This window comes from Typha latifolia, chromosome 1 (assembly GCF_019914945.1).
Source record: "Typha latifolia isolate L0001 chromosome 1, TyphaL0001v2, whole genome shotgun sequence".
Taxonomy (NCBI): domain Eukaryota; kingdom Viridiplantae; phylum Streptophyta; class Magnoliopsida; order Poales; family Typhaceae; genus Typha; species Typha latifolia.
This window is the reverse complement of record NC_133086.1, coordinates 8,976,207-9,101,705: the sequence shown is the minus strand read 5'-3', so window position 1 is coordinate 9,101,705 and position 125,499 is coordinate 8,976,207. Positions and strand designations below refer to the sequence as shown.

The following is a 125,499-nucleotide window of genomic DNA, read 5'->3' as shown; positions in this document are numbered from 1 at the left end:
AGAGATCGAACCTTAGCCTAAAGGGGAGATCATATCAAGCTGGTATTAGAGCAACCATTCCTCAGACACGCGCTTCCTATGATGACAATTAGAGCCATGGCTGCACGGCATGATGAGGAAGAAGAGATTCTCCCAATAGAGGAGGGGGAAACGGTTGCAGGGACTTCTATCCGTGGAACCGCCCGACCAAATCGGAATACGGAAGAGTCTAGCGTTCAAACCATATTTGGGTCTCTTTCCGAACAAATGGTCATCAACAATCAGATGATGATGGAGATGATGCGGGAATTACGGGTGACAAGGGAAGCCATGGCAAACAAGAATGTACCATCGACCCCACGACGCAAGTCCACCCCCACGAACCCGTCGCCATTGGTTCAGAACTTGCAACCACAAGAGCCTCTGCTGCCACCACCCTATGGGCAGAGACAAGCAAGGATGGTTCCACGCGGCCCAGTTGCAGGTGAGCCCATCCAACGAGTGAACCACTATGGAGATCGCCTTGGAGATCTAGATCTGTGGGCGGGGCAATACGAACCTGAACCATGTCGAGTTAATCAAAATCGAAGGAGGGATCATCAACCATTCATGGTGCATCCTCCTCCAGTTAGACAAGGACTTGGATATAATCCGAATTGAGACAACGATATCCGTGGAAAAATCGTGCATCTCAAATTCCTCAAGTTCAAAAGTGGCGATCCGATCGATTGGTTGTATAGGGCGGAGCAATTCTTTGCATACCAAAGTACGGCGGAAGAATATAAAGTGATGCTTGCGAGCTTCCACCCTGAATATGCGGTGCTTCGTTGGTTTCGAGCAGACAATGCCCATGAGGCTTTTGAAACTTGGGCTGACTTTTGTGCCAATATCACGCAGCGATTTGGAGCGTCGGGGTATGAAGACTTCGATGCTTTCCTCTCAAAGATGGTGCAAAGGACCACGGTTGGGGCATACCAAGAAGAATTTGAGAGGATAAGTAGCCGATGCCAACCCCCATAGACGGATCAGCAACTTTGCAGCACCTTCATCTCCGGGCTGCGGGGAGATATACAAGCTGACGTGAGGGCTTTAAGGTCTAGAACCTTAAAGGAGGTATTCGAAGATGCGGTGCTCGTGGAAGACAAACATTGAGCCATGAAGTTACATCTAAACAGATTGGACGAGCCAAGGAAGCCGCAATCAAGCTCAACCAACCATAGCGACAAGAAATGTTACCGGTGTACCAAGAATCGCTGCTGCAATGGTGCCTCCTCAAGCACCCCTGAAGCCATTCCAAGATGTAAAGTACGCACCTAGAGGTCCGGGATGAGCACTCACACCTGCCCAAGTGGAGAAATGAAGAGCCAAAGACCTATGCTTTCGTTGTGATGAGAAGTTTGTACCCGGGCATCACTGCGCTAAACCGATGAGATCGGTGATGCTAATTGACGGATTAGAGGAGGCTGAAGATGAGATTATAGATGAAGATGAGGGTGTGGCTGGACAGCAAGGAGGAGTAGCTGAGGAGCGACCTGTGGAGGACATGATGGCCGAGATCTCCCTCCACGCCTATTTCGAGACAGCTGCACCAAGGACTTTGCGAGTGAATGGTGTAATCAAGACAACTATAGTGAGAATCTTGATCGACACCGGGTCCACCCACAACTTCATTGACAAAAGGCTTATTAGGAAGATTGGGCTGGAGTTAGAACCCACGGAAGAGTTCGATGTGACGATTGGTGACGGCACCACATTGTGGGCAGATTTTATTTGTGAAGGTGTGGAGTTGAAGGTGCAAGGCCAATTTTTCACATTGGATCTTTATCCGTTGGCCTTGCGAGGTGCCAACATTGTCTTGGGGACTCAATGGCTTCGAAGCTTGGGGCTTGTGACATTTGATTTTACAAACCTCACATTGATATTTTAGAGGAATGACCAGAGAGTGCTGCTGGATGAAAGTCAACCGCTGTTTGAACTTCCAAACATAAGGGACGCAAGGGAACTCGCTTCTTTCTCGACACCCACTTTTCCTTTCTTCTCAGATCTGCGGAAAGTCAGCGCAGAGGATAGTGATTTGGTCTGACTTATGGAGGAGCTGAGAGAGAACCCATCAAAGCCACTCTGAGCATGAGGAGCGCAACGGGTTAGTACTCAAGCGTGGGCGAATCAAGGTACCTAGGGATGAAGAGCTACGAAGACTATTGATAGCACACTTCCATGATACTCCTATAGCAGATCATGAAGGGATTTTACGTACCTATAAGTAGCTAGCCCAAAACTGTACATGGACAACGATGAAGTCGGACGTGAAGAAGTATGTGCGTGAATGCCAAATCTGCCAACGAGTCAAATCAGAGATACTCAAGCCCAGCGGGCTGTTGCAACAACTGCCTATACCGGAGCATATTTGGGAGGACATCTCCATGGACTTCATCGAGGGGCTGTCGGAGGTTCAAGGACAATCGGTGGTGTTCGTTGTGGTGGATAGACTAAGCAAATATGCTCATTTTATAGCATTGACGCACCCGCTTTTAGCGAAAACGGTTGCTGAAATTTTTGTTCGGGAAGTGACACGCTTGCATGGGATGCCTAGGATGATCGTGTCAGACGAGGATCGCATCTTCATCAGCGAGTTTTGGTCCGAGTTCTTCATATTGCAACGGACTCGAGTCAACCTTAGTTTCGCTTATCACCCCGAGACGGATGGCCAAACCGAGGTGGTGAATCGTGGACTAGAGCAATACTTGCGATGCTTTGTGGCGAACCGACCAAAGGATTGAGTCAAATTCCTTCCATGGGCCGAGTGGTCATACAATACACTCATCACTCTAGCATCAGCATGACCCCTTTTGAGGCAGTTTATGGGTGTACTCCCCCTGTCTTGCGTGCCTACGATAGACTCGCGGTGGCGGATAGAACCGAGCTCGACTTAGAACTTGCTGATCGAGATAAAATCTTGAGACAACTCAAGATTCACCTAGCAACAACCCAAAACTGCATGAAGCAGACTTATGACAAAGGCCGACGTGAGCGAGAGTTTGAGGTGGATCAATTAGTGTTCGTTCGAGCTCAACCATACGGGCAATCCACATTGAGGCCAATTTTGAACCAGAAGTTAGGTCACAAGTACTATGGTTCATACCGAGTGCTACAACGAATCAGTCCAGTAGCTTACCAGTTGGACCTATTTGAGGGGACCAGGATCCATCCGATTTTCCATGTATCGGTACTAAAGGCCCAGATCGGGCCTAACCATGTGGTGGGTTCGGCCTTTCCTAAACCAATGGAGGAAGATGGCCCAACTAAATAGGTCCGAGTCTTAGGCCACAGGAGAAGACGTCATGGATCCAGATTAGAGATCGAAGTGCTGATCAAGTGGCTAGGCAAGCCCACTGACGAGTCTACCTGGGAGCTAGAATCAGATATCATGGATCGCTTCCCCAATTCAAACCTTGAGGATAAGGTTGTGGAAGCGTGGTGGATTGATACAATTTGGACTTTACCGATGTCGTCTTGAGCATGGGTGCACTTTAGGGGTGTTTTTATTTTTTGTTTTAGTGTTTAATTCTTAAAAAAATAAGTTTTCTGTATTTCACGTTCGAACGCGAGTGGAGTGCGTTCGAATGCGCTTGTGAACGCTTACATCAGGTTCGCACATCTAAAGATTGTGAAATCTGTGTTCGAACGCCGCGTTCGAACGTGCCTACGAATGCCTGCATCGCACTCGCACATACATAGATTGCAAAATGTGCGTTCAAACGTGATTGGTCACGTTCAAACATGGTCGGTGAAAATCTACTGTTTTAGAGTTAATAATTGCCATTTTTGAATTATTTAGTTAGCTTCTAAAGATGTGGATGGCAACCATGAAATGATTAGTGAATGGATTGAGTTTTGCCCTAGCCTCCTTCATCTTCTTCTCTCTCGTTCTCTCGTTCCCCAGCGTCGACGCTTCTAGCCTCCCTCAACCGACCAATCACTCTAGTCCCTTAGGGGCAGCCCATTCCTCTCCCTTCTTCCAATCTATCTATCACCTTACCATAACCCTTTCCATCATCCATAACCCTTCCACCTCCATTTACTCACTGGTGCCACCCATTATCGTCAGTCTACCATCCTCCATCATCATCAAGGATCTCGTGCCTCCATCCATGAATCCAAAGACGGACTCATTGATGTTTGTCTACTAATTAGATGATATCTCGAGATCCCACCATCATATTCGCCTAAAACTAGATTTGTTGAAAGCTCTTTTCTAGGGCTACAAAATATCAAAATTTCATATCCATTCGACGGTTTCATCTTTCGAGATATATTTCCAAAGTTCCGTGTCAGATCCAGTCTAGATCTGAAAATCGGGAGAGATCGAATATTAGCATAAAGGGGAGATCGTATCAAACTTCGAGCTGATAGATCAGGGTGAGGTATTGAGACGACTTTGTGAGCACATCATTGCAGCTAAAAGTTGAATGAGACATATCTATGATGTGAACATTGTGATTGCGAGTTTGTAGTGGATGACTAGGTCTTTATGCGGGCATAGCCATATCACCAGGTGACCTTGCAGCCTATACAAAACCAAAAGATGTCTTATCGGTTCTTTGGTCCACACAAGGTGTTGAACCGTATTAGACCCCTAGCTTATAACTTGAAGCAACCTAAAGGGACACGGGTACATCCAGTTTTTCATGTCTCAATTATAAAAGTTAGGATCAGACTCGATCTAGCCATATGAATTACTAGAACTTATTGAATAGCATGAGATGAACAAACCCATACAAGTTCTAGCCAATCGATGATGTCGACATGATGGGCGAATGAAGACTGTTAAGTTTTTATTTGTTGGCAATTGTGTACAAAATATTCTAAGTGTATTTTTTATGTATATGAGTTTTACACAAGTCTAGAATATCTCTGGTTTGAAGAATTGCAAGATTATTGGAGAAAAGCCGTTGAGTTCACACCGCGTTCACAAACGCATTCGAACGCAGAATCTGCGTTCACACAGACAGAGAGCTGTGTTCACAAACGCGTTCGAACGCGGAATCTGCGTTCACACAGACAGAGAACCGCGTTCACAAACGTGTTCGAACGCGGGTACTGCATTCACACAGATCGAGAGCTGCGTTCACAAACGCGTTCGAACGCAACCTAAAGAATTCAAGTTATCGCGTTCGAACGCACTCGGGCCCGTTCGAATGCACCAACGAAGTTTGATAAAATTGGACTTTCGTGAGTACAGATAAGACTTAGATTTGGCTCTATCTTGGAGATAATATATAAGGATTGTGATGCCCTATCTCTAAGGGTTGAAGAAGCATTATTGAAGGAGGCTTCTTGAGGCTACATCGGTTCTTCAACTAACAAGGTTCCACTCATCTACAAATCTTAGCGTTCATTGCATAGTATTTAGATACATACTTGTGTCTAGAGGTTTTTCAATTGGTATCAGAGCGGGTTCTCTCTCTTTGAGAGAGATCAGATAGGCATGGATTTTTATAGAGATGGACCATCATCTATTAGACCTCGTATCCTAGATGGATCAAATTATGGATATTGGAAAGCTAGGATGAGAGCTTACTTGAAGTCTATAAATGAACGAGCATGGTTTGCCGTTGTGAACGGTTGGAGTCCACCAATGTACATGGTGGATGATAAACTTGCTGATAAACCGATAGAGTCATGGGATAGGTCAGACTATAAAAAAGTTGGATGGAATAGCAAGGCAATAAATGCAATTTTTAGTTGTGTTTCCTCAGAAGAATTTAGAAAAATTTCTACTTGTGAGATAGCAAAAGAAGCTTGGACAATCTTAGAAACTACTCACGAAGGAACTATGGCTGTAAAATTTTCTAAACTTTAGAGGTTGACTACTAGTTTTGAAACTCTACATATGGGGGAGAATGAGACATTTGATGAGTTCTATGCAAAGCTGAGTGATATAGTCAACTCCAATTTCAACCTAGGAGAGAAAATTCTTGAAAACATAATTGTCCGTAAGATCCTTAGGTCTCTTCCAGAGAGGTTTTAAACGAAAGTTACAACTATTGAGGAAAGTGAGGACATCGATTCTATGAAAGTTGAACAATTGGTAGGAAATCTACAAACATCTAAGTCCAGTCTTTCAAAACCGAGGAAGTCCAAAGGGATTGCTCTATCCACAGTTGAAGAAATTATAGATGATTCTGATGATGAAGGTAATTTAGATGTTGAGATGGTGGCTATGTTCGTCAAAAAATTTAATAAATTCTTTCGAAAGCCAAACAAATTGAATGCTGAAAAACTTGAGAAAAGCAAAACCTTTGTGAAAAAGAAGAATACTGCGAGTTCGAATATAGGTGTGAGCAACAACAGTGTCAAATAGAAAAATAAGAATTCTGAGAATAAAGTTCGATGTTTTGAATGTTCTGGTTTTGGACACATAGCACAAGAATGCCCTAATAGCCTTAAGAAGAAGGGTAAAGCTATGAAAGTTACTTGGGATGACTTAGATGAATCTGATGATGATTCTGGAAAAGACGAAGAAAACTTTGTTGCTTTTGCCTCTTCTCTACTTAATATTGATTCTGTTGTTGATACTGATAGTACAGATGATTATGATATGTTACCAGCTGAGGAAGATGAATCTGAAATTCAAAAGGCATATAATGACCTGTACCTGGAGTCATTTAAAGTCAAGAAAAGCAATCTTAGACTACTTCAACGACTCAAGGTAATCGAACTAGAAAGAATTCAATTTGAGGAGAAGTACAAATTGGAACTTGAATGTGCTAAAGACCTTTCTGAACAACTTGACAATGCAAAAAATAAAATGAAGGCTGATGAAATTGAACTAGAGCGACTGAATAAGAAAGTGACATTTCTAAAAGAGAAGAACAAACTTGACGAGATCCTAAAGGCTTAGATCTTTAGAAAAGACAGGTATGGTGTTGGATACACTAGTAATTCAAATAATAATAAAACTGTCTTCGTTTCTGTAGGTATACAAAAGGAAAAATATCTGAAGTCATCAACCGCATTTACAAAGCAATCCTGGATGAATACTTCTAAACTGAAGGTGAATCTACAAACTGGTGAATCGTCAACGGCACTAGAGGTAAACTTTAGTCACACTCCTCGACAAAAGGTGAGTAGAAAATGGTTTGTTCCGACATGCTATTATTGCGGCATTCTAGGGCATATTCGACCTCATTGCAAATTTTTGCAAAAACCTAGAACTGCTTTTATTTATCGGATAAAAACAAAGGCCATATGGGTCAAGAAAAGTGATTTGAAATGTTATATTGTGCATACAGCTTTGAAAGCTTTAAATTCTGATTTGTGGTATTTAGACAGTGGCTGTTCAAGACATATGTCGGGTGACAAGTCATTATTTTCTAATCTTGAAAAACATGAAGGGGGAGTTGTGACATTCGGAGATGGTAATTCATCCAAGGTAATAGGTAAAGGAAAGGTAAGTTCTCCGGGGGTTCCTATTCTTGAAAATATTCTTTATGTTAAGAGCTTGAAAGCAAATCTTCTGAGTATCAGTCAATTTTGTGATGAAGATTATGAGGTAAACTTCTCCAAAAATGATTATACTATTCTAGATCATGGTGGTAATGTTATATGTTATGGATCTAGAACATCTGATAATTGCTATGTTATTGGAACATCACATAAACTGAAATGTAACAGTGCCTCTTTCGACATTGCAGATCTTTGGCATCAACGTCTTGGACATGTGAATCACAAAGAATTATTTACTCTGTCCAAATAAGAAGTGGTAAGAGGAATATCTAAGATGAAAGAAATATCAAAAAGAGTGTGCGGTTCGTGTCAAATTGGAAAACAAATTTGGATCTCACACAAGAAGGTAAATGCAACTACCACCGACCATGTGCTTCAATTAGTTCACATGGACTTGATGGGTCCAACAAAAATGAAAAGTCTTGGAGGTAAACGCTATATATTCTTAATGGTCGATGATTACTCCAGATATACCTGGGTTGCCTTTCTACGTGAGAAGTCTGAAACCTTTGAAGTTTTTAAATCACTATGCTTAAAACTGTAGAATGAAAAATCTACAACCCTAGTTAGGATTCGTTCTAATCATGGTAGAGAATTTGAAAATGAAAATTTTTCTATATTTTGCGATTCTCTTGGTATTCAATATGAGTTTTCAGCTCCTACAACTCCACAACAGAACGGGATTGTTGAAAGAAAGAACCGAGTTGTGCAGGAAATGGCTAGGGTTATATGCTTCACGCTAAAAAGGTTATTCAAAGGTTTTAGGCGGAGGCGGTCAATACAGCAGTACATGTGATAAATCGTGTTTATCTAAGACTAGGTACAAAAATGACTACTTATGAAATGTGGAAAGGTAAGAAACCTAGTGTTAAATATTTTCGAGTTTTTGGTAGTAAATGTTATATCTTGCGTGATCGAGAATATTTGACTAAATTTGACACTAGAAGTAGCGAAGGCATCTTCTTGGGGTATTCGAATAATAGTAGAGCCTACAGAGTATTTAATCTTAACACTTCTACTATTATGGAATCTGCTAATGTTATGATAGATGAATCCACGACTGATTTAACTGAAGCTACTCCTATTTCTGTTTCTGCAGATACATATGACGAAGAAATAGGAAAGGAGCTTGATTTGGAAATTAAGAATTAGGACGAGGACAAAGTTGAAATGAACAAAGATGACTGCAACATACTGGAACCATCTGCCAGAGTAAAATCAAATCATCCACTGTCACAAGTGATCGGAGACGTGAATGAACAAATTAAGACAAGATGACAAATCCAAAGTGAAGTATCATTTACTTGTTATACATCTTCTTTTGAACCTAAAAATGTGAAGGAAGCATTGTTAGACGATTCTTGGGTTAATGCTATGCATGAGGAATTAGAGCAATTTTCTAGAAATGATGTTTGGTATTTAGTTCCTAGACCTAAGAATGTGAACGTCATTGGAACAAAATAAATTTACAAGAATAAAAGTGATGAACATGGCAATATAGTTTGAAATAAAGCTAGACTCGTAGCACAGTGATATACTCATGTTGAAGGTATAGATTTTGATGAGACATTTGCTCATGTTGCTAGATTAGAATCTATTCGTATACTGCTTGCTATTGCTTGTCACTTAAAATTTAAATTGTTTCAAATGGATATGAAAAGTGCTTTCTTGAATGGTACTCTAAATGAAGATGTTTATGTGGAACAACCGAAAGGGTTCGAAGATCAAAAATTTCCTTCTCATGTGTTTAAACTGAAAAATGCCCTCTATGGGCTAAAACAAGCTCCAAGAGCTTGGTATGAGAAGTTGACCACTTTTTTAGTGGATGTGGGGTTCACTCGAGGGGGAGTGGACAAGACATTGTTCATTACACGGTCAAACAAGAGTTTAGTTGTGGCACAAATATATATGGATGACATTGTCTTCGGGGCAACGAGTCGATCATTAGCTAAGGAGTTTGCAAATCTTATGCATAGTCATTTTGAGATGAGCATGATGGGTGAGTTGAAGTTATTTTTGGGACTTCAAATTACTTAGTTGGAAAGAGGGATATTTATCGATCAAACCAAGTATGCTAAGGATCTTGTGACTAAATTCGGTTTAGAAAATGCAAAACATGCTAGAACTCCTATGAGTACAACTACCAAACTAGATAAGGATATTTCAGGAAAAAGTGTCGATCAGACACTGTATAGGAGCATGATTGGTAGTCTTTTATTCTTAACTACTAGTAGATCAGACATTGTATTTAGTGTCGGTGTTTGTGCTAGGTTTCAGCCTGAACCTAAGGGGGCACATTTATTTGCTCTGAAACGTATTGTAAAATATGTCGGTGGCACAGTTGACTTAGGTATCTGGTTTACATATGACTCGGGAGCTATCATATCTGGATACACAGATTCTGATTGGGCAGGTTCATGTGATGATAGAAAAAGTACCTCAGGTGGATGTTTTTATATTGGAAACAATCTGGTTGCTTGGCATAGTAAGAAACAAAACTCGATATCTTTATCTACTACGGAGGCCGAGTACATTGCAGCGGGAAGTTGTTGTTCTCAGTTACTATGGATGAAATAGATGGTCAAAGATTACGGCATTGAACAAGATACTATGGTGCTTTATTGTGACAACATGAGTGCTATTAATATTTCAAAAAATCCTGTTCAACACTCGCGTACAAAGCATATTGATATCCGACATCATTTTATATGCGAGTTAGTTGAAGACAAAACAATAGCACTAGAACATGTTGAGACGGAGAAACAGTTGGGTGATCTATTTACAAAATTTTTGGATTTACAGAGATTTGAGTATCTTCGTACTTCTTTAGGGATTTGTGCTTTGGATTGATTTTTTTTTTGGTTTGGTTTGCGTGTTTTTTTTATTTCTTTTCGTTTCTTTTTAGGTTTTCTTTACTCTGAACTTTTCTTTGGTTTTAATTTCAGATTTGTCAAGAGTTTTTGTCATAAAAGAAAATTTGATGCACTCCTAGATTCAATAATATACTCTTGACATATAAATATGATTTTTCTCTTGATTATAAGTTATGATAGTCAATTCTGTCATCTTGCAGTATATTATATCATTTCTGATTTGTTCACTCTCTCGACTTCTATGATAATTAAAATAAATTTAATGCACTCATAACGTGTGTATATTCTTGAGTTAGCATGACATCATGAAATTTTTTTAAATAGCTCACTATTGACGTTGATTTGCACAGTTTGATCTCATGCTTAGTCATCACAAATGTGTTCATAAAATATCAATGAAAAGGGCTACAATGAGTTTGTGTGAAAGCCATCTTGTTTAGAGTCCAGTTTGACTCAGTACATTGCTTGCAAATTAAATAAAATTCTTTGATATTTGTGAATATCTTCTTGCACATTGTTTGATATGTACTACAAGAAAAGGGCTACCTACTCATATGTAAAAGCCATCATTGCACCTATATGGTTTATATATAAAAAAAAATAATACAGAAAGAATTCCTGTTCGGTTATGGGGAATAAATCGAAAAGTGCAAATTTACATACTAAGTCGGTATGACTATTGTGTTGTATCATTGTTTAAATAGGAAAGTTTATTTAAGAAGAATGTTTCATGTTATCTATGCTCACCTTACATATGTATATTGTTATGATCAATCAAGATTAATTTAATTTTGAGTGATGCATTAGAATTGATTATAATATATTTTTGATGATTTGATTGATCTGTGTATGACTTATTTCATTCGATTGTCATATTCTATGTCTTGAATCTATTTTGAATTTTTAGAGGTGCATCTCCAAAAAGATTTTTTTTTATTTTTCTTAGATTTTTACTTTAAAAAAAAGGGCGTTTGAACGCAAATTTTTGAGTTCGAACGCGGTGACTGGCGCGTTCGAACGCACAGACTAGTGCGTTTGAACACACTCGATGATTCTTTATATATTGCATCCGAACCCAAGGGTTTTCATCTTCCATCTTCCAAACCCTAGAAACCCTTCATTTTCTCCCTCTCAAATCTTCAAGATCTTGGCATTTTTCATCAAATTTCTCACTACAAAACCCCTTTTAACGGGTCGTTCTCCTCCGGATCTAGCATCTTTCGGCCGAATTTCTTAGTTTTTCTTCACTTTTGCGAGGTATGATCATCCATCAATTTTCCTATTTTTTATTCAATTAAGTCTCTTGATCTTGATTGATTTCATGCATTTTCGAGTTTTGATCACGTTAAAGTTACTATCTTGATGTTTCTTGTGTGATTGAACGTGATATCTTAGCGTTTTCAAGTGGATGATGGATTTCATTTAGGGCCTTCATGATTTCTTGGATTTTTTTTATTTCTTGCTATCTTTTTGTTTGCTTTGGGCATGTATTGAATCTTGCATCTTGTTTCTTTCTCAAGAATGCATAGAAATGCTGCAATTTCCAAGAAACCTAGGCCGCCTTCCTCACCTACTTCGGCTCCCAAGTTTTCAACATCTACGGCTGCGGGGTATTACAAACATAATTTTGGCACCCATCCTGTTATCTGTGAACGACCCATGGTCATTTCCGATTTTTCTTCTTTGGGGATAGAACAGATATATACTGAGCGAGGATGGTTATCGGTGTGTGGGATGAGCGGGACTACTTATGTGGAAGTTGTTCGGGAATTTTTTAGTAATGCCACAGTTTTAGACCGTTGTATACGTTCTACTGTTCGTGGGGTGTCTGTATACCTGGACTCAGATGTTATTCGCACTGAGCTTCATCTTCCTAATGGTGAGTTCCAATATCCAACGTCTGCTCCACTTTCAGATGTCGATGAATATGCTGGCACTGTACTGATCAAAGGGGAACGTTGGAAGGGAAACATGATGCCGTATGCGAAGCTGACGTTCGTGGCTCGCATGCTTCACATGTTGTCTGTACAATGTCACCCCCAAGACTCGACATTCAAGTATTAGTCTGGATCGTGCATTCCTTCTTCATGCAATGTTATCTGGAGTCTCAGTTGAGTTGGCTGCGGTGATCTATGATTCAATACTCACAGCTGCACAGAAAGAAGTACCTCGTGAGGGGTTACCGTTTGGCATCTTTCTTACAAATTTGTGCACTCAGAGTGGGGTGCGTGTGGATGCTTCGGAACCTTCTCTTACTTCGCACAAATCGTTGGATCGGATTACTCTTAAGCGGAGTCAAGCTCACGACTAGTCATCTCCTCTCAAGCCGTCCTCTTCCACCGCTGGTCGCTCCTCGCACCTCGACAGCTCTGATGATAGCTCTGACGGTGACACATCTCACTCTGAGGGGGAGTTACCACAGTACTCTGACCGTTTCGATCAGCTTAGTACTCAAGTGCAGAATCTCCATTCGGTAGTGCATGGTTTATGAGCTGAGCAAGCTCGTCAGGGGACTGTACTTGACTCTGTGTTGACGATTCTTCAGCGCTAGTTTCCTTCGAGTTCCTAGTCTTTGGCATTTGTGTCAAAAAGGGAGAGAGTGTCTAGGTGTCTAGGTGTGTAGGGGGAGCATGGTAATAGGGGGAGTTTCTTAGAGTATTTCTGTCTTTCTAATCTTGCTTATAACTTTGCTTGGAGGAATTGTGAACTTTGTCTGTTTAAGTATTTTTGAACTTATGCTCCATTGATAACTTATGTTTGGATTGTTTATTCATTTCAAGTTATTTTCACTTGATCTTGGATTGGTATATGTTTATTTGCAGGGATTGATGTGCAAAATATTCTAGTCTTGTTGATTGCTTAATTTGAAGTCTTTGTAATATCTTGCAACCTAGGTGTTTTGTCACAAATTGCCAAAGGGGGAGATTGTTAGGTTTTTATTTGTTGGCAATTGTGTACAAAATATTTTAAGTGTATTTTTTTATGTATATGAGCTTTACACAATTCTAGAATATCTCTGGTTTGAAGAATTACAAGATTATTGGAGTAAAGCCGTTGAGTTCACACCGCGTTCACAAATGCGTTCGAACGCGGAATCTGCGTTCACACAGACAGAGAGCCACGTTCACAAACGCGTTCGAACGCGGGTACTGCGTTCACACAGACAGAGAGCCGCGTTCACAAACGCGTTCGAACGCGGGTACTGCGTTCACACAGACCGAGAGCTGCATTCACAAACGCGTTCGAACACAACCTGAAGAATTCAAGTTGTCGCGTTCGAACGCACTCGGGCCCGTTCGAACGCACCAACGAAGTTTGATAAAATTGGACTTTCGTGAGTACGGATAAGACTTGGATTTGACTCTATCTTGGAGATAATATATAAGGATTGTGATGCCCTATCTCTAGGGGTTGAAAAAGCATTATTGAAGGAGACTTCTTGAGGCTACATCAGTTCTTCAACCAACAAGGTTCCACTCATCTACAAAAGTTAATCTTTCGTCATAAGGGCTATCTAGACGAAAGATCAATCTCGAGGGTTACTGAGGTTGGACTTCAATCACGAGAAGTAGTGAATCGTGGGTTCTAGCGAGCAAGACTGAGAAGAACAAAGTCGTTTGGATCGACGGGTTGTTTTGTAAGTCAGTCTTGTAACTGCTACTATTCTAGTGATTGATTTTGATTCGAGTTTGGATCCGTGGTTTTTTTTCCGTTTGGGTTTTTCCACGTTAAAATCTTGGCGTTCATCTCTGCTTTCGTTCTTAATATTTCTACGGACTTTTATTTAAACGAACGAGTGATATCATTGCCTAGTATTTAGATACATAATTGTGTCTAGGGGTTTTTCAAAGACAGAAGTTCTAGTAGAGTGGCTAGGATGGCCCACGGATGCAGCAACATGAGAATTGGAGGACGACGTGATGGACAGTTTTCCTCACTCTACACCTTAAAGATAAAGTGAGAGAAGCATGGTGGGTTGTTGCGGTTCTTGATTAAGATATAGATTGGACATGACCAACCCGCTTTGAATTGAATCATTTTTTTATTTTGGAAAAAATAAGATGACTTCTGATGAGTGTGTTCGAATGTGGCATTTGAACATTTGCACAATGTTAGCACATATATAGCACTATTTTTTTGTCGTTCGAATGTGATTGAAGTGCACTTGAATGCGATGTTTGAATGCCTACATAGCATTCACACATACGGAACCTTATTTTTGGCTGTTCAAACATGATCGAAGTATGCTCGAGCGTCTGTTGGTTAAGTTGTTTCATATTAGGATTTGTTTAGGGTTTTTAATGATTGGCTAGCCTTCAAATATGTGAAAAAGCAGCCACATTGAGATGATTGATTATTGAAAATTTTGTTTTGCATCTAGGCTTGAGCCAATTTTATCCCTCCTTCTTGGCATCCACCTTGAGTTTCCTTCTACTGCCGAGGTTAATTCTCCGTCGCTTCTCCCTTCTCACTCCAATAACAAGACATACTTGGAATCTCCCTTCTCCTTTCTCATCTTGTTCAAAATACTAATCCATCCACCATAGGCATCATCATCTCCCATAATCCTAACCACATCATTAACTTCCATCATCCGCGTCTATCTCGTCATCTCTTGACCTTTGGTCATTATTTTTTCTATATTTTGTAATCTACGTATCCTATCAATAAAATTTTGGTTATGTTGGATTTCTAAATTTTGGTTATGTTGGATTTCTAACTTCCAAAAGAGAGTGAATATACAAACTTTTAGCCTATAAAAACATCACCAAAATCGCCCTGAAAAAAGAGCTTAAAAAGTACATGGACAGTGACAAGGATAACTTTCTGCAAGAATAATTGAAGCAGGCTTAGATGCTCATGGTTCATACCTGTGATATGCCTTTCGAGAGCTCTCAAGATATACACCAGAATTCATGTGGAATCTTTTTGATTGCTTTAATCTCAGGCATCACGAGATTCCTAGCTTTGTGGAATATTCAAATTTGATGATGAATTTCCTTGTAGAAGATCAAATTTAGTCAGAGGAGATAGGAATAGAACTGTATATTATTGTAGGAACTTAGACTTTTATTGCAAGAACAAGAGAATTCAATGTAATTATTATATCAACGACAATAAATCTTAGAGCTCCTTTCAATGAGATGATCACTTTTAGAGGTCTTATTCCTCTCTATTTGACCACAAATTAGAGTGTGTTTTCCTTCTTTGACAACACAATTGACATCGTTATGAGATCTGGATGGTTAGATTGACTCCATAATTTTGGACTTCATTTTGTTTGACTGGGACAGGGTTCTCATGTTACTTTTGATGGTTAAAGCAAGGAACAACTACTCATAGAACATAAATTTTTTTTAACTATTTGAGCACTATTGCATTAGTTGTTTTGATTTGCTGAATTACCTAAAAGATTTGTTAGCCTGACAACCTACCAAAGATGAGTGAATTAGATTTACAAACTAAATATAAAGATTAAAAACTAAATATGCAAATAAATTGCAGAGAATAAATATCCAAAGTTACTTTATACCAAGTAAGGGAATGCAAATGATATATTTTATACTTATGTATATGAGCATGCTGTGAAGACTTAAACGACATAAGGAAAGAAAAAAGAGAAACATATGATACTAAGATTTATAATACTACAATCAATACCTGCGTCCACTCCTTAAGATTCATTCTTTGATAATTTACTATGTATTCAAAGCAAATATCACTAGTTTTTCGAGGTATTAGCAAACTTTATACTTCTCAAAATCCCTTCTATCAAAATAACACTTAATTTGAGTTGAAAAATTTATCGACTTCTTCCAAGAGATTATTTACGAATTACAGAGGTTTTCCACGTTCTTCACAAATAAATTCTAAAAGACAAACACTCTCAATGTATGTAATTACTTTTGAGAAGTTTGATTTACAAATGAAGCTCATAAAAGAAATGAAAAAGAAAAGGAAGGAAGCTCGTCAAGTTAAGATTTTTTTTTAACATACGCTGAATTAAATTACTATTTTAGGCTTTTTCTATTTAAAAGTATTTAAAGTAATGAAGATTATTTTACAAAGCTTTTAATGTGTTCAGATTCGGGCCAAAATTTTCTTTCGGAATTGTGACATCTTTTTCATAGATAAAATGATCGATTTTTGATTTAGTGATCACAAAAGGTAAGTTGTATTTAGTTATCTTTCCAACCTAACAAAAATAACATCAAAAAGAAAATTAGGTTAAAAAGTTATAATTAAAAGAGTAAATCTACAACTAAATATTGTTAGCCAGAAATACAGCTACTGGTAGTCAGTTTTTTATATCCTACTGTACATAGCTAACTTTAAAATGTCACATATGGTTAGAAAATATTTCACAACTGATAATTACTGTTATTATTTGTTTGCTATCATAAAATTTATACAACTAACTCATTTATTTGTTATTATTATATCAAATAGTAAAATCTGACCCACAGTAGAATACAAAGTGGACAAAAATCACAACATTAATGAGATAAAATATGTCAACCCACATTGAACGACGACTTGGAATCAAAGTCAGAGATGTCAAAATTCTTCACTGTGGCATAAGAAATCATCAGCATGATCCAAACCTGTCCATGTTAACTACATAGCTTACAGTGTTGAAATTAGTTATCACTCTGGGTAATTGATTTGATAAAATCTAATTAAATCATCCACGGAGATTATTAAAGAGAAAATCATTAATTTTCCTACGTGACTACTGTGGAGAATTCTTGGAATTATTTGGAGAGCAATTAATCTTCACCTATTTACGCAACAACTATTACAAAAAAAAAGGAGTTAAATCCACCCATGCTTCTCGTGAACCCTAATCTTATCATTATCATTATCATCGTAAGTATTGAAAAAGAAAAAGAAAAAAAAAAAAAAAAGGTGAAACCCGTTTCCCCTTACCCACTCGTAGTACTATTAATCGGTTCCCTCCCCATAGACCTCCCAAACGACCTCTCGTCGATCCGATCCAACTGCGGCCTCCACGTGCGCGCCCTCGACCCCATCCCCCCGCACGTGCCACCGGTCTGCCGAACCGGCGACCGATCGGACCGGCCCAGCGGCGCCTCGACTGGGCTGGGGCTAGGGCTGGGGCTGGAGCACGGGACCGGACCGGGACCGGGCGGTCCGCCTCGCTTGGCGATCGACGTGAGCCGGGTCATGAGGCAGGCGAGGTCGACCGGAGACGACTCCGACTGGAAGACCGAGTTGGGCAGTAGGAAATAAACCCGGCCCGGCTCGAGAGGCTCGTCGGACCGGAACGGCCGGGAGTAGACGGACAGGAGGTGGGCTGATGTGCACAGCACGTGCCGGGGCGGTTTGCCGGTCACGTCGCCCACCGTGACGGGGGCGTCGAAGTCCTCCACGTAGCCGTTGATGTGGATGACGCGGACGCAATCCAACGGCTGGGACGAGTTGCATGAGAAGATACACCCCATCTCTAGACGACGACGAGGAGGAGAAAGAAGAAAGAAGAGAGGTTGGGGGGGAGGAGAGGTTGGAGAGGAGGAGGAAGTTATAGAGAGAGAAAAGGGCAAATAGGGGTGGACTCGTTCAAAAAGCATACGAAGTCATCGTTTGGTTTTTAGTCTTACTAGTGAGGAGCGTGGAAGTGGGTGTAAAGTTGTGAGTGATTTACCTAAAATACCCTTTATCATGTGACTTTAATTTCATCTAACACCCTGTCATATATGTTTATTTTAGTTTGCACCTGGGCATAGGATTTCTGTTAAATCGTAGGGTATTTATTTGATATTTTACCAAGGTTGCTGGGTTAGAATTAAAAGTTCTTAAAATATAAGAGTATAATAATACGTGTGAAATGGAAAAAAGAAAACGTCTCAATATTAGATTTCACATTCTACCCCTTCCAATGGTAGATTACTTTGGATTAAACCCTATTTTCTTATTAGATTTTGTCAAAGAGGTCCAATAAAGTTCACTTTCTTCCATATTCATTTTTTAGGGCTTTTTTTTAACCTATATACTCCTCTAAAGTTATATATATATATATATATATATATATGATACGACTCGGTCGGACTGGATACATTCGCGACACATTGGATTTATTAGGATAAGCCTATTTATCTAGTTTGTATTTGCTCGAGAAAATAAGTAATCGATGAATTATCGAACGTAAGCAATCGATGAGTTAGAATATATCTAATAGCATACTCAGATCAGCTCACATCGAATCCCAATCAAGAAAAGGGAGCTGAACGAAAGCAAAAAAAAATCTTTCTCTAGTTGGCGGTGGTTATAGTGTAGTAGCCCTAGTAGGTGGCCAAATATTTCACTAGTAAAACTTTTCGTTTTCGCTCTACAAAAAGTCTAAAAGATAGAGAAGGAATGAAGACCTCAAATGCAAATTTCTTAACCCCTACCATTCGCCAAGAAGGCAAGGTTCTTTTGGTAATTTTAGTGAGAACTAGAATAGTATAAAGATATCAAGTTTAGATCACATACTATGCTAGCAAAATATACTAACATTTTTTATAAGCGTGTGGGGATCGATCAAAGGAAGTATGACTCCTTTTTATTTTAAAATAAATAAATTAAATTAGGGCAACTTGGGAGAGGAAAAGAACAAGTCACAAAAGGGATTACTTAGAGATATTTTTAATTTAACATTTGATCCAAAAGTGGCCCCACCCATAATCTTAATTATCCAAATGGTTAGTTTCCTAATGTATGGGTCTATTTTGGGCACATCATCGTCTGCATAACCACATAGTTCTGATATAAAAATATATATGTATTTTAACATTTTATATGTTCAGATCTTGAATCCTAAGGTTCTTTTTTATTTTTATTTTAACATAATAAATCTCTCTAATTTATCTAATTCATAAGAATAAGTCGATTAAATTTTATATTTAGAATTAAGCATTAAACTTTTCATTGTTTTACGCATTAAGTGAAAAAATAATGATAAATTTAGCATTAAATTTTTCTAAGAAGACCTAGATTGATCCTAAATTCTTCGCTATTCCCAATTGGACTAAAATAATACTTTATTCATGTCGGCGATAAGCTATTCCTCTTATATTTTTCGAATATATATTCATTGTGATAGAAGTTTTAAGTCCTTCGTGGATTCATCTCATGAGTTGCCTTCAAATCAAATAACTGTCCTTTTCTCTTCAGATTTTTAAATACCATTTAAGATAATTAATGACGTGATTGATGAGTACAGCTAATCACTAATTTGTATAATTTTTCTATAATAATTATATTTAATATGACATAAATTAAAACAATAGTTTTATAAATAAAAAAGAAACTATTTAAAATGAATTGAAGAGGAGAAATAGAGGAGAAGAAAGAGTGATTCTAATGATAGTTAATTACATTCATTGTCTTTTTTTAAGAGGTATAACAGTTATTGATAAATATAAAAATATCATATAAAAGAGGAGTGAAGTGGAGAGAGGAATAAGTGTTACCATACTAAGTATAAATTTAAGTGGTTGTTTACTTACTATATTAAGAAAACTTATATTAAAATAAGTCTATTCTTATTCCTTAATTTAAAAAGAACAAATACTATTACTAGTTATTCGTAATGTTTTATATTGTTGTTGGTAATTAAAATGTTATGTTTTACAAAGATAAGTGCCCAATATAAAAGAATGTAATGATTGTTAGAGATTGGAATTCTTTGGTGGCCAATTTTATGCAAGTTAGGTTCAAGCTCGTCGATGCATTATATTATAGTTTAGAGATTTTTATAAATTACACTTTATATTTTTATCTATTTTGTGAATCGCACTGTCTTTCAAGATTTTGTAATCTGACCCTTTATTTTTTTTTATAATTCTCATTTAACATCTTGACGTTATTTTGACTAACTAATATCGATCAAATTACTAAAATATCCCAATTTTCTATCCCTTCACCATCTTCCTCATCTACCTCCTCTACTATCTTGTCGCCACCACTACCACCTTTCCTCACCTTTCGCCCCTCCGTACCCATCCCCCTCCTCGTCCTCCTCTTCTTTTTCTTCTTCTTCTTTGGGAAGAAAAAAATAGGATAAAAAAAAAGAAGTAATTTAGGTATTTATAAATTATTTTATATATTATAATAAAATATTTCTTTTCTAGTACCATATAAGTTAACATAGTATGTTAAATAAAAATTATAGAAAAAAAAAGAGTCGGATTACAAAATTTTTTAAAGATAAAGTGTGAATCACAATATAAATAAAATATAAGGTGTGATTTGTAAAGATCTATTATTCTCGAAGAGATTAAGATTGTATGACTTAACACAAAGTTATTGCTTGCAAGCATACTAATTTGTAATTTATGGGCAAGCGTTAGGTTGAATGAAGCTTTTGATTATAATAACATAACTATCACATTCTAAGAGTATAAATAAATAAATAAATTATAGAGCTTAAGCTTTATAAGAAGATGTCATTAATTAACACTATGCAATAAAATATAAAAATAATTATGGTTAACTATACATATTAAAAATTCTAAATTGAGACCTCTACACCTTCTGAAATCATATGAAAATAAATAAATTTGAAAAATTAAGAAACCCTAAAGTGATGGTAATACTGAGTAATTTACAGCTGCAATCAAGGGATTAGATTAGAGAAATTTGAGGGATATCAAACTCATAGTAACTTCCAAAAAGAATTAAAAACAAAGAGTTAAAAGAAAAATTAATAATAATAATAAAAGATTTCTAAGAAGAGCAAGAGTCACATTTTGACTTTTTCAATCAATTGCGTTTACTTTTATTTTATTTTATTTATATATTTTTTGTGCTGAGAATAACTTTTATTATCTTTGGTCGGTTGCTTATCAACGTTGACGATTGATCGCAGCTATTTGACTTTATGAAACATTTATTGATAGCGTTATATCTAATTGATTAGTTTGGCATCTTTGTCAACTACTTGAGCAACTTGATTGACATTTTAGAAATATTAAAATCGTGAGTTAAATTAAATACAAACACTGGTTATTGAAGGGATAGTTGCACTAAGATTCTTGTCCGTTTTCATACTAGGAGGTTTATATAGAAATAAATAATACTTTAAAACATCTAAGGATAACTTTGAAAGATCTAAGGATAACTATCTCTTTATTTAATAAATATTTTAAAAAGTATTTTATAAATCACGCTCTATATTTTACTTATTTTGTCATTCACACCTTATTTTTGATGATTTTATAATTCGGCCTCTTCTTTTTCTCTATAATTCTCGTTTAACACCTTGATGCTATTTTGACTAACTAATATCTATCAAATTACTAAAATATCATCACCATTATTTTTCCTCCTCTACAAAAGTCGTGAATAATTTAGTTATTTATAAATTATTTTATATGTTACAACGAAATATTCCTTTGTTGGTATCGTTTAAATTAACGGAGGATGTTAAATGAGAATTATAAAATAGATAAGATGTAGGGTATGATTTGTAAAGTTTTCTATTTTTAAAATATGAAATATGAATAAAATTTATTTACTAAATAGATTACAGAGGTTTATGAGTTATTGTGGTAATAAAAGGAATTTTTTAGTATATAATCCAACGAACTGTTTAGTTTAAAATCGATCGATTTCTGACTTAAAACTAATTAAAGGATTGAAGAAATAAATATGAACATAAGATGTTAAAATAATCATATTAGACGGGTCAAATTAACAAACACGACTATATTAAAAGTTAAAACCACTTTAAAAGTGTTCGACTTTGTGCCGAGATTAACTTTTGGAGTCAAAAATTGGCACTATTATATCAAAGAAAGAAAGAGACAACCATTTTGTCGATCGTGGTAGTAAATGGAGAAGTTAATAATTATGTCTTCACTAAGAATCTATTTGTGCTTACCTTACCTTGGAGGCTTTCACCAATGCCATGTGGACCATTAAGAGGAGGGTCCTCAATCTCATTAAATGACGAAATGATTTAATGCTTACCTTCTAGGATTTCACCATGGCCCCAATCTGGATTCAGTAGCGATATTATGGGCCCGAGTGATTAGTGTGCAGGTTGACAAGCCCAGCCACCTCGGCTCGAAGATCACCTCTAGATGCAAGTGATGTGGGCATTAGGGCAAATGCTAACCAAACTAGATTGCTAAGCCTAGTTGGGCCAAAAAGATGGGCTGAATTAGAGCCTAAAGGTTCTCAATAGTCACATAATTAGAGAAAGTACACACAACTAGTAAGGGGGAGGAGGGGTTTCCCATTCTCTATTTAGTGTCGATGGCCATGTCAAGATTGGTTCCCAATCGTAACTCTCATATTATCATCTAAAATTTCAAGGATTGATGTGTCATAAATCTAAGAAGACCACAACTTGAAGGTGGTGTGAAGGGAATGTCCAAATGAGTAATGTCACAAACCTAGCCTAAATAAATAAATAAATAATTTAATTCATGGCACGACGTAGTCGGCCACGATGGGCCTGCCGTCACCACAGCCACAGCGTCGACGCCCCCCATTGCCTCTCTCTCTCGCTCTTCTCTCCCTCTCAATCTCTTTTTCTCTTCTTTCCCTCAAACTCTCTCTATCTCTTCCCCTCGAGTTCCCAACGCCACCCTATGGAACTCCGCCACTACCACCACCGAGCAGCTATCGATGAGCCTCCTCCTACTCCTCTCTTTTCTTCTCTCTTCTTTCCTCTCTCTTTTTTTACTTTCGCCTTTCTCCTTTGGGCTCGGGTTCACTAGAACTGAGTTGCTGGCAAGAGGGCAGCCACTTGCTAGCCACCTGTAGCCGGGTCCCCTCCTCGCCATCCTAGCTCTCCCCTCCCTCCCCTTCTCTTTCTCTTCTGCTTCTTTGGTTTGTCCTCCTCGTTTGTTGATATATCCAAAGTGTAAGATAAAGTAATAAACGAAATACTAATACAAACTCCAACTAAAATGAAATATTCTCAAACAAAATGACACCCATACCAGCAGTGTGCTCATGAAAGGCCTTAGGTGGTAATATTTTTGTGAGTGGAGGATATGCTATCTGCTCAGCACTCTTTTTTTCACAATTAGGAACTTGATACCAATATGCTTTGACTTTGTGGAGCTCCCATTGTTATTGAAATACAAAAATGTTGATTTATTGTTACAAAACAATTTGATAGGTCTTCCAATACCCTCCAAAATGTGCAACCCAATGATAAAATTATGTAGTCATATTCCATGATTAGATGTCTCATAATATGCTACGAACTTTACTACTATCGCGATCGAAGCTACAAGTATTTGCTTGGCAGACCTCCAAGAAATAGCTCCACTAGCCAACAAGAAATCATAACCTAATGTAGATCTTCTGCTATCTTGGCATCCAACAAAATCTTAGTCAGAATATCTAATAATCTCTAATTGATTTGATCTTTTATACGTATGTGCATACCCTTTTGTTCTCTTTAAATACCATATAACTCGATTGGTTGCTTTCCAATGATCCATGCCGGGGTTACTCAAATATCTACCTAATATTGCCAATAATATACATAATATCTGAATGCGACTTACATACTTGAGCATACATTGGACTCTCTATAGTTGAAGCATAAAGAATCTTCTATATTTCCTTCATTTCAAGGCTATTCTTTGGGTATTAGATGAGACTGAATTTATCTCCTTTAGCGATAGGGATGTTACCTAGTTTGTAATTTTGCATGCTAAACCTACTGAGAACTTTATCGATATAGTTCATTTGAGACAATCCTAGAATACTTTGAAAATGATCTCAGTGTATTTGGATTTCTAATACAAAGCAGACATCGCCAAGATCTTTAATCTCAATTTTGGATTTCTATATTATTTGTGCAATCAATATGTTACCAACATATAAGACTAAGAATATGTTTTTACTCCAACTACACTTGTGACACACACATTCATCAATAACATTTATCTTAAAACCAAATGAGACAATGACTTGATAAAATTTGAAGTACCACTAACGAGATACTTAACTTGAGCCCATAGATGAATTTGGTCAATTTGCAAACCATATTCTTTAGGTCCCCCAGCACAAAATTTTCTAGCTACACCATACAAATTGTTTCTTCAATGTCACCATTAAGAAACACATTTTGACATCCATCTGCTGCAACTCAAGGTTAAAATGTGCAGTAAGTGCTATGATTGTTCTAAAAGAGTTCTTCGTAGAAACCAGAAAGAAAGTCTCTTTAAAGTCAATTTCTTCTTTTTGAGTAAAGTCTTTAGCTACAAGACATGTTTTATACCTCCTCACATTATCATTTGAATCCTTTTATTTTTAAATATCCATTTACAACCAATGGGCTTTGCACCAACCAGTAACGGGACAAGTTTCCAAAATTTATTGTCTTGCATAGACTTGTACTCTTTATTCATGACTTCAATCCAATTTTGAGAGTTGAAACCTTGTATAGCTTGATGGAAGTTGATGAGATCATCTGCCATCATATCACTTTCTTCCTCATAATCTTGGAGAAATTTAATATAATCATCCGAAATTGTATTTTCCTTTCTCTCGTAGGTCACTTTAATGATACAGACTTTTCAGGTTGTTGAGTTTGTTCCTTAGAAATTTATTCCTTAGGAATAATTATCTCATCTTGAATAAGGGGTCGAACAATGTCGTCTAGTTGAAGATCCATATTCAAATCTTGATCAATGATAGATATAGAAACACGCATATCATCAAAAGCAATAATAGAAAGAGGGATTGACCCTCTTGCTCTTCAAAGATAATATTTTTAAGGGTTAATTATGTTGACACCCCCTGAACTATATTAGGTTTTCACAGAAACCCCCTTAAACTTTTTTAGATTATAATATCACCCTAAATTGGACGAGTCAGCTTACATGACACTCATATTTCTTAGAAATAACCTAGATGCCCTCATAAAGTCCTTTAATTAAATTAAGGTAAAACGATATATACTATTATAATTAAATTTAACTTATTATCAAAATTTACAGTCTTCCTCCCAATCCATCATCCTTCTCCTTTCACCATCGCCGATAGCCCCTTCACCATTGTTGACCATCCCTTCACCATCGCCGACCATTGACATCACCTCCCCGCCATCGGCTTGCGACAGCCAGGAACCATCCGACCAACCTCCTCGTCCTTGGCTTGCCTTCCTCCCCTTCCCCCGTCTCACCATCGGTAGCATTGGCTAGGGGCAACACCGACGGATCCGACCGTAGAGCTTCCGCCTGCGGTGATGGCGAGGCTAAGGGCCGAGCAGCCTTAGCAATGGTAGCGAGCAAGGTTGTGCTCTTCGGCCTTGCCTTCTTGATTAGCCGCTTGCACATGTGTGCCAGTGAAGAGCTAAGTAGCCTCGACAACGATAGTGAGCGAGGCTACGCTTTTCGGCCTCGCCATCTTGATCGGTCGCTTGCGCATGTGCATCGGCGAGGAGCTGAGCAGCCTCCGCAATGACAATGAGCGAGGTCGTGGGATGCGGAGGCCATAGCTAGCTCGTTGCCACGCCACTTGGGAGGGGAGGTCGTGGCGAGCTTTGCTGCCGAGCCGCATAAGACAAGAGGCTGCGGGAGAGAGAAGAGAGTAAGGCGAGACAAGATGTAAAATATTTAATATTTTAATTTATTTTTTAAAATTAATAATATTGTGGTATATTAATTAGGGGTATAGTTGGTCATTATGCATTTTTTGTCATTGACGTTAGTTGTTTCACTTTACTCCAAAGTTTAAATATGACATTGTAACCTAAAAAAATTTAGCGGGTCTCCATGAAAATAGGATATAGTTCAGGAGGTGTCAACATAATTAACCCTATTTCTAACTTAATTTCTTCCTCCAAATTCAAATCCTCAAAAAATGTTGCAGTGCTTGTCTCAAATATTGACCTATTTGTGGGATCATAAAATTTGTAGCCTTTTGATCGCTCAGCATAGCTAATAAATAAAGTATTGCTTACTATTTTAGAATCCAATTTCCTTTCATGTGGCATATAAGGCCTCGCCTCAGTTGAACATCGCTAAACCTATAAGTGCTTTAGACTAAGTTTTAGCTCGTCCAAAGTTCATAAGGCATTTTTGTAGCCCTTCACCATCGCTGACCACCCCTTCACCATCGCCGGCCATCAACATCGCCTCCCCGCCGTCAGCTTGCGACAGCTAGGAACCAGTCGACCAAACTCCTCGTCCTGGCTTGCCCTCCTCCCCTTTCCTCGTCTCACCATCGGCAACATTAGCTAGGGGCAATGCCGGCGGATCTAACCGTAGAGCTTCCGCCTGTGGTGATGGCGAGGCTAAGGGCTGAGCAGCCTTAGCAATGACAGAGAGAAAGGTCACGCTCCTTGGCCTTGCCTTCTTGATTAGTCGCTTGCGCATGTGTGCCAGCGAGGAGGTGAGCAGCCTCGGCAATGATAGTGAGCGAGGCCGTGCTTTTCGGTCTCGCCATCTTGATCGGTCGCTTGCTCATGTGCGTCGACAAGGAGCCGAGCAGCCTCCGCAACAACAGTGAGCGAGGTCGTAGGATGGAGAGGCTGCAACGAGCTCGCTACCACGCCACTTGGGAGGGGAGGCCATGGCGAGCTCTGCTGCTGAGCCGCGTGGGACTGGAGGCCGCGGGAAAGAGAAGAGAGTAAGGAGCTTCACCCAAGAATGACTCTGATAAAGTAGAATGACTAATCATACTTCTTATCATATTCTTAAAAGTTCAATTTCATCTTTTAAATACACCATTCATGCTAGGTGACCCTAGCATGGTGTATTGTGGGACGATTCCATATTTCTTTAGGTATACAATAAACGGTCTTGTACGTTATTCACCTGATCCATCATATTTGTCGTAGTATTTACCTCTACGGTTAGATCTAACACTCTTTATCCTTTTGTTAATTTATAATTCAATCTTGGCTTTAAATATTTTGAATACATCCAAAATCTATGATTTCTCATGTATAGAAAATATGTAGCCATATCTTGAATAATCGTCTATGAATGTTAAAATGCCGTAGGCAATGGTCCATGAATATCCATATAAATTAATTCTAAAACCTCTATAGTTCTATTAGCAGCTAATTTCTTTGTTGTGGTCTGCTTTCTCTTGATACACTTAATATAGATATCAAAGTCTAAAAATCAAGGGATTACAAAATCTTATTGACATAAGTCGCTCAATTATAGATTTAAAGATAAGACCTAGGTATTTGTGCCATAATAAGGCTAAATATTCTTTATCTAATTTACGTTTAATACTTCGTGATTCCGCATGCAAGGTTTTATTATAAGATGAAATACTTTTCCACAAATATAGATTATCATAAGCATTAAGTAAACCGACTCCAACAACACTTGAATTCATATATAAAGTAAATTGATTGTTTTCAAAAGAACAATAATAACTAAATTTGTCTAAAACAGAAATTGAATCAAATTCCGTCTAAAAGACCGTACAACAAATCAAATCCAAATACAATCAGTTTTGAGCAATAATGTAAAAGGCCCTACCTCCTCTACTTCTACTGACTTGCCATCTTCCATGTAGATGCATCTTTCGGCATCATTTAGCTTTCGGTAGCTCAGGCATAGAAATACAAATGTTATTGGTAGCACCAAAATCTAACCACCAAGTGTTTCTAGGTACTGAAGCTAAGTTAACTTCAGAGCAAACTAAAGTAAGAAATATACCTTTCTTAGCACGCTATACTCAGATACATTTCTTCTTTACCTGTCCAGGTTTGCCATAGAAAAACAACTTTCCTTAGTTTTATATTTCTTTTGCTCTAGGCTCTTAGAAGCATCAACTTCATTATTCTTTTTTTTTCTCTTTTGCCTTTATCCTTAGAAGTGCTAGCCATATGAGTACTTTCAATTCTATCTTGCTTCAATCTCGATCTCTTTCTCTTGCACACAAAAATAAAATGAGCTCATTAAGAGTCCATTTCTTCTTTTGGTAGTTATAACTGACTTTAAATTGATTAAATTATGTTGGAAGAGAAATGAGAACTAGATGCACGAACAAATCACCAGCTAAGTCAAGCTTTAATGTTGTAAGTTTTGAAACAAGATAAGACATCTCCATGATATACCTCTGAACATTACCCTTATTGGCCTTGATACTTCATTGAAATCAAGTTTACTAAAATCATGCTTATTTCAGCCTATCATTTTTGGCCAAAAGCTTTTAAATTTCGACAAGGAACTCAGTGACATTGATAACTTCATCAGTTACCTCACCCCTAAAAGTCTTTGGAATGCCGGGCATATGCGCTCACTTTAGGTTTTTTTTTTCAAAATTTTTTTTTTGGTACGGGATATTACATTTAGTCAATTCAAAACTTTGACTTCATGGTCAATTAAGAAGAGTATGTTCTATATAAGTTTAAGCTATCTTAGTTTCTCTCTAAAAGAATACTTGTAGCTATTGGATAAAATGGTAAAAAATATGATCATGCAAGTACAGGAAGACATGATAACAGTCAATCTCACAAAAGAAGAAAGGTAATTCAATTTAACAGGATCCAAACAAAGTCTTTATCTCCATAATTTATGTGATTGTATTTTCCATTATACAACTATATAAGTACCACCTATATATATACATACATAAAAATAAAATACATAGAAATATATTCCATATATCTTTCTATCATCTTTATAGTATTAGAGTCTTATAGTTCCATGTCCTTGGCTTCCAACATTGCATCTTCTTCTATCAACCACACAAACCATGAAACTACTACAAATTCTACCACAATTCATCTTGTCACCTTACACAAATTTGTTTGGACTAACAATTCATTCTTTTAATTTTGATTTCTATCTTGTAAAGGATCAAATATCGGAGACGAACTATGTAGCCTCTATTCCTGATCAATATTATGATCGATGAAGCTTTTCTCATGGCATGTGGATTCTGTCTCAATTAAAATTCATTTTTGTTGTTCTATGGTGGTACCATGCACATGATATCTCACTGTATCTGTGTTCATTCCTTGCTATTGAGGCTTCTGTCCCAAATGTTCCATACTTCCTTCACTGAAGCATTCAAAGCTTCCTAAGTGGAGAAGAGCCATGAATGAAGAATTTAACGATAGCTCTCTTACAAAATAACACTTGGCCTTTCATTCTCCTCCAAGCAAAGGCACGAATATATAGTTGGCTATAAATTAAATGGGTGTTTTTAATTAATGTGAAGCATAAAGTTGATGGTTTCATTTAGCATAACAAAGCTAGCCCGTGTAGCTGCTGTATCCAAAGGATTCTATCAACAACCCTACGTCCATATATAAATAAATGGCTCTAAGAAGTCTGATTCTTAAATATTCATTTGGCGGCAATCGGGCTTGCATGCAATCTGTTAAAGACTTGTCTTCTTTCGTGCATAAATATGGCAAATGCTATACTTGTTACGTCTCCTTCGCTTATTACTTGCATGCAGTCTGTTAAAAGACTTGGAGCCTCTTCACAGTTTTTTCCTGGCATGGGGATATATGAACTCATATTATCCCAATGACATTCTATCTAATTAACTATGGTGATGATGCATGCCCAAATGACACTCTCTATTGCACCTTACGCATGCATGCATAATTTATACTGGAATAAATGAATGCAACTACATCTTGCAATCGTCAAGATTGCATATGATCATTTAATCCCATTATAGCTCAAGTATTTAGAAGAATATAGCAAGTGACCATCGATAGATGTTAAAAAATATGGAATGTCAAAACTGAATGATGTTGATCAGAAAGATCCAAAACTAAATAATACAATACTCTAAGGATGAAACTACTATCTGCACTGTTCTTTTAAAGCCAATGGCAAATGCGTTACTGGAAGTTGGTTGATTTCTTAGTTTTGAACTACTGATTTATGCTCAATAAAAGAAGTTAGTTGGGCAATTCTCATTTTGATTAATTTCCCTTCTCTAATGAGGAAACCTTAGCTTCTAAACTTTGATATGCTTATGATGCTTTGTACTTTGAGATGTAGTCTTGTTTTGTAGTATCAAGAAGTTGCTTCATTGTGGAAAAGTAAGCAAGTAGTATGAATTATGTGCTTACATCTAATGATAATTTTATCAATTGATCATTAACTATGTAGCTCTAATATTCATGATTATGTCACGTTGGACAAGCTTCAAAGTATCTTGAGATAGATGTTTTGTTCCAGGAGTATGAGTTATAAAATTTTGCATTAATGAAGTATTGAAGAAATTATAACTATGAGTTAGATGACATTTATATCATTGAACTAATGATAGATTGATTTTTCCTTGATATGTCATTGCATTTATTAGAAGCGAAAGCATGATGTGATATTATTTTTACCTTAGTAAAATGTATGTGCTGTCTTTGAAATAATAAAAAAAGTGGCATATTTTATCTAATACGGTTGCATACTACTTTTAAGCATATATATTGTAAGTATACATAATTACTTGTAGCGTTAAGCTATATGTTGATACATATGTGAATACTCTATAGTTGTTATTGATGCATATAGTAGAGACATGCTTAGAGGTATATATATAAAATGTCGCTGATGTTTCGACCACTGACGAATGTTGTCTGCTCGCAGCCGATCAGCTTGGGGAGAAGGGGCTTCAACCTTTCCACTAGGATTTTGGAGATGACTTTCTAAGCAATGTTGTAGAGCGAGATGGGTTGGAAGTCCTGCACTCTAATTGGGTTATCCTTCTTAGGATTAAGACCAGTAGGTGTTACCCCCATTGAGTCGGAAGGAATGCACGGCTGAAGAAGTGCATCACTGCCTTGCAAAGGTGACCTCCCATCTCATTCCAGAATTGACAGTAAACCTCAGCCTAGATGCCATCCGACCCTAGAGTTTTGCCTCTTGGCATGCCCCAAATCACATGTTTGATCTCCTCCGTGATGTCTCTTTCCAGCTCCATCACCTCCTCGGTCGAGATAGACAGGAGGGTTATCTCATCCAAAAGAGTCTCTGAGTAGTCCGTCTAGGTCTCCCACAGCTCCCGGTAGTGGCTAAGGAACACCGTGTGAATATTGTCTTAGCCTTGAACCTAATTTCCCTCCATCATTACACCTGAGATGAGGTTTCTCTTATGTTTGATCGAGGCAGTGAGATGAAAAGATTTTGTGTTTTTATCACCATCCTCAACCCCTTTTAATATGGAACGCTAAAGCCACTTAATATTAATCTGCCTACTCAAGGCATATTTTCTATTGTAGCAGCATATGAGTTGATCTAACCCCACATTATCCAACCAGCCCAATGCATCAAGTTCTTCAAGGTCGATGATCTCCTCCTTCACCGTCTGAAGTGCTCCATCAAGATTGCTAAGAGCCCGCTTACTCTATTCTTTGAGAGATTTTTGCATGAAGCTTAGCTTATGGGTAAAATCATGCATGGGGTTTCCCTTCCCAACCACGGCCCAAGCTTCCTTTATGATGTGTTGGTAGTCTACGTACTCAAGCCAAATAAGTTCAAATCTAAAGGGCTTGATCTGAGGAGGCCTAGATGGTAACACAGTAAAGGGGATAGGAGCATGATCTAAGGCGGATCTGTCTAAATGCTGAACTCGATTGCTAGGATTGTTCAGCATCCATCTGGTGTTCGCTTGGACCCGATCTAGCCTGACCCAAATACAGTTGCCATCCTTTTGATTGTTGCACCAAGTGAAAGGGAGTCCTCATATCCCAGGTCGCAAAGGCCAATTTCATCAACAAACCGGCTAAAGGCTAGTGCCCTAGCGTCCAAGGATGTGTTATGGTTTTCTTGGCTTCTCTTCTCCGACACCGAGAGGATGGTGTTGAAGTCGCCTACCACCACCCATGGGATGGCTAAGCTTGCTAGGTTGCTTAGTTCCTCCAACAAAAATTTATGCTCATCCAAATTGTTGCTTGTGTAGATTAGTGACATCAGCCCGGTAGCTTCATCCAGTGAGGAGGCAACCACATGAACAACATATTTGGACGTAGCCACTACATTCACCCAACCACAACTTGTTCTTCAAAGGATCAGTATGCCTCTAGATCTCCCAACCGCCGAGATGGAAAAGTAGGACCACCCATGTCTCAATGTCTTCGCAGCAACTTTTGCCTTCTCCCATCCTACGTGTGTTTTCAGTAGGAAGAGGAAGTCTAACTTGTGCTCTCTGACTAGATCTCAGCATCTATTCAGCACCTCTTTCTTCATGGCACCCATGAAGTTCCAACAAATAGCTTGTAACAATAGGAAACTAATAGAGAGAGAGAGAGAGAGAGTTGGGAGGCCAACTCATTCCCTTCGCCCCCTCTTAGGGGCTAAGGAGCCATCCAGTGGTGATTTATTCGCCTCCATCGGTGTTGGGGCCTAGTTGTTTCTATCTCCCACACAAACGATAGCCCACTGACTTGGGCTAGCTTCATCAAGCTCCATTGTGTATTGGTCTCCATTCAGGGGTGGCGCCCCTAACACTACTTTAAAGTCAAGGACAGCTCTACTGTGCGATGTCGTTTCCCTCTTCATCGACGAGTTTGAGCCCACAATGGCCAAACCTTTCTTGCAAACCTCAGTAGGATAGAGAGGAACTCTAGGGTTTCACTGCTCCTTTTGTGTGGTGACAAAAGCTGATCTGACTTCTCGTGTTGGCCCCACCCCTAATCGAATTGAGACTCCATTGATGGTGACATTATCGAAATCTTCCTCTAGAACCCCGTTAGGAGAAGCTGCACCTTCACCCATTTGTCCCTCTAGAGTAGGGTCCATTATGCTTTGGTTGTGTGTTGTGTGTGTGTCCTCTCCTTGTAATGGAGTGCCTTTGGGGGAGGGCTCTGCTTGCTTTGGGATTGCCTTGGTAGAGGGCCCCGCATGTCCACTAAAATGAGTACTTCTAGCCTCCCTAGTGCGAATTGCTACCTTATATTATAAGGTGGGTCGCTGTCAGGACCCATCTTACTCTTGCTCTTGTCTGTTGCAAAAAGTTTTCGCCCATAGCGCTTCCCGTCCTTGGTAGCCCTCGGAATAGGCTGAGTGGAGTGGTCATCCTTGATGTGCAAAGCAGGATGGCTCTTCCTTTTATCTTGCTCCGTGCATTTCTTTGCAGTTTTCCCATGCTGCTTCCTCGTAGTTTATATGAATGTACCGCCACTCGGAGTTTCTCTCCTCACCGCCACCTTTTGCACCATCCTCCTCGCCTTGTGCTGCATTGAGTACCATGGGCCATACATCATCTAGCTTTCCTCCGGTGGAGTCCCCTCCATTGGGTTCGCTATAGGCTTGGTGCTGTCATCATTCATATCCTTTGTCACCGAGTTTGCCTAATAAAGTAGTAGCCTCCTTCCCTGTAAGAAGCCCAGTCAAAGCATAGGGACAATTCTCAGCCATGTGCCCTATCAATCCACAATTATAGCAGAAGATTGATATGTTCTCATAGACTACTCTTAGGTCCACCCCATCCTCCTTTAGTCCAATCCAGACGACCTTCTTTAGAGATTTTTCAGTCAATTTCTACACACACTAGAGCAAACCTACTTCTGTTATGAATAAGCGTAGTCTTATCTACTCGTAGAGGTTTTTTGAAGTAAGCTGCCACAGGCACTAGGGCCTCGAGCTCCCAGTATTTTTCGAGGAGATTGTGGAGCTGGATCCAGACAGGTGCTGAAGTGAAGGTTTCAGCCGTTAGCCTAAAGTTGTTTCTCCATGGGATCAGATTGAGAGCTTTGCCAAAGATGGTCCATGGCCCTTTGGTGAGCACGTAGTTCATATCTTCTTCCTTTTCAAAATGGAAGACGTAGTATCCTTTTGTCATATTTGAGGCAGTGAAGAGTCGATGCCACTCCATAGCCGGACCAACATCTTCTTCAGGGTCTTTAGGGGCAGGCTTTTGCCTAAGAATCTCTCAAATAAGGTCAACCTCCATCTTTTGCAACATGTCTCTAGCACCTTAGGGTCAAGCATGATGCAGTCATCAGCTTGCTCCGGGAGTTTCGCTAGGATCTCCTCAGGGATACGGCAACTGTTCCTTTCTCCTGCCGCCACCGAGGCCTAGGTGCGTTTGGAGGTTCTTCCTTCTCCTTTGTATGTTTCGAAGAGGAGGCTCTTTTCAAGCTCACATCCTCCCCACCAATAGGGACTGTGGCATTTTCCCCTCCAGCTCCATTGCCCACCTATTATTTGTGGAGTTTTGAACTTGGGGAAACATTAGTTTAATCATTGCTTAGATGTATATTTGAATGCTTTTTATAATTACTATTATTATATGTGACACTAGGCATGTCTGAAGATTTTCTATGCTTTTGCGGCACATATCAAGATCCATAAAAAGTGAGAGATGATGTGTCATAAATTCATATGTCAATGGTTAAATATTTTGAACTCTAAAGAATAAGTTTTTAATAATATTATTTTTGAATCCATAATAATCTTTTATCTCTTTAATTTTTAGGTGCATACTACTTTAAAACTAATAGTGGGGATGCTACTATTCTATATAAAATCCTATGTCTAGATAAATGTATCTTAATGCACAATGTAAGAATGGACTATTAGCCCTTAATAGTATTCATAGTGTTGTGGGAGTGAAAGTGAATTTGTAGACACTCCTGATGAGACTGCTTTTGTGGGTATCGAAGTCAAGATCGTCTCTTATAGGTTCACGATAAAGCCTTAGAGTATTTACTACGCTGGGATAAATGTAAGATCTATAATACATTGCCTTAAGATGATCAAGTTATCTATGTATTGTGTGGATATTTATTCTTTTATCTTAGATATTCGAGATTAAGATATTCCTCTCATCCATTAGAATAATTTGAGTCATATTCTAAATCTGAGATTTGGGGGGTCATCCATCCACCTTCAATATTCTCCTTACAATATCCACAATAAATTTTTATTTTATAGTATTTTTTTAAAATAAGTGATGAATTGCTGAATATTTTGTAATAATTTAACTAAAAATTATGAAATGGTGCTTCTCTTTAAGGTGTGGAAATTTTAAGCGAACCCTAATCTAGGAAATAATGTACTACAGAAACAAGTATATAAAAATAGAAAATAGTGAGAAAGAAAAGCAATATAAACACACAAACTTTTACGTGAAAATCTTACAAAACCTATGGGTAAAAACTATATATCTTTTTTTCTAAGATCAAATCAACAACTAATAATGTGCAAATACAAGAATCACTTACAAATCTCTAACTGGAAATCACAACTATAACTAAAGTTATCTTACTTACTAGAATACATATCAATTACTTCAAGTGGATGATGAACTGATTTAATAGAACCCCTGCGATTGGATGCCTTGTCTTAGTGAAGATCTCGATAGCAACTTGCTCCAAGGAAAAACACAACAACAATGATAAGAAATTTCTAATAAATCCCGCCTCTCTAAATGCTTCAGATCACCAAGAATGCTTCAATAAAATTTTTCTAGGACTCTAAATCTCTTCTATCAGCGTTAACCCACGACGTATGGAAGAAAACCAAAAAAAAAAAAAAATCGTATTGAACTTAACCTTCCTGGTTTGTGTTTGAATGCTGAAGTGTCCATTCAAAATATCCAAGTGGTCTTTTGAATGCATGGTGACCATTCCAATGCCTAAGGATTATTTTCTCATAGTACTCTAAACTTTATGAAACTATTCGAACACTTTAAATAAAGAAACATAGTTATCAAAATCGGACCGGACCAAGTGGTCGAACCTGTGAACCAAACACCAAATCGGTTTGATTTTGTTATCAAACTGGATAAGCTTTGACTCGATAAAAATTAACTAACCCAGCAGTTGAACCGGTGACCCGTGGAACCCAACTAGTTTTCGACGGGCCGGATCAACTACTTTTACAAAATTACATAATTATCTTTAATATTTAATTATTCTATTCTATATCCTAATATTATTTTAGTCCTAAAATTTTAAAAATGTTTAGTTAATTACATATATGGTTTTTTTTAATTAGTTGTTTTCATATATACCCTTAAAAAGTTTCTTATTTGATTATATGTCTATCTAGAGTTAGTATTTACATATATATATATATATATACACACATTTTTTGCATTTATACATTTTAAAACCCTTATTATTTTCATGGATACCCCTTAGAGTAAATTAGTATTAAAATTTGAACAATTTAAATATAAAAAATAAAAATATCTTTATTTTTGTTTTCAAATATTTCTCTTAAGTTAATAGTATATATTTTTATATTAAATAATTTAATTTGAAAAATAACTATGAGGATATCTACATAAATAGCATATGTTTTGAGGGACATATATACAATTATACTACGATCGGGTGAACAGTTGGTTGAACCAATAACTAATGACTTAGACATCTGGCAGGGCCAATGTCCAATTCGCTTCTAATAACTATGCAAAGAAGGTTTTCATACCACTTGAAACATCATAAATTGTTCGAACGCCCTTCTAATAATTCAGGAGACATCTTTTAACTCAAAAATATTCAAGTCTTTTATAACCATCTGTCTTAGAAAACCTATATTGCTTGCAAGATAGATCATCAAATGCCACTTAGGTGAGAAATTGTTTGCCAAGCGGCGTTCTAACGTAGAAGAAATTGTTTAGCATGATGTTGCATGGAAGCCAATTTGAAGTATGGGCAAAAAGGATTCATTTTGAGAGGACTTGCTTAGAGTGTATTTGTGATGGACATATATATATATATATATATAATCTGGCATAGCCTATCGATCAATTGGATCCAAGCTAGGATGATGTTTGAATCTTATGAGCTTCTGACAGTGCCAATTTGAAGGTAAAGAGTTCTTATCTCAAGCATCATAGTCGTAGGATTATGACACTCCAATTAGTTTTACTAGGTGATCATGCATGATAATTATTTGCGACATCTGTCACGTTTCTTGAGAGATATTAAAAAATTGCAATCTATCACTTGTAGGTAGTAGTAGTAAATCAATCATGGCATTAGTCACAACTACTTCAACTACTCAGATTGACATTGATCAAACCATGATTTGTTGAAGAAGAAGTTGATAGTTTACGTTTCTTCTTTAAAGCCATTTCTAGCCTAGCTAATTGCATGCATGCATGCAGCCATTAGACATCGAATTAAGAATGGGTAGATGTTTACTAATAGTTATACATTGCATATAATAGAAATTATCACCTTCATTTGTCTCTTAGATGAAAAAAAAATAGTAGACAAACAATTTTTTCTATGTTAAATTCATTGGGTAAATGTTTACTAATAGTTATACATTGCTAACAAGAGAAATGATCACCCTCATATGTCTTTTAGAAGAAAAAGAATATATAGTAGAGAAACAAAATTTTCTATGTTAAATTCATTTGAGACGTGGGCCATAGCATACAAATAGCATTATCTGGTTGGTTGTGAATTGAAGACGTAGTAGCTTAATCTACAACTATTAGTTGCTTCCTAGTGTTAACAACTTAATGATTTTAAATCTCTCAACTTGTTAGAAAATGAGGAATGATAGAAGCTAAGCTAACTTGTTAAAAATAAGCAGAAAAAGAAGCCTGAGTGTAAAGTAATATGCATGCAATAATTAATATCATGGAATTATATTTGTTTGTTCTTTAATCAGCTTAAGCTTTCAGATACTGATAAACTTTCAGACAACAATGGCTACTTAAATTTCGTTCATTATCGGTGTCGATTGTTTGGAGAAAGTTAGCCAAAGCTTTTGAGCTATTATTTAGGTGAAATTAGCCCACCCTCAAGAAAGCTATTAAAGATTACTATAAGGATATATAGGAGCATGTCTATGTTAAGAAGCAATCAGTAAGCTAATATTGATTTCTAAACTCTGCGTGAGTACCTCAGAATGCCAGAGAGATGCAAGAGAACACCAATTTGTAGATACAACTCCTCTCAAACTTAATTAATGCACTTCCACATAAGCGTGTATATATAGAGAGAAGAGTTACAAAGAAACACAAAAGATTTTGCATGCATGATTGCATGAGACAAGCAAAGAACTACATATATTATATCAGAACATAGTATTTATCCTTTCTACATAATGGTGAAATTAACGAGTACTGTAAATTGTCGATGATGAACATAACATATGCTTTCCTGAAATACCTCGCCTTTAAATTTCCCATTAGCTATATAACTACTACTGCAGCCATTTCCAATTGTTCAGTAAGGCTGTCATGCACCTTTCTTCCATTGCTGCATCATTTTGTCAGTTTGAACTAAGATACCATTGATTCAATTGAGTTCCTTGATGTTCAATCCTGCAACAAGATCTGTTTTTTCTGGTACATAGAGAGATCAACAATAGAAATTATTATTAAGTGAAATGACAGGAAGAGAAGCAGTAATATTTACTTATCCTACTAATACTAATATATCACAATAATAAGATTCAGCAAACTTCTATATGCGGTTTGCTACATCCTTAAAACAAAACCACTTGCTCCTCAATTAACAAACTGTCACCCCAAATGTCATAAAAATCAGACATAACATTGTCAACGTCATTCTGCCTACCAGTGCATAGAATAACCTACACCAAGTCAAATGGAAAATCATTGAAGTGTTTCATAAGTAAAACTATTGATCGGGTGCATGAAATAATGCTCATATGTTTTTAGCTTCTTAATCACTCCATTGTGGGTTTTATAGCCTGTCCGATGTATCAAAGCAGGGAGATAAGCTTAGTGCACCCTTCACTTATCATTCTCTAATAATCTTCCAGTGGCAGCATAACACATTTGTGGACTATAGGTTCACCACGGTGGCCTTCTCTTGAATCGTAGCACCAGTATGTTTGGTATCATAATTCATTTGTTTAGAGAGAGAATCATGACAAGTTAGTAGGAGAAGATGGTTAATGGAAGCTTCCCTCTGTCTAATCCATTCTCAAGAAATGTTTAACAATTATAGTAAGGAGAAAGGAATATGTGTATGTTTTAAGCTATCAAGTATTAATTTCTTTTGAACAAATACTTGTTTTCCTATCCTTTGCTCGAGTATCTCAGCAAGCAAGAGTAATGCAAGAGATCACAAAAGTAGACAATTTTGCCCCTCAACTTGCTTGCAGATATACAAACACAAATATATATATATATATAGGGAAATAAATTTTGTTTTTACTAATTCTAGTAATAAAAACAGTTGCTATTGTCTAAACATTCTGTATCAATGTAGCTTCTCAAAGGTGGAAGTTTTATCTAGAAAAAGTAATAGCACTTGCACAAAACTTATAACAATCTGCATTGAAGATTCAGAGACTAACTTCAAGTGGAAGGCCAAAGAATAGATTGAATAATGCTGATGTTGGTTGTTTCAATATCAAGAAAAGAAGGCTGAGTAAACAAATCTTTGCCAGTAGCGTAAAGATGTAAAGCATGGACGATAGCGTGTATGAGTTTCTTACAAACAACTTTGATGTGGAAGATCACTTTGAAGTTGGTCGTTTTTTGGATGCTGATGTTGATGTTGATCCATTTTCAAAAATAATTCCAATCTATAACCCATCGAGAGTAGTTACGGGTCAATATTTGTTACATATCGATCGTCATACTTTGATTTCTTCCTATCCACTAGTCAATAATGAAACAACTAAAACTGATCTCTTCTCGAAGTTTCACTGTATCATTCACTCAGATCATCCATATATGATAATGATGCAAACAAGTGAGACTACCATTTAATTTCTTAATATGAAGTACTAGACAAGTAATCCACGAAACATATTACTTCATTATTCAATTTTTACTTAAATTATTGCAAAAAATAAAGGTTAATATACCACTCCTGACAAGACTATTCCTGTTACTTATCTAAGTAGACCTACTATTAGCATGTCTGAGTTCATAACAAACTAGTATATCTAACTCTTATCTAGTCTCTAGGTAACCTAAGCAAAAAACAGGGCATTGTTGATTTCAATTGAGCTTTTCAATCTAAGAGCACTCTTTCAGAATGGAAGAACAATAGACTTTCTGCCTATCAATATTTCATTTTAAGGAAATCAAAGAGACAAGATTTGTTCAAGAGAAAATAGATTTAAAAATATTTGTAAACCCTACAACCATTTGTCTCACATGTATAATTGAAGATTGTTACACATCAAACTTGGTCATAAATATTATCCCAGAAAATATTTCTGTGTCACCACTATAACATAAATATGGATATCTTCATGATTTGATTTATTATTGATAAGGTGTTGCCTCAGGTGTGACAGTTTTTAATGAAGACAAATGAGAAAAGGCTTCCAGAAAGATTACGGCCTGGTCAGGTAGAAGGTTACGTTTGCAACCTCTAATGGGTGATATATAGACATTGATAATTACGACGACAAAAAGATGCAATGGAGTATGATGCATACTTTTGCATGAAGATGATATCATTTTGGCTGTGTCTTCGTGTCTCTAACATCTCGTCTACAAATTGAGGGACTGTTGTGGTAAGATGGCTCTACCTGAAGAGGCTAGGCATTCAGAAGGATACACAATGTGAACATAATCTTTGGAGATCGTGAACCATAGTGTTGTCTCGAATATATAATTATAAACCCTTGTCAATCATAGTATCACCAGTTCACCACGTTTCATCCATTGTTTTATTTTAAGCAACTGGTTTTCGTTATAATGTAATTTTAGTTTAATAACTTCCCACACTTAAGGAAGGGGAAAAGACATAATTAACTTCCAAAAATTAAAACTTCAGATGAAGATGATCAGAAACGGTGATGATTAAACAGAATTTGTAGGTTCAATATAGTTGAGACGAAAGCACCATTCAGAATTGTCACGTCAAGGTTGAAGCATCAAAGATTTCTTATTTGAAGTGTTTGACAAGAAACTTAGATACATATCAAATATATTGTTCAAAATAAAAGATCCAACAACTCGTAGAAGTATGATTCAGACTGCAGCAACCATGTTAGAGACACGGTTGTGGGGAAATATGAAATGAAGAAAAATCTAGGTACACTTCTCTGTTATCTGCAACTGTCTGATCTGAAAGTGTTACAAAATTAATTAACATATATGATATCGTCTGTATTCAATTATGCAGATGAGAAATGGTGTTAATGAATATAATCATCCTAGTGTATTTGGTTTCCTTAAAAGAAACAAGTTCCAAAAAATATTAAGAAATGAAATAGAATTGTATGTGATAGATTTTGAACACTTATGGACAATTGAATGAGTCATATTAGTTATCAAGTGCTACCACTAATCAGAAAGCCCCCAAAAAAGAGAGGAAATATTGTCTCTTGATGTACATTATGATGCAGAACTGATTGGCAATATCTTTCATTGATGTTAGAAATGGTCCTGATCATAACCTCTTTGAAAGATTGAATCCACCAAACATCATAAAAAATTTGGATCATGCCATAATTTAGAAACAACTTTGGAGATATATCAATCAGGCACTCAGTCAAACTTAAATATATGATTTTAATCCCTTTTAGGTGTGAAATTGCTGAAAAAATTATAAACATGTGGAGTTGATTAGCATACTGCATAGAATTCTCAAAGCATAAGGGTGAGTTGGAAACTTACATGACCTTTCTTTCATGTGATGAAGTGTTTGCTACGTAACCAAGTAGATACGGATTTCCGATTGCATTTAATCAATTTTCCATAAAGAAGTTCACTACCGCAATTTTATATAAGAAGTTCACTATCATTGCAAAGGCTTTCTTGTATGACTAATGTCCTGATCACAATGAGAGAATATTGAACTAGGATGATGTCTGCGCTATGTGGAACACAAACAGTTAGGAAGCAAGAGAAAACCAAGTTGTTTTCTTGTTAATATAACATAGAGCATATTTTTTTCCCTTTTCTTCTGGATTTGTATCTAGAATTCAGTGACCGATGAAAATTGTCATGCTAACGCAAATCGGTATTATCAAGTACGTGTTCAGATAAAGTGTACTGAAACAACAATGGTTAGCAAATCAATAGTTCCATTACCTTAAATGATACTACTGCAAGTCTGCAACCTTATGTTGTTTCATGAGAACCTAAACACCATCTATCGCTTATAAGAAGTTTGTGAAGAGAGAAAAAGATTCATCCACTTGTGTCGTTCAAAGCAGATTTGGTAACTGTTGAAATATATAACTTATACAAACTTTATGCAGTTATTCTAGGGTTAAATTCATTACCTCCCTTTGAGAATATAGTATGTGAGGTTCTTCTAATTTCATGAGCAAATTTCTAACTGTGGGTATTATCTAATTGTCACCTAATTTGGGTTGCTCCTACCATTATAAAGAAAGAAGCAGCATCCTCTCGTTTAACAAGAATCCTGTGAACAAAAATTCAAATGCACTCAAAAATCAACATTACCCCCAACATGACAAAGCTAATAAGATACAAGAACTGAAAAGAGTCAAAAGAATCAACTAACTGTACCCAACAATTAATAGCCCCTAATTTAAGCAAGCAAAAAAGTATAACATAAAGGAAGAATGAGTGTTGTAAGTAAAGATCAAAGAATTTCTGGACTTATCCTTGCTCTTATTGCCCCCAAACTTCAAAATAGCATTCAACTATCAATGTCTTCTAATAAATTAAAGCAACAATAAGGAGAGCACTACAATAATGGACAAGCATCAGTCACGAGAGGTAGCCATTGCCCATTGAAGACAAAAATAGATCGAAACGCATTGATAGAGGTACCTAAATATACCCACAGAAGCCCGATCGTTGATGACGACTTAGTATTAAAAAGGAACTTGTTTTGTTAGTCTCACCAACATTCTAGAGTAATTTGTTTCTAGGGTTTCGTTCCAGGATTTATTCTCAAATAGGTGATATGTCGAAAATATTTCCAAAATAAGTGTCCCGTACACCATCCTATGACATTATTCGAAATAGTTTTGTTTTTCTTTTTACCTCCAAATTTAGGAGCTTGGTTAGATATCTAGTGGATTAGGATTCCGCACAAGCTAATTCTATATGTATTCAATGCACCCTATACAAATTTAAATTCTACGATCATTTCGTATTTTTATTTTTTGAATACTTAAAGCTATTGAATGTGTTTTGGACAGCACTATTCAAATTATAAACATGATAGAATACTTATGTGAATGAATCATTGCTATTAGATGATGCTCCAACAAACCCTAACTTAAGACACTAAGACTTGAACCTGAGCTTGGTTAAGTGCAAACTAATTTCATATTGATTGATTTGAGTGCATTATCAGATGCATGACATGATATCAATTGCGTACATCTGACAGCTATCTTAAATCCTTCTACCTCTTCGTATATATTTTTAGATATGATTGAAGCCGTTAAATATGCATGATTGCTGCACTAGATATATCTAACAATACTACTTATGTTAGCCTGCATTGAATTCATAGTGATATTTTCCGATTGCAAAAAAAAAAAAAAATTGTAAGAATTAATTTTGAGGAATAAATTAAAAATGGGAGAAAAAGTTAGCTAAGGTAAGTTTTGGGGTACCCAAAGCACGTTCTATGTACCCCCCACAAAACCCTAATTTTGTGGACATCAAGGAGGATCCAAAGGGGGAGAGAGAGAGGGAGAGTAGACAAGTGGGAACGATTCCATGTATAAGGTTGGGGGATTTTGTCTTTATTTTATTGGCGGCGGTTCGGGCGTGGGGGGACCCCGACCCGGCTCCTCTGACCGACTGCCCCCCGGGTCAAATGGACAGGGGGGTGACTCCGCTGTGGGGCCGAATGACGTGGCAAACCATTATTGGCTATGGACAGCACGGGACGAAATGGCTCATGTAGGGTCCGCCCCGCACGTGGTGTGCTGCTGACTGCACCCCGGGCCGGGGGGTATTTCGGTCAGAACATGAGTCGGTTGCTGCATTTCGTCTCGTTTTCTCCTCAATCCCCACTCTAGAGGTCCCCTGAAATGACGACTTTACCCTTCGCGATGGTTTTTTTTTTCTTTTTTTTTGAAGTGAAAATTTTAAAGAATAATTGCTCATGGCATCAATATAATAATATTTTTATCAAGAGATACGTATTTATGGGTGGAGGAGTAAACTTAGAATAGTAGGAGAAGACAACCTGGTCACCACCCATGCACTCTTTAATTTGATGACCACTACTAATTGGAAGATATTGCACTTTGTGATCAGTCAGCATCTTGTGAGTGAAGACCCTTGGTTGGTAAAAGCTTCATCAGTACACATGAAAACAAGAAGCTTATATCTCAACCTTCTTTGCCATTGTGAGGACCAAAGCTAAGAGCTTCAATTAACAAGTCCATCAGTAACCAGATCATTCCCCCTATTTATCCTTCTTGTTGTTCGGTTACCCTTACTTAATCTCTCTCTCTCTCTCTCTCTCTCTCTCTCTCTCTCTCTCTCTCTCTCTCTCTCTCTCTCTCCTTCTCTTCCAATTATAACATCTAGTCCTTGTTTACTAGTTGTGATCTTGGTATTGTTTTCTTTCACCTCCAAAGTATATACTAATTCTCCACCAGAATTCTGATATTTTATGCATGCCCATAGTTTGATATAGAGGTTGAAGTGGTGATCGTATACAAATAAAGGAGGAGGAGGAGGAGGAGAATGGAAATGGAGGGAAAAGGGAAGGAAGAGTCTTTACCTCCTGGTTTCAGGTTTCATCCAACTGACGAAGAGCTTATTACTTACTACCTGACACACAAGCTCTCCGAGGCCAATTTCAGTGCGAGAGCGATCGCAGAGGTCGATCTCAATAAGTGCGAGCCATGGGATCTACCAGGTACAAGTTTGAATCCTTTCTTACTTAAAAATCTTTGGTTTCTGTTGTTTGCAACAAGAGCATCCCTCAATTAATTGTTCATGAGCACAAGGATGCAAATTATTTGGTGCAAGGATCTTTCAAGAGATCATATATATATATATATATTATATGATCACCAAGTTAAAAGAAAATGATCCACTTGTATGAATTCTAAAATTAATAATCCACTTGAACCTATTAAAATTATGGCTCAGCCAAACTTAATCTTCTAGATATCTTATAGAATATATAACACGCATGCATGGCTCTCTTGATTCACATGACTCTATTTTTCTTTTCTTTGCACGTCGGTATAATACTGTACCACTTGTAAGAATTGCATCCTTATAGGGGGGAATCCGACGACGATTTCTTAGATTAAATTGTAGAGTAACACACATACTACCCTGCTATCTATCCATGTAGTCTTTCTGTTTCTTGTATCGCTTTGATGGCGTATAGTACTATATATCTTCAAAGATGAATTAATCATTTGAGTTGTTTCAACAAAATTATTTTAGGGTTCCTTTTTCTAATCTCCTCTTCTGTTCCATGATAAACTTTATATCCAAGTGCACACACAAGCACAACGTAGAAAGCTAGAAATTTCTCAAAGTAGATCTTGTTTTCTTGTTTTTATCTTTTCTAAAAATAAAATAAAAAAAAATATATATATATATTATCTTGTTTCTTGTTTTATACTCTTAACAATGAACGATTTCTTTTCTCTACCTGATTTTGTGGCTGAGAGCTGGTTACGTTAATAAATCTAGAGCATCTGAATGAACACTTGTTTCGTTATCCACGAACTTCAAATAAGTTTTCTTTTCCCAATGAATCATAAAACCTTACACATTTTCATATGTAGATGTTGATTTCCTAGATATTTGAACTAAGGAATATAATCCAATTACCTTAAGCTATTACTCAAGTTGTCTGGTAGCCTATAGCTAGTCAACTAGACAATTATTTATGGGCCAAGGCACCTGCTTAATTTTTTAATCTGATAAATAAAGTTTTTAATTTACTTTAGGAAGTAAATTAAAAAACTTGTTACTCTTATGAAGTATACCACTTCTTCTCATTTTCATCCCATCTATAATCAATTGCTATCCCTAGCATGCCATCTATAATCCAACTTCCTGCAAAAATCTCTTTTCTCAATAAAACTATTTTCAGATATTTCTCCCCCCACATAGAGATCAGCATAATTAGGCTGGAGGAAAGAACTAATGGAGTGTTTGTCATGCTTAATATTTTCTTTACTTTATCTAAGAAAATATAGGCCATGGATAACTCTTTTATTGTCTTATCTCAAAATATAAAAGCTCTTATATTGCCTCACAAAATTATGCTTCTTTTATAAGAGTTGACTTCCACATGTACACAAGAATATATATATATATATATATTAGTTTGTGTGTGTATGTGTGTAATTGAGAGAGAGAGAGAGAGAGAGAGAGAGAGAGAGAGAGAGAGAGAGAGAGAGAGAGAGTTTCTTGTTTATATTAGCTTGGTGGTTAGCTGTTGCTATTACAAGCTAAGATGATGCAGGGAAACTTATACTTCTCTCCCTCCAAGTTCTATAAATTATCTTTACTCACTTTTGACACTTCTAAATCCTTCACGTTATCTTAATATCGTCTTAATCCATCTGCACTAACTAAAAATTAACTCTTTTAACATTCTCTTTCACCAACCAGGCAAGGCAAAGATGGGAGAGAAAGAGTGGTACTTCTTTAGCCTACGAGACCGCAAGTACCCGACCGGCATCCGAACTAACCGAGCGACGAGTGCCGGCTACTGGAAGACTACTGGCAAGGACAAGGAGATCTACGGCAGTCAGACCAACGAGCTGGTAGGGATGAAGAAGACCCTGGTCTTCTATAAGGGAAGAGCTCCAAGAGGAGAGAAGACAAATTGGGTCATGCATGAATACAGACTGCATTCTAAATCTGTCTCTAAATCCAACAAGGTAATTTTTTTTAATGCATTTACATACATATTCTACATATGTTTATGGTTGTGTTTTACTAAAAGATATATAGGGAGAAATGGTAGACTTATAAAGATATTGTCATAAATCATCACAACAATACACAAATTAAAAAAATTAAAACAATCATATAAAATGGCATCATGATTCTACTATATGTAGATATTATCAAGCATTCATGCCTTTTACATGCTTTGATTTCAAGCAGAATTAATGCTTTCAAAGTATCAGTCAACTTATGCTATTTGAATTTAGAATGTCTCAAAAGTTTCTTCATGTATGCAAGAAGTCAAGAGCATATGTAATGTAATTAAATGCATAAGTACAAGCATAAATACTATTCTAGTTGCATAAAATTCAACACCAAAGACATTTATCATAAACCAGTTACATTTTTAGCATTAAGTATATTTTTCACCTCTGCATTATGACCTAATATCCTATTACACCCCCAAGAAATAAAAACATACAATTTGTCTCATATACTGTTTAAAATGTAGAGGGTAGAGTTTGTAAAATTTCACAAAGTATTTACCAAAATTAGCCTCCTCAAATTTATTTATTTTGTCTATCCACAATGTTTTTTGATCCAACTTAGTTGCTATACTATAAGTCAACAGTGAAAACGCTGAATTGTTTAGCGGTTTATATAGAAAAAAATTATTAAACATTTCAATGATTTCACTATTCATAAAATGCTAAATAATTCAGCGCTAAAAGAAGAAGAATATTTTCTTTTTCCTGTATAGCATGTTGAGTACCTTATCTGTTAAGCATTGAGTACTCTATATGTGAACCACTGAATTGCTTAGTGTTTATGAATAGTAAAACTATTGAATTGTTCAACGGTTTATATAGAAGTCAATAGTAAAAGTGTTAAATTATTTAGCGATTTATATAAAAAATAAATTGTTGAACAGTTTAATGATTTCATATTCATAAAATGCTAAACAATTCGGTGCTTTATTAAAATGAAAAGAATACTCTATTTTTCCCACGTAGTGTGCTCAACATTCTATATGTTAAGCATTGAGTACCCTATATGTGAACCACTGAATTGTTTAGTGTTTATGAATAGTAAAACTATTGAATTGTTCAACGGTTTATATAGAAGTCAATAGTAAAAGTGTTAAATTATTTAGCGATTTATATAAAAAATAAATTATTGAACAGTTTAATGATTTCATATTCATAAAATGCTAAACAATTCGGTGCTTTATTAAAATGAAAAGAATATTCTATTTTTCCCACGTAGTGTGCTCAACATTCTATATGTTAAGTATTGAGTACTCTATATGTAAAATGCTAAATTGTTTAGCATTTTATGAATAGTAAAACTACTAAATTGTTCAGCAGTTTATCTTTTATATAATCGCTTAATAATTTAGTGATTTTACTATTGGCTTATGACATGACAGTTAAGCTGGACAAAATAGGCCCTCTTTAATAATAAATTTTAGATAAAACTACTTTTACACCCTCTAATGGTTAAGCCTAAATTTATTTCATCCTCGTATAATTTTATTTGTATTATTTATCTCCTTATAATTATATTCAAATTGAAATTATTACTTTTTTTACCATATTTAACTAATCTATAGGTCAAATTTAAAAATATCATTAGAGACAAAATTGTAGATAATTTGATAAGCTTTTCAACACATTTAAAATAGTACCAATCAAATTTTAGATAATTATCAATAAATTTTTTATTTAAAATTTGATCGGCACAGTTTTAAGTGTATTTGAAAGCTTATTCAATTATCTACAACTTTATCTCTAATGAATATTTTCAAATTCAATCAGTATGCCGGTTGAATATGATTACAAATTAACGATTTTAGTTTGAATATAACTATAAGGAAGTAAAGCGACACAAATAAAACTATACAATGGTAAAATAAATTTAGGCCTAACTTTAGGATGGTAAAATATAATTTTCTCTAAATTTTATTGGTGGACCATTCTGATAAATAAAATTTTATGTAGACCTATTTTGGTTAAAAACTTCATTTCACGGGCAAATTGTAGGCTTTTATTTATTTTATTTGCTGTTGTATTGGAATAGTGAAGATTGGGAGGTAAAAAATAGAATTAAACCTACGTTGGATAGTTAAAAAGATAGCATTGTTATCCTGCACGTCTAAAACCGACTTCTTTGGAACTCACATTTGGACGCATGCATGCATGCACGCGTGCACGTAACGCAGGACGAATGGGTGGTGTGCCGCGTGTTTATGAAGAGCTCCGGCGGCAAGAAGTACCCATCCAACACCCACCCCCGGGCCCACACGTACACCCTGGACATGGGCCCACCCATCCACCCCTCATTGGTCCACACGGACCCTTTCTCCCGAGGGGCCTACCTATCCACTGCCGACTTCGCTGAGCTGTCTCGCTTCGCCAGGGGTACCCCGGGCATGAACCCCCACATACAGCCCCACCCTAGCTTCGTGGGGTCCGCGGCGCCGTTCACCCTCTCCGGCCTCAACTTGAACCTCGGGGGCCCACCACCGTCGCCGCCGGTCCTACGTGCAATGCAGCAGCAGTTGAATCATGCGACGGTCCAGGTCGCGCCGGAGCAGCCTATGCCGGTGCTCGCCAATTGTGTCATGACGGGCGACGGCGGATTCGGCGGCGATGTCGGCGCCGCCGGGACCGGATATAGGTACCAGAATTTGGAACCCTGTGGGGACCTTGAGGGATACTGGGCTCAATACTGAAAGGGTGCAGGAGTGGATCAAAATTAGGCTATATGTTGATGGTATATCATTGTGTCAGTAGTAGTAAGTAGTGCTGCTGTTAGTTGGAGTTTTTTTGTTTTTATTCTTCTTTCTTCTTCTTTTTTTTATTTTTATTTTATTTTATAAAGTATAGTTTAGAAATTGGATATGACTTCCTTACATAATGGAATGAGTAAAGTTAGTGCAGTAAGTTGTTGCATTAATTGATGTTTTCTTTCAAGTTTATGGTAATTTCTTTAGGGCCCATTAAGAATATGATTATCTTATGCATCTTTTAGCTCCAAAAATAACCAAAAAAATATCCTTATCGACTCTTTCCTCATTTCTTGCGAGGAAACATTTAAAATCTGATTAAAGCATCACTCTGTTTCTTATGGATAAAAGAAGAGGATTTGAGGAGGACTTGGATAAAACTCCTTGATAGATCACCAAGATATTATTTTCTTACTCAACACTCAAACATTAGTTATATATATATATTCTATGTGGTTTACATTAATTGAGCATAATGCCTTCAATACTAACTGCCTGATTTGGGAAAGTTAGAAGAAAAATTCGTAGGAATTTCAGTATGTAGGAAATGAAAAATGCAAGTAAGGGATCCTATAGAGTTATTTTCTTTAGGATTGGTTTAATTTATCATTTTTGGGTAGTATAGGAAATCTCGGAGAAACAAAAAGAGAAAAGAATAAAGAAGAGAGATGAGAGTCGGAGGAGGAGAAGGTGGTGGTGGGTAGAGAAGGTGGAGGAGAGGAGAATTGTAATAGGAGAGGGAGAAGAGATGGGGAAGGGAGAGAAAAAGAGGGAAGAGAGTGAGGAAAGGAGTGTAGAAAAGAAGGGTATTTTTCATGAAAATATTTTCTTTAATAAAATCATCTTAATACTTGCGTGGGAAAATTCTCCTTTTCCTTTAAAATCTTTCTAAGATAAACTTAATTCTCACATAGTCAAAGAATTACTATATATATATATATTCATGTGTTAATGCATATATTGCATTTGATTATGATATTGGCTTTCAAGACTTTTGTTGGGTAATTAGTTATTTGTAATGGCTAATTTTAGCTTTCTGGATTTTTATCATCCTAACTTGGCTTTCATGCATTTTTTTTTTCTTATGCCTATTAGGCTAGCTTTAGCTCGAGCTAAGCTTGAGACGAGCCAACTCAAGCTAACCTTTTCTAGCTCATCTCCGAGATTGGACTGAGTTCGAGTTGAAAAAAAGTTGCAATCGAGCTGAGGCCATCTCACTCAAGCTCGCTAATCCAAACAAACCCTAAAATAAAGAGGTAAAAAAATAATTAAAAAGATAGATATCGATATGCAAACTTGCCTATAAGTTGAGAAACCTGGTTCTCTGCTTGGAGTTCAAATTCTCACTTCCAGCAGCAATTTATGGCTTTTAAACACATCCAAACACGAGAAATCAACTTCAAGTAATAATTAATAAAATCAATAAGAGTACAACCTCATAAACATGAACCCTGTTGCTACAAAACAGATCACAAAGTCCAGATTTTACTGACGAAAGGAAGACGTATTGTTGGTTGGTGGTGTATGAATAATTTTCAGATGTAATCATTACCAGGGTTACCCTAGACCCAAAACTCGCCTTAGATATGAAAGTCTCCAGATCCATCAAGTGAAACAAACAGCATTTTATGAATGCTTAGACATCTGCAAACACATGCATACCACAAGATCTATGTGAGTTAACAACGAGAAAGAGAAGAAAAAAGCAGCTGAAAACAGCATCACTCCAAGAAATGATTAAGAAAGAAACGAAAGAAGGATCTTTCGACCCACAAAAAAGTTTGAGTAGCTTCATGTTTTTGTTAAAAAATTAAGATTATGCAGAAATAATCACAGACAAGATGAATTTATAAACGTAATATGACCACAGGAAGCAGTCCATATACTCCGTGCCAATAAAAATAGATGCATACAGTCACCAAGCCAACATCTCTGAAAATTCGAAAGCAATGGAATGAGCTCCCTAAACCAAACAATTGTACACACCTTTCCATTTACTTTATGCTTCCCACATGCATAACTACTATGAATCATCTTATCAAATCTTTTATACCCACATTTAAACTAAACATCGATTTAGATAGTTGACAACCAGAACCATGCTTCTGAAATGTGAGATACAGTGAAATATCAAAGAATACAACCTTAAGCAAGCAGCTACCAGACCTTAATCATCAATAATGCCCAAAAGTGTCCTTGGGCAGAGGAAGTACCTTTCTAACATCCAACATCCATATATTACTTTATTACTTATGCAAAGGTTTGGTCAAATGTCAAGATTGAAACATCTTTCTGTGCTGATCTAAATTGTAGCACCATTTTGTTCCAACCAGGATCAGACTAAACCATAGTTAGTTGAACACATACTAGGCAGTCTTGGGTTGTTACATGGGGCCCATGCCTAATGAGCTAACCTTTCTGAATCTAATAATTGCACTACAGAATGCAATGATGTTAATTAATTATATTAGAAAGTTGGTGAAATTCTATTCAATGACAACATGAAGAAAATTTATGATACAGTCAAAGCAGTTATGCAAAGATGCTCTCCGGTGAGAAATTTGAATTATTTTATCAGTGACTAAGCACTTGTTAGAAGAATGAGATTGCTTTAGAGAAGGCTTAAGGTGTTGGTCGAGATCAAAGGAAAAGGATTTCACCTCAATGTGTATCATTTCCATTCAACCATATACTCGACTATTGTATTTCAAGTTGTCAACATTGGTTCATGGCTGGACATACTCAAGCATAGTAAGCTTAATACCAGATCCTGGCCAATTTGTTTGATAAGCCCCAACTCATACTTGAGAAAAATGTTAGCATCATAAATGAAGATGCCAAGTTATAAAAGAATAAATCCTTTGAAAACATGTTTACTCACCTACAATGAACATGATAAAAAATAGCTTGCTAGACCTATATGCACCATTAAATGACTATTCCGAATTCAGCTGAAAGCTGACATCTTGTAATTAAAATAAGTCCTGTACCTTTTTTTATGCTTCCAAGTACCAGTTAAACATTACAATTTCAATTATAAAGTTCATTAAAACTCAAGGGCACATGCATTGATTTCGGTTTCTTTTGTTTCAGGAAGACTCTGGAAAATTTATACTTCTTTATATTTGCTTTCCTTGATTTGAGAACTTGTGGTACCACTGTGATTTCCTTTTATTTGAGAACTTGTGGTACCACTGTGATTTTCAATTCTAAAAAGTCACATCCACAACTAGTGGCAATGGATTTTTTTTCCAACTACAAGAACTTTCATAGTTAAGAAAGGAGGGATGTGAATTAATTAAAAAAACAAAAGAGCATGTTCCACACCTCAATACACTCTAATCTTAAGAAAAATGAAAATTGTAAAAGATAAATTATGCCTAACATTAGATTTATACTTATTTAGTTTTGCTATTCTTTGATTCAAGAATTTGTGGCATCACTATAACTTTCAACTTTAAAGAATCACTCCACAACCTGCAGCAGTGGATTCTTTTTCCAACTCAGGAACTTCCATAGTGAAGAAAGGAGGGGCAGTGAATGAATAAGAAGGAGCAAAGCATGCTAACTAGGGGTGAAAAAGGGTCAGATTAACTCCGACCCGACCCACTATCCGACCCGATTCGGATCGGATTCGGATAAAAAATTTCTATCCGATTCAGATATGGATTCGGATATGGGTCGAATATATTTTTCGGATTCGGATACGGATATCGGATATCCATTTATCCGCATATTTTTTTAAAATAATTTACAGTTTTTAGTTTGCTTATTTAAATAGTAAATATTAATATTATTACTAATAATATATTATATATTATTTATAGAGATTGATTTCTCTAATTTTATAAATTTGATGTACAAAAAATTTATTTATCATAAAACTCTTAATAATTTTGTGTTAATTATATATAAATAAAATATTATAATTATTTTAAATTCAATCAATATCCGTTTAAGATTCGATCCTCTATCCGAAAATTATCCGTATCCGTTTAGTTAGGATATGGTTTTAAATTTTGCTATCCGTCCAATATCCGTATCCGGACTAAAAATATGGATCCGGATATAGGTTGAGCACTATCCGATCCGTATCCGATCCGTTTTCACCCCTAATGCTAACCACTCGAACTATCTGATCTTAAGAAGAAAAAAAATGAAAAATTGGAAAAGAGAAATTATGCCTAACATAAGATTAGCCTGCGAACTACTTCATAACCACTAAGTCTGACCATTGACCACTAAGCTGAGGTTATAAACTCAACAGGTTTTAATTTTGACATTTTTAAGGCTACAAGACTTGCTGCACCTCCTAGTACTCATATATATGCAGGAACCAAAAGAAGTGCATGCCACCTAAAACAATACACCGATGAGAATCTAGGAGGGGAAGATGTATGCAGCCTATTCCCAATTTTTGAAGAGGTTAGTTCAACATCTTGAATCCATACTGCCAAAGCACATGGTGGAAGGAGTTACCATCACTAGGTGAAGCCCTCTATATAGAGGCAGAAATATCAACTACATATAGAACCCCTAAGAGCACAAGTCTGATTGATTTTATTTTTAACAAAAAACGAATTATATAAGATTCTCCTCAATAACAAAGAAAATGTGATAACATCTAGAACAGATCTCATGTATCGCCAAATTTGCAGCTAGTAGTATAAAGCCATACCTTGAATATAACTGCTGAATATAAAGATCAACTCAAAGGATTTAGCTAGTCTACTTGTCAGCATGCCTCCGCTTGGGTCTCCGAGGTGCATGGTTTGCATTGGCATTCCGTGTTGGTTTCTTTGCCTTTTTACTGCTGCACATCAACAACAAGACTCGAGCTAAAGAATGATAATGTGTATCATCAAAGCTAAGTAATGTGGTGACTGGTGATATAGAATAGTAATTGTTTGCAGGTTATGTAACACACTGACCAGAAAATATCTGAGAGAAGTCTGTATATAAAGAAAACAGGCAATGCCAACAATGCAGAAGCCTGCAGAGAGAGTTTTACCATTAATAATACTCCAAGAGAATAAGAGGTCATTACTTAGCCAGGTGAAGTATTAAACTGTCAATGCTATATACCAAAAACCAAACCAGCTCCTTAGTTGCAAGTGGTTTCGTCAAATCGTGCTTCTTTAAATTATCCAGGATAGTTGCTTGCACCTAATACAGAATTGATCAGGTATCAAGAGATGTTTAATCTAGTCTAACATATAACAAATTTATAACTAGACTACTAAAAGAAAAATAGCTATTTTTAAGTCACTATGTCATAATAGAAAGAAAGGTAACAGATGGACTTTGCAAATGGATGCTTCATAATATATATATCTTAGTCATCTCTGAGACCAAAAGCTAGCTTTCAATCTTTGAAAAAAGATGTATAGAGAGTCTTGTCCAAATTTGTACTTACACCTAAAAGAAAGCTGGAAAGGAAATTTTGGTTACATTTGACAACAATCTATTTATTGGCCTACAACTGTATCTATTGGATCCACCTCATTTTAAGAGGAGATAATCTGGTGGTTGACCAGTTATTGTTTAGTTAAGATCCAGATTTGAATGTTCCAGCATGGCTACACAACCTGGTTTTGAATCTCTGCTAAAATTTGATGCTGAAGAACAAAACAAAGACCAGCTGTCTAGTTATAGGCATATCCTAAAATGTGGAAAAAACTGATAACTTATAGACGAAATTGAGAAATAATGAATATGGAAGCATGGTGGAATAGAATAAAGATGAGGTTATAATGGAAGGATAAATAATATATATATATATAATCAAATGAATGTAGTGATTGTTACAGCATATAAGGAACAAGAGAAACAGGAAATATAGAAATATAAAAAAATTTCAAATGAACATAGGCAGCAATTGATGTATGACTTATAGCCAGTTAAGTTAGTCACTATGCATCTCAACGAGTCTAGCATTTACGGTTCCCAATTCCTTGATAGACAATAAACATCTGAAGTTTCTGAGAAACTACAAGTACCAATTAAGATGTCTGCAAGACACCATTTTATGCTAAGCTCCCAAGTGGATTCCCTTGATCAGCTATAGCAGATTAGATGTAAACAAGAAAAGTGACAACCAACCAATGATTCAAAAAGATCTACAGCAATGAGAAGCAGGAAAACATTTAGAAAACGATAGGAGAAACAATGAGTACCTGGCGATGATATGTAGTTGCTGATTTAAGAAACTTTCCATAGGCATGAACCACTTGTTTCGTATAGGGCTTTAAGGCAACTCTTACTTTCTCAACATGAGGTTTGGTGAATTTAGCAACTTGATTGATATAGGGTTCAGAAAGCTTTTTTGCTTCCTGGTGCCAATGAATGTGTCCACAATGCATCGGGCAGCAGATGAGAAAATAATACAACCATAAGAAAAACGATTTTGCATAGCCAATCAAGTGTGCAAGATCATCAAAACAGAATTGACTGCATAATCTATAAAGTATGTACTAGTGATAATTACCTGGAAATAGGGATCTGCAAATTCTTGTGCTTTGACAACATGAGGTGAAATAGCACTTTTAGATGCCTCATAAAACTCAACAGACTTTGAAGAGACTGTTTGCATGTAGGGTTCAGCAGTGGTTGTAAGGACAACCCATTTTTCTTTAACAACAGGGATCCATCTCTTCAGAAAGTACATAAAAAATTAGTGGACACTTAATTGGATAAATGAATAAACCAAAAAATAAAATAATTCCATGTGAAGTATCTGAAACACTAATTTCAAAATAGAGAAGTATCTTATAACAACAAAAACATTCCCCAACAATGAAACCACCCCCATCACCAAGCAACCCCTGCCCCATGGAAATATGTAAACCAATACCTAACAGATATCAATGATTACTCAGAACTATGCAGCTAGCAGATTTCCATTCATGTCAAAAGAGCATTTTAATAATAAACTGGAAAAATGTAGTTTGAGCAGCTTACACTCTTAGCTGTCTCCAAGTGAGGCTCGATCCATTTCTGTGCCTGGATTGATTTCTCTGATGCCTACGGTTATTTAGAGTTAGATAGTCATCAATGACAACTATTTTACTTACAGAAAATTACAGTACTGGCAACATAAGGAAACACTTTCTTGAAATCAAACACAAAAAAACTATATAATGAAGGAGCACCTTTTGCAGGAAACTGTCAACTGTAGGCTTTGCACGCTCATTCCAATGGTTTGATGCAAGCTCCTGTAAATGGAACATAAGAAGTACAGTGAGAATAACTCCACCAAAGTACTTGCATGTCTAGAGATGCAAGACATGACATGCCTGATAATTGCTTAGTTGTGTTGCAAGCCAAGGTGGTAGCCATGCCCCATGAACCTGCACAACAACAGCGACGGCAACCATTTAGCTGCTTAACTGTCACCATGATGACAGAAGAAAACTAAACATACTGACAATATCAAAACATACACCTTCAAATAAATGAGTAATCATGGAAGCTCATGGCACTTGAAATATATTAGCTATTGAGTCGTTGCACTTTCTTGTTATTGTTTTTCTTTTCTCGCAATATTTTCTTCCTGAGATTTTGAAAGTATCCTTATTTCCATTCTTGTTCACATTACCTAAGGTGGATATAATTGATAACTAAAGCTCCAAAAAATGCAGGATACATGTTCAAAAGTTCATCAAACTCAATAAATTTCTTCAGCTTATTAACTTCAATGCTCTCAGTTTTGCACTTTGAAGAGGCTTCTGTCACCTAGTCAATTCTTCTCCAGAGCCTGACCTTGAGGTTTTGCTTCCAATTAATTTCCAAAGAACTATTTAGTATTAATAACTGTTCATTAACACCAACATTCCTTTTAAAAAGCTAAAGCAAATTTTACAATTCAATATTACCGTAGGTTATTGAGTTCCTGTTAATGCTCAAAAGGCAAGAATTTCTTCTTGATTTTGAAATTTTGTCAATCAATATGAAGAAACTTCAGAGAAAATAGACAATAAACTTTCAGGAAATAAGAAAGGATAAAGCAACTCTCCAGGCATCCATGGGTTGCAGGAGAACAGAAATTTGAATAGTCATTTATAGATCTGAGTATGGAAGAAACTATTTTTGTGCTCTGCTTATATCTTCTAATTAAAATTTGAACAAAATGCTTTTAAAGAAAGTTTAATGTAGCCTTGATTCATTTGCACAACTGTATATTTAATCACCTTCCAGAATAGGTGCTTCTGTCTAGAAGAAGGTCAATAAATAGTTTAGCCCAAATAAAAATTCAACATGACCAAACATACTTATCATATAAATAATAACTTTTAAAGAGGAAGATTTGAAAAGCCCGTAACCATCTTATAACTTAATATGATGAGCAGAAAAGATGGCCACTACACATCCGTATGGGAAGCAGGAGTTTTTAAGTTTTTAACAAACTATTTAACTAAAGCAGCCACAATTATAATCTCACCTCTGTCAACTCCTTCACCTTTGAAGTTGCTTCCAACTGTGCTCTCATCAACTCCTCCTGTGAACAAGATTAAGAAATGACAACAAGACAATATTAGTGTCTTATCATAGAAAACTTCAGTAATTATCTCATATATATGGCATACCTCTGCCACTTGAAGTGCACGCTCAGTTTTCCGAATCCGTTTCTTTTGTTCATCACTAGTCTTTTGAAGCTAAAAAAGAAACAAAAAGAGAGAAAACGTCAGCTACTCACATCTTTGTAGATATGAACAAATGCAGTTATGGTCATAAGAAGACAGCAAGAATTATTCAAACTGTCACATACATTAATATAAGTATATGCTATATAAGATAAATTGTGTCATGATAATATGCAGAACAGAATTATGTACTTTATAGCAAATTATTCAGAGATACAGGGAAAAAGAAAGATCAGATGATAAACTTGCGGCCTGTTTGGTTAGATGGAATAAGACCTACAATTCAGAATAAATCTCCTTTATTCCGGAATAAATGTGCCATACATGAGATAAGGTTTTGGAATAGGAAAATAAAATAAATCCCCTTATTCCTAATATTTTCATATTTTGGTTGGGATAAAAATTTTAGAATAACTCACCCACTTACTCCAAAACCCAAATGGCCCATCTTCTCTCTTAATAATATATTAGATATGGTGATATGTTGTAGTTTGGATTCAGGTTGAACAATACAATGTGACTATAATATACTTAGTAATATATTATAACATATTTATAGTGAAAAATATTTTGATATGTGTAAATTATGATTAATTAAGTTACATTATTTTTTTGGCCAGGAATTATAAAAATAATTATGCGAAGATTAGTTGTAAAATAAAATTCTAATTTATTAATTTTAAATCTATTTCCTTTCTTTCTCAAAGAAAAGAACAAATAACAAATATCTATTTACATTATAATTAAAAAGGTCAATAAGGTCAATCTAATCATTTTCATCCCTTATTCCAACTATAACAATCCAACATCTTACCCTATAATTTTGTTACAGCATTTATCCCTCTTTTTGCAACCAAAAAATAATTTGGAGTTGGAATAAAAGATTCTTTATCCTGAAATAAGTCCTCATTTTAATTGAATTCTATTTTTTTCTTACTCCGTGACCAAACTAGTGATAAAACAAAACAACTGGAAGAGCCTACACAAAATAACACGAAACAACCTATACTTACACTGTCCAACCTCTGACTCATATCTTGCACTTTTTTCTCTGCTTCATTAGCTCGAGCCTCCAAAGCATCTCTCTTGCTACTTTGTAATTCAATCTCCTTAGTAAGTTTCTCAATCTGCCAAGAAAAAGAATATCAACACCAAATAACATCTTTTACTATTTAAAAGATTAAATTTACTGAACCTGCTTCTCAAGCTCATTAGCTCGAGCATAGGCCTTCCCTACTTGCTCCTCCACAGCTACAGCACCCTTTTTCTGCATATCCACAGTGAAACCGGACATTATTATCAAAAACCAAAAGGAAAAGAATCTAATAAAGCTGTGTTGCATCTCATTATAAGCTCACCTGCAGCGATGCTATCTCGCTCTGCAAAGAGCCAATTTTCTCTGACTTCTCCTGAATAATCTTTTCCAACTTTGCAATACCATCATCCTTGCCTTTCAACTCCTGGGCCCTAGCCGCTATACTCGACTCTTAAGTGGACAAAAATGATCAATTTCATGCATCAATACACAACGAAGTTACAATTTTTGTCTCTCAAAACAAAGAAAGCAGAAAGCTTTACAACATCTAACCACCATAAAGCATACAATCGAAAACTCACTTTTTTTTATCTCCTAACTAGCAATCAAATATTTATCTTTTCAAAGAAAAAGAAAGAAAGAAGGAAAAACTGGCCTAACGACTTCAAAAACAGTCGAAAAGAAGCGGAAATATCTCACATCCGCTTGCAAAACCCTAGCCGACAAAAAGATCAAACAACAATATCGTAGCGCACCTCCCAAAGATTGAATCTGCTACTAACCTAGGGACGAGACCTTTGCACGAAGCTGCTCCAACTCCTCCCGCAACCCCGAATCCGATGCTCCACCTACCTTGATCTCCTCCACTTCGACGTTCTCCTCCGCTCGAACCCCCAACAAAACGATCGAGATCGAGATCGAGATCAAGATCCAAGCTACTGCAAGCTTCGAGATCCCCATCGCGAAATCAAAACTAAGAGAGGGGGATTTTCCTTCCTTTTTTTTTCTCGAGAATTTTCTTTCTCGTTTTTCCCTTCTTCTAATCTTTTCGCCTCATTCACAACGTGTGGGAGACGAGATGCGAAGGGAATTGCCGGCCTATTCGTGTCGTTGGAACTTTTAAGAACGATGACCTGTTGGCGACCGGCACGTGGCGGCAGGTCATTGAGCGAATCGGCCAATAGTTCCTTCTAGGTATCGACACGTGGACTTCGCGGTTTGGTGAGGACGTTGATGAGGGTGGAAAATCGCTGGACGTCTGATGGAAATCGAAAGGTTCAGAATGGCGCGATGGAGTAGGGTAGTTGGGGCGCGGGCGCAGATGGCAGGTGATCCACACCGTTATTGATAGATGGGCGGTAACCACACCGCAAAATAAGATAACCTAACCAGGAAACGTTGGGCCACGGACGGCACCGTGAAGACGTGAAGTGATCGTCTTAACAAAACGTCAAAGTGATAGATACTGGGCAATTACTTCAGTGCTCCTCTAAAATATATACCCATTTTACGTAGGAAGATCGGTGTATAAAATATATACCCATTATTAGAGTTTTTCACTGGACCAAAATGTAACTCACTTAATAAATTGTTGATCTGAAATAAATGGTTTTGATCGAATACTACGAGATTCACCTAGTTTCATATTTAATTTGCAAGTAGATTAAACACAGTACAAATAATACAAGACTGTATGGTCAAAAGCTCCACATTGGTACATGAAGTTCTGCGAGTGCCCTATATTAACAAGTTAATACTTTGGTTAAAGACTTGGATACTATTTAATTCTTTTACCAAGTCCTTTTGGCAAATAAATTTATCTTTCTCCAATCTCTACTAATGAACACCATCTATTGAAAAGGGCAACGTTTATAGCTTGTATGTTGGACTACTCAGAAATGTTCTCCTTTTCTTCTCTTTTTTAATGACCACAAGTCTCTTTATTCACCTTTTTTCTTAGATCATGAGCTCTAGCACTTCAATAAAAAAATATATCAAATATCAACTTAATGCTGAGATGCGTAGGTATAAAGAAAATGTATATCTTTGTAACAAGGATATAAATGCAGCTAACTAGCACATATAGAGGAATTTTTTTACTTGATTAATGCATCCACTTCTCGAATTGCACTTCTAATCCCCTCCTTTCCTCAAATAATTTGAGATAATATGTAAGGTTAAATACATTCTACGCTCAAGAAATTTCAAAACTTAAATGGAGGGCTGAAGTACCTGAAAGCAAAGCATATCTCTGTACTTTCTCAAAGGTTAACATAAGTAGCATCTCACTACAATGGGATACTGAGTAATAAAAGTTTTTGAAAGGTCTCCAAGAGGATACATGCCATTATTCGCCCAACACCAAACATAAGTCACTATTACAACCAGAGTAACTAAAATTCTGTTACTACTGCAACCAGATCCAATAGAGTAGAAAAGTGAATTACAGCGTATGAATCAGAACTCAAGCAGATGAGAAATTACGCATTTAGGTACCTTAATGAAGTACAAAACTGAAAAACAAAGAAATCAAAATGTTGAGCCTGAAGGATTAATCTGACTTCTCAGATGTTCAGTATGGTCTAAGATCATATTTGCTCCATATGAGTCATATGCATCAGCTTGGTACTTGATATCTCATTTCACTCAAGGAGCAAAAGTAAAATAATGGGAGAACATCTGACATATTTAAAAATGGGGAAAGAAAAGTCTATCCTTCCCAGATACAAATTCCCCACTCACAGGTGTGCAGCATAAGCAGCAGATTCAAACAGTAAATAAAATTGTTTCCAAGTTTCACGAGTAGTACCTCTAAGTCTCAGAGTAATATGTGTGGACTGATGTCAAACAGGATAGCATATTCTACATTAGAAACAGGATCACAGAAGAGATAGAGATTGAACTGAGATAAAATTATAACAAAGACAAATAGTATCTCCCTCTTTAAACTAAACAGGATAGCACAACTTCCAATGCAACAAAAAATTTGCAAAGATGGGATAAACAAATGATTAGTCCTGAATTACCAGTAAATAGATGGGTGCACTACTACTCTGAAAGAGGATTCCATGCGATGAGGATGATATCTGAGGAAAACAAACCTACAGAAGTTCATAAGAACCCTGATTTTATATAAATCATCAAAGAAGGTCGGCGACATTAGATGGCAGCTCCTCAACAACCACATTGTAAAACCTCTGGATGTCAAACAGCATTCTCTCATCATCACGAGTCACAAAGTTGATGGCAACACCCTTTCTCCCAAATCGTCCACTTCGTCCAATACGGTGCAAGTAGTTCTCTGGTTGAGTCGGCAAATCATAATTGATAACTAATGATACTTGCTGGACATCAATACCACGAGCAAGGAGGTCAGTTGTGATAAGAACGCGAGAAGATCCAGAACGGAATTCACGCATGATGATGTCTCTCGTGTTCTGATCCATGTCTCCATGGGTTGCAGACACTGTGTGATCCTTGCTCCTCATTTTGTCAGTGAGCCAATCCACCTTGCGTCGGGTGTTGACAAAGATGACGCTCTGAGTAATGGCCAAAGTCTCATAGAGGTCACAGAGTGTCTCAAGCTTCCACTCTTCCTTCTCTACATTGACATAGAACTGCTTGATACCCTCCAAGGTAAGCTCATCACGCTTCACAAGGATCCTCACAGGTTTGTTCATGAACTTGCGGGTGATCTCAAGAGCCTCAGGTGGCATTGTGGCAGAGAAGACTCCAACCTGTATTTTTGAAGGGAGAAGCTGGAAGATGTCGTAGATCTGCAGTGAAACATTACACCCACTTGTCAGTTTTCATTCTACCACATATTTATTATCTATTAGTTTTCTTGGTGCACGTCAGAGAAATACTCAAATACCGTGAGTTCTCCTCTCCTTCACATTTATCCATTTAGGTCGGGTCCACCATATATTTTTACATGGAAAAGCAATCAAATTTTAAATCCTGCAAGTTCAGTCTTCTTCATTTTACAAAAACCATAAAAAAATTTTATTATTACAAAACCCATATATTGTCAATAAGGAATTCATTCGCATAATATAAGAAATTCAGTGATACATAATTAAATTTGGTTAGCTCTACAAGGTGAAATTGAATAAAAAAGTGAGCAAAATCGAAAACCATTTTGATTTTTCATACATAAGACACAATTTATTGCAAAAATTTTAAATCCAAGAAATAGGTGGTCAGGTAGCAACATCTTTAGAAAATTAAATCCTGTCAGATGTCCTTAGAATAACTATAATTATTATTGAAGCTTGGATTAAAAACAATCATTTTTATATCTCATGATTATGATTAGATGTAATAAAAAAGATGCAAAATTTAGTTGATAATAAACTTATATATTAACATTTTAAGTACTTATTTTTTGATAATAATTTTGCATCCCCTAATAAATTTTTTGCCTCTCCACTGGGGACTTCTACTCTAATATGAATGTACTTCATATGCTGCAAACTATTATGTAGCCCGTGCTAGCCCAAAACTGATTGTATACTACCTAAGCATGAACTAAGCATCCAAATCAAATAATGATAGTCAACATCAAAATAGCTATAATCAGCACCAACAACAACATAGCGAATAGACCACCCCTACTGTAGCCTAGACAACCACAGCAGATAATGGTTCTAGACATGCAGGCAGAAGTAAATGTGAAAAATTATTAAATTACAAAAAGTTGAGACATGCCGTTTTTCATCTTCAAACCTAAATATCCCGAAGAAGCACAAATTCATACTTATAGGACAAAACTTCTCATTTTAACCAAGTATACTATTCACAACATTATATCAGAAAGATTTTTAGAAATAAATAATCCAAATTTTGAGTTATTTAGTCAAATAAATGATTAGACACTCATATAAAACAGCCATCATCCATAATATACATAAACTACTATTCATTACAATTCAGAAATAACTCCATCTGAATATTCAAACCTAATAACCACAATAAAGAGTAGGAACCGCAACAGTACCAAAATTGTACTTAGAAAATCAAAACTTTGTTCCCAATAAACAGTGAGAAACTTTTCGCATGTTTTCTACTAATCAACAAAAAAGATTGTAATCTCCATGGACTAAATAACTCCTATAGCCCAGACAAATTGAAAATGAAATGTTCATTCCTAGAATTAGACCAAGCACATCAATAAGTAAATTAACAAGGAGGAATTGCCAAAGAACAGACCTGATCCTTGAAACCACGTGAAAGCATTTCATCTGCCTCATCCAATACAAACATTCTAATATGGTCTGGACGAAGGGATTGCCTTCGTAGCATGTCAAACACACGACCTGGTGTGCCAACTACGACATGGACACCGCTTGAAAGAATCCGCTGATCCTCCCGAACACTAGTTCCACCCACACATGCATGAACTTTCACACCCAAGTAATCACCAAGTGCTCGCATGACCTTCTCAATCTGCTGTGCAAGTTCACGAGTTGGAGCTAGAACCAGAGCCTGGCATTCAACCAACCCATAATCAAGCTGCTGTAGAATACCAGAACAGAAAGTCGCTGTCTTTCCTGTTCCCGACTGTGCTTGCTGGATAACATCAAGACCCTTGCAGAAAGGAACAATTCCCCTTTGCTGAATGGCAGAAGGTTTCTCAAAACCTTAAAATTTATACGATAATTCACATATATTAGTCCTATTGTATAATTGTTCAATCATAACTCCAACAAATGAATAAATTTTAAGTTCCTACCATAAGCATAAATTCCCCTCAGAAGATTTTCTTGAAGGCCCATAGCATCAAAGCTTTCATAGACCTCATCATATGATGTGAAAAAATCCTGACCGTCAGATGTTAGCCTACATTAATTAAAAAGGAAAGAAGCATAACAGTCATGTAAAAATTATTTAAAAATTATGCATGGAGACAGTGAGAGCACTATAGCAGGAGTAGAAGTAAGATGCAATACAGGTCATTCATTTTGGCATCATACTGACGAGCGTCAAACTGTGATCCTTCTTGCGTCAATCCCGCCATGCCTGCATCCAAGAGGATGGACTAATTAAAGGCTGTACTTCAAAGATATTAAAAGAACTAATTATATTTGCATAAAAATGGTAATGTAAACAAAGACTTAAAACATGAAAGGAAGAGAGCGACACAAAGAGAGGGGCAATTTCTCCCGTCATCATATGATATGAACAATATGTCGAGCTATGATGGCATCACATGGTTTTGATGATTTAACCTTGTCACTTGCTCCTTAGTAGCATGGTGCTAACTCACAAAAACAACCTAAGTAGTAGTACTACAGCAGTAAGCTAGAACCTCATATTCTTAGGAGCTTCAGATGACCACACCCTTATATTGCATTTTAAGCACCAAACGAGAAACCGGTACAGATTCAATTGAATGGAAACTTTCTATTTTAACTAGATGATGGCAACAAACAATGCAGACTTGCTCAATCCATTTCTTGTAGTCACCTAGAGCACTCAAACTCATCAAAACATGAAGAGTAACTTTACCAGGAATCTTTGAAGCATCCCTTACAAATCATTATGGCAAAAGCTAGCGAGGATTATGAGAATCATAAGCAAAATTGTGTACTCTTCAAGCAGTGCATTATATAATATAAAAGTTGATAATCTGCTCATATCTTAGGCGAAAGACACTTTGGATACAATATCTAGTTGCAATCTGATTTCTTCTTTTTGGAAGACCTATTTACAGATAACTCCAATTTAATGATATAAAAATATGAAACGAAACACCAAAACGTGTCGACCTCCAGCAATTCAATAGTGAAAAATTAGTTTAAACAAAGGAACGGAAGGGAGAAAAAGGGAAAAATGGAAAAGCTGGATCATTACAATACACAGTTCTTGCAGAAGATAGAACCTTTATCCCTCAACAACATCTAAATAACTCCAAACAAAGCAGATCTGCTAATTTCAAAGAGATAGCAAGAAAATAAACTAAAATCCGGTTCCCTAAGCACTTCCTAACGAATTCAAAATAGGATGAACATAAATTAACCCTAGCATCTCATCAAACAGTGAAAGATAAACATACCAGATCCAAAAAAAGGAAAGAAGAAAAAAACGCGCCAATTTTTTCGATTTATGAGAAGAAGAAAAAGAAAAGCAATCTTACAACAGGAGCTAGAGCAAAAATCTCATCTTTTGAATATAGATCCGATCGGAACGAGTAATAAAGCTACTAAGATTATTAGACATAATTACGCATCGAACGCAAGAGATCAAGTTCACCTGCGTCGGAAGAGTTGGAGTAGGTCGCGGAAGCGTCGAAGAAGGGAAGGCGAAGGAACCCGAGACTGGAACTCCGACTCAACGGCTGTGAGGGAGCGAGAGAGGTTTGGCGTTGGCCGCGAATGGAAGGGCTTTTATATGCCAGCGTACCATGGCTCGAGGGGTAGGGTTTCCTATTGGCCGCTCTTGGTCTGGGCCTTAATCTGGCCCATTTCATTGCATGCCATGCCATGCTCTCTGGAATTGGATTAATTTTCTTTGAGATAAATCCTATTATTATTATTATTATTATTATTATTATTATTATTATTATTATTGTTGAGATAAATGCTATTTAATTTATTCTTGAAAACAACTTGCCATATAACAAGAAACACACCTTAGTTTTCGTAACAAGAGAGATAGATATTCGTGAATTCACCTTTTGTTTTACTTATAAATAATAGCCAAATATCCCCTCACTCCCTCTCTAAAAATGTGCATATTTCTTATCAACACGTATAAAAGTAAACTATGGTTGTTGTTTTTTTTTAATCATAGATGGGAGGATGCAAAATAAATTAGACATTGTCACTGTGTACCGAACTTAGCTCGAGGTGTTTTAGCAATAAGCATAAAATGGTGAAGATCTAAAGCTAAGGAAAAAATAATCATAAAATACAAGAAAATACAAGTTATTTGTTGAATCCACTATATTATTTAATTCCGTATAATAATTCACATGACTAATGACCCATTAACTCCTTAATGCACCCCCCACAAAGATATACAATCCAAATGATGGACTAATAATGACATTGCAAAGGGGAGAGAGTTTGGAGTTTCATCAATTATTCACCTGCAAACGTCAAAGGATGCTGTCAACCCGACTGGGACGTTTTGCTGCAAAATGAATCTATGTCATATTTTGAAATTCTAACCATCACATAGTAGAGAAATAAGAATGATTCTGCAATACAAAAATACCGTGCTACATTCTGCATGATGGATGTCTGAGCATTTGGTTTGGTTTGGTTTGAAGTCTTAATATCATAGAAACTCAAACGCAATAGAACAAGAAAACAAAAGAAGGATGTTAATCTTGGTCATGTCTGGGTCCAAATAGTACACAGAATTACAGATCATGCACCAGCAGTTGCTTAAACTTGAATTTTAGCTACTACTTTCTTTTTCTTTCTTGGCAGGAGACCAAAATAAATACATCCTACTTATTTTACAAAAAAGAAATCTCTGGTAAAAAGATCCTGTCCCATCTCTTATTACAATGAATAGGTATTTGATTTCACATTCAGCTTATATAATAGCAAGGGTTAAGTATGACACCTAACTGAACCATGATACGCTCATTCACAAGCTTAAGCAGAATTTTCCGGGTTCAGTGTAGTTCATCTCCAGCTGTTCAATCTTCTCGATCTTGAATCCTCTCATCCTCATTTCTTCAGGCAGAGAGTCGTCCTTGTGATCAGCATGCTTAAGAATCCATCCCTTGTTCAAAATAGAACCAGCCACTTTCACCTATACAGAAACCAGAGAAGTTGCATGCCATATTCAACACCAGGTATAAAGCTTTTTTTTCCTTTTGCATATCAACTACTACATTATTTAGGAAAAAAAAAACTCATCTTTGTGATATAATTGTGTAAATATCCTTTCTGAAATATATTTGCAGAAAGACCATCTAATGAGGAATATCCTCAATATAAACAGTTCTGTAAGACTTAGTGTTTCAGCCACCTTTGCTGAAAAACCACTTTAAAAGCATTTAGTTGAAAAAACATCATATAATCTTAGGCATTCGGAAAAGAGAAAGTGTTCCATGGTGGCGACCACCCCACCCTTGTCGACATGCCAAAATCAGGTGCAAAAGACAATCACAAGGTGAATAAACTAATTGTTTCTCAAGGCTCAGACTAACAAGTAGTAATGAAGATACGATGGATCAATTACCTCTGCTTCATTTATGGCATTGACAATAAGACTCCCATCCAAGGTAAGACCATCAAGAAGCACGTTTTGGCCATTAATAACCATTGTTGATTTCTGTGTTATAGAGCAATTCTCATTAACTTTGTTTTTTACATCAGAAAATGATACAGCCCACCTTGGGCTCCATGTTATGCGTGGCCAAACTTCCACCTCTTGACCGTTGAACACATCAATTTCTGGATCAGCAATTTGAACACCAGCCTGATAGAAGAAAATGCAAAACTAAGAGATCTGGTAGAAGCTTAAATAAAGCAATACCAAACAATGCTATGAATTTCTAGTAATGCTGACTTACTCTTCAATTCCCTTGTCTTCAAGGTTTTAGGATTCCTAACTATATCTTGGCAATATAGATAACATAGAATACAAACGCAACCCAAGAAGACAAGTACACAACATAAAGAAAAACAGTACTATTTTTCTGCCAGACTCTAGCCTCATGCCATTCCTCCAGGAACTGCATATGTGACTAAGCTGATTAATCAAGAAAGGCCAAGTGTAAGAGGTGTCATTTTCAATCAATGAAAGGTCGACAATGGGACCAAGTGACCAACCTAATGTGACAATGTGCTACTTGTTACAACTTAAGATCTTGGAATAAAAGAAACCAAAAAATGCCCAACAAATAAGAAAACAACAAGCCTTAGAGAGTAGAATATATTATTGCAAAAGAGAATAAAAACATGAACTAGTAAAATGCAAGCAGAGATAGAGACATAAGATTGTAACTGTGACGCATGGATAAGGATACAACTCTTAAGACAATGCAGACACACCAATACGGCAAATCTTACAAAAAAAGGATATTACTTGTCTAAATTGAGTCCTACATTTCATTATAAGTCTTTAAAAACCCTTAAGTTAATTTTAACCCAACAGAGCTGGACAGAATGACATTTTTTAATGAATTTATTTTTGTTTTTAAAATACAACTTCTAAAATACCAACATTTTTTAGTGAGGAGCAGGGTTGGGAGTATTTTTTTCATTTGTCAGTAGAAGAAGAAAGGTCTGAGAGTATTTTTTTTTTTAATTAGTAAATGGGTTATGTTTTACTAATAGGTTTGCATATCTAATAGTATAATAGTAATTTGAGTAACCTGGGTTAGTTTAACTTGAAGGTTGATTAGTTTTTGTGACAGAAATTAACGATAGAGGTTTGGTAGATAGTAAATGTAAAAAAAAAGGGGTCAATTTAGATAGGTGAAAAAAGGAGGGGTAGAAACAGAAATAATGTAAAAAGAAGGGAGCAAAATAAAATTTCTCATAATTTTATTATTATGATAACTTGTAATAATATATATGAAGTACAGCTTGAACTTATTCATCAACAAAGATTTATAGCAAATTGTTACACTTCTATTAAGACAAAAGAACATATGTCCCATAAATTGTTATGGTTATGCACTTGTGGCATTAAATCCCAATATTGTTTCCCTTCAAAAATCCAGATTCATACATATTCATAATAAATTACATCTAGGGCCAACTTTGTTGCCACTAGAACCTTCTTTACTGAATAAAAAACTTGTAGCTTGACTTGCCTTTGATCTCTCAAAAGTATCTATATCCTAAAAAGTATCCAGGAGTATCTTCTTCTTTTTTTAAATCAGATACGTAAATGAAGTATTGAAGGATTCTTGAATCTAGGTATTTTAAGCCCACCAGTTGTCAAAGTTTTGAAGGACTCTTGAATGCATCCACTTTCCATGCAAATGTTATGATATTTGGCCAAAAATAATGGCTCTTCTCTAGTTAATTAGTTTTATTCTCTCTTGTTCTTCTCCAGAATGACAATGAGACATCTAGTTTATGGTCCCATGATTTCCTTGACAATATGGTGTTAGGGTGTTAAAACTTAAAAGTATGATATACATCATTGGTCTCTTATCTAGTAACTTAACATTTGATGGCAATTGATTATGGAGGTGTTAAAGATATTATATATATTGGTTCATTATTTAACAACTTAAGTTTTAGGGTTAATTAGTTATTTAATATAGTATAGGAACGTGGTTTTCTAGAGGTTACTCATTAGGCCCCATTCACGGTGTGCTACGCAACATACTTTATTATCTTTCATTTTTCCATATGCAATGTATCAAGACTGCATGTGAGAGAGCATGTTAAAGGTTTGATATATATTGTTGCTCTATTACCTAAACAAATTAAGCTGTTGGGTTAACTGGTTATCTAACATAGGAAAATTACGTATTCAAAAAAGCTATAAAACATAAAATTTCCAAACTTTTATTCAAATGCTACAAAACCACACAAATGTTCCATCTTCCTTACTTTGCAAAAGAAATCAACATGAGGTTTATGTTATTAGACAAGTAATTATATTTGCTCTTCTATTTGTTTCATGTCATGCAACAGAGATAACTATGGCACTAGAAGGTCAAGTCTTACATTACTAACAAAGAAAATAAACGTCTATTAACTCTGACAATTAGCACAAGTATCACATAAATTGTACCATGAAAGATCTGATAGCACAATTTAAAAGCAACATGGGAATACCTTCCGCAGAATGAGGCTGTTTGCCCTATAAATCGCCATCTCTCCCGAAGTTGCGCTATGATAAGGGTTTCCCTTTGGTACCTAGGATACAGAGCACATGAAAATAGAACAACAGAAATAACATAAAAATCTCAAGTTCGATATTAAAGAGATTCAAAATAATGAATAGAAGGCATAGTAGCATCAGTCACATTTTTAATCTAAGAAAGAATAGAGAAGATAATACTTTAGTACTATCATAGCAGAATAGCTACATCAACATCTAAAATCAATTTCACAGATTTTAAGACATTGAAAAACCTAAGACAAAATATCTGACAAATTTTTTTGCAAAAGCAAAAGCATTCAAGTAAATAGAACACAACTTTTCAAGTTAATTTACAATTAAATACTCTAATTATTCTAAAAAAAAATTTAAGTGAAATTGATTGCAAGCCTTAAGTGTCGAAGAGAGACTATCACATGGTGCATGCCCATAAGCAGCATTCTTAGAAAAAAAGGTAAGATTCAATTACTGCCAAGTGCTCGATAATCCATATTCCATGAGAAGCTTCTCTTTGGAGCTTAGTATTCCACTGATAGACAAATCAACCAATAGACTAAGGATCAATCTAGAAGGACCCAAGGGAGAGGTCTAGGGTTCCAAAAGAGATGAATGACAATTGGCACAAGGCATGTCAATACCCAATATGGTGGTCCATGTGGCAAAATGCCCCAATGCAATCGGGTAGTGAGGTTAATTAAGCAAAGTTAAGGGGAATTAGAGAAAATCATTAAATTAGAGCTTAATTGTTCTAGGGTCCATGTAGACTATTCCATATGGGTTGATCCCAACCCAAATTTTGCAATTGTTGGCTATAATTTTGTTCATATTGAAAAAACATGGGATTTCCCCAGATTTGTGCCCAATTACTAAGAGTCCAAAAAGAGAGTAAGTAAATCATCAAATTGGAGTCTAGTTGGTGTATCCCCTAATATATCTAACCCATATTGGTTAATCTCAACCATAGTTTCTAGTTTCGGCCAGTTTGGCTAGTTTCGACCTGTACAGGTGGCTGCAAGCAGCAATAGACATCAGCTGCTGCTGACAGCAGCTGTCAGAGAGAGAGAGAGAGAGAGAGAGAGAAGGGGGGGATCTATAGAAGGGAAAGAAGACCGTTGACTCGCGCCACCCAGCCGTGTTTGATGTCTTCAAACGTATTCAAAAACGTGCTGATATCCGCATACATACATACATACATAGATACAGACATGCATGCATTTCATACATATATAGTGTTAGGAAATTTCTATTTCAACCCCTCCATTGTTTTCTTATTTATAATCCAACCCTCTGTTTTTTTGGGGGGCTATCTAAAACACCCTTCTCTGTTAGTTTTCTTCATGGAAGATCATTCTATTAGTAGAGTTTATCTTAACATACTTTTGTACGAGATTAAATATGATCCAAGGTGTTCTCTCAGATAAGAAATTAATAACGGGTAAACAGAAGGGTCTAATTGGCTAATGCCAAAAGCAAATTTGGGGTGGAATGAAAATAATAGAAAAAATAAATAAAGGAAGGGGTAAAATAAAATATTTCCTGTGGTGTACTTCTTAATGGATAGTCACTATCTTTCTGAAACCTAACCCTATATTTGGGTGACCCAATTTTGATTTCCAAAGGCCATGTTGGAATGCTGGCATTTTGTATAATGATTTTTAAATCATCCCCATAGAGTAATGTTATAAGTTTATTTGTCTTATTTTGTTTAAATTAATTACTTATTATCATTAAAATTAAATATTAAACTATTAAAACTATAGGGCTATTTATTTATTTGAGAAATAACGGGCATGGTCCGATTAAGATATTAAGGAGAAGATATTATAAAGGGAGGAGAATGAGAAAAAGGAAATAGGACAAAGAGGGGTAATATGACTCCCATTTTTGCCATAGACTAGTAAATTCTAAATAGAAGCCAACCGGAGTGAGCCTGAGATATTTCATTCAACTCCAATTTAAATGAAGTTATTAGAAGTTTGGAAGGAGCTCAAGTGTTTATTAACATCATTCATCATCAACACACTTGCATTTAGGCAATAAGTGCTTTAGACGTCATCTTAGAAAATATCTAATATTGAAATAATGTGATCATATTCTTGATGAATGGTCACAACTTCCTTTGATGATATTCAAACTATTTATGATAGTTTGGATATGGTTAATATGTAAGGTGAGATTTCTGAAAAGTTTTAGGTTTTCAATTGACAAATGTGTACTAGGCCAAGTATAGGCTTCATTTAGTGTTTATGGTTAAGTTCAAATAATTCATAGTCACCCATTGTGAGGTCCTAATTTGAAACCAATATCATAATATCCCCCACCTACACATTGAATCTTACTTTATACTCCTCATTAACTCGCTCAATGGTGTTCATAATCTCCCTCGGGCTATTGTGATCTTGGCTGAAAATTATTGATTCTTCATCTCATCTGTTTATATGTATTATCTCTCGTGTTTATCGCAAAGCCAATAAATATATATATATTAGCTAACGAACTTTGTTTGAGTAATAAGTTATAATACTGAAAGAATTTTAAAAATATCCTCAACCGAGTCATACTAAGGACATTTTAGTCATTTTAAAAATAAGAGTATTTTAATTATTTTAGAAATAAAATATTTTTACTTTATGAAATATTCTCATGGTTCAGCACATATTCGCTAAATCATAAGGCTCGATTTATAAATAGTGATAGGGTGTAAACCGTAATTTTATTAAAACGCAGGGTGTTATATATAAATTTCCCTAAATAAAAACATAATTACATCTTAAACCCCTAAACTTATTTTGTCCATTTCCGAGTAGACTATTGATCCACGAAACTATAAAAATGACCTCCAAAAATGTCTCTTTTATTAATCATTTATGATAATCTCCTATATTTTAGGAAAGAAAAAGAAAAGTTGAAAGCAAAATGGTTACTTAATATATATTTTTTTGTAAATATAGTCAAAGAAAGAGATGTTTTCTTATATTTATATATTATAATATTATGATGGGTAGATTAGTCGATGTGGAATAGATATGATAGATGGTGCTGTGATGGATAGATTGATCGAATGAATACATTAATCATTGAAGTGATCTCAACACTCCAATTTTAATAACATGAAGATAAGATATAAAATTTGGTGTTGGAATAATTTCCTAGAGTTGATCAATAATTTTAATTACGAAAATGATAGAGGTCATGATCTTATTTCAACACTATAATTATATTAAAATATATATTAACCAATTACCAAGTCTTAATCAATATTATGCCAGTCTTTGGTGCTACTGAGATATAGTATCACTGGCACGATCTAACCTCGGGCTATGGAGCTCTAATACCAGCTTGATACGATCTCCCCTTTAGGCTAAGGTTCGATCTCTTCCAATTTCTTAATCTGGACTATATCTGGCACGGAACTTTGAAATAAGATCCTGAAATATGCTGCCGTTGGATCGACGTGAAATTTTGTTATGTTGTAGCCCCGGAAAAGAGCTTTCCAACAAATCTAGTTTCAGAGGAATCAGATGTGGGGATCTCGAGATATTGTCCGATTAATGGATAAAGGTTAGGGTGGTCTGTTTTGGATCCGTGAATGGAGGCACGTGATCCTAGGTGATAATGGTTGAAGGTGGACCGGCGTTAATGGGGTGGCACCGGTGAAAAGTGGTGGTGGAAGGGTTATGGTTGATGGAAGGGTTAGGGCAAGTGTCAGATAGATTGGAAGAAGGGGGAGGAGAGGGCCACCCCTAAGGGACTAAAGTGATTGGTCGGTCGAGGGAGGTTAGAAGCGGCGTCGCCGGGGATTGAGAGAACAAGAGCGAAGAAGACGAAGGAGGCAAGGCAAAACTCAATCTCAATAATCAATAATGACTTTGGTTGTCATCCACATCCTTTTAGAGGCTAACCAACAACTCAAATTAACCCTAACAATACAATTTTCGCCGACCGCGTTCGAACGCACCCGACCGCGTTCGAACGCACCGAGTTCGCTCCTCTAGATTTGCGAACGCGATGCAGGCATTCGAACGCGCGATCGAACACGCCTGTCGGTATTTGCAAACGCGATGCAGGCGTTCACAGTGGTGCACTCTCTTCACCCACGTTCATAACCCCGTTCACAAACCGCTTTCGAACTCACTCCACTCGCGTTCGAACGCGACTTACAGAAAACTTATTTTAATGGAAATTAAACACTCAAACATGAAACAAAAATACTCCTAAAGTGAATCAATGCTCTAGTTTCGGCCAGTTTGGCTAGTTTCGGCCTGTACAGGTGGCTGCAAGCAGCAATAGACATCAACTGCTGCTGACAGCAGCTGTCAGAGAGAGAGAGAGAGAGAGAGAGAGAGAGAGGAGAGAGAGAGAGAGAGAGGAAGAGAGATTGAGGGAGAGGGAAAAATTAAAAAAAAGAGGGTGAGAGAGAGAGAGAAAAAGGAAAAGAGAGTGAGGGAGAGGGAAAGATTAAAAAAAAAGAGGATGAGAGAGAGAGAGAGAAAAAGGAAGAGAGAGTGAGGGAGAGGGAAAGATTAAAAAAAAAGAGGATGAGAGAGAGAGAGAAAAAGGAAGAGAGAGTGAGGGAGAGGGAAATATTAAAAAAAAGAGGGTGAGAAAGAGAGAGAGAGAGAAAGATAGAAAAAAAAAGTATGGGAGAGAATGGATACTTCAGACTAACAGTTAGAGGGATAGGAAAGAAGAGAGGGAGGAAGAGAGATTTTTACTTTTTAGGCTTTATATGTGAGTAATTATTATTTTTTATTTTCTTATAATTTTTTCTAAATTTTTAGAAATTTTTCAATATTTTTAATAATATTTAGAATTTTATTTAATTAAAATAGTTCGATCCGATACAGGCGGCCGATACGTATCGTTTTTCCGAACAACCGATCCCGATCCCGATACTGATTTTTGGAACCTTGATCTCAACCCGCATTTTGCATTTCATTGGTTGAAAATTTCAGCCATGAACACAAAATTTGGGTTTCCCCCAAATTATTTCCCATTTTTGTATATTGGAGTTTAATTGGTTCACAATTCAAGTAGGTCAACCTTCTATAGTTCTGTGTTGATCTACATCAAAATTTCTGAATTTAGCCTCCAATTTGAGTTACACATGTCTGCAGCTTTTAGCTACAAGACACTTCATGCAGTAATAGTGACTCAAAACTCTTGTTCTATACAAAATTGTACATGTTATTCCAATATCTAGAGGTAAAAGCAAGGTTTGAAAAATCGGAATCGGAATCAGGATCAGGATTGGCTTTCCAAAAAAATGATACATATCAGCGGAATCAGCCATATCGACGGGATCAACCGATCCTGCTAACCATGAGTAAGAGATTTTAAATTAGCCACTAAGAGCTATTTCAGGCCCCAATGATTAGAAATCTGCCTTCTACGCATGCTGAGGCCGTGCAAATGCCATAAGTTAACCAAGATTTCATAAGAGTATAAAATTTTAAGAAAAAGATCACAACAACAACTAGGCAGATGAGTGTAGACGCTACAATAAAGTACTTTTACACCCTTCCACTCAAAAAGTAAGTCGTACAAGACATAGCACAATATAGACAAATTTGGCAGATTATAATAAAAGCTTAATAAATTGATGATGGCGTACACATTCAAGATAAGCTTTCAAGTCGAAGGATCAGTGGTAAATGATAATAAGATTAATCTTATATGAATATATATTCAAGCAGCTGCTTCCTGAAAATACATGCTCAATCTGCGAGCTAGTAAACATGAATATTAAATAAGTAAACTGCAGAGATTTATACCTTAGCAGCATCTTCAGGATTATTCTTCACAGGTGCATATGCAAGCCAAGTATCTATGACCTAAAAGGAAAATAAGAAGACTGACGTTATAGAATGGTTGTTTAGTCTCACACCAATCAAAGCAAAACAGCCTTGAATCAAGCTAGAGTTAAACTCATCATAAATCTCAGGCAATTAATCTCAAGCCAAGATTGACTAAATCTATGCTCAAACAGGCTAGGCGCAATTAAATGAATAACTAACTTGCAAAAACATGACAACAGATGAGGATTCAATTAAAATGTCTAACCAATAAAAAGAGAACATGACATCTTAACTCGAAAAATACTGTAAAAAGTGTTTTACACCACTTCTATGAAAAATTGGAAAAGAATATACATCATCAATTTTCTTTAACTTACCGTAAACCCAACTTTAGCTGATGGTGGCAGTGTTTTGGGATAGTCTTGCATCATACATTCCAATCGAGTGGAGGATTTGAATGATGTTTTGCTGGCATCCTTGTACCTGATTTGTTAAGATTACGAAGAATGTTCATATAGCAGATATATGAAAATAAACAGATAGACACACACATGATCAGGAGTGTTCATAATAGGAATGTTAAACATTAAGAGCATAACCTTAAATTACGATAAGAATTGAAGTAGCTTACAAAGTGCATTTAACCCACCCAGATAATATTGTAGATATATGAAGGCATCATCATGATCAGGAGTGATAGATTGGATCTGTTTAAAGGATAAATAAGATGTAAAACAGAAAAGCATCCACATCTCCACCTTTCAAACACCAAAGTCCAGAGCAGAATTGCCATGCCACAATTTCAATGTTTACAAATGCAACAGATATATGTTTAGTCAAAAGTTTCTCCCTTTTCTCTTTTCCAGTTTTCAACTTCCCTTTTTTTATTTTATTAATATTATTAATTGTTTTTTTTATTTTCAAATGTCAATTGACTATTTCTAAGAGCTCATCCATCCTTAATACACTATTTGTAAGAGTTCATCTTGCGGTTGCAGATGACTCTCAAATATCTCAAGGAGAACAAGGAGTTTAATCATAGTATAGGAATTCCAACTTCCAGTGTGGGAGTTCATAAGAGGTGATAATAAATGCACGTTAAACCTATTAATGACATGAAACAAATAACCATTAACATCCTAAATAGACTCTTGACCATGGTTTGAACTATTGGTCAGAACAAGGAGCAAAACTAGTTTTGGCCCAATATCAGTTTGTATCAACATTGTGGTCATATCGGCAGATACAAGAGCTAGTACAACAAACACAAATTTGGAATTTTTTATGATCTAGATATTTGTCAAATAAAATTGATGTGTTCACAACCCCGTTTGCTATTTGTTTCTTTTCTTCACTTTCACTTCCTACTGTGTCACTTTCCCCAAGGATCCATGGTAGATTTGAAAAATCCAAGCAAGTCCTCTCGCTCCCCTCTGTCTTCCTTCTTTGGGAGGTGCCTTCGAGCCATCTCTAGCACAGCAGTAATGCAATGAAGAGCACGAGTATTTACTGGTCAATTCGAAACCCACTATTATTATGATAAAATTTTCACACTTCATATGGTGCTGCTATTATTTGAGTGACATAAATTTTCTTATAGGTCTATCATTTTTAGAATTTAAAAAAAAAAAAGTAGTATAAAGAAAAACAACCAAAATAATCGATCCAGATGAGTACAAGAATGAGGAAGATGAGTACAAGGTCATTCGCTTCTAAAGTATACAAGAAATCCGCGATGTTGCTTGGATCAAGTAAGAGTCTCCCCTCTAAGATATGGGTCATGGAAATATAAATATCAACACGAATAAGAAGGACTAATCAAATGTGAGCACACAATAAAGTCATTAAGGGAGTGATAATAAAGTATGACCTTGCATAGCAAGATGAAGTTACAGAAAATCAATTGAGATGGCATAGAAATGAGAACCTGAAGTAGATGAAGACTTCCTTGATAAAATAAGGTGTTAGAAAAAGGGAACTATAAGAAAGATGAGTTGACTAGGAAAAACAATGTTTTATAGAAATCATCACTTAAAAAGCAAAAGGCGGAGAAACTCTCTAGAAATCAATAAAAGAAATTTGACGTGGAACACATGAAGGAGGTCAAAACCTAAAATTTTAATGTGGTATTAACTATTAAGTGGAATATGTTAATATAGTACCCAAGGTTCCCAATTTCGGCCGATCCCGAGCAGGATCGGCCGAAATGGATCGGGATTGGCCCCACTGATTTCAGTTGCGGTTTTTGCCGTTTCGGTCGAAACAGGTGGGAATGGGTTGGATCCGACCCGGGGGACATCAATAATTGATGTCCCCACTCCCCACCTGCCTCTCTCCCTTCTCTCTCTCTCTCTCTCTTTCTCTCTTTTCTTTCTTTCTCTCTTTTCTTTCTTTCTCTCTTTCTCACGGATCTCTTACTCTCTTTCTCACCGGTGACTGAGTAGTGAGTAGATCTCCGTCTCTCCAGTGACCTCGACCTCCAACGACGTTCTCCGACGACCTCGATCTCCGGTGACCTTGGGTAAGTTTTTTTTTCCATTGTGCAGCAGCTGCTGCAGCAATGCTTGCTGCTGCAGCTCACAGCAGAGCAGCACTGTTGCTCTGCTGCTGCTGCAATAGAGACTTCTCTGCTAGCAGAGCAGCAGACTGTTGCTCTGCTGCTGCTGCAATAGAGACTTCTCTACCAGCAGAGCAGCAGCAGCTGGTTATAATTTTAAATTATTTTATATTTTATTTTGATTTTTGTTTATGTTTTTTAGTTGCAGAGCTAAAATATCAATGGTTCCAAAAGAGAAGTCATATGATACCGACATTAGGTGGCAACATTGCAGCACTATTGGGCAAGATAAAAGACGCGTTAAATGCAACTGGTGTGGAAAGGAAATGAGTGGTGGTGTCAGCCATTTGAAAGAACATTTAGCTGGAAGACAAGAAAATTTAGCAACTTGCACTCAAGTATCTTTGGAAGTTAGAAAGCAGATGTTGACTCATTTAATTGGCAAAAAGAAGGATAGACAATCTGCACAACAAAGAGAGTTAATGATTCGTGAAGAATTGATGCATAATCCTATACACATTGATGATGATAGCAGTGAGCAAAGTGAGGAGGAGAGACAGATGAGGAGGGCAATGAAATAGAGCAAAAATATGCATAGAGAAGAGGAAGTGATGAGAAGAAGCACTGGTGGTAACTTTCAGAGATCTAGATCAGTTAATATACGAGGAGAGAGAATATGGGGGCAGCAGTTCTACCCATAAGACTCCTGGTGTTACAGCAGAGTCTGAAAATATTGGACCAATGGATACATATCTTCAAAAAAAAGGGGTCGTACACAAAATTCAACCAAGATAGCTCTCAAAGGAATTAAAAATGCAAAGAAACACATTGGTAGAGCTATCTCTAAATTTTTCTTCTACAACCATATTCCTTTCAATGTAGCTGATAGCCCTTACTATCACACTATGGTGGATGCTATACAATCAGTAGGGCCTGGTGTTCCCCCTCCTAGTTCAAATGATATTGCTACTAAATATCTTGACTCAGAGGTAGATGAACTTCATACTTATATTGAGACATTTAAACAGTATTTGGATGAATTTGGTTGTACACTAATTTGTGATGGGTGAAATACACAAAACAGAAGAAATATAATTAATTTCTGTGTACTCTGGCATGGGGACAATATTTTTAAAGTCTGTGAATGCTACTGCTCATTTAAAAAATACAGATTATATTTATCAGTTGATGGATGAGATGATACAAGAAATCGATGAAAAAAGAGTAATCCAAGTGGTTATTGATAATGGGGCAAATTATAAAGCTGCTGAAAATTTACTGATGATTAAAAGACTTCATTTATATTGGACGTCATGTGCTGCACATTGTATTTATCTGATGTTGGAGGATATTACAAAAGAGCCTGAAATTGACATGGTCATATGTGAAGGTCGGAGGTTAACAAATTTTATCTATAATCATGGTTGGGTTCTTAATTTACTCAGGCAGATGACTGGTGGTAGGGAGATCATCAGACCCAGCGTCACTAGATTTGCCACTCACTTTTTAGCCTTGGAGAGCATCATGCGCTACAAAGATGATATTATGCGGATGTTTACATCACAGGAGTGGTCTATGAAAATTAAGAATATAAAACCTAAAGATAAATCTTTAGGTGAAACTTTGAAAAATATGGCTCTTGGAAATACATTTTGAGATAATATTACAATTGCCACCGCAGTATTTGAGCCTCTTGTCAAGGTATTAAGACTTATAGACAGTGATGACAAATCTGAAATGGGTTTCTTATATGAGGCAATGGACATAGCTAAATAATCAATAAAAAAAATGTGGGCCAAAGTTATAGGAAGTGGTAGAAGATGATTGATTCTAGATGGAACAAATAACTACATAGAGATATACACGCTGCTGGTAAGTATGCTTTTAAGTTTTAAGTTTTAATTTACTTTTATTTATGAATATTTAAAAATTTGAATGCTTACAAATTTTAAATTTCTACAGGGTATTTTCTTAATCCAAGATTTCAATTCTCTAAAAATGTCAATAATGATAGTGAAGTCTTGTTAGGGGTTAGAAAGGTAATCAGCAAGCTTGAGCCCGATATTCATAAACAAATCCTGTGCAATAAAGAAGTGAGTTATGATTCAATTAAATAATTTTATTATTATTTGTTTCAAGTTTTAACTTTCAATATAATCAATAAGCTAATAATATATTTCTGATTTCAGATGGAGAGATATAGATTGAGAGCTGGGCAATTTAGTACTGCTAAAGTTGCTGCAACTATATCTCATAACACTCCAGCTAAATGGTGGTCTATTTATGGATGGGAGGAGGCACCAAATTTAACGCCAATAGCAAAGAAGATTTTAAGTCAAACTGTGTCTTTATCACAGTGTGAAAGAAATTGGACTACTTTCTCTTTAATCCAAACAAAAACACGCAACCGATTAACAATGGAAAGATTGGAGAAGTTAATTTTTTGTCATTATAATATGAGATTGAGGGAGAGAAATTTAAGAAGGCAGAAAATGAACAACTGATTGATTTAAATCATGTTTTTGATGAAGAAGACCCATTGACTCCATGGATCAAAGAAATAGAGGACAAGTTATTAGATGACAGAGATAACTCATAGTTAGATGAAATATGAGAGAGACCACGACGAGGGCAGAGGCTGGTACGAGTCATTCAGCAGCGAGAGATAGTATACCTACTAGTACTAGTCATAGTCCTGATGATACATATGGTGGTGAGATCGTTCCATCAACATTTGTTGAGGAAAGTTAAGGAGGCATGAGTAAAGACAGAGAAACTGAGGATATATATACATATCAGCGACGTCGTCATGAGATGTATTTTGGTTCCTATGATTATGGTACATCGAGTATTTATTGTTTAGAGCCATCACAAGATCCATATGCTAGTTATTATCCTCAGTATTCTCAAGCACAAGATCTAAATAGCTGGTTATTATCCTCCTCAAATGCAAGTCACACAACAAGATCCATACAATATGACTAGTATGATGGAATCACTTTTTGGAACATCAGGTCTCAGATATCAATATTTATAAACTTATGGTGATTATGATGATGAAGACTATAGAAATTTACGAGAAGCAGCTCGGTATTCAACAAAGTTTTAAATTTTGAGTAAGTTAATACATTTTTTAAAGTTTTTATACTTCATATGTGAGTAATTTTTGTTTTCTTATTTTTTGTCATTTTTTCTAAATTTTTCTACATTTTTCTGCATTTTTTAATAATATTTAGAATTTTATATAATTAAAAAATAATCCGATCCGATATGAACGGCCGATACGTATCGTTTTTCTGGACGGCCGATACCGATCCCGATCCCGATACTGGGAACCTTGATAGTACCACAATACTACACTTACATTATTAAAACAAACTACTATTATTGTTTTAGCATTTGCAAGGAAATCAACATGAGTGGAAAATAAGTGACATTACTTAGGGTTAACAAACTCTGCAATGGCACCTCTTGTTTTCTTGAGCTCCTCAATGTAGGGTTCAAGTTCCAAAATCAACTGGAGAAGAGCAGATCAACTTGGTCACTAAATTGTAATCAGAATGAGATTTTGCTAGAAACAATACAATATTGCAGCATTACAAGTGATTATTTTCCCCTTAAAAAGATGACAAAGAATCATGAATATTCAAATTACTAGTCAGAAAGAGTGATGATATGGTTGACATTATTTCTTTTGTAAAAGCAAAGTCATGGAATAGAAAAGTAAATATAAGATAAGTAATATACACATTTATAAGGTAAGTACAAATATTAGACAGATCTACAACCTTTTTTTCTTCTGCTTTCATACTTTAAATCATACTACTAACAATTGAATCTATATGAGCACATATCAGAGGTTAACTCAAGCTAAAGGTTGTCTGTAGATTAGGTTGGTCAGGCAGACATTCACCCAATTTTGTTCGAGCTATCTTGAAAACCAAGGAACAGCAGGCTGATCACAATAAAGATCGACTAAAGGACTGGGTTTCCAAAAGCCAATACATACCCTATAGTCAAAATCCTGACCAAAAGAAAAGCAAATAAATCCCACACAAAAGTATTCTTTCATTTTTTCTTTAGCTCTTTGATATTACAATTAGCAAAAGATAAAGAGAAACTGCAAAATAAAAAATAGTACACTTTTCTTTTCCTCTTTTCCTCTTTTCCAGAATAGAGGCCTTATCTTTCCAACTTTGGGACAGAAATGCTGTTTGGACTCAGGGGAAAAGATTACAACATTGCAAGAACAAGAAATCATCAGGCCTTTTCTATTCTAAATCAGAGAAAGGAGGGTATGAGCCCACTAAATTCTTACTTTCTCTTGCCTAGAATCTGGCCAATCCAATTATTGCAGATAAGAACCCAATTAGTCTCAATCAAGCAACAATGGATTATCTAAACTGATTCATCAGTAAGACCCACCATAGCACTCTCCGACAGTCCAGAAGTTTAGCTTGTTTGAACATTTGTAAATGAATTGGAAAGATAAAAGCAAAATAAGAAATCTGATCAATTTTTTAATGAGATTCAGTATCTTAGCACTCATATAGAGTTTTAAGTGATCAGAAGATTTAGCTTGTAAGGATCACAGATCACTATAGATTTGATAGCAATAGTACAATCATTTCAGTATTTCGAACTTTATCACTGGTTGCATGATCAGATCACTAAATGCTACTCATAGTACATAAATATCAGAAATATTGTTATGTTGGATTAAAAGGAAATACATACCTGGTTTATATTTCCAGGGTAAGGAGAAAAGCCTGTCTCACAATTCACATCTCCATCAGCATGCCCAGTAGCTCTAAGTAGCGGATCAAGCTGATTGTACTCAACGTTAATAACCATTGTCCTCCCTAAAACAAATTCTTCATTGCATTAGTATCAAGAACATATCATGGAAAAATTATAATACATATTGTTGAAGAATAGAAAAAGGAGGAAAAACAACATTCTAATACAACTGAGGATCAAATAAGTATAGAGCTTTCTTCAAAGCTCTGGCCAGGCTTGCCAAGCTCTAATCCTGACTCTACACTTGCAGCAAGGTCTATAATTGATCCACACTTCAATCATGAGATGATAAACTCATTTTGGATGTGCTCTCTTATTATCACGTTATGGTAGTAGATTTTTGGGAACATTAAAAGAACAGAAGAAGTAGCAAGCATAAATCCTAAAAGTGGATTGTCCATTAACTGGAACACATTGATTCTATGTCAAGTGCCAACACTAGTCCAACATATGAAGAACACTCTTGAACAAGGGTAGAAGCAAGATAAAGTTCTCATATAGAGAAACGTCCACCAACATACAACCATAAAATGCTTTTATTTGTTCCTATCACAACCATCCTAATCTATCTGGCCAAGGCTTTAATTGTGGCTGGTCTACCCCGTGCTGACAGCTTCTCAGAATAGTACATGCCAGTCAGCAAGGACTACGCAATACCATGCCAAGAAAGGAAATAATGGCATGACCAAATATGACATGAGGAAAACCAGGCCGTGCCAATCTTCATCTGTATATTGGCACCCTGCTAAGTATGTGGCTAAGTGGCATGAGTTGCGCTGGTTGATACATAAATCCATGTCCCTTCCTGGCTTCTTGCACAACTTGCCAATCTAGAGATTCTCATTTCCTATTCTAATGAGGAAAACAGACATTGTCATTTCTGCTACATTCACATTTTAGAGTTGTTCTTTACAAATCCTTAAACCAAGAATTTAAGTATAGTTCAGTACTGTTCATGTGAGGCAGTAATATCACAAGCCAACAGCTTGCTTGCATGAAAGCCATTGTCACGATTTGTACCTAGAAACCACTTCCCCCAATCCTTATCCACCTCCACCAACTGCAATTTCACCATCACAAAGAAAACCATTGTCAAAGTATAGTTCAGTATTGTTCATGTGAGGCAGTAATATCACAAGCAAACAGCTTGCTTGCATGAAAACCATTGTCACAATTTGTACCTAGAGACCACTTCCCCCAATCCCTATCCACCTCCACCAACTGCAATTTCGCCATCACAAAAAAGGGAAAAGGACAAAGCTCAAGATATCACCTTAGGGTCTCAGTCACTTGAGGGAGGTCATCTCATCTCATCCAACTTAATTAAAGTATTACTTTATTATGGGTTGTTAATATATCCAACCACAAATTGAATCCAAAACCTACAAGTTAAGACCATTGTTAATCTTAAATATGTATCAGAATTCAGAACTACTTGAGATAGGAACTCAGGACAAGCCCAAAGCCGACCTGGTACTCTAATCTTCTTCCTCTTCTCTCCCTCTTCATCACTGTTGATACCCCTCTATCTACCTCTTCTTCCCTTTGATTTCATTAATAATTATGCCATATGCTTTGCAGCACACCAAGCCATCTGCAAGACGCCATGCCACAAAATAAGAAATTGTTCTTTTGGTTATACACTCATCCTTAGTTAAACATCACTAGTTCACCACCACCACAAATACTGCCATTTGCCAACGATTCAGCATTCTGAAAATGAAAACTAATTTTAGGCCTTAAAAATCTCTAACAAGAAACTGTACTTATTCTACTCTCATCAAGAAGTAACTGACCAAGAAGAGAACACAAACAGTCGTATGTTGTTGGGGTAAACCCCTAGTATTGCATTACTTTTTTAAATAGGTAAGGCACCAATACGAACACTCTTGCAACCATTGATTAATAGAAAATTTCATTTCTCCCCAATTATCCTCTCACTACTCATACATTTAGTGAAATATCCTCATCCACATCTAAATATTTATATGTTTTACAAAAATCAAGAGCTTAATTCTTAGGGTGTTGGGAAGGAACTTTTGCCAAACAAGGAAAGAAGATGCATGGGACAGCCCTCAAGACTGCGAAGACAACTTTAGAATAGGGAGATAACTATAGAAATGTTGGATGGTGACAGCAATGGTGGACTGTCAAAAGAAGATAGTGGATGACAGTAGGCTAGTGTCATTGTATGATGCTATTCTTGTGCAGGAATCTTTCTGGCACAAGATGCGTGGGGCAGCCCTCCAGGCACTAAAAGCATTTCAATATACTCATTCGTTATACTCCAAAACTAACCAATTATAAAATAAGCAGAACTACAACAGAAAAGCAATATAAGTAATGACAGTCTACATTTATTTAAGAGGTATTCCTTATTGGTTTACCATCATCATGGGTAAGCTTTGTTATTCCTCCAATAGCTTCCTTTGCTTTCCGAGGAACAGCAAGAGAATTGACATTGTATCCTTTTGTGGCGCTGACACCCAACGAAGCTGGTATGGCCTATTTAAGTAATAAAAGTATAAGCAGATACTGTTAGCTCATACTTTCACATGCAAATTAGAATTCACCAAGGAAAAATAGAAAGCTGAATTAAAGAAACAGAAACCCAGTATAAACCTTAAACAGTAGTCCATTTGTATCCTGGAAGAAAAGAACCCATTTTACACCAGCATTCTTCCTGGAAAAGGGGACACTTAGATTCATCACTGGCATATATAAATTAGTTATACTTATTCAGAATTTATGAGGACATTAATTGTATCTACTCTTAGTAGTTAGTATCTAAAATTATTAAGTTCCACCTTCAAAATGGCATATAAATTCTTTCTTAAAGATCTCTAAGATAGAAAAGTAGGACGTCACAAATTTACAAATAAACATACCATTGATCAAGCAAGCCGCTGGAATAAAGAAGTGCATGCACATCTCCATGGCCATGAGGTTTCGTCTGTCCAAATAATGAACTTCTCTTAGGAAACTAAATATCACAACCATCTATAGGTAACAGCTAACCTATCATAATTGATTAATTTTGTCAAAGAAATCTGGCAAAGAGATGCATCATCTCTAGATAATATTACCTGGATTTTGTACTTATCATTTATGTCTAATGCAAGCCTTGCATTATTATCATCTAAACATGCTACTTTTTCCTGAAATGAACATCCAAAATGCAGTCAAAACTATATCCTGTACTTAACAGATCTACAAACAAAATTAAATGAACCATAAAAATTTTCTGATATTCACCTGCTTAAGAAGCTTCACTTGTGTGGGTTTCATTCCAAAGTAAGAATTTGATTCCAAGAGCTCTAAGGTGGGTGCATTAGTATCATCCGATGTCATTATCACCAAGGGAATCAGAGTACGATCTTGACCTACCAATTCAATAATGTAAACATCAATAGAAGAGATTAACTAAATGAATACTTCGCTAGAAGTACCGGACAGGTACTTACTGATAGAATGCCAAATAGGTAGATAATAATCTTCATAATTTATTAAAGTCGCTTTTGTAGACCAAAGAAAATTTGAATATCAATTTGACACAACTCTTCCATGATCTTAAAAGAGTTGACGTCACACTTCTATAGAGCAAAAGATGACCTATGATTCACAAGCCAATAAAACAATATATTGTGTAGATTGATATAGGACATAGCAAAACAATGTGGTATGAAGTCTCAAATTTTCTCCCGTTCCACATAAATAAGGACTTGAACAGTTACAGTGTCAAGTACTCCCAGATATAGGCTTATTTTCACCTATTCTCATAAGAATATAATCATACATGCGAAATTTAAGATTTCCACTATGTAAGTTTGTTTCCGGTGTTTAGCTTTGTGAGAGAATATCAATTCAATTTCCACAAACTTGACTACCATATTCTGGTGTAAATGAAGTATGAAACATCCTATATCATATTTAAGATATCTTGATATTGTTGAACCTTTCTAGGTACTATAAATTTTAATCAAAATTACAACCACCAAAAGAAATTAACATTCATCTCTTAACTACCAAGGAAAGGAGAAGAAACTTGGCTATGAGTTAATGGTGAAAGTTCGGCAATTCCCAATTAGATATGAATTGTACTTTACATTGGAACAAATCTGAAATGTATAATTTAGATGAATAGCATTTTGGCATTTTGCAACGCCCATATGTATGAATATTTCAACCACAAAACAGTAGACCTACATGATCCGCGTATAGTCTTCATATCCATGCATATAGGTATACACCTCATAAATCTATTTAGAGTTGTGAAACTCAATGTTTTGAAAAGTGCCTACGGCAGCCGCCTCAGCATGGTGGAGCACCAGCCGCCCCGCATAGTGAATATGCAGCGGCGAATTGACTTTGGGGGAATAACGAGTAGGATCGGGCTAATGGGACGAGTAACAGGTAGAGGGTTTGAAAACTAAACTATTTTCAAAAACCGATCCACTCTTATCTCTTCCCTCGATTTGAGCCCTACCGCCGTCTCTCTCAAGCAATACTGAGCGGCGGCAAGCGCTGGCACAAGGCAACGACAGTGGTTTGCATTAAACTCTTCTCTCTCTCTCTCTCCGACAGGCGACGACGATGATCTTTCCGTTGACTCGCTATCTCCCGTTTTGACGATCTCTTTGCTTTGTTGTCTTAGAAAGTAAAGATGAGCTCGATGATCTATCTCTCGCTCTCTCTACTCCCCTCTTTTTTGTTCTTTTTTTCCTATGTTTCCACTTTTGCCCCTGCTATAAATGGATGACAGGCTGGCATTTGAGAGTCTTGAAGGTAGCATCGGGATTTTCTAATTTTCTTAGTTTTTATGATATCAGTGATTGTTAAAGGAGAAAAAAAAAGGATTAGGTGATTCTAGGTTTTTCGCTAATTTATAATCTTGGTATTAATTTTGCTGCCCTAGGGATTTTAGATATATTAGAACATAATGTATATCATATATAATTTATTTTAATTTTTTTATATATTAAAATACTACATGCTCGCAGCCAGCATCCACCTTTCAAACACTGGTGAAACTTTGTTTCACCATATCCATGAGTGATAACCATGCATATAGTAACCACAACTCCAACTATATCTCATGTTTAGCCTTGTCAATCATACTGGTCATCAATCAATAGGAAAACAGTAAAATTGTTTTACAAAAAGCGCACTCCAGGTGTAAATAGAAAAGTACAGTACTCATAACTCAGCAGGCAAAACACATTTTCCTAGAGATTGCAATATCTATAACACAAATAAGATCATCTGCACACATAACTCTTCCTGTGTATAGTTATAATGCTGCATATGTAGTATGGCCACATTAGATACCACTAGACCTAGTGAAAATAAATATATTAGAGAAGTACTGATTAACTTTAAGAGGCAGTCAGAAACAGGTTAACAAACAATAAATTATCATAAAAGGCCATAGTTAATGCAAGACTAAATTTTTAGTTTGAAATGGACCAAAAAAAAAACTTCATTCAGGAGAATCGTGTGGATACATACCTTCGACAAATTTATAGCTGGCTTCCTGTAAAGCTAGAATAGATTCTATATAATGTTGGAGAAAGCATTTTCCAGTAGTGGTTTCTGCAGGAAGGGCCAACTGGAGCAAAATATCACATACAATTTGTATTATTGAATTTATTGAAATATAAAGACATTAAGCTGGCAGAGAATATAGTACAGCCATGTAATCAAACAGGGAAATAGACTCAAAACAACATATTTTACCTCATCATCGAAGTTGTCATCCAGACACATGCAAGCACCTAAGCGATAGATGTGGTACAAAGTCTCTTAATTTTCTAGCAAAATAATCCATTTCTTACTAGAACATAAAGTTCCATCTTCCACTCAGGCATCATAAGTACCTAATGTCCAAATGTGGAAGTGACATATTCACTCAATGAAGAAAATCATCTACAAGACTACAATTTACAAAACTCCTACACAATATTTAAACAATTCAATTTTCCTTTGTTCTCATTCATTTTATATTACCATTTCAGATTCAGAAATAACAGCTTAGTCATGAAGGGGTACTGATGGACAACTATTAGATTTATGTCACATGGAAATTCATCAAATACATATAAACATACTATGTGTGTGTGCGTATATATATGAATTGCATCCAATGTTTTAAAAGGTGCCCATGGTATGTGGGCGACCACCCCACCGCATAATGCCTAGGGAGTGTGAATACCTTGTTGGTCTAGCATTTTTAATGTATACAAAAAAAAAGTGGTTATATATAATATATACTAATATAGTATATATTAGAAAAATTAATAGTGCACTACACCAAAATACAAAATAATGATCATAATTCACAACCATTTTTAATGTACAACAGATAGATGATAACACACATCCCATGAGTGAAGCAAACCAATGGCCTAAAAGGCTAAAATGATATAAAAGTTACTATATTTAGAAAGCAAGATAAGGTCAGATTGGTTACCGGAGCAACAAAGCTAACATCAAAATTACATGTAGCTAAAACTCATGAATCATAATTAATCTTTTTTTCCTTTAACAATTACAAAAATCATAAAAAACAAAGAAAATTGGAAACAGACCGCCCTTCTACAACTCCATCTCAATTGCTAGCCTGCCACTTATGTACAACATCATAGAAAAGGAAAACTACAAACATAGAGAAAAAAGGAAAAATAGGGGGAGTAGAGAGAGCGAGAGACAAGATCCGAGATCTGAGCAAATCCCTACAGTTAGAGTACAAGCAGGGAGCAAATCTAGAAGAGCTCATCAACGATGAGATTAGCATCATCAGAGAGGGATAGGAGGATGCGGCGAAAAGGGAGGGGGGGCATGGGATGCAAAGGAGGAGCTCGACAAATGCAACACGGCCGAGGAGGTTGGCACGGACTATAAATCTCTCCATCTCATTGCCAAAGTAAAACGAAAAGTGCCCCTTTGGTGTCCTCCATTGGCAACGAATCCACCCCGCTACCGCAATCGCTACCTTTTTGGGCAAAAGAGGGTGGTACTATGAATTGCTTCATCTCGTCGCCGATCTAGGCATGCAATCCCACCAAAGCGACTCGCTCAGCATGCCAACCGCCAACGCAATCCAATCATATTCCCTATCGCATTTACTATTTGTGGGGTGGCCAATGCACACCCTGCTAAGCAAGCCGCCTAGGCAACCGCTTTTTTTGCTTTTCAACACATTGAGTTCATATTAGAGATAGTTAAGCTGGAACAATCATAGTTAATAAAAAGTCATGGAAATTGGATATTAGAGCTACATCAAAACTCCCACTTAAAAGGTCTAACTAATCATAGGAACTCACAATTTCATGCTTAAAAAGCTTTTGCACACAAATTGATTATATTCCAACTATACAATATAATCGTGTGTTTAACTTTAATGACTTTTAACTTATAGACATGGTTACCCAATCTCTAAAGTATCTAAAAGGTATGGTTGTGTCATTTAGTGAGTACTAGGGCTCAAGATTAGGATGTTTAATTCAAGGTTCCTAGTATCATAATTGGAATCGATATCGGCCATTCAAAAAAACAATACGTACGGCCGTATTGGCCGCTTGTATCGGATTGGACTATTTTTTAATTACGTAAAATTCTAAATATTATTTAAAAATGCAAAAAAAAATTTAAAAATTTAGAAAAAATGAGAGGAAAATAAGAAAATAAAAAATTACTCACATATGAAGCCTAAAAACTTAAAAAATATATTAACTTAAAATTCAAAATTTTGATAAATATCGAGCTCTCTCTCCCCTCCTCCTCTCAAAATTTAAAACTTACTAAAAAATTACTCACATAGACAAGATTTCCATTTTTTTTTTACTTATTCCCCCCTATCTCTCCTTTCCCTCTCTCTCACTCTCTCTCTCCCAGCACCGAGTAGATCCAATGACCTCTATTATTGCCGCTAGTTCAAATGATATTGCTACAATCAGGAGGGTCTAGTGTTCCGCCTCCTAATTCAAATGATATTGCTACAAAATATATTGATTTAAAGGTAGATGAACTTCACATTTGACATTTAAAAATATTAGGATGAATTTGGTTGTACACTGATATTAATGGATTACATAAAATAATAAAAATATAATTAATTTCCTAATGTACTCGAGCATGAGGACAATCTTTTTGAAGTTTATAGATGCTATTGAATTTTTTAAAAGTGCAAATTATATTTTTCAGTTGATGAATGAGATAGTAGAAGAAGTATGTGAAAAAATAATAGTCCAAGTGGTTACAAATAATCGGACAAATTATATTTTTTAGTTGAAGGATAAGGTAATAGAAAAAATAGGTGAAAAGAAGTACTCCAAGAGGTTACTAATAATAAGGCAAATTATACTTTTTAAATGATGGATAAGGTAGTAAAAAATAGGTGAAAAAAAGTAATCCAAGTGGTTATTAATAATATGACAAATCATAATATGCTAAGTGAAGAGATATCATTTATATTAAATGCTATGTCATGCACATTGCATGGATCTTATGTTGGAAGATATTGCTAAAGATTCTAAAATTTACATGGTCATTAAGGTCAGAGTTGACAAACTTTATATACAACTATAGTTGGGTTCTTAATTTATTTAAAAAACTCAAGCTCAATTGATGTTTTGTTCGAAAAGATCTAGAATCCAAATTTGATTCAGGCAGATAGCTAGTGGTAAAGAGAGCATCGTACACTATAAAGATGATAGATATTATGCAAATGTTTACATTACAAGAGTGACCTATAAAAATTATAAACATTAAACCTAAAGATCAAATATTAGCTTAAACTTTGAAAAGCATGGTTCTTGGAGATGCATATTAGGATAGTATTATAATTGACGCTCTGGTATTTGAGCATTTTGTTAAGGTATTATGACTTATAGACAGTGATGGCAAGTCTAAAATGAATTTCTTATACGACGTTATGGACATAGCAAAAGAATCAATCAAAAAAATGGGAACAAATATTACAAGAAGTGGTGAAACCAACAACTATAAAAAAAATATACACGCTAATTATAAGCATGTTTTAATTTACTAATTTACTTCTATTTATAGATATTTTGAAATTTCAATACTTATAAATTATAAATTATAAATTATAAATTTCTATAGGATATTTTCTTAATCCAATTTCAATTCTCTATAAATGTCACTAATGATGTTGAAGTATTACCAGATGTTAAGGTATTACTAGAGTTAGAAAAATAATCAGCAGACTAGAGCCTGACATTCATAAACAAATCATTTGCAATAGAAAAATGAGTTATAATTCAATTAAATAATTTTATCATTATTTATTTCAAGTTTAAATATAATCAATTTCTACATTGAGAGCTAGGCAAATTACATAGCTACATCTTATAACAATCCAGCTGAATGGTAGTCCATTTATAGATAAGGCACCACATTTAACAATAACAAAAAAGAAATTAAGTCAAACTATGTATTTATCACAATTTGAAAGAAATTATACTACTTTCTCCTGGGTTAACCCAAAACATGCAATCGATTGACAATGAAGAGATTAGATAAGTTACCAATTACAATATGAGATTAAGAGTGAGAAATTTAGGAAGGCAAAAAATGATCAACTTATTGATTTACATCATGGTTAGCAAGATTTGCCGATCCCGATCCAAAAATGACTGGGATCCACCAGGATTGGGTGATCCGAATCAGGATCGGTGGGTTTTGGGTTAATCGGGCCATATCTATTATGAATTTGACCCGAGAATGATCCAACCTGTATCAATTATAATCGATATAAATTCTCTACTTCTCTCTTTCTTTTCTCTGTTTCTTTTCTCTCTCTCTATCATTCTCTACTTCTCTCCCACCCAATCGGCAGCACCCGATGTAGATCTCCACAACCACGACGTCCGGCAACATCCTCCGACCAAGATTCGGACCTTCAGTAAGTATTTTATTTTTAATTTATTTGTTTTCCTTTCTTCTCTCTCCGACGCCCCATCTCTCTTTCTATCTCTACTCCCTTCAAATCCGACGAGACCCTTCTCTACTCTCTCTAGACTCTTCCTCTCTTTCTTCTCTTTCTTTCTCTCTTTATTTCCTCCGCTTTCTTCCCCCTCTCTCCTTCCTCTCCGTCATCTCTATTACTGTAGCAAAAATCTGCTGCAGTACCAGAGAGCGAGATAGAGAGATGAGAGAGAGTGGAGAGTTAAAATAAAAGAGAGAGAGGGAAAGTGAAGGGAGAGAGATGAAAAAAATCAGAAAAAGAGTTGCTTTGCGGCAATAAAAGAGATAGAAAGAGAGAGAAAGAGAAGGGAGAGAAGAAATAAAAATATAAGAATAAAAGATTTGCTTTGACAATAAGAGAGGAAAGATAGGGGGGAAAGAGAAAGGAGAGAGAAGAAATGAAAAAAAATTAGAAAAAATGATAATTGTTGGCAAATTAATATGTTACATTTTATTAGTTTTTAGGCTTTAAATGTGAATAATTATTATTATTTTAATTTCTTGTTATTTTTCCTAAATTTTAAGAAATTTCTTTACAGATGAGGAGGGCAATGAAAGAAAGCAGAAATACACAAAAGATGAGGAGATGAAAAGCAATGGTGATAGAGTTTAAAGATCTAGATCAGTTCATATACAGGTAGAAAAATAATATAGGGCCAATAGTTCTAAAACTCCTAGTGTTAAGTGCATTACAGTGAGTCCTGAAAATATTAGATTGATAGATACATATTTAAAAAAAAAGGTCGTATACATACTACTACAAGACAACTCTCAAATGGATAAAAAATTCAAAGAAGCATATTGATATAGCTATCTCTAAATTTATCATCTATAATCATATTCCTTTTAATGTAGCTGATAGTTATTATTATCATACCATGGTGGATGCAATACAATCAATAAGATCTGGTGTTCTGCCTCCTAATTTAAAAGATATTGTTATTAAATATATTGAGTCAAAGGTAAATGAACTTCACATTTATATTGAGACATTTAAAAAGTATTGGAATAAATTTAGTTGTATATTGATGTATGATGGATGGACTATAAAGAACAGAAGAAATATAATTAATTTCTTAGTGTATTCAAGCATGGGGAAAATATTTTTAAAATCTGTGGATGTTACTACTCATTTTAAAAGGGTAAATTATATATTTCAATTGATGGATGAGGTAAAAAAAATTAGTGAAAAAAGGTAGTCTTGTTGGTTGCTATAATGGACAAATTATAAGACTGCTAGACAATTATTTATGATAAAAAGACAACATTTATATTAGACGTCATGTAATGCACATTGTCTTGATCTCATATTGAAAGATATTGCTAAAGATCCTAAAATTAATATAGTGATACATGAATGTCAGAGGTTGACAAACTTTATATATAATTATAATTGGGTTCTTAATTTGCTTAAGTAGATAATTGATCGTAGAAAGATTATCAAACTCGGTCTCACTAGATTTGTCACTAATTTTCTAGCATCGGAGAGCATAATGCGATATAAAGATAAGATTATGCAAGTATTTACATCACCAAAGTAGTCTATAAAAATTAAAAAATATGAAACCTAAAAATCAAAATTTAGGTGAAGCTTTGAAAAGATGACTCTTGGAAATATATTTTGGATAATATTACAATAGCCACCGTAGTATTTAAGCCTTTTGTCAAGATATTACGACTTATAAACAATAAAGATAAGTCTGAGATGGATTTCTTATATGAGGCTATGGACATAATAAAAGAGTCAACAAAAAAAGTTGGCAAAAATTATAGGAAATGGTGGAAATGTATTGACTCCAGATAGAACAAGCAACCACAGAGATATACACATTGTTGGTAGGAATGCTTTTAGTTGATTAATTTACTTTATCTAAATATTTTGAAGTTTGAGTGCTTACAAATTTCTACAGAATATTTTCTTAATCTAAGATTTCAATTCTCTACAAATATCAATAATGATACAAAACTCTTGCTAAGAGTCAATAAAAATAAATATAGGCAAAAATTATAGGAAGTGGTGGAAATTGATTGACTACAGATAGAATAAACAACTACATAGAAATATACACATGTTGATAAGCATGCTTTTAGTTTATTAATGTACTTTTATTTAAATAGTTTGAAGTTTGAATGCTTACAAATTTCTATAAAATATTTTTTTAATCTCAAATTTCAATTCTCTACAAATGAAAAATGATGATGATATCTAGCTAGGAGTTAGGAAAGTAATTAGCAAACTAAAGCCTGATATTCATAAACAAATCATTTACGATAGAGAAATGAGTTATTATTCAATTAAATAATTTTATTATTATTTGTTTCAAGTTTCAATATAATCAATTTCTTATAAAATGTATCCAATAATATATTTTAGATGGAGAAATATAGATTGAGAGTTAGCCAATTCAATACTATTAAAGTTGCTACAGCTATATCTTATAACAATCTAGCTGAATAGTAGTTCATTTATGGATAGGAGGCACCAAATTTAGCACTAATAGTAAAGATCTTAAGTCAAATTATGTATTCATCAAAATGCGAAAGAAATTTGACTATCTTCTCCTTGATCCACACCAAAATACATAATCGGTTGATAATGAAGATATTAGAGAAATTACTTTTTTGTCATTATAATATAAGATTAAGGAATAGAAATTTAAAATGGAAGACAAAAAATAATCAGCTAATAAATTTAAATTACATTTTTGATGAAGAAGACTCCCCTAACTCCATGAATCAGAGAAGTGAAGGATAAATTATTAGATAATAGAGACAACTCATGGTGAGGCATTAGGAGAGACCACGACTAGAGCAGAGACTGCTACAAGTCGTTCAGCAGCGAGAAATATTATAATTACCAATACCAGCGATAACTCTGATGATCTTGATAATACACTTGGTGGTGAGATCATTCCTTCCATATTTGCTAAGAGAAATCAAGAAGGCATAGGGATTAAAAATAGAGAAAATATGAATGTGCATACATATCAGCGACGTTGTTATTAGAATGTTGCTCCCTATAACTATGGTTCATTAAGTATCCATTGTTTGGAGCCATCATAAAATCATCTTTTTAATAAAAAAGATCCCTTAACTCCATGAATCAGAGAAGTAGAGAACAGATTATTAGATAATAGATATAACTCATAGTTAAATAAAGAATTGGAGGAGACCATGATGAAATTAGTGGCTGGTACAAGTTGTTCGACAGCAAGAGAAAAATACAGCTACCAGTCCCAGTGATAACCTTGATGATCATGATGATATGATGGGGAAATTATCTCTTCCACATTTGTCAAGAGAAATCAAGAAAATAAAAGAATTGAAAACAGAGAAACTGAGGATGATGTATCAACGATGTTGTAAGGATATTGCTTCACATGATTATGGTACATCGAGCATTCATTGTTTGGAGCCAATCGAGTATCCATTATTTAGAGCCATCATAAAATCCATATGTTAATTATTAATTATTATTATTCTCAGTATTCTCAGACATAAGATCAACATATTGGTTATTATTTTCCTCAAACACAATAAGATCCATTTGATTTGACTAGTATGATGTAATTACTTATTAGAGCACCAGGTCTTAGACATCATTATTTAAAAACTTATGATGATTATGATGATGACGACCATAGGAATTTATGAAAGCATGGTATTCATCAAAGTTAGTAAGTTAATACATTTTTTTTAGTTTCTAGGCTTCATATGTGAGTAATTATTATATTCTTATTTTCTTATTAATTTTTCTAAATTTGTAGATTTTTTTTTGCATTTTTAAATAATATTTAGAATTTTAGGTAATTAAAAATAGTTCGATCTGATACAGCCAATACATATCATTTTTCTCAGACGGCCAATCCTAATCTCAGTACTGAGTTTTAGAACCTTAGTTCATATATCGTCATCAATAGAGAGATGGCTAAGAACAAAGATGGTGGATCTTCTAGAAAGAGGTTGAAAATTTGGAATGATAAGAACAATGCTATTTTACTAGACCACTTTCTTCATCAACATGACACAGGGAAGAGTGGCAAAAATTTTACGAAAGATGCTTGGACAAAAATCAGCCTGGAATGTAGTGTTCAGTACATCTACTATTCATCACAACCTCTTAAATCTGAGGTAAGAACAACTTTGAAATTAGAAATGTCTCAAGATGATATTGTGGTGTGCAGAACTCAATAGTCAAAAGGTAGATGCACAAGATGATGAGGCATCAAAGACATGACATATAAATTAAGGATTGCCATGTCAATCGGTATGGGGCATGCCAGCTAGCACATACCATGTTAGCTTAGTACTAGTGCATGGCATGGGGGATACTAATGGCACCCCTCTCAAATTGCCATATGACAGCTATCCGTTGGTGCAACTCATCTTCTAATGGAAATCCTGGCGGTGATTCACCTTCTACAAGCAATCTGAGGAGGTGAATGTTGTGGATCACCTATGGGGTTTCATCGAATAGGACTCACTTGCAGATCATCTTTCCTAAGAAGATCTGTCGAAAATAATGAAACTTAAAATAGTGGCCTATCTGCAACTTCAAGTTAAATTTGCTTATTAGATCTACTTAATAAATCGATCCGCTGATGTGGATCTTTCACCATCTGACTTCAGCAGTCATCTTCCATAGGAGGGGCAAACAATTGGGATAGAGCATCGACGACATGTCGAAAGTGATCCTACCCAAATGTTACAATATGATCGATCATGGCTCTGAAATCAATAGGATGTGCTCAACTGTTTAAAGTATGTTAACCGAGTAAAGAAATCTAATAGCACAAGTGTAACACCCCAAAATAAAAAATAAAAAAATAAAAAAAAAATCTCTCTCTCTGACTGACGCACGTGCCGAGCACGCCACCCTGCCCCCTCCCTTTTCCTCTTCTTCTTCCCTTCCTTTGCCGTGCACGCCACCTTCCCCATCTCCCTCATCTTTTCTTTCCCTCACCGCAGCCCTCCCACCTCCAGCCTCTCACCTTCCCCTCCATTTGCTACCTCTCTCTCTCTCTCTCGTGGTTGCCGACAGCCGCCGAGCTCGCCGACCCTCCCCCCTCCGGTAAGCTCTCCTCCCCTCCTTCCTTTCTCCCCTTTTCCTTCCCCTCCTCGGCCTCGCGCTGTGCCGGACCCATGCCGCCGCCGTCCCCACGCTGCGCCGCCGGCCTCGTGCCGCACCGCCGCAGCCCCGCAGCCTCATGGGCGCTTCTCTCCGCCTCACCCTCCTTCCATCGGGAGTGGAAGGAGATGGGGTGGAGGGGTACGGGTTTAACCCCCACCCATTTCCCTAGTGGGTGGGCTGCGGTGGTCCTGCGGCTCACTAATCTGTTGGGGTGGGCTGCAGCACCGCAGCCCACCGGCCCCGATCTGGGTGGGGCTGCGGCCGCAGCCCACCTAGACTGGGTGGGCTGCAGCCACGGCCCACCTAGCCTTGGATCCGGTGGGCCGCAGTGCGCCCATTAGCCCATTGTGGAGTGGGTGCATGCAGCCCCACTATTCCAACCTTGGTGGGCCGTGGCCGGGCCCCCCAGCCCACCAAGGCCCTATTGCTTTGTGGGTTGGGTTTGGGCCTACCCATTGCCTCTAACCTAGCCCATTTGGGGGCCATTTGGACCCTATAACCCTGTTTATCATTTTCACCTGATTCGATTAGCCTGATCCTCAATTTTGGGATAACATAAAATTCCTAGGATACCCTTGACTCGTACCAAACATAAATGTGCTAATAAGATAATTAATTCTATTAGTTCGCTAATGGCTTACTTACGTGAATTAATAAGATTTACACCGCGTGAGGAGGATTTTGGGCTTCCGGAGGAGCCGACTAGCTGACGAGTTTTACTATACCGTGGAGACCCCCCAGGCGAGTAGAGTTATACAAATCTAGAATAACATAATTACAGTCATTATACCTGTCATGATACTGTAGGAGATATCGGTATTAATGCATGCAGTTGGTACTCCCTATTATATCTTTTGCATACGTAGTTATTTATAACCTGTTCATCATAGTATTATGAGAATGTTAATGTGACATCAACATTAGTATGATAATGCTTTACATGTGTCCGGTATGGTATACCATTGCATAGATGTATGATTGCTGTGAACGTAGAATGTAATGATCATGATGACTATAATATGCTTTATGCACTCATAAACACTGCACCACTTCCACCTATCATTAGTAGTCGAATTCGACTAGGCAAGACTCTACTCACTCGCCCCGGGGTTAAGGGTAGAGTGTATCTTATATGACTATACTATTAGCGGCCTACACCGAGGTCGGGAAGCCCGTGTGGCATTCGAGGTAGTTATACCGCCTAGTTAGGACTAGATTATGATGATAGAAGAACATGATTGTGAGGCAGGGATATAACTCTAGCGGTACCCGACGACGCAGGGTTAGGGCGTCTGTTGATGAGCCGAGGGCTCCCGATTCTCCCGCCGAGGGCGGTGATAATTTAGAGAGAGTGAGATATGGGCTTACGACCGGGGTCCTGAGTCTGATGGCTACAGACAACCGGTCACATGTAGTGTCGCCATACACGTGTAGGTGATATTACCGCTAGATGTGTATATATCCCCCCTCGATGTATGAGATGATGGATGATTGTTTCTTAAGAGTATTTACCCTGTGTGGTGAACAGCTCGGTAAGCGATGATGAGTATGATTATTGCTTTGGTAGACATGAGATGACTAAACTGCTATTTTATTGCTATGCATAACATGTAAAACTTATGATTGAGATGTGTACGAATAAGAGATTGTCTCAAGCTTTATATCTGTGTGAACTTATCATAATACGTTTAGGAACTAGCATGTTCCAGGATAGTAATTGGTAATCTTTATCAATTGCATTGACTTAGTAAATTGTGGTGAGTCATTTCAATAAGCATATCGTTATCGTTAGCAAATATGGGCATACATTGGATATATACATGCGATGTCATTAATTTAGATTGTATGGATCCTACTACTGGGCCGTAAGCTCACCCCTCGTGGCGGTATTATTTCGAGCTAGGGGACGCAGTGCGGAGTAGCGAGGAGTAGCCGCTTTTTTTTTCAGTACGTATATTAGTTGTATTAAGCCCCTGCGAGGGTGTGATGATGACGTTGTATTTTTGGACTTTAGCATAGTATTTTGGATGTATATTTGGAAGACTTATTGTGGCCTGTGGACTTATATCCGGACTCTTATATTTGAGTTTATTTATGGTGAAATTGTGCTGTTGTGTGCCTTGTGAAATTCTTGTACTGACAGGTCATGTGATACACCGCGTGGAGGGATTTACCCACGCGGTTTACACGTGTACTTGGAGGTTTGGGTGTTTCAACAAGTAACATGATAAGTCTATAACTATAAAAAACTGAACTACAGTTTGGCTTGAAATTACTCATGTGTGATTGACATTCAAATTTAATGGGTTCATATATCCGCGTGACTGTTTATGAATTGATAGAAGCATATTGACATGAGAGAAAGGACATCACCATATGCATTGTTAGTTCAATAAACCACACAAAATATATATATATATATATATATATATATATAGGCATAGCAAGTTCAGATTAAATTGTATTATTATATATATGCCTAAATAGGAAAGTTAGACCAAAACACATCCATAAAAGTAAACAGATTGTAAAGATATGAAGCTGACCTTTATTCCCTTGTAACCGAGGCGTTCGCCAAGCCCGCCTGCAACAAGTACAAATGCAGCATTTCGAACTTCCCTGATCCCAGCCTCTTCCAATCTAAAGAAGTTATCATCACCAAATGACAAGACCTCCCCTGATGGAACCTGCACAAGTATCTTCTTTTACCACCAAATGCATAACCATCCATTTCCTATTCCCCAACTATATAATTAGGCTATTTTTCAGTTCTCTGGATTTCAGTCCATAACTTATGCAATATTGTAAATGGTCAAATGTCGGAATTATCTGGAAGTGCCGAATTAAGAAGACTAAATTGAGCAGCTCTCTTAATGAGGATTGAAGAGATGCAACATTGTAAGAAAAAGATAGCCTTGTCATTACAGGTGATGCAACTCAACATTTATAGACCATAAGCTTGTGGGGCTGATAAATAAGATATCAGATGCAGCCTATATGGAATGAAATATGAACACTGTTTCAATAAACATTTGGCAAGTGTATGGCAGGGAGTAGGTTTCATGGTACTCAGTAGATGGCGGGTGCCTTAGCCTAAAACAAGCTTTTAAAATCTAACAAAGTCATGTTATTAAGCACTATATTTTGTGAAAGATTGGAAAGAACAGAAACTACTAAAAAGCACAGGATTGAAAAGAACATCATCTACAAAAATAATATCCTCCAGAAAATATAAGGGAAGAAAAAATTCCAACCATCCAGCTACCACCAATGATAGTAACATGCCATAGTCTGAAGCACAAGAGTAATAATTGATTTTGACTTAAGATGGCACCTGATATGAACTTGAACAGGCAACCAACATAGCCTTGAGGGGGCCTAAAACGACCATAGTCGCTGCAATGCAGCCACCATGACCTTTTCTTAGAACATGAATATGAGCCCATTAAAAGTACATTGAAAAAAGAATATCATTTACACCCAATAATAAATGTAAATGATATCTACCACCCACCATTTTCATCGTCATTCATCTAGGCATAGAAAAAGCCCATAAGAAGGAAATGTAGCAATTGTAGGGAGCCTGAAGGGATGTACAGAACTAACAAAAATGCTGAATGATTTAGGTGACAGGAATCATTCTTCCACCAGAAATTGTCAATTTACCCAGAAAATGCAAGTTAAATGAACAGTTTCAAATCATTCTTAAGAAAGATTGAGAGAAAGGTCATTTCCTTTCTTAAAAGGAAAAATAACTAGAATAATAACATTTCATTCGCTTTCTCGATAAGTACCCACCAACATGCAATACATATTAATTATCAACTATTTGAAAATAGTAAAAATGGTTTAATAAGAATTAAGAAGTAGTAAAGAAAGTGGTTACTCCAAGAGAAGGCTAGGAAAAAGATCAAGATTGAGAAATTCATTGAGGAGCTGACAGGAATGACAAGAGGAGGAGAAATTGAGCACAGAGGGAAATTTATAAGAGACTGAATGCTTAAGATAGGATCACTTTTCCCATAATTAATTTGGAGACAAAAAAGTTTATCCAAATTTTCATGGTAAAACCACCAAGAGATTTTGTAATTTTAGTTTCTTCTAAACACTGGACCTAAAATGATCCACTTCTCTGAACAAATACAATTAAATCATGATTTCTGAAAGAAAATAGTTTTTACTCATTCAAAAAAGGGCAGCAAATATGTTTCAGAGAATGAGAACTCTCTCTCTTACTGGAAGAAAATTACTAAAATAATTCAAATCAACTTGATAAAGAGGTGCTACCGTGCTAATGATGAACTTATAATACATATGGGCATCCTGGCTGACCAATAAACTATGCAATAACTAGATTGTGTGTAGTTAAAAAGAAGACGGACAGTTATGCCAAAATCCCAATATCTTATTTCTTTCTCATGCTATATATAAATTAGTTTTACTGCCTCAAATGTTCTCTCTCAATATTTCAAGAACATGCAAATAATTGTTGGAGCACTAAGGTGGAACTGTCAGTTTTATGGGTTTTTTCCTTATGTATCATAGATGACTTTGAGGATTCTAGATGGTATGTACTGCAAGAACAAGGTAAGGAAGACCAGCACAGCCTGGACTTACACAAGGGCACCTAGGCAGCCCAGAATTGTGTGCTGCAACAATACCTTGCTAACAGCAACTGAAAAGGGTACGTAAGCAGCACGTATAACTTTGACATTTTTGGTGTCACAAAAGCCATCATCTAAGCTGATCAGCTAAAAGCCTAAAACATTCAACTGATTCTAACTTTGCAAAGTAGTATTTGCAGAGGTATTGATGCTACAGTCTTAATTGAGACATCCTCTTAAGCAAGAATAATCCATCTCAACAGCAGAAGAATATGCAAGGAGTTCCAAAGTACAAATATACACCCCTTCTATTAGATAGGGCATAGACGCTGCAATACATGTAAATCTACTTACAGAGGGGGTGAAGCCATCATATGGATTTTTGCTAGCCTTTGAATCTGCTAATAGCTTTCTTGCATTCTGAATGTATGATACTAATCCACCAGGATAGCTCGAATTAAGACGAATAACCTACACAAATATTAGCCCTAACAACATGAGAAAAAATTATGAACTTATGAAATCTTCCTGTAATGGAAACTGAAAAGTGTACAAAGAAGGTATATAAGTTAACCACAAGAGCAAATTTTGACAGAAAAGAAATAGAAGTTAACAAGGAGACCAAGAATTAAATCCTCTATCTACTTGGCACACCAAAAGAAACTATGCAGCTAATATGCACTATACAAAGATCTCTAAAGTGTTCAAGAATTGTCCTCCATACAGCAAAGTTGTACATGTAAGTTTTGTTCTGTTTTGTAAGATATATAGTTGGGAATTGTACCCAGCCGTATGCAACAAGTATCAATTAAAAAAAAACAACATAAACTGGCCAGTATATTAAGTATCTATTTCTTCCAACTTCTTAAGTCATCAAAGACCGCAAATAAATTAAATCCACACAAAATGCAGCTAAATATTAATTTCTGGAACAGGAAGAACAAATACAATCATGCACTAACCTGATTAAAAAATTCTCTTTTCCTCCCATCATCAACACCTGGCTCTGGCCAATGACCAAAAAGATGATTTTGCCCCACATCTAGTAGCAACTTGGCAAGTTCAACCTGGCAAATGTTGCAATGAAGCATATGAGATTTTCCAAGTCCTTTGATGACATTAAGAGGATAATAATTAAGATTTGAAAAATGCCATAAGGCCCATAACAGAAAAGATAGAAAATAATCAAGTATTTTCTTCTGAAGATAAACAAAAGCTTGAAAACTTCCATAGCAAATATAGACTGACAAATATTTGAGAATCTCATGATTTCTAACAATTATAATACTTCTCATGACGACTCAGTATTCTTCCAAATGTAACCTTTGTATGTTGATGCTTTCAGAGTAGAACAACTTCTATACTAGTGACAAATCCTGCATTAATTATCCAGATCTTTCAATATAATTTTGAGCATAAAAAGCAAAAGAGAAGGAATAGTGGCATTGTCATATGTTATGGCAATTTAGAGGATAAAAATATGTGAACATTTCCATTAAACTGAATAATGTATGTTCACATTATATTAGCCAAGTATCACCAAACTAAAGTCATAAATGAGGCAAATGCATATGTTTATTTAAATCCTCTTCGAATATAATAGGTCAAGTAAATATTTTAAAGTAAGAATTTATTTGGGAACTATGGAGTGAGAAGGCCATAAACCTACATAGAAAGGGAAGAGGAAATACGAATATGCGTGCTTGCATGGGAACAAGAAAGAGAAGGTGAGATATAGGTTCTCAAATTAAGCTCAAATAATCAGTGAAAAGATCTCAACTATTGGTTACAAAGTGCTAAATTGTAAGGAATATAAGTTTCCCATCATTTAAATCCGAAGAAGAAGAAGAAGAATGGATCACCACAATCTCAGACATTTAAACCTGCCAATTATCTAAAAGGTAAATATGCCAACATACCAATTCAGGCCAAATGCTTCAAGTTTCAGTATACATATTTTTTCAGATATAATGACCAAAGGATCTTCTATACAGATGTCACAACAAACATTCCTACCCAATCAAAACATGCCTTGCAGGCAAAACTTGAACTTCAAACAGTGGTTCTATCAACAATGCAAGTAAAACTTGATCATCCAAAAATGGAACCATAACTGATCTCAACTTTCAAGTTTCAACAACTAGATCTATATAGAGAAAAAAGATCAACTAGATCTATAGTATGCACCACTTTGGTCAATTCGTGTCATTTAGTTTCAAGAAAAGCTATCAAAAACCTATTTATGCTCCTCTTTTCTTCTTTTGATATTTTCCTGACATACCTAGACCAAATCAGTAGAGAGTAGCAGGAAGGTAAAGATTTATTTTCAACAATGTGAGAAACTTACTGTACTTTCCTGTTTGGTTTCAAGTATTAGAAGAAGGGAGAAAAGAAAAGGATTATAGAGAAAAGTAAGATCTTCCATTTAGTTTCCTTGGAAAAATATCACAATCTATCAACTAGCAATTACATCCCAGAAGAAACGATCATAAGACCTAACTTCTCAAATCGTCTCCCTCTGAAAGAACGCACCTTGCAGCAACAAACAACCCAATGCCTCTCTCACAGTTCAAGCAGACCGAAGCAAGCATCAATAAGATCGAGAACCGCAGGGCACGAAATGTAAGCACTAGAAAGGAGTCGAGATCGAGATAAATTACCTCATTGGGTGAAAGGAGGGAGAGATTCTTGTGGAGGTTGGGGCAGGAGGAGGCCCAGTCGTCGCCGATGCTTAACCCTGAGAGCTTCTCCGCAGTGTTGGAAGCCATTGGTGCGGTAACCTTTTAAACGACGAATAGACTCGTTGCTATCAATGTCTTCCGCAGCAATTTATAGATTCGAGAGCAACAAGGTTGTGAGTCTGAAAGCGGCGCTGAAAGCCAGAAAGAGACAAATCTATTCAAAATCTGGATTAGGCCCAAAGATTTAGCGGACGGAATGAATCGATTCCTCTTTCTTTGATTAACTTTCGAAAATTTGAGCGAGACCTCGGAGGAGACTGCGGGGAATTCTCCAGTGGATTATACTAATGATAGAGAGGAAGAAGAGGACGAGGAGAAGAGGACGAGGAGAGACGAGAGGAATGGAATCCGAATAACAGTCTGACATTTTCGGAATGTTCTCCTACCGCTTATATATAACTCCTCGATTAAAAAAAAAACAAAAAGGAATAATAACATTCGAGTTTTTAACCCTAGCGAAAAAGAAGAATATATAATTTACACCTCAGGTTGAAATATAATTTATGTTATTTAACTCTATTATAGTTTTAAACTATATATAATTATCTGACAAATGTTAATTTTAATATGAAACACTAAAATATCTCTTCTATTTTAGAATAAAATTTAGAAGAAAAAAAAGTATCTATCTTGACCACTGCCACAGTTCATTAGCTATGAAATTCTCACTCTGTTAGAAGGTATGAGGACAATGGAAGGCAAGATGATAGTTGGATCTTTAGTAACTTACTCAGTATGGTAAATGCAATGAATGGGTGTATGGACAATAAAGAATGCCTTAGCTACCCGACAGTGCTAGAATGTAAACGGTGGATTTTAAACTATCGCTGGACTAGGGTCTATTACACAAATCGCGTGAACAATGAGGCAGCTCATGGACTATTCGTGCTAGTCTGACTTCTCAAGCTTGTGAAACTAAAGTTTGGACTGATCCACCAACTAAATTATCTTGTAACATTCTTCTAAATGAATAATAGAAGTCTACGGACTGTTTTTTTTAAAAGAAAAATAGAAAAAGAAGAAAAGATTGAAGAGCAATTTTAAGTAAAAGTTCATCAAGAAAAGCATTTTCTCGGTATATTAGCAGTTATTCCAAACAATATTTCTATGTTTAAACCAATAATAATAATAATTAATAACAATAGTGGTTACTTGGAGTTTGTCGGGACTAATTTTATAATTCACAAGTTGTTAGCTGGTATTAGTAAGTCCATATTTACAACAAGCTGCTTGATAATCCCAAATCCTAGGTTTTTTCTTTCTTATCTTATGTTCGTTGTTTAGAACTATTAAGTTATTAGATTTTTAATTCGTTCTAATGAATTTGATAGGATTTTAGAATGTATAACCAAATACAATGTTTTAATATAAACCTTGAAGATAATTATTTTGTGATAGTGATAAATTTATTAGTACTTCAACTAATCTCCTTTTAGAATTCCTTTTCAAACTCTTAAGCACAAGTTGGTGTACCTAATTTCTATTACGGACTTGCTAATCACCATCTTTGCTTAGAGTTGAGACCACGTCACAACCACCATAGACATGGTGATAGTGAAATTAATTCTGGTGATAATTATTCCTTGAGTTGCACGTAATTAATGTTAGAGGTGAACCAAAATAAAATAAAATAAAATAAAAGGAAAACAGTGTAGTTTGAACATTTCGTATTTAATTCAACTTTTTTTTCTTTTTAATGCACCAAATTTTAGATTTATGCGGGTTAGTTTTAAGAGACTTTTTATTTTAGTTTTGGGCCAAACTCGGCCTCTTTTTTATTTATTTTTACTGAATTAGACTCTTTATCAAATTTATTACCAAATGGGTCTAATTTATTATAGCTCTAATAAAAACGCTACACTAATCAGTATTTTCAAAAACGTTAATCAGTTCAACATTTTTGTCAGCAGACAACTTTCTTGCTTAACTGCTAAAAGATTAAGTTCAAGAGATATATATACATAAAACGCTGATCAGTTCAATATTTTCGACCCAGACAAAAACACTGAACTGATTAGCATTTTTAATTAGAGATAAAATACTGATTAGTTTAGTATTTTTATTAGGGTTATAATAAATTAAACTCTATTTGATAATAAGTTTGAGGAGTAATCTATTTCGATAAAAATAAATTAAAGCAAGATTATTTTGGTCAAAAACTCTTTTTTTTTTAGGAATAATCTGAGAGCATTTGCATCCCTTTTCTTAAAAAATAAATCTTAGGTAACAGAGTAAATGCAGTTCAATTAGTACGATATATTTGGACAATTATTCATTAGATTTACATTCCAGCCTAGTCTATTGTGTATCTTTTAGCCTGACGTGGATAAGATATGGTTAAAGTTGTTTATTAAACATAAGATACCTCTATTTGTACATTTCAATTTAAGAATAAGATACTAAAACAATAGGTACATATTTCATTAAGTAAATTACCATTTTAATAGTTCTATATATTTCTTGATATGCCATATATGTATGTTAAAAGTCATAGTAACCAATAATTTCTATAATGGATAAGATATGGTTAAAGTTGTTTCACCACGTTTTTCTTCATCTATCTAAGCTGATTTGTTTTGTTTTATATTATAAGTGGGTGATTTACAATAAAAAGTTTTTTAGTTTTCTAATTGGCAAATTAGAGCCCCCGTTATCTAATTGCAATTTCAGATTCTTTTAACTGATTTAGTCCTAACAAATTTAAAACAGACCGTCGTGTCCTAAAAAAACGTCATGCATCACCTATATAATCTATACGCATCGACTATAAAAAATGTACACTCTAATTTTTAACAATATGAGTATCGAGATTTAAAAAAAAAGGCACATCATTTATATAATTTATACGCATAGCCCATAAAAAATATATGCTCTAATTGAAAAAAAAAACGTCATGCATCACTTATGTAATTTATACGCATCGCCGATGTAAAATATATGCTGTAATTTTCAATGACGTGCAAATCAAAATTAAAAAAAAAATGTCATGCATCACATATATAATTTATATGCGTCGCTTATAAAAAATGTACACTTTAATTTTTAACAATGTGTGCATTGAGATTAATGGTTGGGTTGGATTATAGAAAGGGTAAATTAGTCTAAATAAGTAAAAAACTATCTGAATTTGCAATTTGATAATAAGGGGACTATTTTTGCCAATTGCAAAACTAAAGGGCTTTCTACTGCAAATTGTTAACGTAAATGAACATAATTGAATGACATCTTTTTAGCCCCTGTGGAATAAAATTAAGTTTATTCTAGAATAAGCCTCTTTATTATGGTATAGTAACAAAACAACATCTTAACTTATTCTGGTATAATAATTTATTTATTCTCACTTATCTTATTCCATACAATTTAAAAAATAATTTAATAGTAACCCATAATTATTATATTGTCCTTAGTTAGACATCACTTGATTACATATCACATTAGCTACATTTGAGATTGTTCTCTCTCTTCTCTCTCTTTCTTTTTGAAAACAGTCATCTCACATAAATATCTGTGTTGCCACACACTACGGCGCATTGCCACGTACATCATAACCACTACATTGTCATGCACTATATAACCACTATATTGCCACGCACTACAACGTATTGCTACGCATTGTCACGTATTGCAATGCATTGTCATGCACTGCATAGCTAGTGCACTGTCACGCACTATAGCGCACTATAATGCATTGCCACGCAATACTCTGCACTACTACTGTGCTACACACTGCCACGCATTGTTACGTATTATCACATACTGCTATGCATTCGTAAATCCACAGCTCTTTTTTATGCAAATGTATAAAACATTTTAAACCTGTATTTATAATAAAATATTATTATTTTGAAAAATACTATTTACTACTATTATTTTAGCATATACTAAAAGGAGATGACTCACCGATGAGCATCTTCTTATAATAGTATTATAACACTCGCTGCCAAATACACGTGTCCCTCCCGTGGGTAGAACACACGTGATATTCACGTGGCCTATTGGTCAATATTTCAACACAATATACAAGATAAAAGCCCATATTTCTATAAATAATACAAACAAAAAAGACTCACAACACTAAAGGTCATAACAAGCCCCTAACACATATATAAAAACAAATGCAAATGCCCACGTAAGGGCCACAAGTCATATATCTTAATTTACAAGTATAAATAAAATAAGAGAAATATACGACAATTCTTCACCAGCACCTTTATGAACTCCAGCTCATCTACTAATCTAAAAAAATATTTTTACTAGAAAGTGGTGAGCTTAAAGCCGAGCAAATATCTACTTCTACAGTCTAAAAATAGTGTAAATAAAGATATAATAATAGGTAAATATAAATATGCACATCATGATTAAAATTAATACATCATTACAATAAATCATCATGTTCATTTAATACGCCCATGTATTAGCAATCCATAGCATGATATGCATCAATTCGTGCTATCTTGTTCTCAAACTTAAGGTCACACCGAGCTCTACTCATAAGTCATGTCAAAACTGTACAATAGGATATACATCATTTCAGATTATCAAGTCTTTCACTTAGTCTCGGTAGAGCCATACCCGTAGGCCATCTCAATACTCACACCCGACCACACAAAACACTGCAAAGGGAGGATAGACCTTAGTGGTAACTCGCCAACCCATCACTCGATGAATATTATGATTGATTATCCGCCACTATAGACTAAGAACCTCAATCCTAAGCCTATCACATGAGTTAGTATCACACCCGATATTACCCTCCGAGCATTTGGCTCAATCTCATCGCACCACCAAACGAAAAATCATAACCCGTTGCTCATAGACACTCTCACCCTACGTCATCAGGTATCGTTAAGTCTATGTCATCCTAGTATTCTCTCTCTAACTTAAATTCTCTAAAGGGTATGATTCTCATTGATTGACAATAAATTGTCCATCGCTCGACAAAATGGCTGCCTGATTGTCTGTAATTAACAAACTGAAACCTCAAACGTAGGCGTTACTATATAAGTATAATAATATCACATGCCCCTAAACCTAGCTAGGGAGGTGTCGGGTATTGTCGAGGAGTAGAAGTCACTCTCTTTATGATCGTGTATGTGTGTAAGTGATATAATATTATATTGCACAAATAAGCATAATGAAACACACATTATTTTTATGTATTATGTGCTATCATAAATAATCATGCCCAAGATTATGAATAGAAATCATGATACGTGTGACCAGTTAACATGTACTACTTGTATTACTAATAGTAAATAAAAATATGGACACATACATGATATAAATGTGATGATGCCATAAAGTAAGACATTACATTTCTACACTACTCTTAGACTATTGAAGTTTCACTTGCCTGACATCACCTTCCAATACAGTTGTACTTAGGATCATCCTTGCACGGTACAAAATCCACCTCAATAATAAAGATAAATAAAACTATGAGCACAATATTCCTTACACTAATTAATTAAATAATTATACCTATGTCCACTACTTCTAAGAAATTATTGCATTTAATAAATAGGTAGAGCTGGTAAAGTTGCACCATGGCTTGACGCACTATTAAAAGTAATTAAAAATAATTTATCTTAAATTATCATTCCCTTAGTTATTATCGATTTAAAGTTAGACAAATAAATAATATTTAATTAATCAATCTCAATAAATAAAACAACATGCTTAATACATTTCCCCATAATAATCTATATTAATTATCTAATATGAGCGATTAATACAAGTACACCCAAATCACCGACTCAATTTAACCACTATTACAATCAACCATGCTAATATCCAATTAGAACTAATTTTGCATTATGAGCAATTAGTAATGACACTCTCACGCCACAACCTAATTTTATGAAAATTAATTTATAACAATTAGTATCGCTAACATACTATCCTTTAGAGATGATTAATAACTGAGGCTTAAATTGACATGATTAACTAAGTAAAATATTAAAGTAAATTAAAACAGATTTAAAAAGCAAAAATTTCGCTTGGGCCAGCCCAAGGCCCAAAGCAATGGGTTGGAATGCAACCAACTAAAAAACCACTAACTTAACCCACTAAGCTTGGATCAAAACCCACAACACATGAGTGCTGATAAGGATTGGGCTACAGCTCAATCCCACCCATAATAGCCTAAGACTTGGCATTCCAACCACACCATAACCTTGGATAGGGTTGCTTGTAGCCCAACCACACCACAAACTTACGCTGCGCTGCATACAGCCTAATTTGACCACAAACTTAAGTTGCACTACATATAGCCCAACCCTACCACAAACTTAGGCTGGGCTACACCCAACCCAAGCTCGAGATGGGCTGGGTGCCACCTAGCCCAACTCGACACTCCTCCCCTCCCTTCTTCCTCATCTCGATCAAAAGGAGGAAAGAAGGAAGAAAGAAACATCAACCGAGCCACCCTCGGGCTGGGAGGAAAGCACCCACGGTGCCAACCTGCGATGGGGAAGACAATGACCAACCGCACATGAGCAAAAACCCAATTAGTGAGGGAGGGGTGGTAGCAAGGGGGAGCTACAACAATCGCAACCGTCGATGAACCCAACCGACTCCACCAAAGCTATCCCCTCAGCCAGCAAAGGCCAACTAAGGGGAGACCCACTGCTAGAGGTGGTCGATGACGAGAATGCCTCTCACTGAGCTTGGCCACCAGGGTAAGAGATCGCTCGATGACTCTGGCCACAAGGGCACCATTAGACTACATCGAAAGCTTGGCTAGGGAGAGTTCCCAGCCGAACGGGGAGGGAAGATGCCAGTGGAAAAGGGTGGTAACCAACTCGAAAACAATGAGGGGGAGGCTACCACATGTAGCCTCCACCGCAGCACGGGATGGTCCACAAAAGGGCACCATCAGCATAGGGATAGCGAGGGAAGCTAATGGGGCCCGCATGATGAGGCACGAGGCCACCAGCCAACCAATTACTCAACAGGACCGATGGGAAGTAAAAGAAGGGAAAGACACCTCGGGGCTAATCTAAACTAAAACTTAACTTCACAAGATAGGAAAGGACTCACCGACGAGCATTTCTACGGTGACAACAAGCTCTAGTGATGCACTAGCGTGATGAGATCTAGAAAGGAAAAGATGGCAGGTGTGGAAGAGGGAGAAAAGAAAGAAAGAGAAAAAAGAAAAGAAAAGAGAGGGAAGAAAAAAGAAATATAGAATAATTTATACTCGTAATAGTTCTTTTCTTCTAGTATTAAAAAATTAAAATAGTTATACTTATTCTACCCTTATTTGATAAATGAACGGGAACTAAAACTTTTTGGTTTGTAAAATAGAAGTTCTAAAATACCAAAATTGCAGCTTTCTCACCCTTACTATGCTCACCCTTCACTATTTACTCTCCTTGGGTAAGAAAGATCTTGCCCATTAGAAATAAAAAAAAGAGTCCTTTGGGAAAGAAGATCATTTCCCATATTATAAGAATGAAAATTTTCCATTGAATATTGCACGATTTTATTGAAGTTGGGGAGGACAAAAAAATAAGGAAGCAAAATAAAATTTTCCTTTTCCCCTAAATACAAATATGAACTTGCCACTATCCTCTTCTGTTGATCAAGTTTCGTTCCTACAAGATGCAATCTTATTTTTAGCATTTGCACGTTCTCTTTTATGTAAACTTAGTCTTACAAAGACAAATATAAACATTCACAACTTTATTGATTAACAATAGCAACAAGTGAACAGCAAGCAATGTCCAACACTCGTATTGTGCAAAACCATATTTGTAACTTGTCTCCCTTTTTATCACCTGCAAATACAGCTCGAGTAAAGAAAAGATATGATACAATTATTAACTTCTTGTAACGCTAGTCAGCTAATGACGATATTTAGGATGTTGTATCTTTTCCGCTAATTTTCAGCTTGTCTCCTGACATCTTTAGCGAACTTTTCTGATAACATGTCATTTATTTTGTTGAATTCTTCTTCGTCATGACCAACTAATTTAACCATCATCCAAAATTCAAAGATGTTCGAATAACTTCTGACAACCAGATCATTTGTAAAGAGTGGAAACTCCAGCAATCTGGATCATGCTTTCCAGCTCCACCAATACTGCTGATGATCTCTGGATAATAAAGTGCATATCTGTTGTCATGCTTTGATCTTTCTACTGCCATTTTTCATCTCAAAACAGTGTCATCCAACAGTTCTCGGGGAAGTGCAATGCACCAATGTCATGTCTATTGACATAGTTTGAGTCTTTGGGCTTGATAATATAGAATTGAAATGTATATCAAGAGTCATATACTGATCACTTGATCACAAAAAGAATCCATGTAGGAGAGAACTTTGTTCTTCAATCAAATTTTCCTCTTCCTAGCCTGCAAAGCAGCTAAAAACAAAAAGTTCATGGGAAATCAAAAATATTCATTGACCAATAAAACCTTTATTTTGACATTACAATGGAATTTCTCAAATACATAATACCTCTCTGATTGGTAAGCGAGCACCAACCTTTGTTCTCCTTATAATAGATCAACATTTGGTGTGTATCCTTCCAACTTCATCTCTTCAGCTAATAGCTCAATGACTTGATATATGTCTGCAGCTTTGAAGTGCACTCCCTCACCAGCATAGAATTCATGGACTTCACCATCAACCTCGATCCAGCTACAACCGGGAGTTTTGCTAATACCTCTCTCCCTCATCAACCCTCGCATCTTTGCTGAATCATCCCACCTCTTTGAGCTTGCATATATCTTGGAAGAGATCAGATAATTCCATGAATTTGAAGGCTCCAACTCAAAGATATTGTTCATAACCCTTTCACCAACTTCCACATTCCTACATTTCTGACAAGCACCTAGTAATGCCCCTAATACAACTGCATCAGGTTTCTCTGGCATCTTCTCGATGAACTCCCATGCCTCTTCCACATGTCCAGCACGTGCTAATAGATCCACCATGCAAGAATAATGCTCAATCTTGGGAACTATCTGAAACACAGGTTCTAGAGAATTGAACCACTGGCGACCTTCTTCAACTAACCCAGAATGAACACATGCAGCAAGGACCCCAATAAAGGTGATATCATTTGGACGAATATGTTCCTTGTACCTCATTTCATTAAAGAACTGAATGGCCTCTTCGCCTCGCCCATGAAATGCGAAGGCGCATATCATGGCATTCCAAGTGGCTTCATTCTTATGAGGCATGTTATTAAATACTTGGATAGCTTTGTCAAGATTTCCACACTTGCCATACATGTCCACCAAGGCCGTACCAACATACACATTGTCATACAAGCCCTTTTGTGAAGCATATTCATCTAACCTTGTGCCTAACTGCACTGCTCCAACAGCTGCACATGATGACAGCACTCCAACCAATGTAATTTTGTCAGGATTAACACTTGCCTCTCTCATGGCATGGAACAATGCAATTGCTTCATTGGACATTCCATTCTGAGCATATCTGATAACTTCTGGTAAATCAAACAATCAGCCAATATGAACTTCTCATGACGACCATTTCATTAACTAAAACTTGTTCAACTATTTAGCTATAATGCAGTTGTATCTACATTGCCTTAGAGTGATAAAAACATGTGGGAATGTAAGACTATGACTAAAGAGAGCATTTTAATAGCATGCATAACAAGGATAGCTTCAAAACAAATGAAATGATATGAGAAAGAATACTGTATTCGTAAAATAATTAAGCAATGGAGAGAGAGAAGCAAAGAAGGAATTCTTATACTTGCCCTGTGATCATAGCATTCCACAGAACCACATCCTTCTTCAATATCCCATCAAATATCCTTCTTGCAGCGACCAAATCCCCACACTTACCATACATATCAATCAATGCAGACCCCAGAAACGAGTTCAGCTGAAATCTAGTACCTTCCACACAACCTTCCAACCACCTCCCCAAGCTCAAGTTCCCAAGATCGCCGCATGCTGCCAAAACACTCACCAGCGTCACCTCATTTGGCTCCCAACCTTCCACCCCCATTGCCCTAAATAAACCCACTGCTTCCCCGGCGAAACCCATCTTCGCATACCCAGAGATCATCGAATTCCAAGAAACCAAATCCTTTTCACCAATTTCATCAAACACCTTTCGGGCACTACCCATCTCACGGCATCTCGCATACATGGTAATCAGCGAGTGTTGTGTATGGTCATTATCGTAAATTCCGATCTTAAATACTGACGCATGAGCTGCCCGGCCATGTTGCAGAGCCTGAAGGTTAGCAGAGGCAATGAGGACAAATGGGTAGGTGTAACTATTGGGTTTCTCGCCGGACTTAACCATCTGGAGGTGGAAGTGGAGCGCTAATGCATAATTGCACCAGGAAGTGGTGAGGCCACGGATCATGAGGTTGAAGGAGAAGTCGTTTGGGTGGGGGATTTGGGAGAAGTGGAGACTGGCGTAGGAGAGGTCTTTGAGCTCGACGAGCTTGGCGAGGAGGTGGTTGGGCTTGTGGACAGAGGAGATGAGCATTCTGGCGTGGATTTGCTTGAGAGTGGTGACGGAGTTGCATTGCTTTAGGAGGGTTAGGAGGTGGGAGGCAAGGTGTTCGACGGATTGCGGGCGAGGAGGTGGGAGGAGGGAGAGGAGCGGTGAGGAGTTGGGTATCGAGAATTTGGCTTTGAGCATAGTTTGTTATTTCTTTGGGCTTGTTGAGAGGGCCCTGAGTCGTCTAGACATGTTGTGTCCACTATAAATGCAGCACTAATCTAATGTTTTTTTTTTTAATTTTTTTATGTTAAGTTGGCAATATATTGCCTCAAAAAGGCCAAAAACTATATAAGTCACTTGTGCTTTTTTCTGCTAGAATTTGGAATTTTCTTCAATGATTTCATATTGTGAATTAAAAATCATGGCAGCCCAATCATAAGAGTCATCAAACTTTGTAATCTTCTATTTGAGAATAATAATAAAAATATTTATAATATTACAAACTTGATGAATAAATTCTAATACAAATTACCATATACAACTATTTTGTAATATGATGCTATTCTTAATATTTATAATCTAATTTAAATAATAAGAGAAATAAAATGAATAAGTCAAAGAAATGCTAGGCCGAGCTCAGCATTGTTGCCAATAAAGAGAGAGGAGGAAGAAAGGTAGAAGAAGATAGAAGAGAGGTAAAAGAAGGGAAGGAGAGGGAGAGAAGACCACGAAGGAGGACTCCAATTGTTGCTAGCATATCGGTGGTCATCCTCTCGTCGGCAGCTCGGTTCCCGACTAACCCGAGCACGAGAGAGAAATAAAAAAAGAGGAGAGATAGAAAAAAAGAGGAGAGTGAGAAAAAGAGAGCTATGGCCAAGATTGCACCCGCACACGCACCTAAGCTCGTCCAAGCCCAACCCAAATTGAAGAGGGAACTATGTTGTCGACCCAATAGTTTGGTTTGTGTTCGCAGACGAAAACAAAGCAAGTGCACCCAACCTATGGGAACAAAGTAGTATAAAGGTGACGACAATCGGCTCAAAGGTCGCCTAACTAGATAGAGGTGGACTTCGATAACCAGCAGTGTTTTGGCAAAGGGTGTGGGGCTAAGGTCATCATCTCAAGGGTCCAAGTAGATGTTGGAGGAGAAGGCATCACTAGGGAGGAACAAGGCTTTTGGCGAGGAGCTCGGTAAATCTGAAATAGGGACCACCTTTGGGAGGGTTTCGTGGCTTACAACAGGCAACATGGAGGGGTTCCATGATTGTGCCTTGACTAGGGTAAGCTCAAGGCTAATCAGTCAATCAATTTGGCTGCAAGAACCCAATAAAGTCTAATGCTAAAAACACTACACACCCAACAAAATCAAATTGAAGAGGAGAGAAGAAAGAGAGTCATCAAGGAACTTGATGACGGGGTCGACACCGAGCTTTGACTAGCGGTGACGATGATGACACCAAACCAAGGAGGAAGAGAGAGCGGGGGGAGGAGGGGTCTTTTGAGGTTGAAGGAAAGTGGAGAGGGTCGAAGGAGTTAGAGAGGGAGAGGAGTGGATGGGCAACTTGAGGACGACACCCCTCTTCCTCACGCCAGCATAGTGTCGATTGCGCATGTATGGGGGGCATGACTAGGCCTACAGAGGTAGGGAGGGTAGAGGCACGCAAGTGGGGAGGATAAAGAGAAGAGAGGGCACATGCTTGCACAAGTAGATTTTTTTCTAAGGTGTTACAGAAAAATTCTACCATAATGTAAACCATGAGGAATCGCCACTGTGTGCTACACAAGCATTGTAATCGCCTAAGGGTCGAACCTACTTAAATATCTTTTATATTGTAGCATATAATGTCTTTTATATTGTAGTATTAATATCTTTTATATTGTAGCATATAATGTCTAAGTTCTACGCGGAGAGGAAAGTGAAGGTAATGCATTTGTGGAGATTAGATGTCGAGTTGACGTAGACGGTGCGTGAGAGATTAGCTAGAGAAGAGGCATGGAGATGGAGTTGGAGGTGAAGCTGAATCCTCATCCAATAGTGAAGCCCTCAAATGCTCGCCAAATGAATCCTCTCTTCTCTTCAAATTCAAGATAATTAATATGGCCACCAATTGTTTGGAATTCCGGAATCACTCTTTGGATGAATTTCAGTATTGATATAATGCAATCCAATGATACGTGATCAAACTTTGATGGAATTTATTTATCATTTAAGCTAACTTTTTCAAATCTCAAAAGCGACACTTATTTTTTGTTGCATCTTATTGAAGTTCATGGTAAAATGGAAAATAGATATAAATTCATGAGATGGCGGAATTCAACTCCAAATAATACTCACTTTATTTTGTTAAGTTTGACTTCATTAGCACTCCCTCTCTATCTCTCTCTTTTTATATAATATATTGGAAGACTCCATTGAGACAAGATTTTAGTGAGAAAAGTTGATAGTAAAACTTTGATGTGCAAATAAAAGAAAAAGATATATTGATAAAAAATGAACTGGAGTTTTAACAAGAATCTCAAATAAAATCCTATTACTAATTAAAGATTAATCACTAATGACTAAATATTAATTAGTAATTTTGTTAATTGGTATTCTAGTTACTACTTGAGCTAAGTGAATTAACTCACTGAGCCCTAAACTAGCTAGCTAGAGATAAGCTATAATTGTGCTTGACATAGCTCGCTAAACCAAATGAGCTGAACACAAGCCGTCTTGAATTCCTTTTTAGCCAAACTGTAACACCTAGAAAATTAAAAAAAAATCCCCGACACATGCGCCGTGCATCCCAGCCTGCCACCCCCATCCTTCTTCTCCTTCCGTGCACGCCACTCTCCTCTATTTCCTTCCACCCCTCCATCTCTCTCTCCCCCTTCTTCTTTCGTGTTGTCAATGCTGGAGCCCCTTGGTAAGCCCCCTCACCGTTATCGAAGTCCTCAACGACTGATGACTTTGCGTCTAGCCGTCAGTCTAAGAGCTCCGGTGGAGTGGGGGGGAGAAACCTCGCTGCCCCGTTGGCCACCCCGGCCACGGGGCGAGCTACTCCTGCTCCCCCATAGGCAGGGAGGATGGACAGCAGCTCCACGCGGGCTCAAGCTATGCCCCACCGCCGTCAAGCCCTCCTCTCTTCGTTTTCTTTTCTTTTTCTTATCACCTCTCGGCTTTTGTACCTTTACTCGGCCGCATGGTTGCGCTGCCAGCACCACCGACCTCGGTGGTGGCCACGTCTCCCTCCTCGATCTCCTCCCCTTGCTTGGAAGGAGATCATGGAGAGGGGTGGAAGGGGGGGTGGGGTGGGGGGGGGGGGGGGTTAAGCAAAATCCCCCACTTCATGGTGGGCTGCGGTCAGACCGAAGCCCACACTCTAAGTTCCTAGTGGGTTGGGTCAAACCACAACCCACAGGCCATCCCTTGGTGGGCTGCGATTCAGACTGCAATCCACTAAGCCAAGGTTGGGTGGGCTGCAGACCACAACCTACTAAGCCAAAGATTTGGTTGGATTGCAGAATGCAGCCCACCAATCAAATCTTTGATGGGCTGCGATTGGACTGCATCCCACCACAACTAACTTTGTGGGTTGCAATTAGACTACAGCTCACCAAGGCCTCCCTTGTCCTGCTGGGTTGGGCTCGAGCTCAACCCAATACCCCAACTATGCACCAGCCTAGGCCCAATGAGGTTATTTGGACCCTATAAGCCCTATTTTCCCATCTCCAACTTTTTAATTAGCCCTAACCACTCTCCTAAAGATAAATTCTTATTACCTAAATAGTGTGAATTTTAGGATGACATGGAACTCACCCTAAGGAACCCTTAGCTGGGCTTTGGGCCCTTAGTGAAGGAGGGAGGGGAACCTCCATGCCCGCCGGCCATGGAGTGCGCCTCGCCGCCCCATTGGCCACCTCAGTTGCGGGGCGAGCTGCTCCTGCTCCCTCATAGGCGGGGAGGACGGACAGCGGCTCTGCGCAAGCTCGGGCTATGCCTCGCCGCCGTCGAGCCCTCCTCCCCTCTTTTTCTTTCCCTTTTCATACCACCTCTCGACCGTCGTACCTTTGCCCAGCCGCATGGCTGCGTCGCCAGCATGGTCGACCTCGGTGGTGGTCGCATATCTGTAACACCCATTTAAAAAAAAAATAAAAAATCAGCGCACGCGCCATGCACGTGCACTCTAACCGCAGCGCACGCGCTTGGCGCGTGCGTTGACCTCTTCTTCCTTCTCCCCCACCTCTCGTAGTCAATTGCGAGAGGTGGGAGAGAAGTGCGCTGGAGTGGAGTTAACTCCACTCCGTTGCCCTCTCCACATTTTCTCTATTTAAACTCCACCTCTTCCCCTCGAGTTCTCTTCTTTTTACAATTCCTCTTTCTCGCTCTTCCCTTCTCTCTTTTCTCTCCCGAGCCGCCGATGTTTTCGTCGCGGGCAGCGAGTCACCGAAGCGCCGACAGCCAACCAAAAACCTCTTATCTTGATCCTCAAGTTAGGCTCCATCCCCTCTTTAGTTTAATTTGAAAATAACTTAGTTAATCATGCGTAATTAGGAATTTATTTACGTCTGCCTTCACCGAAGAAATTCGCTGGCCGGCGACCTCGGGTTGACCACCCACCGGTATGGGAAGTTTTCCCGCTTCAGCCCCTTGCTGTGAGTACCCAAATTGGGTACCCATAGGGCACGAGGGAGGCGATGCCATGTCGCCTCCCACCGCCGGGTTTCTTTAGCACAAGCGGCCACCACCGGCGGTGGTGGCCTCGCTCGTCAGCCTCGACTGACCCACCTTTTCACATGGAAGAGGTAGGTACTCGAGATGAGGGCTTCGAGCCCACCTAGCATTGAGTCGGGAAGCTCCATGGCCGTCGGCCATGGAGTTCCTCAACTCTCACCCTCCAGCCGCATTGGCCGGAGGTTCTGATCACTCCTGCACCCCTAGTCGACTTGGGGAGGAGTTGCCGGAGCTGGGGGCTGCCGGTGACGGGGATCACTGGCAGCAACACCCTATTCTCCTCTGTTTCTTCTTCTCTGGCAAGGAGACGAGGAGAAGGTGGGGGTTGGGCCAACCCCCACCGCTCTCTCTCTGGGCTATGGCGTGGGCTGCGTTGCAGCCCATGTCCTCAAACCTTCTCTAAGGCCTCGGTGGACTGGGCTCTGGAGCCTAGTCCACCCCCCTTAGTTTCTAGTAGACTGCGGTAGGCCTGCAGCCCACCTCCTCACTCTATTGGACTGGGCTCTAGATCCATGTCCACCATCTCACCTTGCTGGACTCGGCCCTTGACCCCAGTCAAGAGCGCCTTAGAACCTGGTGGGCTGCAGGCCCACCTCCTCACTCTGTTGGACTGGGCTCTTGAGCCCAGTCCACTGTGTCTAGTCTAGTGGGCTGCAGGTAGGTCTGCAGCCCACTTTCTCTCATCTAATTTGCTGGGCCTTGAGCCCAGCCCAACCATTCACCCGAAGACTAATTTATTCATTATTAGTCTGTTATTTTTTTTAAATTCTGTTAGCTACATAAATTATAATTAATTAAAATTTTCTCAACCATGTCATTAATAAAATTAAGATTTCTACATAATTAAATTAGATATTTGAATTTATTAGTCTTTTCATTTATCTTCGACACTTACATTGTAAACGACTCTAAATGACCATTATTTTTTTAAATTAAGACAAATAATATTTCGGACCTGGAAAATCAAACTTAAATTAATACAACAAGAGAGTTAGTCTATAAGTCCATTAATCTTATGTTTATTTTATTTATAAATTATTAGATCCATTATTGTGTGGGAAGGATCTCGAAAATCAAGAAGAGCCGACTGATTAGGAGAGTAAGACGGATTCTAGAAATATCTCAAGCGAGTAGAATTCTATAATAGTCTACGAAAATTGCATACTTATGTCATTTCTTATCTGTTTTAATCTAATATCGTTTATTTCGTGTAAAATTACATGATATTTTATTCTTGCATTTAATTACATGTCAATTCTTACGTGCATTATTTATCACTTAACGCACATGTATGATAGACTCTATGCTTGTTTATAATACGATTATTTGATGATTATGTTAAATGAATAATAGAGATCATGGCACCACGTGCATGTATCATTATTAGTCAAGTCCCAGCTAGACAATGCCCCTTTCACCCACTCAACCCGGTGTTAAGGGTAGAGTGTATTATATAGTATTATATTAATGGTCTACACCTGAGGTCGGTAGTTGGTGGAGCATTCAGGTGATTACACTGCCCTAATTGGAGGCTAGTCTATTATGATATTAGAAAAGATGATTGAGAGGTAGGGATTGTAGTTCTAGCGGTACCCGAGAACGTAGGGTCAGGGCGTCTATCGAGCTGTGTGCTCTTAATCGCCGTATGTGATGATTCCGCTTTGAGCGATGATTACTAGAGCGGTGTTGATGGGTCTACGACTTGGGTCCTTAGTTTGATGGCCACAGACAACCGGTCATATGCAGCGTCGCCAGGCATGTATGGGCGATATTACCGCTAGATGACTAATCCCTCTTGATTTTATGGTGCTTTATGAGATATGTCATTGTGACTCGACTTCTGTGTGGATTTCTATGTAAAATGAACTATAATAATGAAAGTTATTAATAGTTATAATGTACACTTTCCCTAACATGTTATGGATTTGCATTTCTACTTATCATGTAATATTCTTAGATTATTATTGGATTTTACTTGCTGGGCCTCGTGCTCACTGCCATTTTGGTGGAAATATTTCAGAGCTCATTATGGAGGATGCGGATATTGAGGAGTAGCAGATTCATTACTCTATTTTAGTATTTGTCTATTCTATTATTTTTAGTTGGACTTAGCCCCTGCGAGGGTATTTATGTTTTAAAATTTGTGATGGATTTGTATTCCTAGAGGCTTGTTGAGGCCTGTGATATTGTAATTTTGGATTATTTGTTGGATTATTATGGTATTTCTTGACCTATTCAGATATTTTGTAAGATTATTTCACTAACAGGTTACGTAAGAATCACGTGGAAATTCTCCACGTGAGAAACACGTGATTTTGGAAGTGGCTGTTTTAATCTCCCTCCTCGATCTCCTCCCCTTGCTTAGAAAGAGATGATGGAAGGGGGTGGAAGGAGGGGTTAAGCAAAACCCTCCACTCCATGGTGGGCTATGGTTAGACCGCAGCCCACACTCTAAGTTCCTAGTGGGCTGCGGTCAAATCGCAGCCCATAGGCCATCCCTAAATGGTATGAATTTTAGGATGACATAAAACTCACCCTAGAGAACCCTTTACTCATGTGATATGCGTAGACCTAAATTCTCTGATAAGGTAATTAATTCTATTAATTCATTAACCTTACGTATGGCTCTACTGTGAATTGCTAGGATCGAGACTACACGAGGAGAATTTTGAGATTCTGGAGGAGCCAGCTAGTTGAGGAAAATTAGAGCACTGTGGAGATTTCCAAGTGAGTAGAGTTTATACAAGTCTAAAACAATGTAGTTGCTACTATTATACTTTTCCTGATGTTATAAGAATAATAGTATTAGCACATGCATTTAGTATAAATATTATGCATCCCAGTATGCGTAGTTGTTGATAGTGTACTTTTCATGATATTATAGGAATGTTAGTATTAACACATGCATTTAGTATACCGTGATATATTTTGATATGTGTAGTTATTGATAGTATACTCTTAATGATGTTATGAGAATGTTAATATTAGCACAGGCATTAGTGTAACTATGATCTACATGTATCTTGGTATGAGACACTCTTGCATAAGTATCTGTAGTGAATATAGAATATAATAACCATGATGACTATGACATGACTTATACATTCACAGACATTACACCACTTCCACCTTTCATTAGTAGTCGTGTTATGACTAGACAATGCTCTCTACTCGCTCAGCCTCAAGTTAAGAGTAAAGTGTATCGTATATGACTTATACTATAAGCGGCCTACACCTGAGGTCAGTAACCTGAGTGGCATTTAGGTAATTACACTGCATGATCAAAATTAGAGTATGATGATAGTAAGAATATAATTGTAAGGTGGAGATATATCTCTAGCGGTACCCGACGACGCAGAGTTATAGCGTCCACTGATGAGCTGAGGGTTCTTGACTATTCCGCTAAGAGTGGT

The 125,499-nt window shown here is 36.6% G+C and overlaps 5 protein-coding genes and 1 long non-coding RNA gene across 12 annotated transcripts; 1 reads left to right on the top strand and 5 right to left on the bottom strand.

The window, feature by feature from the left end:
- Positions 1–38,259: 38,259 nt before the first annotated feature.
- LOC140780469 (uncharacterized) lies at positions 38,260–43,073 on the bottom strand. Its single transcript, XR_012107516.1, has 2 exons — positions 42,975–43,073; positions 38,260–38,579 (listed from the first exon to the last, which is right to left on the bottom strand). It is a non-coding gene; the product is annotated as an uncharacterized lncRNA (long non-coding RNA).
- Positions 43,074–44,405: 1,332 nt separating this feature from the next.
- LOC140802751 (NAC domain-containing protein 100) lies at positions 44,406–49,997 on the top strand. Its single transcript, XM_073158345.1, has 3 exons — positions 44,406–45,033; positions 46,758–47,029; positions 49,261–49,997. Exons 1-3 carry the CDS (start codon positions 44,859–44,861, stop codon positions 49,771–49,773), a joined length of 960 nt encoding a protein of 319 aa, XP_073014446.1. The 5' UTR covers positions 44,406–44,858; the 3' UTR covers positions 49,774–49,997.
- Positions 49,998–51,220: 1,223 nt separating this feature from the next.
- LOC140802750 (uncharacterized) lies at positions 51,221–60,605 on the bottom strand. Of its 2 annotated transcripts, none has more exons than XM_073158344.1 (15): positions 60,288–60,605; positions 59,828–59,955; positions 59,665–59,736; positions 59,483–59,596; positions 58,413–58,481; positions 58,268–58,324; positions 57,123–57,176; positions 56,979–57,041; positions 56,788–56,850; positions 56,315–56,479; positions 56,004–56,159; positions 54,913–54,993; positions 54,759–54,820; positions 54,506–54,637; positions 51,221–51,471 (listed from the first exon to the last, which is right to left on the bottom strand). In XM_073158344.1, the coding sequence occupies exons 1-14, from the start codon at positions 60,463–60,465 to the stop codon at positions 54,556–54,558; spliced, it is 1,344 nt and encodes a 447-aa protein (XP_073014445.1). In that variant the 5' UTR covers positions 60,466–60,605; the 3' UTR covers positions 51,221–51,471; positions 54,506–54,555. The 2 variants fall into 2 exon arrangements, with proteins under 2 accessions (XP_073014445.1, XP_073014444.1); XM_073158343.1 differs by having other exon boundaries at positions 54,506–54,640; positions 60,288–60,597.
- A 1,779-nt stretch (positions 60,606–62,384) lies between these two features.
- LOC140792039 (eukaryotic initiation factor 4A-8-like) lies at positions 62,385–66,921 on the bottom strand. The gene is made up of 5 exons (XM_073142832.1): positions 66,760–66,921; positions 65,457–65,526; positions 65,240–65,346; positions 64,717–65,147; positions 62,385–63,281 (listed from the first exon to the last, which is right to left on the bottom strand). The coding sequence occupies exons 2-5, from the start codon at positions 65,522–65,524 to the stop codon at positions 62,646–62,648; spliced, it is 1,242 nt and encodes a 413-aa protein (XP_072998933.1). The 5' UTR covers positions 65,525–65,526; positions 66,760–66,921; the 3' UTR covers positions 62,385–62,645.
- Positions 66,922–67,814: 893 nt separating this feature from the next.
- LOC140800826 (UDP-sugar pyrophosphorylase) lies at positions 67,815–107,296 on the bottom strand. Of its 2 annotated transcripts, XM_073155722.1 has the most exons (18): positions 107,178–107,296; positions 106,851–107,062; positions 105,153–105,257; positions 104,545–104,661; positions 102,133–102,273; positions 89,977–90,076; positions 87,724–87,851; positions 87,555–87,626; positions 87,357–87,421; positions 87,091–87,151; positions 86,856–86,973; positions 84,406–84,530; positions 83,109–83,185; positions 77,489–77,594; positions 77,088–77,147; positions 71,268–71,348; positions 68,707–68,946; positions 67,815–68,274 (listed from the first exon to the last, which is right to left on the bottom strand). In XM_073155722.1, exons 2-18 carry the CDS (start codon positions 106,956–106,958, stop codon positions 68,107–68,109), a joined length of 1,872 nt encoding a protein of 623 aa, XP_073011823.1. In that variant the 5' UTR covers positions 106,959–107,062; positions 107,178–107,296; the 3' UTR covers positions 67,815–68,106. The 2 variants fall into 2 exon arrangements, with proteins under 2 accessions (XP_073011823.1, XP_073011813.1); XM_073155712.1 differs by having other exon boundaries at positions 106,851–107,296.
- A 7,291-nt stretch (positions 107,297–114,587) lies between these two features.
- Positions 114,588–117,619, bottom strand: LOC140802694 (pentatricopeptide repeat-containing protein At2g34400). Of its 5 annotated transcripts, none has more exons than XM_073158252.1 (3): positions 116,669–117,619; positions 115,393–116,379; positions 114,588–115,297 (listed from the first exon to the last, which is right to left on the bottom strand). In XM_073158252.1, exons 1-2 carry the CDS (start codon positions 117,568–117,570, stop codon positions 115,431–115,433), a joined length of 1,851 nt encoding a protein of 616 aa, XP_073014353.1. In that variant the 5' UTR covers positions 117,571–117,619; the 3' UTR covers positions 114,588–115,297; positions 115,393–115,430. The 5 variants fall into 5 exon arrangements, with proteins under 5 accessions (XP_073014353.1, XP_073014361.1, XP_073014370.1 ...); XM_073158260.1 differs by having other exon boundaries at positions 114,588–115,286; XM_073158269.1 differs by having other exon boundaries at positions 115,420–116,379.
- Between the last annotated feature and the right edge of the window lie 7,880 nt (positions 117,620–125,499).

Coding starts and splice junctions, on each gene's coding strand:
- LOC140802694 (XM_073158244.1), bottom strand. CDS start 117,570: ATGCTCAAAGCCAAATTCTCGATACCCAACTCCTCACCGCTCCTCTCC. Junction 116,380..116,668: donor TGGAATGCTATGATCACAGG/GCAAGTATAAGA, acceptor AGAAGTTATCAG/ATATGCTCAGAATGGAATGT.
- LOC140802751 (XM_073158345.1), top strand. CDS start 44,859: ATGGAAATGGAGGGAAAAGGGAAGGAAGAGTCTTTACCTCCTGGTTTC. Junction 45,034..46,757: donor CGAGCCATGGGATCTACCAG/GTACAAGTTTGA, acceptor TTCACCAACCAG/GCAAGGCAAAGATGGGAGAG. Junction 47,030..49,260: donor CTGTCTCTAAATCCAACAAG/GTAATTTTTTTT, acceptor CACGTAACGCAG/GACGAATGGGTGGTGTGCCG.
- LOC140802750 (XM_073158343.1), bottom strand. CDS start 60,465: ATGGGGATCTCGAAGCTTGCAGTAGCTTGGATCTTGATCTCGATCTCG. Junction 57,177..58,267: donor AGGTGAAGGAGTTGACAGAG/GTGAGATTATAA, acceptor GTTGTTGTGCAG/GTTCATGGGGCATGGCTACC. Junction 56,480..56,787: donor ACTTGGAGACAGCTAAGAGT/GTAAGCTGCTCA, acceptor TACTTTCTGAAG/AGATGGATCCCTGTTGTTAA.
- LOC140792039 (XM_073142832.1), bottom strand. CDS start 65,524: ATGGCGGGATTGACGCAAGAAGGATCACAGTTTGACGCTCGTCAGTAT. Junction 65,347..65,456: donor GATGCCAAAATGAATGACCT/GTATTGCATCTT, acceptor TAATTAATGTAG/GCTAACATCTGACGGTCAGG. Junction 63,282..64,716: donor CACGTGGTTTCAAGGATCAG/GTCTGTTCTTTG, acceptor GTTTCACTGCAG/ATCTACGACATCTTCCAGCT.
- LOC140800826 (XM_073155712.1), bottom strand. CDS start 106,958: ATGGCTTCCAACACTGCGGAGAAGCTCTCAGGGTTAAGCATCGGCGAC. Junction 105,258..106,850: donor CCCTCCTTTCACCCAATGAG/GTAATTTATCTC, acceptor AACATTTGCCAG/GTTGAACTTGCCAAGTTGCT. Junction 68,275..68,706: donor ATGCCATAAATGAAGCAGAG/GTAATTGATCCA, acceptor GTTTCTGTATAG/GTGAAAGTGGCTGGTTCTAT.